Source organism: Haliotis rubra, unplaced genomic scaffold (assembly GCF_003918875.1).
Source record: "Haliotis rubra isolate DU_JTF1 unplaced genomic scaffold, ASM391887v1 Scf5, whole genome shotgun sequence".
Lineage (NCBI taxonomy): Eukaryota > Metazoa > Mollusca > Gastropoda > Lepetellida > Haliotidae > Haliotis > Haliotis rubra.
The window spans coordinates 867,786-1,011,964 of NW_025767190.1; the positions used below are offsets into that span (position 1 = coordinate 867,786).

Sequence of the window (144,179 nt, forward strand, 5' to 3'; positions counted from 1 at the left end):
AAGTGAAAGTCTATTCTTACCTAGTTTCCCTGACATCGTACTTATGTGCCGCCGTTCTGAAAATTATGAGGAATTGTGGCTGAAAATGTTAACAAATGATGCTTCTTTGGCTGTAATATTACACACACATGGACACCACATTTATTGAGTGCAAGTATCCACTTCTGAATACCAGCCTAATCATTGAGTGCTAGTAACCACTTCTAAATCCTAGCCTATTCACAAAGTCAACAATCGGTTCCAAACATCATTTCTATCATGGCAAATGCACAGCTTGATCACTACATAGGTCGAGGAAGTGTGGCTCCAGGCCCTTGCAGACATGCCTCCAGACCACAGATGTCTCGAGTTGACAGACTACATCATAGTCTGTCTCACAGTCCCTGAACCACATTAATTTCCCTACTGCCAAGCCCTCTCTGCAGTGCTAAAGCCCTAAATAAAGCAAGTCTAGATTTCCTCAGGTTCAGGAATCTCTGGTCTCCCTAGGGCTCCTTTTCAATATAAATGGGCTTGTTTGTTACTATCAAAATTATATATATTCAGAGACTAAGCCTTAGTCTAACTACATCACTACGCAGTAGATCGAAGGCGACCTGCCCTCCTGGAACCATCATGTAACCGACGGTCCCCGCACAAATGACCACTTGGAGGGATGTCACGGCAGGATAAAGAATTACAAATGCTAATTTCGCTCAAATTTGTACATGAAGTGAATAGATACTGTTTAAATGTTATAATTCCATTAACAATTTAGTGCTTCACTGTTCATAAGTGACTAAATGCTGAATCCGCTTATTTGTCGTTCCTGTTATCTGTATAACCCATGTGACTGTACCAACATTTTAATCCCACTGTAACAAGTCAGTGGTTCGTGGAGACTGTCACCCTTGCCATTTTGTTTTGACACGCTTTAGAAGGTCGACGATTCGGTAATGAACCCCATTCGTCACTTGAAGACATGCAAAGGGTTATGGTATGGGAAGGCGGTTCATTACCGAAACGTCGAATGTGTGGCCTGGTGGTCAATGCCAGAAAAGGCCCTGGTTGGAATTCCCATAGTGTATTAAGCTCATTTTTGGAGAGACCATGCTGCGAAAGCGGAGAAGAGTCATAGTCGCTCGCTCAAAGTGCTGTGGTCGAGATAACGCCAGTGTTCTCACGTCTAACACCTGGAAGTAGACTATGGGGAAACATGCCCTGCTTTCGGCATGCGTGTCACTGATGTTTCAGTTTGCAACCCACATATTTGGGGTCAATATACAGAACGTACCTAGTTTGGACGACTGGTTTTGTCGATGGTTGTTCAAGTCCTCCCCTATCAAAGTTACTGATTTTAACCCGTTTGTTGACGATTAACGTAACAGCTCCCAATAATTACGTACATATAAGTTTTCTCCTTGGTTGTACAGGTTTTTAAAAGGGAGGATTCGCGTAATTAAAACGAGTATCAGTGCATGCACACAAGCAGCTGTCGTCGGTATTTGAAAACCGCGGTATTTCGTGGATCTGTTTCTAGTGACGCGAGGACCGTTCATGTATTTATATGTGGTATATAGTTAAGGAAACAAATGGTAATTGCAAACTTGGCTTTGAAGTATGATCCAATTTGATTCACGCTTTCGCGGCTGAGCGGTCTAGGCGTCTGACTTTGTGTGCTGGCGATTAGTATAGTAGGGGGTGTTGATACTAAACCGGGGCCTAGTTTATCGATTTTCTGACCCGCAGTGGGGGCCTGTGGAGTATACGGCTCATCTCATGCGTTAGCATTTTGTTTGTTTGTTTGTTTGTTTTGTTTTTAACACCGTACTCAGCAATATTCCAACTACATCATGCATATGTCTGTAAATAATCGAGCCTGGACCAGACAATCCAGTGATCAACAGCATGAGCATCGATCTACGCACTTGGGATGCCATGACATGTGACAACCAAGTCTTGGCTGACTGACCGATCCATTAAGTCGCCTCTGACGACAAGCATGCATATAGGGTACTGAAGTTCAGTTCTAACAGACATCTTCTTACGTTAGGAAGTATATACAACTATTAAAAAAGAAGAAAATGACATTGAACAATTACGTAAAAGAGAAAGTTTGCAATGGTCTGAAACCCCTACAACTGACGTAGAACAGGACCCTCTTCGTATTGGGAATCGTTCACCGAGTGTTTTCGTACAACAACAATAAGTTTTAACAGGTTTGTTTTGGTACCGTTCGCTTTCCGGACAGACGCTTGTTGTGCCCTTAAACGCACAATGGTCTTAAGTGCACAGAAATCATGAATATTCATGAGTGGGCGGAGCTTATGTCACTACGTCACATACACGGCACAGTATCTTCCGCGGAACTAGTAGAGGGAGTTGACCTATGCTGCTTTAAGACCATTGTGCGTTTAAGGGCACAACAGACGCTCTTAAGCCCCTAGACGAGATAGGCGGTCCAAGACTACGACGACGAGATGGCTCGCACAGTTGTTTAAACATTCAGATGGTAATTTTCATCTACACATTGTTGAGAAAATTAGCATACGCTAAAGAAAGATTTCTGCCTTTAAACCATTTCTAACACAGCCTGCCACACAGCGACAGTTGATCTGGCAGTTTAGTCAGTCTATCTACACTGTGGGATAACACCGTTACAGCATCCTGGTCGCTTTGTAGGACGGTCCAAGGTGAGTATGTAACCGTATATACTCACGAAATGCACTCCTTGGAGCGTCCTTTCACTTACGCGACGTACCATAACGGTCCATAGTAACGCTACGAATTTAACCCTCTGGCTTAGAAACTGGGGCTCAATATCTGTAACAGTATATCATGCATATAACAGATATGTAATTTCAATATTATCGTTGAACATATTGGTGGATAATCCAACGGTGTCTTGAAATTTGAGGTAGTAAATAAGTGAATCTAAACCGTTGTATAAAAATCTAGATACGAAATATGCTTTTGTTAGAGGCAGGTTTTAGTTCCAGTTCAGTGCTTTAAAACAGGAAATTTGTTTCCAGTGAATGGTGGGAAATATATTTTTTATTGTAGAGCATAACCTTCTCCCCTCTCTCCATGCTGGTAGAAATGTTCACGCAAACGTTTAACTGTGGGCCGCCCGGGTGTACATGGACTATTGATGAATTCGGCATTCAAATACATTCGTTCACTGCAATAAGTGAATGAGTGAGTAAGTTTAGTTTTACGCCGTACTCAGCAATATTCCAGCTATACGGCGGCGGTGTGTACATAATCGAATCTGGACCAGACAATCCGGTGATCAACGGTATGAGCATCGATCAGTGCAATTGGGAACCGATTACATCACTCCAATAAGAATTAGATACGAGGTTAATGTCAAATGTTAATGTCCTTCGAAAATGAACTGTTTGAATTCACCGTATTATGGCCTATCGTATAACGATAAAACTACTGATAAGAATTGGGTGGGGGCTCGATCTATCTGAGGAGACAGGATCGGGCAGGTGGTCCATCTGACAGAGTAGTCAGGGTCGGGTGGGTGGTCCATCTGACAGAGTAGTCATGGGTCGGGTGGGTGGTACATCTGACAGAGTAGTCATGGGTCGGGTGGGTGGTCCATCTGACAGAGTAGTCATGGGTCGGGTGGGTGGTACATCTGACAGAGTAGTCATGGGTCGGGTGGGTGGTCCATCTGACAGAAGTCAGGTTCGGACTGGTGACAAGGCTGTAAGGATCGGGTTGGTTTGTCTACCCGACAGAGAGGTAGGGTGTGGGTAGATCGTCCAGGTAAGGTATGGGTAGATTGTCCGTCTGACAGAGAGGTAAGGTATGGGTAGATCGTCCGTCTGACAGAGAGGTAAGGTATGGGTAGATCATCTGTCTGACAGAGAGGTAAGGTATGGGTAGATCATCTGTCTGACAGAGAGGTAAGGTATGGGTAGATCGTCCGTCTGACAGAGAGGTAAGGTATGGGTAGATCGTCTGTCTGACAGAGAGGTAAGGTATGGGTAGATCGTCCGTCTGACAGAGAGGTAAGGTATGGGTAGATCGTCCGTCTGACAGAGAGGTAAGGTATCGGTAGATCGTCCGTCTGACAGAGAGGTAAGGTATGGGTAGATCGTCCGTCTGGCAGAGAGGTAACGTATGGGTAGATCGTCTGTCTTACAGAGAGGTAAGGTATGGGTAGATCGTCTGTCTGACAGAGAGGTAAGGTATGGGTAAATCGTCTGTCTGACAGAGAGGTAGGGTATGGGTAGATCGTCCGTGTGACAGAGAGGTAAGGTATGGGTAGATCGTCCGTCTGACAGGGAGGTAAGGTATGGGTAGATCGTCTGTCTGACAGAGAGGTAAGGTATGGGTAGATCGTCTGTCTGACAGAGAGGTAAGGTATGGGTAGATCGTCCGTCTGACAGAGAGGTAAGGTATGGGTAGATCGTCCGTCTGCATGGATGTAAGGTATCGGTAGATCGTCCGTCTGACAGAGAGGTAGGGTATGGGTAGATCGTCCGTCTGACAGGGAGGTAAGGTATGGGTAGATCGTCCGTCTGACAGAGAGGTAAGGTATGGGTAGATCGTCCGTCTGACAGAGAGGTAAGGTATGGGTAGATCGTCCGTCTGACAGGGATGTAAGGTATGGGTAGATCGTCCGACAGAGGAGTAAGAAACAAATGGGAGGAGTCTGACAGATTGTAAAGACCAGATGGTGCCGGTCTCCCTTCAACCACTGTTTCAGCCTAGACTCTTAGCCATGGCTCACAAGAAGCATCGCTCTGTCGATTCCAAACTTTTTTTATATAATTTTTATTTCCTGATTTCCTATTTTTTTCTAACAAAGCACACAAACAACAACACAAGACCCCACAAGAAATTCACTCACCAATCACACTTACAAGTTTCAAACAATTACACTAAGTTCAAGTTCATTCAGCCTATATATTTTCTTCATTAGGGAACAAGAAAAAAGAATTCACAAAGTCATTTAAAATTTGCAAAATCATGATATAACATCCATTTTTATAGGAACTTATCTTGTTCTTCCGGTATGCGCAGAGGACGGTAAACTCGCCTAACGTTTGAACTCCGACAAAATCTCATCTAATCGTCAGCATGAGTGGTCCAAACCGGAAACAAACTAACAAGAAAGGTAAATCAGGATCCCAGGAACCTAAAGACGGCAATTTGGGAACTTATTTTCACTCTGGTGAGCGCGATTCAACCGATTTGGCATCAGACGATACCGGATCTAACCACGCCAACATGGCGGCGGACGCGCCGGTCACCTTCCACGCTCTTCAGGAACTTTTGCACCAAAAAACTACTAGTATCTGTCGATTCCAAACTTGATACAGAACACTGAAACGTTACTCAACTATTTATGATTGAATGTCCAAAGGATGCATTTATAAATGAACGACGGTGTGAGATAACACTTCCGCGTGCAATATGTTCTATATTATAATTGTCACAGTGAGGTTTAGGTGGAATGAGCTAGTTGAGAAAGAAAGTTAGAAGTCTCAGAACATTAAATAATCTATCTTGCATACATCGCGAGCCGAGATTCCGTCCCAAAGTTTTTGTGCAGGCTGTCGAATACCCACACTGACGTATCTATATCTACATAAACAGGCGAACTACAACTACAAAATAATGACACAACACAGATTTCCCTCCTAAGCGTATATATAGTCACAATATGATCTATAACTATATGTGTGTGTGTGTGTGTGTTAGTTGTGTGTGTGTGTGTGTGTGTGTCTCTCTCTCTCTCTCTCTCTCTCTCTCTCTCTCTCTCTCTCTCTCTCTCTCTCTCTCTCTCTCTCTCTCTCTCTCCCTGTATGTGTGTCTGTCTGTCCGTGTCTCTGTGTGTGCGGGCGCGAGTACGTGCATATATAAAGTAGGGGTGTCGCGATACGCGAATGTATCGATGCATCGATACATTTTTACTGACGATACGATACGCGATACATGCTTGTGTGTATCGATTCCTATTTTAAAACTTTATCGATTCAATTTTTTATGCTATATCCATCTCCTTCAAAGTCTTGATAGTAAAATTATACGAGACCGCTCCGATAAATAGATGTAGCTAGCTATACTTAAAAAATAGGTTGGAAACTAACAGCTTTTGTGATTGGCTAGACTATTTTGATGGACCAATAAGCGAGCGCGTACGTTGCCGGTAAGGTAATGCTATGAAAAGGCGAGAAAATTATGTATCGCGATATGTATCGTATCGTGACCTTAAAATCGTGATACGTATCGTATCGTGAGATTGGTGTATCGTGACACCCCTAATATAAAGACACTCGTAAAAAAAATGCGTGCATATATACAGACACTCGTCAAAATGGTTTGCGTGATTAACGTTAATTTTTGAGGTTATATACACCGTATCCTTCACCAGTTTGACGAATATATATATATATATTTGTACGGTGCTCGAACACTTCAAAGTGACTTTATTGTGTGTGTACTTGATAATTTGGAGGTTGTTTTTTTAAAAATCTTGCCACAGAAAACTATTTTGCGTATGTCAGATCAGGTCGTTCTTTATATCAGTCTAACACACACACACACACACACACACACACACACACACACACACACACACACACACACACACACACACACACACACACACACACCAGGCTATATCGGCCAGGTTCTCCGTCCCCGTTGGTCAACCTTTTCAGCAGACAATAACCATTACGATGAACATGTTGCACGCCGACCTGTACGTCTTGCCCAAGTCGAGACCTGCCTACATGTCTCCATCTTCTGTTCAACATCCAGCTGCTGACTGGTCTGTGTGATTTCAGTTCTTCAAAGTGACTTTATTGTGCATGACGCCACGAACTCGAGCACCGAACACTTGCCCCACCTTTATAACTGTGGAGTCCTTGAACGGCATTTACACTTTATAATTTATAACTCTGATTATGATGTCCTTATCTGTAAATATTTTTTTGTTAAACGTCTGCCTTAAAAATGCTAATATCTTTTAATAGCTTTGTTATATTATCAGAAAACGCAATGTGATGTAAGGTAGGATTTATTGCCACGTATAGACATTATTCTGTCGGGGACATACACAGTACTCCTAACCAGCAAATTCAACACAAAAACTGCTATTATAAATCTTGAAAAGGATAAAAGCTTTTTTATCAAAAGGTATTTTTGTTTCCGTAAACGAGTATGAACAAGCGCTGGCTGTAGAGATCTGTACCTACATTATCTTTGTAGAAACTAAACATCTGGACAAAACATAAGCATACCTAAATATTTTGACCGCCTACAGAGCTATGGTCAAGTTCAGCTTGTGTATGGTGATAGGTAGGAAAATAATGTTTATTTAAGCAATTATTGCAAGTGTACTTGCAGTGTATGAAATAAGGCCCGTCCGACCGCCCGAGACGGGTTAGATTTCAGACGGACGGTCTAGATTTACGGCTAGCCAGCCCGATGGTTTGGTAAAATATCTAGATGTTATATACATCTGAGTCATATCTTCTTGTCTAGTCTGGTTAAATCCATTTTGGATTGGTAACATTTTGAAGTTACCAGCCCTGATGTCTGGCTGGGGTTTGGCTTATTTCATACACTGGAGGGGCGGTGGGGTAGCCTAGTGGTTAAAGCGTTGGCTCGTCACGCCATAGACCCGGGTTCGAATCCCACATGGGTACAATGTGTGAAGCCCATTTCTAGTGTCCCACGCCGTGATGTTGCTGGAATATTGCTAAAAGCGGCGTAAAACCAAACTCAGTCAGTCAGTCATACACTGGTACTTGTTGGAGGGTGTCTCCCAAACACTGCCCGTGGAGCATGTCCAGAAGCAAACCAACGAATTATCATACGAAGAATGGTTAGAGATGGCAAATTATCGGTATGCAAATTTCCGGTACGCCCTTTAAAGCAATTGGTCAGGAAATAAATGTCCACTACACAGTTGCCAGTCGTCTGTTCAGAAAATACTTGGAAACCAATGAGGTGAAGGATCGCCCACGGTCTGGACAACCCAGTGTCGTGAGTTTCACTTAACGACAACCATTCGCCACAAGCAGTTCTAGAGCAGTACTGGTCACCATTTCGTCGGGTCTCTACGACACAGGCTCACGACGACTGACGGGGGTATGCGACGAAGGGACAGGCAGTTATCCAGGCACGTGGAGGGCACACTACATATTAATTGTGCAACGTTCCCATGTTCCCATCATCACATACCCGCCATGTTGCCTTCCCATGTTCCTCTCTCTAGCTCCATACAGGTGATTTGTGTATTGTGCCATATCCATTATTACAACGTTGAAGGAAGGAAACTGTCCTTTTTGTGTTTGCTTGTAGTCAAGACATGGTCTCACCAGCTTTACCATCGTAACTGCACACCACTAATGCAACTTTGTAAAGATGCGTGATGGGCATGTTGTAGTTGGAAGGTAACATAACAACGTATGGTATGGATTTATAACGATGGAATGCAAAAATGTAGAATACTCTTTTTCGTTATGAAAAAATGTTCGGTGTGTTTTTCCAAAGTGAACAATTGACTTGCATTTGCATGTGTTTGTGTTAGGTGGTGCAGGTGATGCAGGATACGCTCACATTTCGAGGCAAACACCTGGCGCCATCACCATCGTGGACGCATGTTAATGATATGCTTTTAATTGGACAGACAACTCACATGTTCCTTGCGATCATGGCAAGATTGGTTGGTTGGATGGTTGTTGTTTAACGCCGTACTAACCACAATTCCAGCTATATGGCGGCGGTCTGTAAATAACAGAGTCTGGACTAGACAATCCAGTGATCATCAGTATGAGCATCCATCTACACAATTGGGATACGTGGACATGTGTCAACCAATTCACCCGATCCCATTAGTCGCCTTTTACAAGTATGGGTTGCTGAAGACCAATTCTAACCCGGATCTTCACGGAAAGAGGTGTGCCCCGTTATTTGTTTGAGTAGGGATGCAAAGGCATACAGTGTCAAACCTGGCATAAAAATGCATTTCTTTATTACTAGACCTCGTATCAATCATTCAAGTTCCAGGTTCACCTTGACCAGCTCAGGGCGGTGGGGTAGTCTAGTGGTTAAAGCGTCCGCTCGTCACGCAGAAGACCCGGGTTCGATTCCCCACATGGGTACAGTGTGTGAAGCCCATTTCCCTCGCTGTGATATTGCTGGAAAATTGCTAAAAGCGGCGTAAAACCAAACTCACTCACTCACACACTATGAGTGGGAATATATTGTCTACTTTCTGCATCTCTCTCTCTCTCTCTCACACACACACACACACACACACAAACACACACACACACACGACGTTAGGTTTTAGGTTAGGTTTTACGCCGCTGTTGGCATTATCACAGCAGCAATATATCAGAAGCTGACGTCATTCAAAGCTTCTCCAGAATTAACATCAGAAAAGCAAAAGGACCTGACAACCTTGACGGCATTGTGTGGAAGGAGTGCAGACTTCAACTGTGTACAGTTTTCACTAGATTGTTTCAATTCTCAGTGAATACACGTTATTCCTTCGGTCTGGAAAACATCAGAAATTGTACCAGTTCTTAAAAAGACACAACCTAAAGAACTCAACGACTACAGGCCAGTTGCTCTCACATCTATAGCAATGAAGTCGCTGGAACGCATCTTGTTGAGACATCTCCGTCAGGAAGTTGCCCACATATTGGACCCGCTTCAGTTCGCCTACAGGTCAAGGAGAGGAGTTGTTGATGCCACACTGTCACTCCTTAATACTGTCTATAAACATCTAGAGACACCTAAGTCATACATCAGGATCCTCTTCGTTGACTTTTCATCTGCGTTCAACACTATCCAGCCACATATCATGATACAGAAACTGTTAGACATTGGCGTTAACTCATACCTCATCAAGTGGATCGAAAACGTTCTTGTGGACAGACAGCAGTACGTGAAAGTTAACGGGGCTGTATCGAGTAAACGGACCACCAACACTGGTACACCACAAGGCTGTGTAATATCTCCTGTTCTTTTCACCCTCTACACTAATGATTGTGCAAGCTCGAATTCAACCTGTTCAACTGTAAAGTTCGCAGATGATGCAGCAATTGTCGGCAAACTGAACCACACTGATTCTGAAAAACTGTATAAAGAGGACATTAATCATTTTACGACTTGGTGTGCAGAAAACCACTCAATCTTAAATGTCACAAAAAACAAAGGAACTGATAATTGACTTTCGGAGTAAACCACAGAACTGCTTCCAGTGATACTAGTAATCAACGGTGAATGTGTTGAGACAGTGTCGGAGTATAAGTATCTGGGAACCTTCATTGACTCTAAGCTGAACTGGAACTCTAACACTGAAGCCTTATACAAAAAGTGTCAACAACGTCTTCATCTCATGCGTAAACTGTGATCTTTTAATGTTAACCCATCTGTGATGGCATCTTTTTTATGTAGCATTTATTCAGAGTATTTTAACGTTTTCCTTCCATTGTTGGTACGGGTCTCTCTCAGTTCATCTCAAATCTAAAATACACAAAATTGTTAACACTGCAAGTAAAATCGCTGGGGTCAGATTTGAATGTTTATCATCAATATATGAGCGGCAAATCGTGAATCAAGCTGTCAAAATCATATCTAACCGTACTCACTACTTAAATTCGGAATACACCCTCCTCCCTTCAGGTCGCCGCTACAAAGTTCCAATTGTGAAAACTAAGAGAGCCCGTACATCCTTTATTCCAAGTACCACATCTCTCTTAAACAAATGCGAAGATACCTAAATCAAAGAATTTATGTAAATATGTTTGGTATCTCTCTAATGTGTCAGTAGCTCTTCTGATGTAACACAAATTCCTGAAAAGGCATTAAGGTATTATTCTATTCTATTCTATATCACGGCGGGGGACACCAAAAATGGGCTTTACACATTGTTCGCATGTGGAGATTCGAACCCCTGTCTTCAACGTGAGTTAGTAATGGTTTGCGCCGTCCTTAGCAATATACCAGAAATTGGTTCCACACATTGTACCCATGCGTGAAATCAAACCTGGGCCCTCAGCGTGCGGAACGAACGCCTTAACCTCCACAACGTGTCTGAAATATATTCTTAGGTAAATGCATATTGTATACCTTCTAGCTGTACTCGAGGTTACGAGTCAATTAATTCTCAATCGATTTGTCTGGCTGTCTCTTCAACTTGCACATTATGCCGAATGTTCTTTTGGTGATTTTTTTAAAAAAGATGACAACATATTGTTTTTTCATCCTTGGACACCGCTTATACACATCCGTCTCTGGCAGCGCATTTCGCAGCCTGGTTCCCGGGGTCTGCTGCGCTACGCTTCGACCCTTGGTATAGGCTGCACATTTTGCCGTGAGGAGTTGCTCCCCTTGGACACGAAGAATACCGGTTCGCCTAGATTGTCTCTTGGTTTGCCGGCACAGTATCCATGACCGTGGGTTTCACCGACATGAACGTCTCAAACCTGCATCGGAGTTTCCTCACGCATTTAGCTGCAAGTATGAGGGGCATTGGTTCATTGCTGCTTTTCTTTACCACATCAGTGACACCCTTGGCCCCGTTTCACAAAGCTCTTGTAACTTTTCTCGCATCATTCGTACTCCCTTATTACAGTATAGGAGCAGAGACCATATATATATGGTCTCTGATAGGAGGTACGAATGCTACGAGAAAAGTTACGAGATATTGGGCTTACGAGAGCTTTGTGAAACGGGACCTAGTATGATAACATACCTTGACGTTATCGCGAGTCGAGCATAAGTGCTACATTCATAAGGGATATACGAAACGGTCGTAGCGCTAAGATGATCGTAACTCCCATACTTTAACATAGACTTACGACAGTCGTAGCTCAACGATCGTTTTGTTGAACGGGGTCCAGGACCTGCGTTTTGGGTTGGAACAATACATAACCCAGTTACACTCACTCACTCACGCCGGGATTGTCCTGAAGTAGCTAAGAAACATAGCGTTCACTGACAGTGAACGCTATGTATCTTAGCTAGTCCTGAAGGTATGGTTTTGTTTGTCGTTTTTCGGAATGACAAGGTAGAAGGGTAGCCTGATTGAAGGAAAGTGTTCGACTCCCCCACACTGGTAGGTATTAGCAGGGAGAATAGAAGATGCTGTAGATTATCCCTGGTGTTAGGGTTGGCACGCCCAAGGGATGCAACTCTGACAAATGTTTTACAGCTCGATGTGTTGGTCAAAAGATGGCAACTAAAACTCTACATGAATAAGATGCATGTGTCTTAGTGCTGCTGAAGTCAGTGTGCGAAATAGCCACTAATCCGGTAGCACGTGGCTAGAAAAAATCCAGTCTGGCCAGTAAATCTTCACAGTCATAGTGAATTTTCATAGGATCATTTTGCAAATATATATCACTCTCTCCGACTTGTTAAGTTATGATACACTTTTAGTTCATGCAAGATTGTGGCCTGATCAAAATGTTCATCATATTAGCAGCTTAATGATGAAACCGGTATCTACATTCAACTTTCAGGCATAGCTAGCCCGACCAGGTAGCAAAATTTGAAAACTATTTTGCACACTGTGCTGAAGGACTACAGAATGGATTACGTAATGAAAGCAAAATCTAGATTATATAAAAGCAACTCTGGCCAGCTCTATTGTCACAAAGATGACATGAATTTATTATCACGTTACGAAACATTTCATAGACTATATATTTGTCTAGCCTCTGGGTGCGTGCATGGCTGCTTACATAATCCAGTTTAATAGACACTCTGGCAAAGTTTTTAAAAGGGTGCCTCACACAGAAACACTGTACCTTGAGCCCTACAGTCAGTTTTCTAGCCCTGATGGTAGAATCAGACAGTTAAACACATATAAAACACATCTTTGAAAAATCTTCTTCATGAAGATCTGGTTTAAAACTGATCTTCAGCAAACCATGCTTGTCGTAAGAGGCGACTAAGGGGGTTGGGTGGTCAACCTCGCTGATTTGTTAGACACATCATATCCCAATTGGGTAGATAGATGCTCATGCTGATGATCACTGGATCGTCTGGTCCAGACATGTTTATTTACATACCGTTGCCATATAGCTGGAATATTGCTGATGATCACTGGATCGTCTGGTCCAGACATGTTTATTTACATACCGTTGCCATATAGCTGGAATATTGCTGATGATCACTGGATCGTCTGGTCCAGACATGTTTATTTACATACCGTTGCCATATAGCTGGAATATTGCTGAGTACTGCATTAAACAACAAAGAGTAAGTGAGTGTGTGGTTGGATGGAAGAGGTTTGACAGGGCCATACAGGGTTCCATTAGAGTTATAATTACCAGAGAACTGCATCTCTGTTCAAAGAAGTGTTAAAATATACTCACCTAATCGCAGGTAACAGAAAAGGGTGAATTAGATTAAACAGGCTTTGAACAGTTTCTGATGATATCAAGGTTGGGCAGCCTGAGGAACATCTGTAGTAATGCAGGTGTTTACACCTTCACCACTTTGTTAAAACCCATAGGTATGGTGCTGGCATACCCAGATTTAAACTCATGAGTTAGTGAGTCAGTTTTACGCCACTTTTGCAATATTCCAGCAATATCACAGCAGGCTTCACACCTTGTACCCATGTGGGCGATCAAACCCAAGTCATCAGCGTGACAAACACATTAACCAAACTACCCCACCGCCCCCATGAGTTAGTGAGTTTAGTTTTACACTGCTTTTAGCAATATTCCAGCAATAACACGGTAGAGGACACCAGAAATGAGCTTCACACATTGTACCATGTGGGGAATCAAACCCGAGTCTTCTGCGTGACAAGCGAACACTTTAACCACTAGACTACCCCACCGCCCCCATGAGTTAGTGACTGTGAAGTTTGACAGTGCATTTAGCAATATTCCAGCAATATCACGGTAGAGGACACCAGACATGGGCTTCACACATTGTACCCATGAGGGGAATCAAATACAGGTTTTCAGCTAAGGAGCAAAAGCTTTAACCACTCTGCACATCTAATGTTACTTAACTTATCCAACTGTGCAATGAGAGGCAGAAAACACTGACACGTGACATACATAGTAATGTTTTATTATCATATAGCAGTGTTTGCTCTGTGCCCCAGTGTCTACTACCCCGGGGATGCCCTGCCCCATGCACCAGCCCCCAAGCATGTCAGGCTATGAGTAGGCTCCCTGCAACACATAAACCATCTACACTAGCACAAACCACAACACATTAACTTCAGCAAATACAGATCATCGCTTTCATTGACAGATACTGAATAGCATTTTTATTACAGACACTTCACATGGATTATTTTTTGGCTGGGCAAGGAAACCCTGTGTTCAAATGAAGTAAATTTATGCATGTCTCAGTTTTTACTTCAAAAGACCCTTTTAGGATAAACAACAAGCCTGAAACAAACATTAATTTTCAAAATTATATCCAATATTCTCATTTACTCACATGCAATGAAAACAAATTATTTTGTGAGCACGGTAAAAACAATGAGATTACACCCCTAACAATGCAATGGTTGTGTCTAATTATCTCATGCCTAATATACACATAAATAGATTTTGGTGGCTATTTTCCAAATATTACAAATATTCAAATTTCTGGGTCAGTATATTATCAACTTAACATAAAATACATGTGATATTTAAAAAATTACCTTCAGTTTTAAATTTTATCCTCCAAAATCATCTCATTTGTCCTTGAAATTGTTCAGTAATGATTGTCTGATTGTCCAACATAAATTAAGTACAGAGACGATCAAATTTGGATGTAACAATAGACATGAGGGTAAGGTAGTTAGCACAAAACAAATTTACATTTTGCAACAGTGACATATTTAGTTTTCAGTTTCACAAAACGAAAATGTTCGATATCAACTGTCTTGTGGAATTTGCCACCCCACAAAATACTTGTACTCTTAACAAACTTGGAGTCAACATCAAGTTTTGGGACAGAAGGAGCTCCGTGTGAGGCGAAATATTCTATTTCAAAAGTCAGTCTGCAATCTTTCTTAAATTTGTTGTACATATTTCAGTACAGCTGTTGTATAGTGCTGGAACAAGTTTTCCTGGTTTCAAGGCTGAGTGAGTTTAGTTTTACGCCACTTTTCGCAATACTCCAGTAATATCACGGCACTGTGGGGGACACCAGAAATGGGCTTCACACATTTTACCCATGTGGGGAATTGAACCCGGACCTTCAGTGTGACGAGCGAACACTTTAACCATTAGGTGACCCCACCGCCCATACTGTACAGACGAGTCACACTGACATGTGGACAACATACAAACCAATAACGTCTAATCTGGATACCAACTAACAGGTCGCTCACAACCGAACTATCTCTCACTATTCTGCAGATGTGGGTGGTGCTGACCTATCTTGAAATAGAATATTCCTTTTGGACAAGCTTCAAGACAATTTCACACACAATATATTATTTATACAAATAACCAGCATGTGCAGCAAACAGTATGATTTGGAAAAACAAATTATTTTGTTCCAGCACTGTTCTGTAAACAAAAAGGCTTCTCCTCCCTCCCCCTATGAAACATGTAACCCTACTCAGTTCTTTACCACAATATACATCCAAAATAAGGTTAATATAATGACACTGCACCAAACAGCTTCAACGAGAGAACAAAAAGTCTGCCATTTTTTTAAACAAGACATTCAAACATGCATATCTGTGGCATAAAAATACAAGGCATTTAAAATTGCATAGATTTCAAATAGATTGTATAATGAATGCACAACATGTGCACAGTCTCTGATAACATACATGTATGGTATTGTTAGTGACAGTACAGCGTCTGGAAGGCAATGTTTCACATTTCCCCAACAATAAATAATTATAGGTAAAGTAATAATGTCAATCAATAAAACTCTGAAATCATCGTCTGTCAGCTGCTGCGATATCTTGGGTAATGCTTATAAATAACAAAATTTGTAAATGCAAAACATTGATAACACTGAGATTATACCAACTTGATTTTCAGAGAAGAGATTGTCCCATTGGTTCAAAACAAGCTTACAAGCTTCTTAAATATTTTATATGTACAACAAAACATTTCTTGACATAACAGTAAACAGGATACAGAAAAAACAGACCCGAGATCAAATTCTGTGCGATTCTAATATTACGTCACATCTAATGTGAAACAAAAAATAGCCATTTGTAGCAATTTAAGAAAAGAATATAAGAAAAGAGAAACAAATATTGTCATCCTATTCTGTGTTATCATGAACAACATCTTTACATGAATCAACATAAATGTTTGTCATAAATAAATAGTGACACTTGATAGTGATATACAAGAGTTATTCAATACCATATGCAACCCAATCAGCATCCAGAAAAAGTGAGAGTTTCAATGCAAGCCTGAGCGAAGCAATACACTGACGTCGGGGTTTTTACTGTTTCCTTACATGTCAAGGTGTGCTACCTGTATTTCCAGGTGTTTTACTGTTACCAGGTATTTTCAGGTGTTTTACTGTTACCTGACATGTCAAGTTGTGCTACCTGTATTTCCAGGTGTGTTATTGTTACCAGGTATTTCCAGGTGTGTTATTGTTACCAGGCATCAAGGTGTGGTACCATTACCAGACATGTTCAGGTGTCCAATCTAATAATTCATAAATTTTCATGTGTTGTACTGAACTCCCAGTAGGGACCAGTTTGCAATACATACAAATATACATACTCCTATCATTAAACCCTGCCATTACCCCAAATATATATCTACAAAACATCTATGCACATTTCATTCATTAACATATAAACAACACTGTTCCTGTACATCTGCATTCTATCTGCTAGGGTTGAATATGGTATTGTTACACAACAATAACATGTTATTGGCACTTACAGACTTCGTCGTAACCCAGCAAAAAGTTGTCAACCCACAGGGTGCGTTGCAAGCCGTGAATCGCTTAGAGTAAGCAAAGTAATCGCTTATCCATTGCAACAGCTCATATATATATAGCGCTTGCCCACTATTCCAAAATTGGCGGAGTGATTACCGATTGCTCGCCTTGAATAATTAATGAAGAACGTAATAGAACAGTCTCGATGGCGAGCTGATGAATTTATCACTACTGATGACTACTTCGAAGATGTGGAACAAACTGAGGATGCTGGGATGTCAGCTGCCTTTGTCCATTTCCAGCTGATCCAGTAAGACATTTCTTGTTGAGCTGTCAAATTCCCCTCCGCCACCATTTCGGTTTGAGAATGAAGCAACCTCAGCCAGTGATTGGTGCGACTACCTGCAGCTGTAAGTTAGTGCTCTGCTGTAAGCTGTATATTTGCTGGCAAGCGATTGACTGTTTGCAACGCACCCACAGAACAGGTGGCAGCAGCTTTGTGCACACCAACCTGGTGATATAATGTTATACTTCATATTAACCCAGATGATACGATGTGCTACATTGTAAGCTCAATGATACAGTAATATTCTACACACTGTACATGATTGTTTATAGTGACCTTTACTTTGTATGCAGCCTACTCCACAGCACAGCCTAGCACAGTTCTACAGCCATCCTCAACCAATGTCTATAGATGACACATGAGAATGACACATTTGATAAAATACCCATGCCGTTAAGGATTTCAAATTTTCAACTATCAGACAGCCTAGTAACAAAGAAAACCTAGGAAAGTATCAATGATGTGAAGACCTTTATTTCATCATCATCATCATCATCGTCAATTTGTCTTAACCCAAATCTAAAATCTAAAAAGGAAGCAATAATGATGAGGTCATTTTATAAACTTATTTGCTAGCAAATATCTGCTTCCTCTAAATAATACATTTCTGTTAACAAAGTTAATGAAATGGTTGTCTAATGTCATGTTCAAATGTATACAATGACCTTGTATGCAAGGATAAACCTTGTGGTCCCACAAAATCTTTTCTTATAGACAACTGTCAGTTAAACGTGAGAAATTAAACAGTGCATACAAAAAAAATAAATATGCAATTCTCTGTATGAGAAGCCATTAGTACATGATTTGTCACAGGAATCCTCAAAAGCCCATAAAAAGTATTAAATATAAGTTGAGGGTGACGGTTTTGTAATGCTTTGTTCCAATGGCACTGATGATGTGATGTAGATGAAAAGCCTTCACCTTGACCTGACGTAACCTGACGTAACCTTGACCTTTGGCATCATATCAACAAAGATTTCAAAAGCTGTTGAGACTGATCAATCTGAAATATATAAGATGCATGATGACAAAGAAATCTTAAGATAATTTATTGATAAAAATGTTGTACAAGGCCAGCTATATAACAACTGCATGTAAATAACTGAATGTGGGCCAGACAAACTGGTGATTATATTATGAGTAACACCGCCATGAGGGGTACAATAGGCACCAAGTCTGACCTTTAGAAAAGGTTTAGGTTGCTGGGTTTTGAAGGTTCTAAAATGCCACATTGAGAAATACCCCCAGCATAGCCTGAAATCCTCACATGGGTTAATTATTAAACATTACCGGTAAATTATTTTTATGACCAAAGTGAATACTATATAGAACAAACTTTATGGATAACAACTTCTTTTATTCGTGTGTGTGACGTTTCGATACAGATTCTTGTACCGTTGTCAAAACTTTGCCAATCTTGACAACTGTACAAGAATCCGTATCGATACTTTGCCAATCTTGACAACGGTACAAGAATCCGTATCGAAACTTTGCACTCACGAATAAAAGAAGTTGTTATCCATAAAGTTTGTTCTATATTGTACTTTCCAACATCTAAAATGCCACTCAAAGAAATGTGAATACTGATAAAGTTTTTTGGCAAACTGTGAACTACCAGCGAAATAAATTTGCTCCCTACATAAGAATGTTTGTTAAGAATCACAAAATTAATTATCAGGAAATATAGATACTTAGGAAAGCGTGTTAAGTGTATCTACATACACATTAGAATGAGTATAATGTACATGGTTTAGGCAGCATAAAGAAAGTACTGCCTGGTTACAGATAATATCATGAAACATTTTTTGAATTAGTGACATATTACAATCCACGTCTCCATATTGATAGTATAATACGATTAGTAGAAACAGCAAAACATGGACACTAGACACAAATACAATAAGTTGTTTCCCTGTACAGTGAGAGAAAATAGAGATATATATAACAACAATAAGATTTCAGATATCTATCAGCTGTTTCGACCATAAGAGCTACACAGTTGTCTCCCTTTAGCAATAGCCTGAAATATCTGAACAGTGGCTCTGTCATTATACATATTGATACAAAATGACATATGCAGCATTGTATTCTAAATCCCTTGAATTATATGTCCAGTGCTTGATGTTTAATGTTACTCTCACACTGTGCTAAACTGGAGAGAATGGCAGTTCTTACTGTAATAACAAACGCTATTAAAAGTTGAAATGTTACGATAGTGCATTCATGTATGACATTGATGTTGTTAAAACATTGTATAAAGTTGAAAAATGAAGTTTATTTATGATGATTGAAATTACAAGCAATTTCACTCACTCTTGGACACATTTACATAGAAATTGGCTTCGAAGCGTCTCCATCTTAATTCTAACAGGAAGTGAATACTCACATGGGTTATATAATTTTCTGGGACAAGTTCAAGGTTACTCCGTGGTCACACTCTTGGCAAGGTTCCGGGGGCAGTCCACCTACAATGGAAACAGTACGCTTAAGCGTGGTGAACCCTCACTTTTGTGGGTCTCAGACAAGTAGCATATGTTCAGTTATATGTCATTATAGATGATTAAATAAATAATTCTTTGATGTCAGTGGAATGACCAATCAGTGACATTAATACTTTCTTTCACTGAACATTTAATTTTAATAAATTCGATAATTTTCATAATGAACACATATGTGTGTGTATATAATATAGACATAGATATATATATAGATATATATATATATATCTTAATCAAGATTACACTTTAGTATTTAAAATTATATATATCATTATTTTTTATAATACTGACATAAAAACAAAATCACAAACAATTCTTCAAGCCTCCCCCCCAAAAAACCATATGAACTTTAACGCTTTAACAACATATTTTGATTCAAAAGGTCATCTTTTGATTGAAAAAAAACCCCAAATCCACAACAAACAAACCCAATCTAAACAAAATCATACAAATTAGATTTGTTGAGATATTTTTTAAAACAAATTCTTGTTTCAATCAAATATGTTTACATAATATAGAAAACTTGCCAATGTTGCTTATTTATTTTCTATAATAAGGAAATAATATGGTTGCAAGAAACAAGTATGTAAAAAAATAAGCAAGTATGAAAAGATGTACAGACGGTTACAGATCCCTGGCCATACAACTAACATGAGTCTGTACAGGGTGTCTAGCTCACAGTTCACTAGCATCTTCACTGTGAGACCTATTCTTATACGTATCAGATTGATGAGGTTTTTATGCTTTCAACACTGAGGAAACAAAATTTAAAACATGTATCTTTCATGTTCCTGGCCTCATGACACCTCACCAAAACACAACCCTTGGTACATGCAGCACACTCTCAGTGAGCCCTGTGTCTTCCGCAGTCTGGTCATTCTATTCTTTGTATGAAATCTCCAAGGACTGAAAGTATCAAAGGTTCAAAGGAGATCATGTTTCTGTATGCCTCTTTGGTGACCAAATGCCCCTGTGATCCTTTTTGGGGTTCCCCACCATGGCATCGCTGGTACATTGCTGGAATATTGATACAAGTGGCGGAAAATAATCTCACTTCCACTCTTCTGATACTTTGTAGCCTGGAGGTAGAGCCTCAATGGCAGAGACATATCCTCATGATCCTCCTGACCTAGGATTGTAGACAGAGAAGGGATTGTAGACAGAGAAGGGATTGTAGACAGAGAAGGGATCATAGACAGAGAAGGGATCATAGACAGAGAAGGGATTGTAGACAGAGTAGGGATTATAGACAGAGTAGGGATTGTAGACAGAGTAGGGATTGTAGACAGAGAAGGGATCATAGACAGAGAAGGGATTGTAGACAGAGTAGGGATTGTAGACAGAGAAGGGATTGTAGACAGGTAGGGATTGTAGACAGATAAGGGATTGTAGACAGAGAAGGGATTGTAGACAGAGTATGGATCATAGACAGCGAAAAGATTGTAGACAGAGTAGGGATTGTAGACAGAGAAGGGATCATAGACAGAGAAGGGATCATAGACAGAGAAGGGATTGTAGACAGAGTAGGGATTGTAGACAGAGTAGGGATTGTAGACAGAGTAGGGATTGTAGACAGAGAAGGGATTGTAGACAGAGTAGGGATTGTAGACAGAGAAGGGATCATAGACAGAGTAGGGATTGTAGACAGAGAAGGGATCATAGACAGAGAAGGGATTGTAGACAGAGTAGGGGTTGTAGACAGAGTAGGGATTGTAGACAGAGAAGGGATTGTAGACAGAGTAGGGATCATAGACAGAGAAGGGATTGTAGACAGAGTAGGGATTGTAGACAGAGAAGGGGTTGTAGACAGAGTAGGGATTGTAGACAGAGTAGGGATTGTAAGATTGTAGACAGAGTAGGGATTGTAGACAGAGTAGGGATTGTAGACAGAGAAGGGATCATAGACAGAGTAGGGATCATAGACAGAGAAGGGATTGTAGACAGAGTAGGGATTGTAGACAGAGTAGGGATTGTAGACAGAGTAGGGATTGTAGACAGAGAAGGGATTGTAGACAGTAGGGATTGTAGACAGAGAAGGGATCATAGACAGAGTAGGGATTGTAGACAGAGAAGGGATCATAGACAGAGAAGGGATTGTAGACAGAGTAGGGGTTGTAGACAGAGTAGGGATTGTAGACAGAGAAGGGATTGTAGACAGAGTAGGGATCATAGACAGAGAAGGGATTGTAGACAGAGTAGGGATTGTAGACAGAGAAGGGGTTGTAGACAGAGTAGGGATTGTAGACAGAGTAGGGATTGTAAGATTGTAGACAGAGTAGGGATTGTAGACAGAGTAGGGATTGTAGACAGAGAAGGGATCATAGACAGAGTAGGGATCATAGACAGAGAAGGGATTGTAGACAGAGTAGGGATTGTAGACAAGGTAGGGATTGTAAGATTGTAGACAGAGTAGGGATTGTAGACAGAGTAGGGATTGTAGACAGAGAAGGGATCATAGACAGAGTAGGGATCATAGACAGAGAAGGGATTGTAGACAGAGTAGGGATTGTAGACAGAGTAGGGGTTGTAGACAGAGAAGGGATCATAGACAGAGAAAGGATTGTAGACAGAGAAAGGGTTGTAGACAGAGTAGGGGTTGTAGACAGAGAAGGGATCATAGACAGAGAAAGGATTGTAGACAGAGTAAGGATTGTAGACAGAGAAGGGATTGTAGACAGAGTAGGGATCATAGACAGAGTAGGGATTGTAGACAGAGTAGGGATCGTAGACAGAGTAGGGGTTGTAGACAGAGTATGGGTTGTAGACAGAGTATGGGTTGTAGACAGAGTATGGGTTGTAGACAGAGTAGGGGTTGTAGACAGTGTAGAGATTGTGAACAGCCTATCTGGTATGCCTTGTGGCTGGCTCTTGGCAATGAAATCCCAACTGAGACCTACATGAACTTTGCCGTGTTAAATCTCTCTTTTTTTGAAGTTGGTAAAACTTACTAATCTTTGCTGCTTTCATAAGCTTTTGTAAGTTCTGATCCTCGAGAGATGTGTACTCCTGCAAAGCCAAATGCCATAGTATGATGTTCAGATCCAAGGCTGTTGGCCAGAGATTCTCTGATTAATTGTTTTGAAAGATCGGAGCCCCAAACTTAGCCTCCATAGAAACCTTGAATCCAGCATAGATATATGAAAATATGTGGCAAGGGAGGAACCCTTCAGCTTCCTCATGATCATCAAGTGCTGGAGATATTCATCCTGGGCAAAAAGTAGCTTCCATTTGTTGTACAACACTCTGATAGCCTGCACAATCTTCTTGAGTAGCCCTTGGTAGATCTCTAAGAGTGCATTAAGCACTGCAATGGAACCTCAGAGGGCTTGGATGATGGGAATGAAAATGTGGCTGAACTAGATGACTTCTACTTTCAGGCAGCCCAGAGATTCTGATTGGCTTTGTTCACTAGGGTGCTGAACTAGCTCTTCACCTGCTAAAAGGGCATGACCAAACCAGTCAAAGCTTGTTTGTGGCTCTGATCCTCTAGAGCAACCAAGGAAGAAGGGCTGTTGGAGGGTAGGTACACACCTACATATCCTCCATGACAGGCTAGAATATCCAGGTCTGTGTCCTGGGACTGATGACATAAACCAAGGTTTCTGACTTTAGTGCCTGGCTGTAAAGAGTTCAGCCTGAAAAATCCCAAACTTTATCCAAAGAGAAGACTTACAGATGTAACTTCATCTCAACAGGTGCAGGAAGGTTGGGGCTTTAGACCATGCCAGCCATCACATTCCCCACTCCTTAATGTGACTCTGTCTTATGCAAACCAATGCCCTGCTACTGGAGTGAGTGAGTTTAGTTTTACGCCACACTCAGCAATATTCAAGCTATATTGCGGCGGTCTGCAAATGATCGAGTCTGGACCAGACAATCCAGTGATCAACAGCATGAGCATCGATCTGCGCAATTGGGAACCGATGACATGTGTCAACCAAGTCAGCAAGCCTGACCACCTGATCCCATTAGTCGCCTCTTACGACAAGCATGGGTTACTGAAGATCAATATTCTAACATGGACCTTGACGGGTCCCTCCCTGCTACTTGAGGTTCAACAAATGAGCATCTCAGCTGTTAAAGCAGTGATGTGTGGATGTGTGAGTTTCAAAACTATCCTTGAAGTGAGCTTCCAATAAGATCCCATTCAATATAGAAACTGTGTGATAGTTTTTGCTATTCCGGTAAATAGCCATTGGACTGTGGAAATACCAAATAGCAGGACTAGCCACTGGTAGACTTGACCTTGAAAGTTAATATAGTGTCCTTGCTCTGAATGGATGTGGATGTGGAGATAGGCATCTTGAAGGTCCAAATAAACAAGAAGTCCAATGGCACAACACATGTTCCTAGAATTGTGATGGGGACAATCCTGAAGAGAGATTGTGACTTCTGGAACTGTCCATTGAAGGTCTTTATGCTGAAGATATCCTGGAGTCCTGGAGTATTTAGAAGACTGGGCAGCAGAAAGGGGACCCAATTCCAGATCAGCACCTACTGACTATCCCCCTTTTGTCCAACTACATGCCTATGGCATCTTGGAGAACTGCCAACTCTAAGATGGGCGATGGATGGTTTCCCTCCCAAAGAGGCTGGGCCTAGATTTCGAAGCTCTCTTAGCGCTAAGATAGCTCCGAAAATCTAGGCCCTGTCATGAACTGGCCAACAAACATTGTCTGGTTGCTTACGAGACAAAGACTTCTCTCTACTAGGGATAGGAACAACTGAGGGCAGAAGACCCGGTCCATCCAAAGTGATATCACTGGGTAGAACAGTATGGTCTAGGAACTGACATCCATCAATCATTGACCTCTGGTGGATTAGTTAAAGGTGACGGTTCTTGTGGTCTCTTGCCTCCTTTGCCGATACTTGAATTGTTCCTGGATCATAAAGAACCTAACCTTGAACCTATCATCATAGTTACAGAGGTGGAGGTTCCATCAACATCTCATGGACATGGTGAACCAAGGACATTTGTCCTGGTATCGATCATTGACCAGTATAACTGCTGCTTGAATGTCAGTGAACACGTGCAAGAATGTCAAATCAACCACCTCTGACAGGAAAGTGAATGAAGATGGGAGCATATTTCTAATCCCTGTATTGATGTTTCCTGTCCGTTGAAGGTGTGTCCTGTGCATTTAGGATTAAAGTCGGTATGTCCATTAAGTTCTGGAGTGCTGGAGAGTCTCTAAAACATGCATCCCAGAGTCAGCCAGAGTCAGCCAGGTTGGATCCTTTATCTATTACGGAAAATCTTGTCTAGTATAACATCCCTTGGGTGAAGAGTGACAACAAGTCTCAGTGCCTCATGCAGAACCCTGGCACATATTCCTCTTCTGCTGAGACTACGGGCAGCCTAAACTTGTCAGTGATCCAAGGGTTTTTCCACTACATAATCTGATTCCAGGTTTGACATTGTCGATGTTGAATCAGAGGGTACTGAAGTGTCATGCATAGCTGATGCCGAGATGTGGCAGGCCGAGCGTCTGAATCAGCTGAGGTATGTACCAGAAATCCAGACCATGAGCCTCACTGTTGATCTCAGTTGACTGATGGGAGGTGACAGCCATAACATTCTTCTGCAAATCACTAGAATGAAGTGTGTACCACATGTCTGATCCTCTCTAGAGTCTCGCTCTGTTGGGAGGGACTGTTTTTGCAGAATGTCTGATTGTCTGAGCAGATGCACTGATGATGTTAACATTCCTGCTGTGTATTCCCAAGAAAGTTAGTACGATCCCTAAAGATAAAGTGTAGAGTGTGGAGCTTTTCTGGCAGATGACTGAACATGGATGTCTGACATATTGAAGGAATCAGATTTGCCTTCCATGGTGAGTGAAGGCTGGGACAAGGCTGAATTGACTGGATCAGTACGTTGCACCAGGGTAGATCACACAGAAAACCTTTGTAACAGGCCATGTCCCAGCCATCTTGGGAGAAGGATGATCTCTGACACTTCTTGAGATATGTGTTGACGTCCCCCCTGGTGATATGATCATCACATTGAAGGAATAACAAGCATGTTCCTCCACAGTCACAACTATAACTGTGGCAGTCAGAGACTGAAAAGGTTCACTTGCAATCGCAAAAGTTTTTCTGAATGTCCACTGCAAAACAAGCCCCTGTGTGAACAAAAACACACTTCTCTATCTGACACATATGTCTTCATGGAGTCACGACAGGGTTCATCCAGGGTTCACCTAAAGCCTGCTGCGCTCTGTAGAAGCATCCTTTCTGAATGGGTTGTGTTTGGGTGAGGTGTTGCAAAGTTGGGAATCTGAAAGATACATGTTCTAAATGTTTCCGCATCAATAGCAGATAACAGAAAGAGACAGAAGCTTAAACATATAGATAATTGAGTATTGTTGTGGCCTTAACAAACTAATATCAAGTCATAGAATATAACAAAATAACATGCATGATGTCAAAGATTCCAAACAGTAAATATTTTTATATTATATGATCCAAATTGACCACAATTATTTCCTAATGAAAAGAATAGTCATTTTTTTTACATAGCATGTCAATGCCAAACCCAAATACATGTAATTATATATTAGCAGCACACAGTCACCATTATGTTTAGTAAACACCACCATGAAAAGCTGTATTGTGACTTTACTTCCATGAAGAGCCGTCTTCTCACAACAGTCAGCCAACCAATCACCGTCTAACGTAGTGGGTAACTACGGCAACCTTCTCCAGTTCTACTCTAGGTTGAGTTAAGCATGTGGGGAGAATTTTCTTCTCTGAGGAATTATAGTCCATACGAAGCATGCAGTTTGGGTCAATATAATTGTCTAGTTCCACTGGTGTATGGCTACAGGACACCCATGAATCAGTGTGGGTTTGTTGTTAATGCCATACCCTCAGAAATGTTCCAGCTGGGCAGTACAGCCACATGCATCAACCAAGTCAGCTGAGTTATAACATCATTATCCATCAAGTCCTACAGGGCTCGACTTAGCTGTAGTACACATGCAAAAGTGCTACCAATTACTGAAAAATGCAGCCTAATATCCCCATGCACCAAGTGCATTAAGAATTCAAATTTGTGTCAGGCTAACCTTGATCTTTGAATTAATCTTTGCACAGACTTGCTGCCTCTAAAGTTAGCTTACCATACAACATCAGCAATTCCTGACTAACTTATCGCAGTGCCTCAATCGCGATGTCACTGTCTGTGGGTTCTTCACGATTACGTGTGCATGTTCATATTATGTTTACAAAAATATGTTTTTAATTTATTTAACTCTGGCAGTAGACCATATCAATAAATTTGTGGGACAATGGTGCAACATGGTTCTGTTTCCGTGTGAACATGCTCCCAGTGAAAGTTAAATAAAGTACCCTAAATCGAGCCGTGCCAGGAATCTTGACCGAAACAATGCTTCATTTGTTATAAGGAAGCTGATCATACCCATGGTTTACTAATTAGGTACATACCGGTATTTGTGGACAACAATAAACTTTGCTGGCTGATTATCACATCTACTTTGTAAATGTAAAGTACCGACTAAATTTATGAGCATAAATGTTGTTTCATGTGCTGCTACTTTTTACTATCTTTATATATACTAAACTTCAGTACTGAACTACAAGTGGCCCAGTTCGCCACTGTTCATCTAGGTTCCACCTACACCAGTGTTAAAGAAATAGTAGTGCTTGGAGGGGATACTGTGAGAAGATGCACAATAGCTGAGGTTGGGGACTTGTCTGTGCATAGTCTTCATTTTGGCTTCTGAAGAGAACCTGCCAAACTTCAACCTTGATTTCAGTACTTACATCAAAACACTAGGATTAGCTGTCTTGCTGTACCGCCACGCGTTATGATTCTAGATATGTCTACCTTTGGCGTGGCCTGGCTGTGTACTAAATTTTATCCTAAATAAAATGATGGTTACATTCATAAATATGAGATGATTATATTATATAAAGGATTGTTTATGATATTGGAACAGTAAGTTTATAAAGACAGGGCCACACACAAACCACAGAGTGGGGTTCCTTGAGGAACAGTAACTCGTGGTTGATACAGGAAGCTATGAAAGTAGCACACCACAAATATACCAAAACTACTGTAAATGTTGTTACCGTGTCTACCACAACATAACGTTCTAACAATAACAGTGAAGACCAACACAGAAATGCTTACATCATATCCCCGAAGGACAGCTATATGAAAGGAAAGCAACTGCATAGGGATCACTGTTAGGATCCCTTGAAGACAATCTACATTGTGGGGGACATCCAGAAATTTATACGCATGTTTTTGGGTCTCCATGTCCGTCCTGTTACAAATGAGAATCGGCCGCCCCTATAATTGGAAAGTTCAAAATCAAGTTCCATGATAATAACTTGTGACTTCGACACAGTGTAAGGGGAAGTTGGGGGAACAGGGCTTAAGACGTGCCTGGGAGGCTGCAAGTATTGGTAACTCAACCGTCATATTTGGTAACTTTTTAAAAAATGTTAGATTTTATTTCAAGGGAGTTAATCTGACATGGAAACATGAATGTTTCAACCCACAAGCCTCCCATGCATTTCTTGTGAGGTTATTGCAGCCCAACATGCAGTCATGTTCATGGCATGAGTGAGTGAGAGAGAGTAGAAAAAGCATGCATAGCTCAAGCTGCAGAGTACAAGCGTTCCAGACAGGGAGGCCATGTATTCATGCTTACGTCAAATTTCTTCAATTCGGCAATGTGCAATGAGAGTAATTGCAATGGTATAATGGTCAGAATGCCTTGTAGGCAATCAATGTTGAGAGGTACATCAATATATTTCAAAGCCTGTGACTGCGTCTCAACGTCACCCGTGTTGCAAATCAAGATAGGCTCGCCCTACAACACAAGACGGCATGCGAGTTACACAAAAACAAAATAATGATATTGTTAGTTGTGCACTCAAAGAGGGAGGGAATAACATGCAAACAGAAAGAACTGTACTGATGGCGAGGACCTCTGGTTGACTGTGTCCTCCTACGAACACACTTCGCAGTTCCTACTGGCTTGACAAACCCAGTTACCATGCAACATTTTTATTAACACAAATCTGTTTGCTTCCCAGGTTTAGTGTATGTTTTCCCTGTGATTTTAACGTATATGCACCATCACGGAAGGAGGTTTATCACAAATTTGCAAATTTTATAACAAATTTGGAATTCCCAAGGATTATCTTCAATTAATGGTGACATCTCCAGTATCAAATGACTTCTATCTTGCAACAAAAAATGTCCTTTGCCAAATCCGACTGCTAAATATGAACTGAAATATTATTATAAGTTGTAGCAGTATCAATCAAGGTTGTTTTATGCATCTCACATTAGGCTCTGTACCATGAGCCAGAAGCACAACAATCCGACACAAAAGACATTGAAATACATCTAAAACACTTGTTTCACCAGCAGAACTTATTCTTTCAACAGATTTATATTTATATTAACTTTACCTGATCAAATTAACAAAAGGTGTGGAAACAGAACTGTTTGGCTAAAACGAGTCCGAGGTGATAGTCTAACACAAGGGAGTCATGTAACCTTATTTACCAAGAGTGACACAGCTACAACAAATATATCTTACCCCCATGTTTCAATCTGCCCTTGCAAAAAGATTAAAACATACTGAAAATTGATAGCATGCCACTTTTTGATTGAGCTGATGTTAGCTCGGCTGTGTACTTGACTCCACAAAGTAACATGCAGCTATTTGCTTTACAGGAGTACAAGGGATCTATCCTCCTAGGAAAGAAGTCGTTTCTCCCAGGTGTGATGTATTGTATTTGATCAAGATCACAACAACCAATTAAAACACAATGTTCCAACATGGAGGTAAGATAAATCCTATTAATGTTTATTCATATTTGCAGACGGTTAGGTTATGGTGTGTACACAGTTGTTTATGAAACCTTCTGATTGTCTCTTGAGTGTGCATGGCTAGTGCAGATATATACCTTTTGGAATTAGCCGTTTCCATGGTTATTATGTGAAGGAGCAATGGAGGATGAAGAGATGAAAGGGACCAGGAACAAGTTACTACTGTTAATGTGATGGATACAAAGAAACTGATAGAGGACAGAGATGGTTTCCTACAAATTCCTACTGATAACCTCTGTAGTGACAACAGAAATACACTAGACTTAGAAATACATAAAAAGCACAAGCTTCACCAGCAGATCATTCTTTCAAGATTCACAATAATTTGTATTTTATTTCTCTAAATAAATCAAAAGGTGTGACAACAGACTTGTTTTGCCAAACCACCAACAGCGACAAAACCAAAGTACAGGAGTTCAACATCTACAAGTGTTACTATCAAGAGGTAATGTTCAAGTCTGTGCCCTTGGTATTGCAACTCCTGGACTGTGACCAGGATTCACACTTATTTTTCCATCATTAAAAATTCCTCAGAACAAATTGCCTTGACATGCACATTTCAAAACTGAGAATGTCATCAAGAAATTTATCAAATGTATGAATATTTGGCTTCTCAGCAATGTATTATAAAGAAAATGTCCAGTGAATATCTCTAGACTCCACTATTAAAACTAGACGTCATGCCCAGTGAATGTCTCCAGACTACACTATTAAAACTAGACGTCGTGTCCAGTGAATGTCGCTAGACTACACTATTAAAATTAGACGTCATGTCCAGTGAGTGTCTCCAGACTCCACTATTAAACTAGACGTTGTGTCCAGTGAATGTCTCCAGACTACACTATTAGAACTAGACGTCGTGTCCAGTGAATGTCGCTAGACTACACTATTAAACTAGACGTCATGTCCAGTGAGTGTCTCCAGACTCCACTATTAAAACTAGACGTCATGTCCAGTGAATGTCTCCAGACTACACTATTAAAACTAGACGTCATGTCCAGTGAGTGTCTCCAGACTCCACTATTAAAACTAGACGTCATGTCCAGTGAATGTCTCCAGACTACACTATTAAAACTAGACGTCATGTCCAGTGAGTGTCTCCAGACTACACTATTAAAACTAGACGTCATGTCCAGTGAATGTCTCCAGACTACACTATTAAAACTAGACGTCATGTCCAGTGAGTGTCTCCAGACTACACTATTAAAACTAGACGTCATGTCCAGTGAGTGTCTCCAGACTACACTATTAAAACTAGACGTCATGTCCAGTGAGTGTCTCCAGACTCCACTATTAAAACTAGACGTCATGTCCAGTGAGTGTCTCTAGACTCCACTATTAAAACTAGACGTCATGTCCAGTGAGTGTCTCCAGACTCCACTATTAAAACTAGACGTCATGTCCAGTGAGTGTCTCCAGACTACACTATTAAAACTAGACGTCATGTCCAGTGAGTGTCTCCAGACTCCACTATTAAAACTAGACGTCATGTCCAGTGAGTGTCTCCAGACTACACTATTAAAACTAGACGTCATGTCCAGTGAGTGTCTCCAGACTCCACTATTAAAACTAGACGTCATGTCCAGTGAGTGTCTCTAGACTCCACTATTAAAACTAGACGTCATGTCCAGTGTACAGGCTAAATTATTAAAACTAGATGACTAGATGTCAAGTAATTATCTCAAGGCTACACTACTGGAACTAAAAGTCAAGTCTACAAACTACAAACAATACATGCTGAATCTCTACTGGGAAATGGAAATGACTTAGTAGAAGAGGAGGTAGGGTGGACATATCACTGAGGACAAGTATATCGTTGGTGGGAAGTATCAACGAGGACAAGTATATTGGTGATGGGAAGTATCACTGAGGACAAGAATATCGCTGGTGGGAAGTATCACTTAGGACAAGTATATCGCTGGTGGGAAGTATATCGTGGTGGGAAGTATCACTGAGGACAAGCATATTGGTGATGGGAAGTATCACTGAGGACAAGTATATCGGTGATGAGAAGTATCACTGAGGACAAGTATATCGGTGATGGGAAGTTTCACTCAGGACAAGTCAGGGGTGGAAATAACCCATTGCCCGACGTCCGAGTCCAGTGTTTTTTTCTGTTGGGCAAGCAAATTTGTATATCATACTGTACCGGTGTCCAGTTGACTTTCCAATGTTACTAATGTTATTTATTTAAAAAATCAACAAGAAAACGGCCGGTACAGTGGAAAAATTATTAGGGCAAGTGATTTTACATGTGCCACTGAACCGGAGTACACTAGCAATTTTAATGTTATTTCCACCCCTGCATGTATATAGGTGATGGGAAGTATCACCGAGGACAAGTATATCGGTGATGGGAAGTATCACTGAGGACAAGTATATCGGTGATGGGAAGTATCACTGAGGTCAAGTATATCGGTGATGGGAAGTATCACTGAGGACAAGTATATCGCTGGTGGGAAGTATATCGTGGTGGGAGGTATAACTGAGGACAAGTTTATCGCTGGTGGGAAGTATCACTGAGGACAAGTATATCAGTGATGATAAGGACAAGTACTGAGGACGAGAGAATAACGCTGTTATCCAACAGATGTGGAGAGAGAGGACAGATGGATGATAAGCAAGGAGGTGATGATGAAATGTGCAAATGTTAGCATGGGGGACGTGTAAAACCAAGGGAGGCAACTCAGGTTACCAACACACTTGGAACAAAATACAAAGATGACAAATGAAAATCATGACAAGATATTCAACAACACATGAACTGAAAGGAAAGGGATATGCTAAATATCTTCATATCATAATCAATTACACAAATAAATAATTATTTACTTGAAAAGATGCACACAGATATATTGAATATTAACAAATATATTTCTTTATTCATTTAAAAATCCTCTTGTTAAATATAGGTTTTATTAGCACTAAAACAATGAACAACTGAAGCATTGTACCCTATCAGCAACAAATATACACATGGAAAAATGTTTTGCAACACCTATGATTTCTGAGCCCCATACAGCATTTACATTCTTATCACAATCATGTTTGTATTACTTTGATCCCTCTGACTCGCCTTACATTGACTTTAGATATGCACAAGCTACAATCAACAAAAAGAATGATGTGCATGTGAACATGTCATTAAGCAAATGTCAAGTTTCAGTAAACACCTCCATAACTTGGAAAACCAATATTGATTTCAACGTTGATAAGCAAATATGGGGCTTCCTAAACTGGAAACTGCCCAAAGAGTGAGTGAGTTTGGTTTTACGCCGCTTTTAGCAACATTCCAGCAATATCACCAGAAATGGGCTTTACACATTGTACCCATGTGGGGAATTGAACCCGCATCTTATGCGTGACGAGCAAACGCTTTAACCACTAGGCTACCCCACTGCTTAAGAAGGCAAGATAATGGAATGAAGAATGCAGGCATGTCATTGCAGGCATGACATCTGTTTCTACCCCAATAGTTCAAAACAGCTCAACTAGCTTGGTGTCAAGCTCGACATCACTGGAATATGAGGTCATGGAGAAAGGTCCATGGATCAGATTCAAGTCAATTTCTTTTCCTCATGACTGATGTCCAACCATGTGTTCAGATACACCGTGTATGCGCAGCAGAATATCTTCCAGCAAGTAACGTTTGGCTGGCTGGGGTATATTGATGGTGGAGGGGTGCTTCTCAAATGACTGTAAACGTGACATTGTGAAATCAAGACAAAATCTGAGTTGACAACAGAGCATTACTGACATCCTAAGACAGGGTTGTTGTACCACATTTCGAAGACTATGCTCTGAACACATAGACAGTGTTCATGGACAACAATGCTAGGCCACATTATGCGCGTGCCATTGGTGATTTCTTAGAGGCAGCAATAGCTCTACCTTGGCCTGCCAGAAGTCCAGATCTCAATCCCATTGGAGCATGTTTGGGTCATTATGGGTCATAGAATATGCCAGAGAGATCCTCCAGTAAATAATTTTGATGTATTAGAACATGCCCTCCGACAAGAACGAAACACAATACCTCAACATCAAATGTAACATCTGATAAAGTCAAAGTGACTTGATAAAATTTCCCATGAAAACATTTCACAGGAAACTGTTGAACAGATAACTGAAGTAACCAACAAATCCATGGCGCCGACTGTTTGAAGATATGGTCTAGGTAGATGACGTGTCAACCAAGTCAGTGAGCCTGACCACCCGATCGCTTCTTATTAGCTGCCTCTTACAACAAGTATAGAAGATCAGTTCTATCCCAGATCTTCATGAGTGCATACAACAAGAAGCAGAACTTTCACTTTATGATACAATGACACCGAAAGATGGAAAACCAGTGTGACAGACTTGATACATGGATGAAAGTTATCAGCACGGACACATTGTATGATCTGATAGGGTACAATACAGTTACATTGTTCATACTGCAACACTACAGATATTTACTGATCCAGTTACATGTAATCTCAGGAAACATGATGTACCTGCATCTGAAACACTAGACATGGTTAAGGCAGGGTATGGATGTAGGAGGAATGTGGAACACTCACGTGTCTTGCTTTCACTTGCTGAAGTGCGTTCATACATTTCTGAAGGAAAACATGGGAAATACAAGTCAAAACATGTCTGATAAACATGACTGGGAGGTTACAAAACTGTTGCCATGCCAAAAATGAAAGAAATTCAATCTACAAAATGTTCACTCTTTATAGTTCTTTATAATACATTGCCTGTTTTCAAAGTAAAGAAATCCCTATAAATATCTGGACATAAAAGAAAATGATCATTGGTGTGACAATATATAAGAAGTTTCACATTCTTAAATGAACTCCCAACTGCACAAAGCATTAATAGGCCATCTGGGAGAGAATTAGGACATGAAACTTCTTTCTTGTGGTAGTTGTCCTACGCCACACTCGGCTACGTCAGCTTCCTGACAGTGGCCTGTAAATAATCAAGCATGCAACTTTAACATCCGACATAATTTTGTCACCTAAATGACGAGCATATGTTGCTAATTCTAGCCCAGAATCTCCATGAGGAGAGCATATTTTGCTTGAGGCAAATTCTAACTTCACTACCCCTAACCCGACCTCCATGGGTCTTTATTGTTTGTAGTGATGTTACACATAGTTACTTACTGAGAAGACCTTGTCCCGGGTGACGACCATGATGACTGGCATAGCGCGGTCTACCAGCGCCAAGGGGCCATGCTTTAATTCACCAGCCAGAATACCCTCAGAGTGCATGTATGTCAACTCCTTGATTTTCTGAAAAGATAACACGACCAATCTAGCATACAGCTAAGTTTCCTGTACTGTAGTGACCCCCAATCCTCCAACTGTAATCTCATTCTAGCTAGCTGCTGAATCTTTCCTCTATAGGCTATCCAAAAGGTCAAGCAGACAAAATTTTGGACATAAGGAGTATGGTAGACTAACATCTAATGTATGAACATATGATACAGAAAACAGAAAAAACAGTTAATAATAATAATAATAATTGCATGGGCTTTCTTGGATATATTTGTTTCAGAGTCTGTATGACGGACTAGGAATAAGGATTAAAGGCAGACTTCATGTTATGATGAATGTGTGCTAAATTTCACACCAGAGTTACCTCCCTTGCCTAAAGATTACATTTATAATTCTGAAATAAGAAATTGATACTGAAGCAAGCATATTTATTTTGGTTGTTTATGTCAGCAATATTTCAGTTGTATGACTGGAGTCATATCATGATCTGACAAGACAAACCAGTGACTGATTATGTTATTAGCAGCGAACCAACCAATCACGGTACAATGACTCACAACTAACAGAGTCACTATGCTTGACCACAAAAGCCACTAAGTTGCCTCCAATATCCAGCATTGATTACGGGAAACCCAAGTCTCAGCATGAGTGAGTGAGTGACTGAGTATAGTTTAACTCCACTTGCAATATTCCAGCAATATCACAGAAATGGGCTTCACACATTGTACCCACGTGGGTAACCGAACCCGGGGTCTTCTGCGTGACAAGCGAACACTTTAACCACTAGGCACCCCACCGCCCTTCTCAGCATGAGTTCCTTGGGAGGAAGCAAGTATACAAACAGTTTGCAAAACCTACGTTATTTAGCACAAGTAGTGATACTTAAGTTGAAAACTGTTAATAAAATTTGAAACAAAAATATAAATGCAATACATCCAGCCATAATCTCACGCTACAGATCAACACAAAGTATTGTTATATGAACCTGTATAGCTATAAACCTTATAATGAAATGTATGAACCTCAAGTGACAGAAGTAACAGACAAAGCAGGAGTGATTATTTTTAGTTTCATATTTTTAGTTTCGTATCGTATTTTTAGTTTCGTATCGTATTGTATTTTTAGTTTCGTATCATATTTTTAGTTTCATATCACTTGGCTGTGCTTATAACTACTGTTCATGTGGCGTGACAAGCGGACGCTTTAACCACTAGGCACCCCACTGCCCTTCTCAGCATGAGTTCCTTGGGAGGAAGCAAGTATACAAACATACAACTACTATTACTACACACCAGGGCACCCTCCAGACACGTTGCATAGTTGTAGCCTCGGCCCATGACCAGGAGGGACTTCTGCTGATACAGCTCCTGTGCCAGGTTGTGGATCTGCTCGTCCATCTTCAGAACTTCCTTGATCTGGTCTGATGAACACAACAACAACCATGAAGACAGATCGTAGGGAGAAAGACACACGGATGACAACACCTCACTGACAACACAATCTCTACGTCCTGTTTAAACTAATTGTTGTTTAACATCACACATGGCAACATTCCAGTCTGTAATAACAGTCTGTAAATAATCAAGTCTACTCAAGATGTTCCAGTGATTGAAATCATGAGCATTAATCCGTGCAGTTGAGGTACGATGACATACTTCAACCAAGGGAGCATGTCTGACCTTTAGATCACATTTGTTGCCATAAACGTCAAGCATGGACAGATGAAAACCAATTGTAACCCAGATGTACACAAAGATCATGTTACCGGGAAAAAAACATTATTAGATGACAAATGTAACCTCAAACATGAAGAAAAGAGGAGAGAGTTAGTGATCCCATACAGGGCAAACAACCACAATCGAGTAACTACATCAACACGCACAGCTCTTAAATCAATCATTACTGGGTAATCAATAGTTTCTATTTTAATTCTCATCCTGAAATAATTACTTCCTAAGATACTACTGAAATAACTGAGGTTTAACGCTCCCACAAAAATGACTTTTAGGTTTCTCAGAGCACATGTTGCAGTTGGATAATACAAACGTTCTGCAATAGAGTCTCTTGTTCGAGCATATATCATCCAACACTAAACGCTTTAGTTTTACCTGATGATTGGGCCAGAACAAGCCCTGAAACATTGTACTCAAAAATAAAAATAGATGTAACCCAGAAAAATCTCTATGTTCATCAAATAGCATCTTCTAAAATGCCAATCAAGCATCTAATATCGCACGTCATAGAGTTTCCTAATTCTTTCATTTTTTAAATTTTGAGACCCCTCTCTAATTCTAAGAGGTTCTAACAAAGAGGAATTTAACAGCCAAACAGAAATGGATACATGTTAAATAATTAACAAGGACAAGTTCAGTTTTTAATATGTGATAAGTAGAAGTAGGTTTGGGTTGCTGTATCATGTAATCTTCATACATATAGGTACATTGGTAGAGACAGCTTGTTTAGTTGTTGGACCAGTGAAAGAGAATACCAGTTTCATTAAAAAAATCAATTTCATTAAAAATATATACAGACCTCATTACATATCATTTGATATAGAAGTCTTGACAGCCTTTGTACTTTTCCAGAAAGGAGTTAAGCCCAAAAGCATTCCATGCAACATTTGATAGAGTTAATTAGGGGTAGTCTTCCAAGTTCTCCTTATTGCATGTATAATAGCATACTCCTCTTACCAGGAAGGAATTTGAACAGATTCAATTACTTTACAGTTTTCAAAACCCCAGACTTCACAGTATAAAATGGGACTGGCTTAACAATCACATCAAAGAGGTATAATTACTATGTTAAACATATGTAATTTTATGATGTAGGACATACATTACCTTAGTGGCTGATTCACAAAGAGCTTTTATAGAGTTTTAAAGGAATTATAGTTTGTATAATGAGTTCCAGGAGAAGAAACGCAAGATTTATTGATGTCAACTTCTTTATTGTGAACAACACGACATTTCGGAGTGTATACTTGCTCCTTCGAAACATAATGTTATTCACAATAAAGAAGTTGACATCCATAGATCGTAATTTTCTTATGCATTCAACTTCTAAATGCCCTTCCAAATTTGAGTAGCAGGATATTTAAAATCATTGACATATTCTGTGGGAGTGAGTGAGTGAGTGAGTTTAGTTTTACGCCCGCACTCAGCATTATTCCAGCAATATATGGCGGCGGTCTGTAAATAATCGAATCTGGATCCGACAATCCAGTGATCAACAGCAAGAGCATCGATCTGTGCAATTGGGAACCGATGACATGTGTCAACCAAGTCAGCGAGCCTGACCACCCGATCTCGTTACTCGCCTCTTACGTATTCCTTGGGAAAGATAAACAGTATCTGTTTACTCTTATCTTGCTTTGTACCCCTTACGCTTTGCTGAACAAGGTTCACCGTATCCACCCCATGAGGGCCCCTTACCTGGAAGCTTCTTGAGTCCTTGGATGATCTCCTTCCTTCTCTGCTGCATGGAGATGCGATCCTCACACATCATCAGCCCAAACATCACCAGTGAGATGAACTGACTTGTGTACGCCTGGTCACGAGGAAGAGGTCATCTATATATTTTACATATCATACTAAACACACGTTTTGATAAGTGTATGTGTGTCTTAGTTTACTAACACCAAATGCAGCTATATTCCAGCTGTGTGGAAGTGGCCTGGAAATAAGTTAGTGTGGATTTAGTCACTGATATTATGAGTGAGTTTTAAGCCGCTTTTGGCAATATTCGAGCGATATCACAGTGGGGGGACACCAGAAATGGGCTTCACCAGTTGTACCCATGTGGGGAATCGAACCCGGGTCTTTGGCGTGACTACCCCATCGCCCCAACTGATATTATGAGTGAGTTTTACACCACTTTTAGCAATATTCTAGCAGTATCACAGCGGGGGATACAAGAAATGGGCTTCACCAATTGTACCCATGTGGGGAATCGAACCCGGGTCTTTGGCATGACTACCCCATCGCCCCAACTGATATTACGAGTGAGTTTTACACCACTTTTAGCAATATTCCAGCAATATCACGGTGGGGGGACACCAGAAATGGGCTTTACCAATTGTACCCATGTGGGGAATCGAACCCGGGTCTTCGGTGTGACTGCCCCATCGCCCCAACTGATATTATGAGTGAGTTTTACACCACTTTTACCAATATTCCAGCAATATCACGGTGGGGGGACACCAGAAATGGGCTTTACCAATTGTACCCATGTGGGGAATCAAACCCGGGTCTTCGGTGTGACTGCCCCATCGCCCCAACTGATATTATGAGTGAGTTTTACACCACTTTTAGCAATATTCCAGCAATATCACGGTGGGGGGACACCAGAAATGGGCTTTACCAATTGTACCCATGTGGGGAATCGAAGCTGGGTCTTCGGTGTGACTGCCCCATCGCCCCAACTGATATTATGAGAGAGTTTTACACAACTTTTACCAATATTCCAGCAATATCACGGTGTGGGGACACCAGAAATGGGCTTCACCAATTGTACCCATGTGGGGAATCGAACCCGGGTCTTCGGTGTGACTACCCCATCGCCCCAACTGATATTATGAGCAATCATTCATACCATTAGGGTCAGATCAGCCAAGTCAATTATCCTGACATCCAATCCATTTGGTGGCCACTTACAACCAACTCACATTACAAATGGGCTTTACCAGGTGGGAATCAAACCTGGGTGTTGGGAAACTGAACACTTTCCCCACAGGGAACCTCACCAACCCAGTCTTATCAACACCATAGTCCAATCCCCATCCTTACCTTTGTGCTGGCCACACCAATCTCAGGCCCTGCGTTGATGTGAACTCCGCAGTGTGACTCGCGGCAGATGCTGCTGCCCACAACGTTGGTGATGCCGACAATCAGAGCCCCTCGCTGCTTGCAGTACCGTAAAGCTAGAAGGGTGTCCGCTGTCTCCCCGGACTGGCTGATGAAGAAGCAGACGTCATCCCTGAAGACCGGTGTGCTTCTGTCCAAGAAGTCGCTGGCTAGTTCCACCATCACTGGCAACTCAGTAAGCTCTTCTAGCAGCTGCCGCGTCTGATACCACATAGAAACACATATTACATGCCAGTTGTGTCATTAACACTCGACCCTCGGACCTAAGTGGACCCTCGCTGATATGGATGCCCACTGTCCCAGGGTCCATTTCACAAACCAATCTAAGATCTAACCTGCTATTCATGGCCACAGACAAGAATGGACGGTGATGGTCAGAGCTAGGATCACTATGTGGAATCTGAAGTGATGTCTACAGAATTATCCAGCTCTTCATAACATCACTCTTACATACATGGCTACACAGACAAAGGAAGTTGAAACGGGTGATACATCCAAAGTGTTCATATCTACATTTCACAAGCATTGAAGACCTAATAAAGTCATATTACCTGAGCAGTTCATTTGTGGGCTGTGACCTCTGCTAAATCTTGGGAAGCAAAACACACTAAGCAGAAACCAACAACTTCCACAGCATAAAGTACTGACAGTATAAAGTACTCACAGTATATATCCTCTTTATATTCCTTATGACTGCGATATCACTGTCTTGTTTCCATAGAAACTAAACCAAAAGAAGTTGACTCACCGCAACAGCACTGTGGAAGCTGGTTCCACAGGCAATGAAAAGCAGACGGCGACATCTCCGGATCTCACTCATGTAATCCTTGATGCCACCTAGGACAACGAGTTCTGCATCAAAACTGACTCTGCCTCTCATCGTGTTGACCACAGACTCAGGCTGTTCAAAGATCTCCTTTTGCATGAAGGAGCTGAAACTACCTGCAAGGTGGAAAGGGAGAATCGTGTTCAACAATGATCAAATCTCGGTTGCAATGACTTTCCAGTACCGCCAGACAACCTTACAAGTGGGCTAAGCTGGTGTTTAAGTGTTTGCTCATCAGGCCAAAGGTCTGAGATTGATTCCCAATGGGTCCAATATGTAAAGCCTAAATGATGTCACCTGCCCATACATGGATTTGATATTACCCCTAACAGCAGAAAACAACATTCTCTCACTCCACAAGATGGGGTTTCTCAAAAAGCTTGGATGCATCTGAGACAGTCTATGTCAAAAACATTCACATCATCTGCTTTCAGCACTTCTCATAATACATGAGCATAATGATATAGACAATTATTAGCTGAGGTTACTACACTGACAGGTTGTTCTGGTTGTTCTGGCCAGGGACCAGTGGTCTCTGACCGATAAGGCAGCCTTCTCCTTACCCTTCATGATCTCTTGGATCTCCATCTTGAGGGTGATCACCTCACGGACTGTGGAATCATCGATGCTGCGGGATATGCGATGGATGGAGAGGCTCCCATTCTGGACGGCTGCAACATCGTCATCTTCCATGAAGATCACCTGGTTGGTGTGCTCGATGATGGCACTAAAAGCACAGGAGAACAAATGTCATACTGGAGATTTTGAAGACGTAAACATGCTGTCTGTCTGTAGTCCAGTCAATTGTAGAGTACTACATTATCATGACAATCAGTCTTCACTCATGTTCAATTGAACTTGATGAAGAAAGTGAGGAACATGGTGATATTTGCATTCATAAATCAATGAACAGATCTTGTTCGCATCTTAGTGCCAAGATCTCTTTTTGGAATGAGGACTTACAACACTGTCAAAGTTTACACACAACATACACTTATCAGTCTCAGTGCTCAAGACTAATACCAAACATACATCGCTGAAAGTCAATACGAGAAGGTACTGGTCAGGATTTGTCTCCAGCAACACATGTTTATCCTGAAAATAACTAAAAGGATCAGATGGTCCACTTCACTGACATTTTATCTCATTTAATTGATCTGTATTCAATCACTGTCTGGTCTTGACTTGGTAAAATACAGATCACCATCATATAGCTGGAATAATGCTGGGTCCAGTATGAATCACCAAATCAAAACGCCTGCATCAGTCCCAGGAACTATATCCAAGAACTTCCAGACCCCATTATTACCTGGCATCAGAGGCAAAGAAGTATTCCACCTCTTTGTTTGGTCTACGGGGTGAAACTCGGTTTGATCCTCATTACGATGTGTTGTCCCCACAAACCCTCGATGATCACCTTAAAGAGATAGCCAGAAGATTAGAATCATTTCAAGAAATAAGAACTTTGTTTGATTTTCTATTTCGAGAAATCTTGTCAAAAAAAAAAATCAAAATATTTTTTTTATAAAATAGTCTCTCTTGTGTTACATGTGTTATTGAGGTGTTCTGTCATTTGGACATGAGAATGCCAAGAATTGCTCGTATCCCATGATGCATTGTAAGATTGGGGTGGGGAGGGGCGGTCGGGCAGGTGTTTCCTATCTTCATCATGCAATACCAGCAATCCTTATATCCATGTACAAACTGACAGAATCAACAAAATAACTTTTGATTCCCCTCCAAAGCACAACAACCATCCACGCATCAACCAGATGCAGTACTGCTTGTTACTCCAGACAAACATCGTGGAAAATGAAAGTAATGTTAGTATGATGTGTTAGGAAAGCAGTCATCTTGTCAATGCCTCATGCTATATTCTTGTAGATGGAAGCTAAGCAAATTTCACACACAGTAGACAAGCGAAACCTACAATCATTATTACACATGTGCATAACTCAGATTACATTTACAAAAGATCTATCAATTAAATTTTTCTTTTAAGAAAAAAATCAGTTTAAAACAAATCAATTAAATTAATATTAAGGTTAATTTTGGAGTATATCAGCTTGGAAAAAAACCTTAACAGTTATAGCACTTGGCACCAAACCAATCATACTTTCATTGGGGTGTTCTTCATATCCACAAGCCCTCGCTGACCCACCTGTTCAGATTAAAACAGCGCCATCTGTTAAAACCCTCATTAACATAATCCGCACCTCTTATTATCATCACATTTTGAGCTGATTTTCCATTAAATTAGCTAATCAATTAAAATCCTGAGTTTTGAATTTTATAAGTGAAGTGATAAAGCCATGCTCTGAGCTGTATAAGACAGGTTACAGCAGAAAAGATGCTAGAATTGTGTACCTTCCGTAGACGTCAAATCTTTACAACCTGCATGCGTAAGACGGAGGAAGATATGGTTAGTTAACAAATGAGGTGCAAGCTGTTTGGAGACTACTAATCTAACCTGGAAAAAACATGGATCTTAATGTGCAGCAATCAAACAAAAAGAATAAAACCAAATTAAAATCCTGGAAAACAACATGAAACTACATCATACAGCCACATAGCAGATCTAGTGTTGTGAAGCCGTGAGCAGATAATGCCCTAGGTCAGAGATAATACAATGGCCTACAACAAGAAAAGCAAGATTTATGGATGTCAACTTCTTTATTGAGAATAACACGACATTTCAGAGTGTATGCTTGCTCCTTCATCAGGTCATGTTATTCCCAATAAAGAAGTTGACATCCATATATCTTGCTTTTATTATGCATTCCACTTCTAAATGCCCGTCAAAGATGGTATACACTGGTCATTTTATACAATCAGTATCAAGTTTCCCTTACTTCATTACAAAAATGACGAACAAAATCTTCCTATAATCATAATTTGATGAAGAAGTATATTTGTGGTTCAAATGACCTGGAGTCCATTTCAGAGAGCAATGTTTGCAGGACTCCACACCATAACTGACAAAAGACATGTAGTGCAACGTTATACTCGTGTTGCGTTATATTAGGTTATCAAAATATAATACATCTTGTTATAACTGAATCATTAACATAAAAAACTACACAGAAATTCATATGATGTTTCCCTTTGAAACTGATTTAGAAATCATCCTAAATGCGGAAATCCTATTCTCCTACATTGTTATCTCCCCTGTTTCCATGACTATAAGAATGACTGTAATGCTCTGTGGTGAGATGTAAGCACTACAAAGAGACATGAAAAGATAGCTGCTGTATCAGCTCCTTTCTAGTCCTCACAAAGAGTCCTGAGCTAACCACATACAGGACACCAAAGTTTCTCTCCCAGGCCTTAGAAAATACTAGTATACTGAAAAGCCGAACTGTCATCTTCACTCGTCACACTGAAGGCCCAGATTTGAATACCCACATGGGTACAATGTTTGAAGCTCATTTCAGTGGCCCCCTGTCATGATATTGCTGGAATATTGCTAAAAAACAGTGTAAAACCCAAAACTCACTCACTCACTCTAAAGACAGCAGAGTCCTTCTCTGTTTGTGAACACTACACTACCCTACCCTACTTTTCAAATGAACAAACTATTCTGATGATTATGATGATGATGATGATGATGATGATGATGATGATGATGATAAGGATGCATTTTCCCGCCAATTCTGAGCAAAGTAGGTTTCCAAAAGAGGTCACACCAAATATTTAGGCAACATATATCGGACTGTTTATTCCAGCAGCCTTTGTAGATTACATGCAACCTAAACAACAAAACATTACATGGAATCTAAACAAATATATTAGTGTGAAATGGGTACATACAATTTCATGCAATGATTCAGAAAACACACCATGTCAAGACTTAAAAACAACCATAGATAAATCTACTATAAGATATGACAAATTTAATGCTCTTCTTCAAATTAAGCATTTTACCTTTTACATCAAAGCTGGCTGAGTGATAACAAAATCAAAGAAGATTTGTACATTTTCATTTTATCACCCACATTAAATCTGAAAACACTGAGCTTCAGACGAGGTGGTCTCAACCAAAAGGGGAATTTGGGATAGCTTTGTTATTCTTGATTTCAAACTTATAATTCCATCAGTCTCTTTGATAATCCGTTACCAACAATGAAAACACTGCACCTGCTAAAGTACGCTCAGAAGTAACCTACACTGGACTCCCATTGTGGTTAAAAAATCAAGGAAATATTTATAAGAATTGAATGAATTTCTGATCAGTTATCCCTCCTATGTCCAACTTCTGTACAAAGCAGGTGCTAAGCCCATATATCAGCAACAGACAACTGCAATGCGTCACTGGTACTATGTCTTTGAAAACTACCCTCCTTCATGTTGACCAATGATTTCTTTTAATTAAAAGTCAAGCAAGGTATAGGCATGGTTTGGTGAAATAATTTGTCCATTTTAATCTATGTTGTTTTTTTCGTAATAACAATGCTGAAAAGACCAGGCCCCGATTTCTCGAAACAAACTTAAGTTTTTACTCAAATTTCAAACTGAGTTTGACAATTTGAAACAGCTGAATCTTTAACTCAACTGCATTTTTAAAATTAAAAAAGCCCAAACAACTTAAGTAATCTATCCACCAAACTCAAATTGTCTACTAAGTTTGAGTTTAATATTGATTTCAGTTTATTCTGGGAAATGCATTTTCCTGCGTTTTCTCAAATTTGAGTAAAAACTCAGACTTAAGTTTGTTTCAAGAAATCGGGGCCAGATGTTTGCAGTGAGGTCTAGTGAGTATCATTGCTCAAGCCAGTGGTGGAAGTCCTACACAATGTAACGCAAGTCCAAACTTCATGTTAGACTACCAGTGAAAAAGACATAGATTTACCTCTTGGACAAAACACATCCGTGTGAAGACCTTGCTGTCCCTGGTTGAGTCTAATCAGTGAAGAGAATACATTTATATACCAACACCACCACAACAGATCATGTTGTCATGGTGACAACAGCCTGGACCAGCCAAACCAGTGGTTGATAACATGACCATCAATCCATGCTGTGGATCATCCTGGTTTCACAATGCAGCATCCAAACATATTCAAGTGGCAGGTATATCAGAAGTAAAAACTTAAATTCTCACCTTTGCTGTACAGGATTGGGATGTGATCAGTTGTCAATTTGGCCCGACTCTTTACGCCGATTAAGAGTGGACTTCCTCGTCTAAAATTCAAAATCACTCACTGTGACAACATGATAATGCAATGAACTACACAAAAGATATATAACAGTTGGTCTCCAAGAATGTGTTAAACAATTTTTTACCGACACAGCATGCCAGTCTGGAATAGTCTGGGACAGTCAGGCAGTCTACCGACATCTTCACTTTGAGCATAAATTATGGTAATTTGATTCTCACTAATGTGACCTCCTCACCTCAGTGAATTCATCATGTGACAGAGACTTCAATTACCACATGTTTTATGCCTTTTACGTTTTTTAAGGTGTTATATCATCAGCTGCAAAGGTGTCTTGTTTCTCAAGTTAAAGGGACACTTCCAGGTTTGGTGAGTGTGAGTGAGTGAGTTTAGTTTTATAAAGCCCTCAGCAATATTCCAGCTACATGTCTGTAAATAATTGAGTCTGGACCAGACAATCCATTGACCAACAGCATGAGCATCGATCTACACAACTTGGATATGATAAACCTGAGTCGCCTCTTACAACAAGCATGGGTTACCGAAATCAATTCTAACCCGGATCTTCACGGGTCTTTCTAGGTTTGGTCTCTGCACTGTTTGTTTTTGATGTTTGTAAAATTTCAAATTGAGTAATGGGGGAAATATCATTAACACCAAGACCAACATGTTTTTAAACACAATAATAATGATAGAGATGCCCGGACTGCCTTGAAAGAACCTTGCATATCAATATCAGCACTTCAAGAGACAGCCTGTTGCTCCTACAATGGGCTAGTGTAATCTTGAAATTAGGTATTACCGCTTCTACACAACAGAGCCTGTTGCCCCTTAAATGGTGCATATGCAATGACTGTCAAACATCCAAACGAAGGAAAACATTTTAAGGGTATAATAATGCACAGAAACAAGCAACAACTTTTCCATTTGGTGAATCAGGGCTTCCATCCTGTAAGACTGACTGAGTTTGGTTTTACGCCGCTTTTAGCAATATTCCAGCAATATCACGGCGGGGGACACCAGAAATGGGCTTCACTCATTGTACCCATGTGGGGAGAATCGAACCCGGGTCTTCGGCGTGACGAGACAACGCTTTAACCACTAGACTACCCCACCGCCCCCCATCCTGTAAGAGTTCTTGGAGTATTGGTTTGATAAGTCTAGACTTCCTAAAGTATCACTGTTACAGTTTATCAATGACTGTTATTTACATAGGTTAAAGTTTCCATGAAAGAGGAGTTTACAGTGTTACAAGATTGCTTCTTGGGTGAGTGAGTGAGTGAGTGAGTGGGGTTTTATGCCGTTTCTAGCAATATTCCAGCAATATCACGTGGGGACACCAGAAATGGGCTTCACTCATTGTACCCATGTGGGGAGAATCGAACCCGGTCTTCGGGTGACGAACCAGCGCTTTAACCACTAGACTACCCCATCGCCCCCATCCTGTAAGAGTTCTTGGAGTATTGGTTTGATAAGTCTAGACTTCCTAAAGTATCACTGTTACAGTTTATCAATGACTGTTATTTACATAGGTTAAAGTTTCCATGAAAGAGGAGTTTACAGTGTTACAAGATTGCTTCTTGGAGTGAGTGAGTGAGTGAGTGAGTGGGGTTTTATGCCGTTTTTAGCAATATTCCAGCAATATCACGGCGGGGGACACCAGAAATGGGCTTCACTCATTGTACCCATGTGGGGAGAATCGAACCCGGGTCTTCGGCGTGACGAGCCAACGCTTTAACCACTAGACTACCCCACCGCCCCCCATCCTGTAAGAGTTCTTGGAGTATTGGTTTGATAAGTCTAGACTTCCTAAAGTATCACTGTTACAGTTTATCAATGACTGTTATTTACATAGGTTAAAGTTTCCATGAAAGAGGAGTTTACAGTGTTACAAGATTGCTTCTTGGAGTGAGTGAGTGAGTGAGTGAGTGGGGTTTTATGCCGTTTCTAGCAATATTCCAGCAATATCACGGCGGGGGACACCAGAAATGGGCTTCACTCATTGTACCCATGTGGGGAGAATCGAACCCGGGTCTTCGGCGTGACGAGCCAACGCTTTAACCACTAGACTACCCCACCGGCCCCCATCCTGTAAGAGTTCTTGGAGTATTGGTTTGATAAGTCTAGACTTCCTAAAGTATCACTGTTACAGTTTATCAATGACTGTTATTTACATAGGTTAAAGTTTCCATGAAAGAGGAGTTTACAGTGTTACAAGATTGCTTCTTGGAGTGAGTGAGTGAGTGAGTGGGGTTTTATGCCGTTTTTAGCAATATTCCAGCAATATCACGGCGGGGGACACCAGAAATGGTTGCTTCTTGGAGTGAGTGAGTGAGTGAGTGAGTGAGTGGGGTTTTATGCCGTTTTTAGCAATATTCCAGCAATATCATGGCAGGGGACACCAGAAATGGTTGCTTCTTGGAGTGAGTGAGTGAGTGAGTGAGTGAGTGAGTGGGGTTTTATGCCGTTTTTAGCAATATTCCAGCAATATCATGGCAGGGGACACCAGAAATGGTTGCTTCTTGGAGTGAGTGAGTGAGTGAGTGAGTGGGGTTTTATGCCGTTTTTAGCAATATTCCAGCAATATCATGGCAGGGGACACCAGAAATGGTTGCTTCTTGGAGTGAGTGAGTGAGTGAGTGAGTGGGGTTTTATGCCGTTTTTAGCAATATTCCAGCAATATCATGGCAGGGGACACCAGAAATGGTTGCTTCTTGGAGTGAGTGAGTGAGTGAGTGAGTGAGTGGGGTTTTATGCCGTTTTTAGCAATATTCCAGCAATATCATGGCAGGGGACACCAGAAATGGTTGCTTCTTGGAGTGAGTGAGTGAGTGAGTGGGGTTTTATGCCGTTTTTAGCAATATTCCAGCAATATCATGGCAGGGGACACCAGAAATGGTTGCTTCTTGGAACAGGCCCTTGTTATTGATTTTAGCAAATGTTGTTGTGATTTTAGCAAATGTTGTTGTGATTTTAGCAAATGCCTATCACAGGAGGGTTAGCACTGGCAATTACTTTGTGGAATCAGGGTGAGCACCTAACCTAAAGGATGTCCCATGCACATGCTTGTCAAGTATTTCATAAGCGTGAGTGAGTGTGTGAGTATAGTTTTATGCCGCTTTTACCAAAATTCCAGCAATATCACAGCAGGGTACACCAGAAATGGGCTTCACACATTGTAACCATGTGGGGAATCAAACCCTGGTCTTCGGCGTGACGAACCAATGCTTTAATCACAAGGGTACCCCACTGCCCCGATTTCATAAGCATCTCAAGAGATCATCGAAGGTTTTGTATCGCAAAAAATCAGACTTACTGTGCCAATATTTATAAAAATATTTCTTAGTATGTTTTTGAGCTTCTTTTAATTTTTTTGTCACCAGGTACCCATTCCAGAAAGTGATCATACTTTTGTCTGTCCTCCGTCTGTGTTTAAGTATAGGAGTTAATCCTTCTACTATTATTGCTTTGTGGAGTAGGGTCCGGTCATACTGATACAAGCACACCCAGATGACTCATCCCCAAAGATCCTTACCCAGAACCACCATCTGTACCACAATACTGAGTCCTTCCTTAGCTTTGAACCAACAATACTGTTCCTTGACTACAGATACGTAACATATCAACACCAAAACACATTACATCCATGAATATAAGTTTCACCATTCCCACTTCTTGAAGAACGATAAACCCCAGTATTTACAATACTTGCTCAAACCCATTTACTACGATTGATCATGCCTCAGTTAGTCTGGTGTTAAACTCTGTGATATGGCCTCAATGGTCCCAACTAAGCCTTTCGGGATTTTCTTTGGAAGGCAAGCACTGGCGGTTATTTAGCCTGAGTGTGCATGGGTATGTAATTTATGAATGTGCACGAATGCATAATGAGAAAGGACATAAATTCAATGGTAGCTTCTCCTCAAGAATCCATCCAGATCTGCCCAGAGGCAGCCATTGAGCCCAAACAGTGCATCAACGTCTTCAGTGACAAGAGTCGGTAAGTATACTACTCAAAAGATTTAAGGAACACCTGTTTGTTCACATGACTATTTTTCTTTTTCTGACCCATAGATTGACTCAAGTCCTATGAAAATACAAAGTGTTCCCTAACTACATGCAAGAAGTATATATTATTGTAGACAATGGAGTTTTTATGTTATTTCTCCAGGTAACAAGAACCTACCTTGTTGTAACGATCTCTCCAGGGAAATGTGTACTTGTCATGGCCAGGGCAAATGCTCCCTCCTGAAAAACATGGAAACATTGTTATTAGCAGATTTGATACATTCACTGTTCCTGTATATTTCTATAGAAAAGGAGATGGGGGATTGACATTTCTGATAAATTGCTTTTTTAAAATGAGTCATCCAAGAAGGACATATAACCCCAGTCTGCTGCAGAAGGGAAGAAAAATGACACTTTGGTCATCATAGGGGATACTTTCAGTTCCCTAAAGTTGGTTTGGTTGGTTGATTGGTTGGTTTGTTGGTTGGTTGGTTGAACACAACAGGGATATGACGACATGTGTCAACCAAGTCAGAGAGCCTGACCAATCTATCCTGTTAGTCACCTCTTGTTTTTCATACTAAGAGGAAAACAAGTAGTGCACTCAATAAAACTACTTGTTGTATATGTATGTGATGAATAACAGTGTAATGTCCTCATTTAAAACTGAGTCGTATATTTACTCTGATGCTTGTGACAAATTGAACTTCCTTTTGTTGTCTCCATCTTACGTGCAGGTTTCCAGCTTGATCGGTCTAAGTGTGTGAGTTTAATGAGCAGAAGCTAAAGATACAGCGATGTTTACTGCTGTCTCCAAATCCACAAGACTGGTGCCGCCAAATGCCAGTTTTAGAGGGCCAGCTTTCCACGGATTCCCCACTCATAGAGGCTAAATTGACTGAAAGGAGGCCATTTTTGTTTTAAGATCCCTTAATTCCAGGCACCACCTTTCACCATCTTTAAACATACTTTTGGCTAGGGCACACTCTCCATGAAACCGGTACCATTAAGTTGTTTTATAAATTCAGATAAGTTGCTGGTTTTGTACATTTATTCTTTCACACACAAAAACATTTTCTCTGTTATCATTCACTGAATTCCATTCCTTCCCCTGCTGAGCTGAACAGAAGTATTCTTAAAAATAATTTCTACTCCATTTGACAGATCGGATAAAAATTCCTCTGCTAAGTCACCATTTTTTCAACTTTACCTATGATCTAGTGTTAATGTGATAAAAACAAGTTTCATGATTACTTATGGTGGATCATGGACTCTGACAGGAGAGGTCAACACTGAATGAAACGCGAAAGACTTCCTCATTCCAACCGAAGACTGGGCTGTGCAGATAATCTTGCATCAAAGTGCCACACATGATACATGACACCAGTGGCCAGGAAGTCGGGCAGAACAATCACACAATGAAGGTACCCCTCCCTGCATTTCTAGTCCCCCTCGATCTTTAACCTAAACCCCCTTTGGTTTCATGAGTGAAATATCTGCACTACCGCAAAATGGTGTGGTATAACATGTATGAACAAGAGGAGTATATGATACGCTAGTACACTAAACCTGCTATGATATTACACAGGATGACACCAAAGGTCTAAGTAACGTAACGATTTTCAGGAAAAGGTAGGTTGGTGTTCTAAACAGACAAAGATAGCCTATTACAAAACAAGCTTTGGAGAAATATGTTGTTTGTTTAAGTCCTGCTCTTGAATGTATATTTGGTATATTTGGAGTATATCCTAGGTATATTTAGGAGTATACCCTGCATGTCTATGGGAAATATCCAAGAAATGTTGCCGATATTGTCTATGTATATTTGGGGGAAAATAATTATCATGTTGCAAAAGTAAAAGCAAAAAAATAATGAAATCAATGAAACTTCTTTTTAATTACAATATGTGTTTCATTCTGCTCATGCATACATTATCTTGTAACATCTCAGGTTACTGAGGAAACCAAGCCAATTTGATGGATTGCCAAACAAAATTAATATTTCTAAACTTCAAATTGATCAACAACTTAAAAAGTGAGTATAGCAAGATGTTTGCCAACACATGCTGATCACAAGTTCCCCTTTGAAGTCATGTGAGATATTTGTACAAGTAGCCGTCTGGGGGCTGGTCAAATAACGTCCGAGCGTAGAGGACTTGATGTCTCTTTCTTAACCAATCACATCCCAGTCTATCTCCAGACAAATTTGTTTTACTGATCACGGTGCAATATTGGCCTGCCTGGCTATCCCCACACATCATGTCACTCAAAGAACATACTTCCTCCGTTCGTAAGTTAAATACGCAACAGACGCGGAAGAACTTAGAAAATCTTGTCCCTTCATTTGTAAATATTATCGTCTGTAACTTTTTCTAACTTCTCCAATGAGAACACTTTTTAAGTCTGTATCTGTTCCTCCATATTTCTAAAATCAGTCACAAACATTCGGAAATACGATTTTGTATCAGCAATATATATGTTTAGCAACGTCAGGTTTGCATGTTGACCATGATGCACAAACAGAAGCAGGCATTCTCCACTTCCTGATATATGTACACACGGAGCTCCATGTCCTGTTTCAAGAGCCCAGAACGACCATTACCATACACAGAGCATGGTTTTAACGTAACCTTCAACACTACAGATCTACACGAACCCCAGCATTTCACGGGTCCTGACTGGGAATATGATGGTCTTGTTACGTAATGAAACAGAATACTCTACTATAACATTTTACAAATACTGTAATTACGGAACTTGTATATTTCCTGTCAAGTATTTGGCACGATGAATATTTGTGTGTGCCTTGGGTATGCAATGCAAACATTTGTCAGTGACTATTCTGAACAACTGCACGTTTTGGATGCACATTTCTGTGTTGCGTAAAACCCTGACTGAGACATTCATACAAACTTATTTCACACAAATAACTTTTGAAAGTTGCAACTTGTGGAAATAGATATAAGAATCGTCAGTTACAATGTCGACAATGTTTCATGCTTGTTTAATCAACTGTTGGTAAACTAGAATTTTTCAAGCCGGAAACTAGCTTTACACTACATGTAATATAACTACTATAGACAATGGTTAAGATTGTTTTAATGATTCATTTAGTTACATGACTGGGTTCACGAAACTGATGAAGTATCCATGAGTGGTATCAAAGGTCTTCAGGCTAGGTCAACACATTCACCACTAGTCCACCAACATGATACCAGAACACAAAGGTCTTCAGGCTAGGTCAACACATTCACCACTAGTCCACCAACATGATACCAGAACACAAAGCAAGTCAAAATCTAATCATGGCAGTCCTTTACTACAATTTGAGCGTAACAGAAACAGTTTTCAAAATTTTACCACAAACCGGAACTATACAAAACCGACAGAAAATGAAGACATATTGAACAGATTTTGTCTCATTAAAGTGAGGGAGTGAGAATGGTTTTACGACGCTTTTCGCAATATTCCAGCAATATCATGGCAGGGGACACCAGAAATGTACGCATGTGGGGAATCAAACCCGGGTCTTCAGCGTGACGAGCGAACACTTTAACCATTAGGCTACCCCACTGCCCCTTATCTCATTAAAGCAGGACAAGCTAATATATACATTACAGTGAAATATGATAAGATTTCATACTGGCTTTACAGTCTAAACGCTAATGGGGCGCGGTGGGCGAGCTGGTTAAACCGCCAGGTTAGTGATCCAGCGAGGTTGAGGTGTCGGGATCGAGCCCACCTGTGACCGGGTGTAGAAACCTTGGAGTCAACATTGTGTGCAGACTCTTTCCGTGTTGTCACAACCCCTAGTGTACAGTACACAACACTGTGCACTTAAAAGAACCCACGAATCCGTTGGTATATGACCAGATGGTGGCCACATGAATACGTGCAAACATCTAGTTGCGGGTACAGCAACGTGCAATGAACTTGGACAAAGTACTGTGACTATGTGTCCCAGTCCACCCAGCTGTGAGTGGGTACCTCGTTAGGATGAGCAAGCCGCAATAACTCGGTGTGCCTAGTGGCTGCAAGAGTTGTATACTCCACAAGGAGTTGAGATTGATAATAAGATGTGCCGTTGAGATTGACATCCAATGATCGAGGGAAAAACTACCAGCGCCTTGAGCAAGCACTAGTTGCGTGGATATGTGCGCTACATAAATATCCTATAATAATAATGCACATTGGGTGTTCAAAGGTATACAAGATTTTCTTAGGCTGTATACATTGGTAACATTCTTATTTCACTGGAGCATTAACTGGAAAGAACTTTTTTGTATGATTTGGATGTCCTGAACTTCTAAGATTACTAATTCAACAAATAATACAAAGGTTGGAGTGTTATGGGTTACACTGTGCTTCAAGTAATTACCTTGAGAATAGTTATTTGCATGCAGTTAACTGTCATGTGACATGTTAGCTCAGTACAGACAGGGCTTTGAAAGGCCGATAAAAAATGTCTTCCTGGTTTGAATGGAAGCTTTCAACATATCAGTACGACTCCAGTTGAAGCTAGTTTACAGTGGGTAGACATTGAAACCTTGACTTCCTGACTCCAGGCTTGATGTTACCCCAGCTTGGGAGTCATACCATGCATAAACCTGTTGTCAGACGACAAGCACTTGTGTCAGCCTTAGTTTTCACAACATGACAATGTGGTAGTAACAATTCACTGCGTTTTGGTAGTCGGCATGTTCCATATCAAAAGGCTGCATGTCATAATATAATGTACAATGGATATAATTCAGTTGACTGAAAACCGTACTGAAAAATGCAATTTCTTTGGTTGTGAGCTGTAACCTTCAGTCCAATATGAATGATGTTTTCAGCAATGAAAGGTTATGTAAATCAGCAACATATCTGAGCAAGGGGTCTTTTCACGAAGCAACCTATATTAATGTTAACCTTAACTCCCATTCTTTAACACTGCACTAAATGACTTAGTGCTTAGTGCTTTGTGAAAGGAGGGCCTGTTCAATAACTTTATTAAGAAGATATCAATCAATAGTGTGTATTATTCCCAAAATATCACCTCAACACAATATTGCGATTGTTTCTGTGTAATGGCTGATATCAAACCGTAAAAGATCTGTAGATTTTCAGAAGACGATACTCTTCACTATCAACCGATCCCAGTGGAGATAGTATAGCCCCAACATACACTGCATACTTCCCAGCAATAGAACATTCTAGATGCTTGATATATTGGAGAGGAGGGAGGGACTGATGCTGATGCAGGGATCTGTATCCTTAACAGTTCTATTCCTGATCGTTTTACTCTGCCTACGGTGAAGTTGACACCGAAGGTCCTGATACCACCAAATGATCCAATCCTCCTGCTGTCCACAACTAGAAGTTCCACCATCTAGTGTCATATAGGTGAGGTGAGGTGAAATTGGGTTTAACGTTGTGCTTGAGAATGTTTCGCTCATATGACGACGTGCATGCGTGTGCGTCTGCTTGTACTAGCCCAGACTGAAGCTGGTTTTATAGTGCTAGCTCACTGAGATACCATGCCGCAGTGAAGCATGAATACCCCACTCAGACACTTTATACTGACTCCAAGCCAAGCAGTCCTTGTTGTACCCATTAATGCCGAGCGCCAGGCAGGGACCAACAAGTACCATATTTTAACGTCTTTTGGTATGACGCGGTCGGGGATCAAACCCGCAACCTTCCGCTCTCCGGGCGGACGCTCTAACCACTACACCACGGAGGCAGTCAGTGTCATATAGGGAAGATGATGAAGGTCTCCAGACATTGACATTGCTTCAGAGGTGGGGTTGGAAAAGCTGGAAGCCTGCATCTGTGTTGGACACAGCAGCTTCCAAGTTGAGGAAATGGAGACTGCCCTAGACTATATTTGGGCTCAGGAACCAAGCCCTGTGTGGCTGCAGCTTACAGGACAATAATTCTGATACAGCAGGTTCCATCATGGAGAACAAGAAAATGGATTTGAAAAAAGCGATCGAAAGATTTCTATCAGGTAGGCTTGAAAGGACAGATGGAACAGAATAGGTAAATCCTATAGAAAAAGAGCCTGAAAATGATCTGACAAATATGGTCAATGACACCTGGACATCTCCCCCATGTAATAACTAGTTTTACTCACCAACTGCTGAATAGCAACCTCCACCAGCTCCCTGAAGGTGATCTTTGAGGTCTTGTGTGTTTCCCATAAGTGTTTCACAAGCTTCACAATGACCTCAGTGTCAGTCTCAGACTCAAACTTCATCCCCTTGTTTTCCTGAAAATAACATACAAATTATAGAAAAGAGAAGAGAGCTGGACATTGCAAGATGACAAATACATTCAGTTGTTTCTCACTCATGTGCATCCTCCATATTTCATACCATCATATTCCTGTATAATGACCTCTGCCCATGTGATATGATACAGGGACACGGTATGGACATAGACACACGATGATTCAACATTGTATTTTGACCTACCAGTCAGCACCTTCCATTAGCCAGTGTATGATAGGTCCATTTTATTCTGATAAGTGTCCAGGACAATTTCTAACACACAACTTTGCCTGTTGACCATTTCTCATAACAGTAACTTCCTGCAACATCTCCTTTCCACATGTATTTTACTTGCTGTGGATATCTACTTTCACGCAAATCTAAATGCCAAATGGTAGTGATTCAATGGATTCAGGTATTATAATGAATGAATCAGTTTTGTTTTCCGCTGCACTCAGCAATTTTCCAGCTATATGATGGCGCTCTGTATATAATTTAGTATGTACCCGACAATCCAGTAATCAACAGCATGAGCGTCGATCTACACAGCTGGGATAAGATGACATGTGTCAACTAGGGCTGCGCAATATAACCGGTTTACCGGTATTTACCGGTTCAGACATGAAAACGATACGTATTGCAATACGCTGATCGAAAACCGGTATTTTGACATGCATTCGGAAAACTTCGTAACACTCGGAAATGTTCGGATATGTCCTTGTTTCATTTGTGCCAAATAGTATTCACATTTTTATTTTATCATGATTAAAAGTTGTTATTAAAGCTTAATCAAGCCCAGTGATTTTGTTGTGTTTTTGCTCTATAAATCAAGAAGTAACTCGATTATAAGTAGTTTTTTGTTTAAAAATACTTCATGCAATATATTGCAATATGAAAATTCTCTGCAATACCCACCCCTAGTGTCAACCCAAGTCAGCGACCCTGACCACCCAATCCTGTTAGTCGCCTTTTACGACAAGCATGGGTTACTGAAGATCAATTCTAATTCGGAACTTCGCGAGTTTCATGTATTAACACAGTGAAGTGATCAAGTAGGGTTCAACATCATTACAAACAGTATTCAAGTATCCCGTCATGTTAGCTTCCCCTTGGAGGAAAAACAAAAGTGAAGCATGTTTCTGACATTTATCACTTAGCCAAACAGCTTAGCCTAGTAATGGTGGTGACAGACCTAACCCTGTGATTGGGATGAACTGGAATTCAAAAAACAGACAATAAAATGGAGGTGAGGTGAGGTGAAATTGGATTTAACGTCGTTCTTGAGAATATTTTGCTCATATGACGACATGCATGCGTGTGTATGTGTGTGTGCGGCTGCTTGTACTAGCCCAGACTGAAGCTGCTTTATAGTGCTAGGCCACTGAGATACCATGCCGCAGTGAAGCATGAATACCCCACTCAGACACATTATACTGACTCCAAGCCGACCAGTCCTTGATGTACCCATTAATGCCGAGCGCCAGGCAGGGACCAACAAGTACCATATTTTAATGTCTTTTGGTATGACGCGGTTGGGGATCGAACCCGCGACTTTCCGCTCTCCGGGCGAACGCTCTAGCCACTACACCACGGGACAATAAAGTGGAGATATCATGGATAATCCAAGGTGGTCGCTGACTACAATATGGGAGGTGTTTGCTGCATGGCAGTACACATTCAACAGCCCCACTTCTCAGTTATATACAAGTATTGACATGTAATCAAGTACCAATCAATCTTCAAGACATGGTCAACATTCATCTGACATCAATAAATATATTTTTTGCCACGTCGACTCACAGAATGTTTTATTACAGTGTTAGATATAATGGGCGTTTTGATCTTTGCTATCAGATTCCTTTGTAATTTCTCTGAACTAAATCTTCAAAGTGCGAAGGATTACCTCATATGTGTAAAAGAATTATTGAATGTACCTATCACGTAAAATCTTAATACCAATTTAACTGCTCTTACTTATCAAAAGGCTAAAAATGTTCTTAAAAGCACTGCTTAAACAATTAAACAAACTGAAAAAATATTTATTGAAAGATTTCTGTAGACGTAACATCTAACCAAAGCGAGCCAGCGAACCATTGTTAAAAATGTATGCAGAATGATTGACAGGTCTTCCTTCTGATGTGGCAAAATGACTCTTGACTTTTAAATACGATTGACACGAGATACAGTCATTAAAAGGCCATTTAAAACCTGCAGATTGTGTCCCGAGTCAAGAGAGCCGTGGAAAATTACGGATTGTCTGGATGTGCAATGCGTGCCTGTCCCAGAGTATTTTTAACTCATAAGGTCAACCAAAACACTTGTTTGTGTATAAACAGCACACACAATTGTATTTCTCCTTGTGAAACATGTTAAACTAAAGCATTCCCAGACACTCCTTCCCCATGTTTAGAGACCAGACTTTTGTTAACATGAAAAGTTCAGATGGAGATACAAAAACACAATTTATAAGAAAGGGGACCTGTAAACGGACATGTAAAAATGGTAATACCAGTGCATTTTTATGACGATTCACCCCCTATAATAATTGCAGTGAGTGTTTGCGTGATAGTAAAAACACAACTCATGTGATTGGGGTACTGTTGTAGTCCCTAATGGTATTCCTGGTGTTAAAAATACACACACTCACTCACTCAATCTGCATTTAAATTGAAGTGGTGAGTGTTTGAGTGAGAGTAAAAACAACTCTTATATCATTGGCTTACTGTAAAGGACTACAATGGTTGGGTTTACGAGCATGTCTTTATTTAAATTATAACGTAGATAACAAGAACACAATATATATTACCACTGCAAGTTTACTACCCGTAGAAACCCTCAGGACTGCTTGCTACACATAAATCTTCTGATATACGTCACACCTGTCAGACGCCTCAAATAGAGTATTTATACAACGGAGAACATAAACATTAATTTCGTTTGCCTTTCACAGTCCCCCTTTTGAAAATACTCATAAAGCAAGGTACAACAATTATGACCCCTTTTTCAGGTAACACATATGACCTATCAAATATATTAGCAACACCTTACGTCATTGTTCACAACCACAATGATTCAACTCATATTTTGTAACACCATCATAATAACTGTCAGCATAAGCTGATCGTGAACTTAAACTGAATTTAGACCACAGTATCTTTATCTAAAAACACAGACGAGAAGGGCCCACTCAAAAGGTGGCAGCAAGCTTTCAATACTCTAATGAGCAATATAAAAAAATGTGCACTGTGTCACATCCAGATTTCCATGATATATATTGCGGTAGAAAAAACGTAATGATTGTACTAACACTTGTACACAGAGACAAGTCTGGTCTTGATCAACTACCTTGTCCTCACTGTCACAAATACAACCAAATCCTCCGATCAAATCTCAGCATATCTATCAAGACATGCAACCTGAGCCTTGCAAAGTCAAGTCACAATCTCTTGACCTATTCACTGTAGACTCGGGTGTGAATATGTTTTGAAAACAGCATATAATGTCAGGCTTTTGGCCTGGCCCTGGAAAAGCATTGTTCAATGTGTGTCATTCGGGTAAGATGACCTAGTCAATATATAAGTAAGATGACCTAGTTAATATTTGAGTAAGATGGCCTAGTCAGTATTTGAGTAAGATGGCCTAGTCAATCTTTAAGTAAGATGGCCTAGTCAGTATTTGAGTAAGATGACCTAGTCAGTATTTGAGTAAGATGGCCTAGTCAGCATTTGAGTAAGATGACCTAGTCAGTATTTGAGTAAGATGACCTAGTCAGTATTTGAGTAAGATGACCTAGTCAGTATTTGAGTAAGATGACCTAGTCAGTATTTGAGTAAGATGGCCTAGTCAGTATTTGAGTAAGATGACCTAGTCAGTATTTGAGTAAGATGACCTAGTCAGTATTTGAGTAAGATGACCTAGTCAGTATTTGAGTAAGATGACCTAGTCAGTATTTGAGTAAGATGACCTAGTCAGTATTTGAGTAAGATGACCTAGTCAGTATTTGAGTAAGATGACCTAGTCAGTATTTGAGTAAGATGACCTAGTCAGTATTTGAGTAAGATGGCCTAGTCAGTATTTGAGTATGATGACCTAGTCAGTGTTTCGTCAGATGACCTAGTCAGTATTTGGGTAAGATGACCTAGTCAGTATTTGAGTAAGATGACCTAGTCAGTATTTGAGTAAGATGACCTAGTCAGTATTTGAGTAAGATGACCTAGTCAGTATTTGGGTAAGATGACCTAGTCAGTATTTGAGTAAGATGACCTAGTCAGTATTTGAGTAAGATGACCTAGTCAGTATTTGAGTAAGATGACCTAGTCAGTATTTGGTAAGATACCTAGTCAGTATTTGAGTAAGATGACCTAGTCAGTATTTGGGTAAGATGACCTAGTCAGTATTTGAGTAAGATGACCTAGTCAGTATTTGAGTAAGATGACCTAGTCAGTATTTGGTCAGATACCTAGTCAGTATTTGAGTAAGATGACCTTTGGAACACAATATATCCTGAGGAACAAGTCTAGATACTTCAAAGTGGAGCTTAGTATACAGAAGTGTACCCTAGCCAAAGTAAATGTACAGAAACGTACTCGGTACCCTAAACGGCAGACGCGTCCACTTTTCTCAAGCCGAAACCGAAACCGGTTTGTGGTGTTGTTCCAGATCGCCTGATTTCGAGCGCTTTCACTGCATCGCCGAGTATTCACTTTGTATTCTAACGCAAGAAGATCAAGAAGATGATGACGATTTCCCATGTTCATTTACGACAGCTGTTGGTGGGAACGATTTGGAAACGGCCCTTTCAGGACACCCAAAACTTAAAAAGTTTCGCTCCTGAGAGAACAGCGATGGATATGTACGAAGTATGTCACCCCCATTGTAGACAGCTTTCAATTTTCTGTAAAACGGACTACAGGGGACTTCATGCTCAAGAAAAACTGATTGTCTGATATTTTATAACTGACAGCGGAAGGAAGGTATATAGTTCTTCCTGACGAACACGCACTGCCATGTTGAATATTTCCGCGGTTTGACAGGCAGGAATAATTTTTAGTACGTGTTCGAGAAACCGGTTTAGCGCTCATCGCGATGCAGAATGGGATCGTCCTAGGGTCACAAGGGTACATTTCTGTAGTACCTGTGCCGACAACGACCCCTTCAGCCTTAGTGACAAGTGTAAAAGACAGCTGTATATTGGCAGTTCTGTCCCATAGAAGTGCTTTTGGTCAAATTTGGTAATATAGCAGCAGGCACCCACAAAACTGTCGTCAGTTGTTTGATCAGTTGGTTAGTCAATAATGAAGAATACAGTGAATGAGTCAGTCTAGTTTTACGCTGCTTTTGGAAATATTCCAGCAATATCATGGCAGGGGACACCAGAAACAGGCTTCACACATTGTACCAATGTGGGGAATCAAACCTGGGTTTTTAGCGTGATGAGTGAATGCTTTAACCACTAGGCTAGCCCATCGCCCTATGAAGCATACAACTTTATGGATTTCAACTTCTTGTTTATTGCATTGAGCAATGTTTCAGTATACATTCTTCCACCTTTATCAATTTAAAACTCGGCAGTCATCACCAAGCTAGGGTGTGACTTGGCTCTTGCTATCATGATAACCTACAAATTCAGAATTGTGACCATTTCTTATTATACAAAATATAAACAGTAAATGATAGAAAGTATCAAGCTATGCAACTTACCAAGAAAGACTTGATATCTTTGTAATTTGTGATGATTCCATTATGTACAATCACAAACTCTGCAAAACAAACCACAATATGTGAGATGTACACATATCACCCAGGAGTCACACTATTCAACAAACAACAATACAAACATTGTATATTGAATTCCTGATTCATGCTTTGAATGAAACTCGTCATTCATGCATGACGATCAAACACACTAACCACTGAGCTACCCACCACCCTAAGTCTGCCTGTTAAAAAAACCCAAACCATGTAACATCCATAAAAGATGAAAACATTTTGGGATCTATTTTTTACATTTTCTTTTCACCCAGAATATATAAGAAGTACATTTATCTTATGAGTGAGTGAGTTAAGCTGCTTTTAGGAGAATCAAACATAGGTCTTTGGTGTGACAAGCAAACGTTTTAACCACCAGGCTACCCCACAGCCCCACTGATGCTCAAATATTAACAATGTGAAATTCACTGGTCATAATTAAGCATAAAAGTAGATCTTATAACCTTCATGTACAAAACTGAAGACATGAGATGTCCCTAGAATCAAATACAACAGCATCACACCTAAAACAAATTGGGAATTGCTGGCTTACAAACAGACATGAGAACTATCAAAAAGAATAATGTCACAAATAAAATATGTCTTTCTTCACCATTGTGAAACCAATCATACTCAGTGTACATAGATCTGACTCAAAAGACTGACTGACTGAGTTTGGTTTTACGCCGCTTTTAGCAATATTCCAGCAATATCACGACGGGGGACACCAGAAATGGGCTTCACTCATTGTACCCATGTGGGGATTCGAACCGGGTCTTCGGCGTGACCAGCCAACGCTTTAACCACTAGGCTACCCCACCGCCCCTGACTCAAAAGATGAGGTCCTGTAAAGTCGGAGAAGGTTTCATGTCTCGGTGTAAGTAGGACACTGTGTTGCTCGGTGTAAGTAGGACACTGTGTTGCTCGGTGTAAGTAGGACACTGTGTTGCTCGGTGTAAGTAGGACACTGTGTTGCTCGGTGTAAGTAGGACACTGTATGTTGCTCGGTATAGAAACTGTGTTGCTCATGTCACAGCAGCCAGGAGAAAGATGATACTGTAGCAGGTGGCAGATGAGTTTACTGAATGTATTAGCAACTGTATAGCAACTGTACCCAGGCATGCAGGCCTGTCACTACCACAATAACATAAACAAACAATACTTGCACCTACTTTGTGTCTCAGGTACACACAACTGCCCATGACTGGCTAGGATAAAGAAATATCCTTTTTTTTCTTCTGCTTGTGTACTTCCCAGAAGTGAACATGTCTTCTCAGAAAAGTGAGTGAGTATGGTTTTATGCTGCTTTGAGCAATATTCCAGCAATATCATGGCAGGGGACACCAGAAATGGACTTCACACATTGTGGGGAATCGAACCTGGGCCTTCGGCATGATGAGCAAACACTTTAACCACTAGCCTACCCCACCGCCCCTCACAGGAAAGAGTGAATGACTATGTCAGACGAGGACAGACATGCCTGCTCATCTGGGATTAATTGTGTTCTACCCAAATCTAGCCATGTAGATACAGCAAACTATGAACTGCATACTCTTTAGATTTGACAAACAGTGTGTACCCCCTGTTTGTGTCTACTGTTTCCTTGCAATATACTGCAGGAGAATAGTGGACACATACAGATGGTTTCATACTTCATGGAGTATTGACCTGTGACCATCAGTTGACAAGTGAACCCTTAATGAACTTATGAATAAGATCCAAGGCAATAGTCATCTATCAAGAGCAATGGGGTAGCCTAGTGGCTACAGCGTTTGCAAGTGTTGAAGACCTGGGTTTGTTTCCCCACATGGGTGCAAAGCATGAAGCCCATATCTGTTACATAAAAGTGGCATAAAACCTTACTCATTCACCTACAGGTATCAGCAGAACCAAGTGAAACTGTGTCAACACGTAAGCAATAGGACTGCAAGGATAAGGCCAGCTATCGCTTTCATACTATTCAGTGCTTGAACATCTTATATGATATTTATATAGCGCACATATCCACGCAACTAGTGCTTGCTCAAGGCGCTGGTATTTTTTTTCCCTCGATCATTGGATGTCAGTCTCAACGGCACATCGTGTTATCAATCTCAACTCCCTGGGGATCATACAACCCATTCACAGCTGGGTGGTCTGGGACACATAGTCACAGTACTTTGTCCAAGTTCACTGCACGTTGCTGTACCCGCAACTTGGTGTTTGCACATATTCATGTGTCCACCATCTGGTCATATACCAACGGATTCGTGGGTTCTTTTAAGTGCACAGGGATGTGTACTGTAAACTAGGGGTTGTGACAACACTGAAAGAGTCTGCACAAAGTTGACTCCGAGGTTTTTACACCCGGTCACAGGTGGGCTCGATCCCGACACCTCAAGCTCGCTGGATCACTAGCCTGGCACCTTAGCCAGCTCGCCCACCGCGCCATAACAGGTCCACTGATTCTTGAGGATTTCTGTTCTACCTTTTTAAGTTAGGGACCCAAGAAATGTCTTTAACATGAACATACATGCTAAATTTTGCACACTCACTTCCTTGAAATATTACATTTACATCAGAAAAAAAAAGAAACTCACCATTGTCAGGGTCAGACCTCTGGGGGTGGCTGTTGCGTTGGCTGGGTTCTCCGTGGGTGGCCCAGCGTGTGTGTGCAATGCCAACATGGACATTGTAGGGCTTGTCGAAGTTCACGTCCTGTGCACCTGAAATATAATAGACGTGTATAGCACATCCCATATGTGTTCACAATATACTGCTTGGGCAGCTTGGTTGCACTGACACATAAGTTACTGATCTGCATGGAACTGTCGAAAAATTTGAAGTCATTAAAAATATTCACAAGCATTGTCACTAAGGTGACATAATCCCCCGTCGCAAATTATCAAATCAAACTTATAAAGTAATGAAAGTTTAAGTTAAATGTCAACAAAAACATGACCAGTCAACCTCTCTTGATATCTTGCTCTTTAGTTGTTCAAACACACACATATTTTCAAGACTGACTTTGACCTTGACATGAATGTCATAGTGTATGAAATATGCAAAAATAGTACTAAAGAAATTGGTTATTCAAAACATTCAAGGGAAGTGTTGAAAGTCGATGAAGAAAATCCAGTGAACCGTTCTTGAAATATCTTGCTGACAATTCAGGTTAATATGCTGAAATCTTCAAAGTGTTTCTGTGACCTTGAAAATTAAGTGAAGGTCACCAAAATTGACTGAGCCCTGCACCTTCCCTAGATAAAGCTTGGTGTCAAATATGAAGAAAATCCAATAAACGGTTCTTGAGATAGCTTAACATGCAGGTTTACATGCTGAAATCTTCAAAGTGTCCCCATGACCTTGAAAATTATGTGAAGGTCACCAAAATCGACTGGGCCCTGTGCCTTCCCTAGATAAAGCTTGCTATTGAATATGAAGAAAGTCCAGTCAACGGTTCTTGAGATAGCTTAACATGCAGGTAAAACGTTAAAGTCCCCTTGTGACCTTGAAATGAAGGTCGAGGTCACCAAACCTGAATTGGACCTTTCTTATACTGTGATGAACCTAGGTACCAAATATGAAAAGAATCTAGTGAACAGTTCTTAAGATATTTCAATTCGTGTACGTACGTGGAATCACAACATGCAACACTGGCATATTTTGGATGAAATCCTTGAATCCCAACATGCAACTCTGGCCTATTCCAGATGAAATCCTTCAACATGTTCAATTTCAATATGCAACAATTCCACAATGTATGTCAGGAAATTCTTACATCGTACAGCCTCTTCCAGCATGTTGACCTTGCCAATCTGTCTGATGACTTTGATGAAACATTCTTCGCTGTCAATATTGCTGCCCTCAAATGCAACACCTGAAAACACAAACAGCTAGTATAATGGGGATGTACAGACTAGTTCCTCAGTCTGACAAGTTTAACTTGACATAAATGTCCTACTTGGGCCTTGTATTGTGTATTAGAATGTTTACAAATCATGTGGCCAACATTTCAGTTAAAAATGTTTTCTTTCTAAGCTTTCTACCATCACACAACATTGTTGGCATGACTGTTAGCACTGAAAGATCATTGATTGGGTTTCATATTTCTCAAAGACATACTTCATATGTATTATTCACCATTTCTTACAAACTGTGGTTATAAAATCTATGGGGTTTGCATTTTTCATCTTTAATTTGCCTAATGGTAAAACAGAAATGAGCAAAACTAACTTATCAAATGTTGTTGTTTTTTCTAATTTCATTTTCAAATTTCAGCTGGGTAATTTTCTCAGTCAGGCTCATAAGCAAAAGAAGCATTAGGTCCAGTGAATCCAATCTTGTGAGAAGTACCTTCTATATATCGGATATGCCAGTAATGTTCATTTTAATGACATTTTAATCCCATTTTCACAATGTTTCTGTTGTCTCTTAGCATTTCAGCTAAATGGAATCAGAGACCCCCAAATCACCATCAAAGAAACCAAGCCTGTTTATACTTGCACAACCTAATCTTCAATATATGCGAGTAATGTTTATTTTGATATTTTAATTATTAATTATATTTTGGCGAAACTGCAATATTATGGTTCAAGGGAAGTTACTCTCTCTCACTGCATCGGACAATGTTTCTGATGTCTTGTAGTGCTTCAGCTACATGGAATCAGAGAACTTCAAATCACCATCCAAGATACCAAGCAGGGGCGGATACAGCTTTTTTAGAAAGGGGGGGTGCATACTATTGAGAAAAGGGAGGGTGCACATGTCATTTTCATCCGAGTTTCAATGGTCATTTAATAAACTTTCAGGACAAAAGGTGGGGTGCGCACCCCTGCACCCCCCTTCTGGATCCGCCTATGCCAAGCCAGTTTACACCCTTGCTCTACACAACCTCCAGTCAGGCTATGTGTGTTGGACACAGCAGATATAATGATGTCTGTCACAGGATGCAAAATGGTCATGTAAGAGCTCTGTTACATAACGGTGGCGGATGATACATTCCAATATATATGGTGATAAGACACATAGTGTGATGCAATGTTAAATAAAACATTTGTAAAAACAATGCTGCTGCAGATTGATGCCTGGCATTCAATGAATGAGCAAAAAATGCATTTATACCAGTTAACATTATTACAGTGAACATATTGTCCTTTTCCACAATTAAACTAGAATCAGTAGACTGTGTTGTAAGACAACAAAACCAATGACACATTGAGCTTTCTATCAATTAGAACTCGGCAAGGCAAACCGGGGGTTGATAGCATCAGCAATAGGGGTGGGCGATAATACCGGTTAACAGTATATTGCAATTCGAACTTCACAATACGATATATTGCGGTAACCTTTTCGCGAATCAGTTCACCCGATACGATCGGTAATTTTCATGATGTAGTCAAAACTACTAATAACATTTGTATTTCGCTTTTTCTCGAGTTCCAAACTTTAGAGCGAAGTCTTCAAGTTCGAAACATTTTCAACTGATCTCTTGTACAATCACATCTGAGTCCTGCCAGTGGCATTGTTTCAAAAGAAAGGTAACAGAAATATAACTACCTTAAACCATGTGTTATATACTTTCACAATATATTGCAATACATATTGCAATACGCCAACACATATCACAATATATCGCAAAATACAAAAGTTTTGGCAATACCCAACCCTAATAAGCAACAATCCACAATATCACTAGGTGATTCTTTCAGTGCACTAGTTGTTATAGATAATACTGGTTCACTAGATTCACATTATATCTGTTCATTACTTGTTATATATCATATCTATTCATTACTTGTTACATATATCTGATTACTAGATGTTGTATATATCTGTTCATTAGATGTGACATCAAATCTGTTTACTATATGTTATATATCATATCTTTCACTGTGTTATATAATATATCTGTTCACTAGTTATATATCATATCTGTTCACTAGACGTGACATATTAAATCTGTTTACTATATGTTATATATCATATCTATTTAATATTTGTTATATAATATATCTGTTCACTAGTTGTATATCATATCTGTTTACAAGTTGTTCTATATTTACATGATCACTAGCTGTTATACATTATATCTGTTCACTAGCTGTTCAATATTTGCATGATCACTACAGTGGTTCATCCCCCGAAAGCACCAGTGGAGATGAATTGTAAACAAACAAGTTCACGAATATGAAGAACACATATGGCGTAAAAAGTATCACTTATTGCAGTACTGTCTCGTTACATGAGAGCTCATACATTACTGACACATCACATACTTTTGAAATTTTCATTTTTATACCCTGAACACGGAGCAGCCTTGCAATTATGTTTGAAACTTTCATCACGAAATAAAATCTCAAAAAAATGTTTGCTTTGTAACATGCATGCTTGTGATTATGACAACCATGTGATATCTCTCCAAAATAACTTTCTCATCTCTGATTGATCTACTTGATGCTGAAACCTATGTAAATATTGAAATGTTGGAAGACGACGAAATGCTGTCAACTCTCCAAGGTGCAGATACACAGTTCACACGATCCCTAGTGCGGGACACATATAATGCTGTCATTACCCGGTATAAAGTTTGCAACATATGTCTATCATTTGAAACAATATCTAGAGTTTGTATTTAATGGAGACACTCTGTGTACAAGTGACGCCATCTTTTTTGTGAATGTTTGATTATATTTCTGTACATATCAATTGTCAAATATGAATGACATTGTCCTGTATGTAAATACTAATATAGATATATATTCTTCACAAGTTGTTCTATATTTATATGATCACTAGCGGTTATACATTGTATCTGTTCAGTAGTTGATACATTACATCTGTGCACTGAAATACCTCAAGACAAAATATTAAAAATTGGTAAAAAAAGTGTTTATCAATTGTATTGACCTCAACATCTTGCTAAACATTTTTACAAGGCTTCTATTTCGACACATGTAATAAAGATAACAACTGCTGTCTATCGACACAATAGGACAATCTCTTGCTTCCTTGCTCATCATCTCCACACTTCAGATCCTAAACCCAGACACCATGTCCCACTTAGCTGATAACTCATCAGTTAGTGAGTGCATTATGATGCTTGCAAAAGTGCTACTGCACAAAATTGAACTTATAACTATCACGAAACCGATTATATACTACTCACACTTTGCTAAGGATCACAAAAATTCGCAACTTTACTTAAACGTAGATTTATAATTTGAAATTGTATCCATTTAAAACTGGATAAATAATGATATGGTAACACATCTTTAGGAAAACAGCCGCTTTAAGCTAAACGTATGCACTTGATACATGAGGAACCATAAAAACGGTTTCCATGGCACCAACCAACCATTTTGCAAATCATGGCACGGGTCATTGACAAGTACACAACACCTGTCAATAGCAGGTATGGGATCCACCAGATGAAATAACAAACTAAAAACTTGGATCCATGCTTACAATAGGCTTAAATATTTAAACCAAATTTGACCCCACATCATAGTTTTCTGTTGAATAAATGATTTTATCCTTAGCAAAGTGTGAATAGTATATATAGAAATGAATGGTTTTTGTGTATCCCCATTACATTGTATCCTGCCATATTGCTGTGGGTGATACAGACTATTCAATAAGCTCCTATATCCTCACGATACACATTTGTCATTTTGGATGTCGCGCCAGCTACTTTCAAACAACAACATATCTACAGTCATTGTGATACACTTCAAAGAATAGTCAAGGCTGCCCAATTATTACCCCAGTCTACAATCTCTGTCAGATTACATCCACATAGTTAGCTTCCTTTGGCAATCCTATAAAGTTTACCCAGACTAAAAAATGACCAATCTAAATAGCAAATTCACAGCAAAGGGGTAGTCAAAATGATTACACACACTAAGGATGAAAGGAAACAGCAAGGTCACAATACAATACATATCGCAATAAAGAGGTAACAATATGATATGTATGACAATATGCATATTCATCTCAATTCACATGGATTGATTAAAGATATTAATTAAAGGTTCCGAAACAAAAAATCGGTGTAGACATGTTTTCTTGAAATAAATCTGTAACAATGAATTCATTTTCACAATATTTCTACGGATGAAATATCTGGAATGTCAATAAATGAGTTGTAAGTATTTACCAAGTTTATCATGTAGTATCAAAACAAAAAAACTGTATCGTGTATTGTTGAATGAAAACCCACAATGCACCAGTGCAGCTAATACTATGTCACCCATAACAACACTTTATTCATGCGTTGTTGAGGAGTCATATGTATATCATTCAAAATGTTGGGTTTGAATTAATCATGCCCCTGAGATCTAAACTAGACAAATACATGCGTGACAGATTTTCCGGTACCTCACAGCTGTAGCAGCTGTCGTATATTGACCATCCATCTGTATGCAAACCGTTCCACATTACAAAATACAAGAAGACCCCAAATGTACAGCTAAAACCCTCAGTAATATGTAAGCTACAGTTATTACAAACACCCACTTTTAGTTCCTTATAACCGTAGTTTGTTATACATATTTCAACTAAAACATACAACAAGTTGTCAGGCCGAAAAACAGTTGAAACTTTCATCAGTTCGTTACAAGCATGTTCGTTGTAAGCGTGTTCGATATAACATAATCAACAATGTAAGCTTCAGAGTAATCAGTCTGTAATAAGGAATATAGATGAACAGTATAAATAGTCTGGGAAACCAGTCCAAAACAAGGTACTGATCAGTAACGGTGTGCGAATTGTAGGCGGCACTATTGAGGGGGAGACAACTATTGCGATAATGATAGTCTATTGCAACATACTATTGCGATAACGATAGTCTATTGCGACCAACTATTGCAATACTATTGCAATAGTTTTTTTTCTGATTGAATAGTCTCATTTCAAGTCATTTCCCAAACGAATGTATAGTTTGTAATTTGTGGAAGGATATCATAACAGCGTAAGTTTAGGCTAAAACATCATTACAATAACCCCTAAATCATACTCATCGTTATCTCTGCACAATGAAGTTTGGTACAACACTGGTATACCTGCACTTGTATTTTATGAGATTCCCAAACTACACACTCAGTATTCATAGCACAGTTGAGCATGTTTTCCATGAACCTGTCATCCATATCTAAATTGTACATAATTCCCAGTGAGTTAGACATGTCAGCCTGATGCAGGAGGAAAGGCCAGTGTGAAACAGATTTCATGTTTTGATGAAACCCCTGAACTATCGTAAAATACCTAGAAGGTGAAATTGGGTTTAACGTCGTGCTTGAGAATATTTCGCTCATATGACGACGTGCATGCGTGTGTATGTGTAGGTGTATGTGCGGCTGCTTGTACTAGCCCAGACTGAAGCTGGTTTTATAGTGCTAGGCCACTGAGATACCACGCCGCAGTGAAGCATGAATACCCCACTCAGACACATTATACTGACTCCGAGCCGACCAGTCCTTGTTGTACCAATTAATGCCGAGCGCCAGGCAGGGACCAACAAGTACCATATTTTAATGTCTTTTGGTATGACGCGGTCGGGGATCGAACCCGCGACCTTCCGCTCTCCGGGCAGATGCTCTAACCACGGAGGCGGTCACCTAGAAACATAATCAAGAAGGATTTGACCCAAATTTCTGTCAGGCAGCTCGACAAAGTATCCATCTGTATTTTAATTCTTTCAGGGTTTAACAGTCATGAATAATGTCGTCCATTTTTAATGTGGCAACGGTTTTATGTATCTTTTAGCTCTATTCTAACAATGTCAGGGCATGGAACCCGTCAAATAACATTTTGCCCATATGGCAATAAACCTGGACCTTTGGCATAACATGTGAACACTGTACCACTGAGCTAAGCCACCTCCCCTGGCGTTTCAAGGTTACCAATGTACAAGGCCACATGGCTATGTAGTGATCACTGCATGATTGCATAAACCAGTGTAGAATCAAGTTTTTTTCATTTTTGAAACAAAGATCTAATCTGCACAGACTGTTCAGAAAAGCCCTGCAGTAATGTCAGGGCATGACCATGATAGCTAGGCTTAACTCTGCAGACGTCCTCAGGTAAAACTGGATGAGTACCTTAAATACATCTGAGATGAGTGAAGTTAAACAGGTGAATCATCAAAGTTTTAAATAGGTTGTCAACCACAGTAAGCCAGGGCTTAAAAGCAGGGTTTTTCTAAATATAGTAAATAATAATTCCGAAGGCCATTCTGTTTTTTATAGCCTTTGCATTTTTTTCTGTTCAATATATATCAGACAGAGGTCATGTTGATTAGAATTCAGCAATTATGTTGTACTTTCCGAATGCTGTATATATCTTTACCGACAGGGTATTACCAGAGGCCAAACATTGCATACCATGAGCATTTAGAATGGACTTAAACAACAGTCAATTAAGGAACTAATCCAAGTCAGAGGCTATTCCCTTTCTGATAAGGTACACAAGTTACTGCCCATATTGTTTTCTTTACGATATCATGACACTTATGAAGACCCTGGTTAGAATTACAACAATCCAGACGAGATTTACTGCTTACGAAAATCAAGGGTTGCTGACAATCAACCCACATGACCCCGATTTAATGAAATCTTATCAGGTTGATAAATCTTGGCATCACTGATAACCCCAAATACATAAGAGATATGCAAAACATTTCACAAGGTGTGGAGCACTTAACTCTTAAGATATCTCTGTACAACTGCTCCCTGTTTCCTAGTCTGTGATACAGATACTGAAGCAAATATATCCAAGAAAGCCCACGCAAGTCTAGACAATGTGGCAAGTCTAGACTTCCACAGCTTCAGGAAATGAAAAAGGTCTCAGCGCTCCTTTTTATTATATTTTATATTTTACTATGGACTTTTTTTCTGTAAAATATGTTCATTTCAGAATCTAGTGGTTAGTCTACCTGTTTGCCAGTGAGTGAGTGAGTTTAGTTTTTACGCCGCTTTAAGCAATATACCAGCAATATCACGGCTTGGGACACCAGAAATGGGCTTCACACATTGTGCCCATGAGGGGAATCGAACCCGGGCCTTCGGCGTGACGAGCGAACGCCTTGACCACTAGGCTACCCCACCGCCCTGTTTGCCAATGAGTGAGTGTGGGCAGTATTACTGATAGATGGGTAAATTGAGGTTCGTTCTTGCTCATCATCATATCTTTTATGTGCTCAGTATATTCTGTGATTGATACTTATCTTTTCTTAACATAAGTGATATGGTTCCATGTGCAGTCAACATATATATACAATAAATATATCACATTGCAGCCTTGTGTGTCATAAAATAGTGTGATACACTATAAACCCCCAATGGTAGAAGCCGATTTCTTGTGTCCCCTGCCATGACATTGCTGGAATATTGCTATAAGCAGTGTAAAACTAAACTCGCTCACTCACTCATTCACCCAATAGTAACCCATCTTTAGCTAACAATAAACAGAACCAAGACACATCAATGAAACACTTTGATACAAATATCTGTTGCCTTTCATTGTTTGACCTTGAAAATCATCACATAACCCTCAATTTCAGAATATGTGCTCACCTGACCATTGAAGGCCTATTTCTATGAAGGCTGATCATTCATTTTCATCAGTAATCTCTTGATCCCGGAATAACGAATAAATATACTCCCAAAATATTCCAGCCTAATAAAACCGTAATATAGAATCATGTAAAAATCCATTTTAATGTGTAAGTCAAATCAAATATTCCTCTTCCTCTTCCAGGCAAATCACTATCTGTTTTACTAAGCAGGGGTTTATCAGTAAAGAATATATTGAATATCACTGAAACGCTTGCCTTCCTGTACAATCCTCACCAGCTGTGCCTCGATAATCGATTTATACATTATACGCTGGCCCACAAGAATCGACATTTCATTGTCATATAAGGAAAACTTGCTTTTGTCACCAGGTCTGGTAATTTTACATATTAACCTGATCAGTGGTGATGTGTATTTGAAAAACATCCATTGTAATACATTGCATTACTGTGTTGTGATGTATTGGGAGCGAGGTGGTGGACAGAGTGAGTGAGTGAGTTTAGTTTTATGCCACACTCAGTAATATCCCAGCTATATGGTGGCGGTCTGTAAATAATCGAGTCTGGACCAGACAATCCAGTGATCAACAGCATGAGCATTGATTTGCGTAATTGGGAACCAATGACGTGTCAACCAAGTCAGCGAGCCTGGCCAACCGATCCCGTTAGTCGCCTCTTACGACAAGCATAGTCGCCTTTTGTGGCAAGCATGGGTAGCTGAAGACCTATTCTGGCCCCGGATCTTCACGGGTCGGTGGTGGACAGAGGTTGACAGTGATTGCACATGCAGATCCTATTTTGTACATGCTAATCATGAGTGAGTGAGTTTGGTTTTATGATGCTTTCAGCAATATCACAGCAGGGAAAACCAGAAATGGGCTTCACACATTGTAACCATGTGGGGAATCAAACCTGGGTCTTCGGAATGACGAACGAATGCTTTAACCACTAGGCTACCCCACTGCCCCAACTAATTATGAAATGATTACAATGTCAAAGTCAGTATGATCATTTGCTACCATTTTGTAGTCATGGAGACACAGGAGATAACAATGATAGAAAAATCACTTTTGCATTTCCACAATCAGTTTCAGAAGGACCCATCATTTGTTACTAAATTTCTGTGTACATTTTAGGCTGAATGATGCAAATGGAACTTGTTAAATATTTTGCAACAATACCTCGGACCACACAAAAAATATAATTGCAATAGATACACATGTATTGAAAACAATACTGCAGTATACAGTAACATGGTGACACCCTAAAAATCAAATGATGTGCATTTTTTTCATCAGTGTCAGAAACATTGAAGAACAGTGAGAGACATTCAAGTCACAGATTATTTCATCCACGCTGACACTAACTTCATTAGATAAATTGCATGACGATTATAGAACACTATCTAACAGATACCAATACCATGGCCATATCGCCACTTCAAGGAGTGAGTGTCGCAGGGTTTTACACTGCTTGAAGTACCCCTTCAGATGTATCTTGTCAGTGTAGAAGGACAACATAGCATGACTGATGCATTGTCTCAGACATTTGTTACTTTCTTGAAACGTGTGTACAGATATTTTGGTAGCTAACGACCAATTTGGTAAAACAAGTACATTGTAAACTCGAAATATTTCATACTCCAAATATTGAAAACTTTGTTCACTTCAGTTATAGCAAAAAGAAAAATGGTCCAAGGAATATGGTTGACACGTAACATCAAGCTTTACATGATGCAAAGAAATAAAAGATATCACATCACCTGACCTACATTCCAAATTTAGAATAAAGCATGTTTGCTAATGTGCGGGATCATCCATGAACCTAGAGACTTGTGTTTTCAGAGAGATGACTATTTATAATTTGGTCCTAACAGTCAACAGTATGTCGGAGTCATTTCAGAGAAATCCCCTACATCTTATATATACACACCCAGGGCTCCAGATAAAGGCAGTATCGGCGTATATGTACGGCTAAAATATATGCACGATACGACAGGAAATAATTTAGGAAACGTAGTAGATACGTACCACAGCAATAGTGTAAGGTCTTAGAATCATTTAAAGACGTATTTATCTGATTTTTTATTTTTTTTATTGTATATTGACCTGTTTACACAAGACTAGCCATGTTGTGGTGCATATATAAAACGAAACACACAATTACTGATACTCCATTAAAGTCCATTCAGTACTCTAAATGTACTCTTAAGTTGTTCCAGTACTCCTATATTGAAACATAAAGAGTACGTACTCCTGATGTTGAAAAATTATCTGGAGCCCTGCACACCATTACCATAGCAACACTGGGGTCAAATCATAAAAAATGGTTAAGAATGTATAAAGGATCTTAGTTTCATTTTAAGAGCATAGAAATGTAGACGTTTCAGACTTATTTGGGTCAATGTACCTACGCTTGCAACAATTATGGGACACGAGTCAGAAATATAGAGCTATGGGGCCCAGCTTCCTTTGAAATGTAGGCAAATAATCTCTCAGAAGGTCAATGGCTCTAGACACCTGCGAACCTAAAGCACTACACTATGCATGAGTAACCAGGGTAGGACAAAATTATTATAGATTTGGATTTCTTTATACTAACAATAACAAGTACTGGAAAGTACAGAATTTGAAAAAGTGTTCGAAACAATCAGCTACCCAAAAACCCCTCACAGACACAGATTTCGTGTTGGGTCCATAGTTCCAAACTAACGGCTGCAGTGATGTGTTGATTTTGTATTTTGCTTTTTTCAGATGAGGGCTTGAAGAGTTTAGTCAGAGTCAAAATATTATCCTACAAGTCAAGCTTGACGCAAGTTTAATAGGTGGCCCTCACAATTCAGTTCAATAAAATTGATTTGATAAGCAAAAAATGATATTGTTCGATGATAGTTTGACATTTACAGAGCTGTCAGATTGTTCCAGAGAACTCAGAGGAGACAGTAATCCTGGCTGCTTGAATTGAACAATGCTGTAGTTTCATTTGGTGGTGTGACATAGACAGTTACATACTGAGAAAGACTCCCAAATATTGAAAATGACTCCCAAAAATAAATATTGTGAGTTACCATGACTCCCATATTTAAAATCTGTGTAAAACCCTGAAGATATATACTCATTTTAAAGATTGAAAGTTCACAGCATGGACTGAAGACTGGGATCAAACACAACAAATGTAAGATAGCCTGTTGTTCTATTTGATGTCAAATGCATGCTCTCAACAGTTACAGGTACCAGTGGGAAGACACATGTACTTTTGACCATGTCCTCACAACGACCCACATTACATCCAGGGCCTACTTCAGGTCGTTCCCAACTGTTTAATGTCACTAGGAAACAAACAAACCGTGTGAAACAGGGGCAAGGTAAACAAGGCACTGACCTGCTGAGTCGTAGCCTCTGTATTCCAGACGTTTTAGGCCGTTGATGAGGATGTCCAGAATCTCACGTCTAGTGCTCGGCACTAAATAGTTCAAATATGCAAAGATACCTGGAATAAAACAAACATCAACTTGTTAGAGACAGTTTGGAGTTGCCAAGTTACTTGCCTTGCTTAAAAATAATCATATTTTTTACTTCAAACTAAAACTTTACAACCAGCTGATTTTTATTTAAAAAACATTTTTAACATTTAATTCAAATACTGTAAATCATGAAATTAATGCGAGCATTTTATTAATGCGAAAAATGCGTCTGTACTCTTCTCGCATTTTTATAATGACACATTTCAGTCTGACCATGTCTACTCAATTAAAGACAGAAAACATAAATCTGTTGACACTACACATTACACCATTACAGGTCACTTCCTCATTACAGGTATCTCAAACCACATGTAATTATCACTGGTTACAATCACTGGTCATTGTTTAAAGTCACTCAAGTACATCAGCCAGACCGGACATTCTCCAGCCACTTAATTTGTTGTACCTTGGTAGATGACTTGTGTCTTTCAAGTTGGATTACGTTTATACAGGTTGTCATAAGACAAGTAGTAGCAAGAAATCACGTGGTCAAACATGATTCCATCAACACAGATTCCTGAGCTCTCGGGGGCGGTGGGGTAGCCTAGTGGTTAAAGCGTTCGCTCGTCACGCCGAAAACCCGGGTTCGATTCCCCACGTGGGTACAATGTGTTAAGCCCATTTCTGGTGTCCCCCGCCGTGATATTGCTGGAATATTGCTAAAAGCGGCGTAAAACTAAACTCACTCACTCACGAGCTCTCATTAATTTCGTGACGCATTTTAGACTAGACCCTCGCACTCGCATTAAATTTGTGACGCCATTAATTTCATGATTTACAGTAAAACCCTTACTTCAGGAAGTCTAATGAATAAGACTGTAAATTAACACAGAAACTATTCCCACAACAGATTGTGTATGTCCACCTGGGTAATCAAGTTGATAGTTCATCACCATATTGGACATCTGCACATTTCAATATTTTACAGGATTCCCACACATACAATACAGAAGTCTGAAGTCAAGCCAGTTTTATGATATTATCAAACAATTTGGCAGCTGCCAAGGGTAGATATGTGGTGAGATTTCAAAATCATAAATGAAATTTTTGGGAAGACATGAGAACAGTAGATATGTTAAATTGCCCTGTACACTGTAACTGTACACTAATGTCTAGTTTACTTAATGCATGTCCCACCACATTGGGTGTTCATTACTTTGTATAGTCTGTTTGCAATTAAAATGACCAATGAATTTCACTTTGAACCAAAATAGTAAATTGAATAAAGTGAAATTAAGATTGCGAATCCTCATAATTTTACCTTGCCAATTGAACATTTAAATATCAGAATTGTATTTCTCATGATGATGATGATAATGATGATGATGATGATGATGATCACGCAAGGGTAAATTTTTCTCGAGCAGACTTGATTTATATTTCCACTGAAACATCATCTAACTGCCAATCAACTGTTTATTCTCAGAATAATTAATTCTTATACTAAGGAATGAGAAAGTTGTCTGGAAACTGATTCCCTATAGGTTACCTTGAATACCTAGACTGCATAGCACACAATCTACCAGCTTAAATTTATATCTTTGAACTACCTTAAATACAGTTTTTAATGTATGGCTGAAATGTAAATGAATATTAGCTGATCTCAAAGAGTTCTTAACTGAAAGTGATTATTAACTGCCTTGTGGCAAGGATTCAGTTTTGTTTGTAGTTTCCTATATACTGTATTGGAGTTCACATCAAATCTAAATATCATTAAAATCAGACCTTTTACTCCAGTGTAATACCTGTCTGCCTCAACATCTTGGAGTATCAAACTTTCATTGACTGTTTATACATTTGATATAACAAACACAACAGTAAGATGTGCCACGCCTCAAAGGACAATTTGACTTTAGACGCTCATCTCTGCTGTGACACTACATCTAAAAATAGCTGTAATCTTCTCTTAGTCACAATTGGCTTATTTGTTCTCCATATATCAAATCTTTTTCTGATAAGGCCAGACCAATTTTATTTCTTGTTTTACGGATTTTTGTCCTCAGAAAACCTAAAGGAAGGAAGGGAAAAAAAATAAAATAAAATCACCAGTCAAAGCAAAGACCCACATGAATTTCCATGTTAACTCTTTTGGTTTGTTTATATCAACTAAAAATATGTTGAGTGAGTTTAGGTTTCACACTGATTTCAAGAGTATTTCACTTATATCACATAAACCAAATATTTTATTTTTTTTAAAAGGGAATTTCTCTTTTAATTATTCTTGAAAAAATAAGACCGGCGGATCCATAAAACAAGAAATAAAATTGGTCTGGCCTAAAGACATTCCTTAAACTGAGACAATTCAATCAAGGTGAAACCTGAATTAAACAAACATGGTTGTTAATACACATGAGGCCAGAGCAATTATATTTCATGTTTTACGGATCCGCCTGTTATATTTTTTCAAGAATAAGAAAAAAAAATTAATTAATTTTCCCGCTCAAAAAATAAAACCTAATGTTTTTATTGACCAAAAATGTAAACATACAAGAAAAATTGTTTGTAGATTGTTTTTTGCCCTATATACATTTCATAAATTGCCTAAAGTAACATACTTTGAATATTTAGACTGACTGACTGACTGAGTTTAGTTTAGTTTTACGCCGCTTTTAGCAATATTCCAGCAACATCACGGCGGGGGACACCAGAAATGGGCTTCACACATTGTGCCCATGTGGGGATTCGAACCTGGGTCTTCGGCGTGACGAGCCAACGCTTTAACCATTAGGCTACCCCACCGGCCCTTGAATATTTAGAAGGAATATTAGGTTTACTGGTGATTTTATTTTTATTTTTTTCCCATCCTGCCTTTAGGTTTTCTGAGGACAGAAACCCGTAAAACAATGAAATAAACTTGGTCTGACCTGATCATGTAATCAAAAAGATTATGTAACATATTCCATCCATTGCACTTGATATGTTGTAACTATACATTGATGACTAGGTCTATTTTTTAACCTAGATTATCCTCATTCCGAATCAATGATTGTTAAACGGCACTGACTTGTACTGAATAGTAATGACTTGTAAACTCTCTCGGGAAACTTCATTCTTACACAAGCTGTTTTTCAACTGGTGTAACCTTGCATCCTGGTTCAAGAATATTGAAGAGGAATATATGTTCGTAACTACAGGGTCGTGTTCAGAATATATTACTTCGAACCGTTTGTGAAAGTGTCGTGCTTCAGTGTTCTTCCTGGTGTGTCTTGGGATCAGCTGGTGCTCCCTTGTCCTTGACTGAATACCGTAACTGATACGGGTGTGCAATGGCAAATAAAATGTATTGCGATATACTGGGATACATATATCTGTATTGTGATATATTGCGAAACCCGTGAAGATCCGTGTTAGAATTGATCTTCAGTAACCCATGCTTGTCATAAGAGGCGACCATCAGGATTGGGTGGTCAGGCTTGCTAATTTGGTTGACACAACATCGTATCCCAATTGCATAGATCGATGCTCATGATGTTGATCACTCAATTGTCTGGTCCAGATTCGATTATTTACAGACCACCACTATATAGCTGGAATATTGCTGAGTGCTGTGTTAAACACCAACCAACCAATCAACCGTACTGCCAAATATTGAGAGTTGACAGTGAGTGACACTGCCTGTACATGCAAATCCTATTTTCTACATACTAAGGCCCTGAAACTCAATGCTATGGTTCTGACGATAATAATCCCAAAATTAGATTGGATAGTTGGAGATCCTTTCTTTCTTATACAATTTATGGTATGTGACGTACACAATGTGGTTTTTTCAATTTTTAAGAAGTTAAACCTTGGTTGTGAATGACTTCTTTGATTGGCATTCTAGAAGTTGGGTAGATGAAGACAACTTGACTTTTCTTGCTTGACAACGACATTAGAATCTATGTCGAAACATCGCCCCATCGATATAAAGAAGTTGTATATCCATAAAAATAGTCGTCATTCTTGGTTGTGAATGAATGACTGCATAGATTTTAATAGCGATGACAACAAAAGTTGCTTCATGTTTCGCCTAAGTTGACAGTATACAACAAACTTTATGGATATCAACTTCTTTTATTCATGAGTGCAATGTTTCCATACAGATTCTTGTACCGTTGTCGAAACGTTTGTTCTATATTGTACTTCCCAACTTCTAAAATGCCAAGTAATTTGACAGTAGCAAGAAAACATACTGAAATACCGATCATTCAAAAAGCACATTGAGTTAGGCTGCACCGAATCTACAGTGAAAGTCATCATGAATATTGATTAACATTAATAGAAATACTGAACAACAGACACTGATACAATACAAGTCAGCAGTTTGATGGGTTATTCCATAAATCTGAGTAACAGTAACAAAATAATTATCTGACAAGTTTTGACCATGTTAACAGTGTGAATTTATCGAGACAATGACCAGTGACGTCATGACTGTCAAACAGAATGTGTAACAGGGTTGGATATTATCCTGTCTGGCTAGTAATGGTGAAGGGTCGTCATCGGCACGGGTACTACAGAAATGTATCCTCGCCAAAATCAGAATACAGTGAGTGAATAAGTTTAGTTTTACGCCGTACTCAGCAATATTCCAGCTATATGGCGGCAGTCTGTAAATCAACAACATGTGCATCGATCTGCGCAATTGGGAACCGATGACATGTGTCAACCAAGTCGGCCTGACCACCCGATCTCGTTAGTTGCCTCTTACGACAAGTATGGGTTACTGAAGGCCAATATTCTAACCCAGACCTTCACGGGTTAGAATACAGAAAGGTAGAGAAAATCCAAAAGGGATGAAGCTCTAATCAAAACCTATGGGCATGGGTATGGCACTGTGGGACTTAAATACATAACCTGGCCAAACCTGGATTCAAACCATCACGCAAGGCATGCCCAAGGGACGCAACTCTGCTCACCAATTGCTATGTCTGAGTTTAATACTTGACTGACTGACTGAGTTTATTTTTACGTTCTTTTAGCAATATTCCAGCAATATCACGGCGGGGGACACCAGAAATGGGCTTCACACATTGTGCCCATGTGGGGAGTCGAACCCGGATCTTCGGCGTGACGAGCCAACGCTTTAACCACTAGGCTACCCCACCGCCCCAGTTTAATACTTGAAGTGTAGGATTTAATAATCATAGCTACAGTAACCACAGTATTCAAGTCATGTGACTAATGACTACCTACCCATGCCTGAATGACATGTTCTTTGTTCAGTAATGCAGACAGACAACATCCAAACATAAATAACATGTATCTACTCGTACAATACGTCTGCTTTATGCAAGAGTCGTTATGTGCATCATACATCCAGATACACCTGCTAACCAAACAAAATAGGCTCTAGGACCCAAATACATATATAATATTTTTGTCTTGTCAATTGTCAGCCTGCACCTATGAATGTTTCACACCGAATTAACATAATATATACTTTCTATGCAAATGGACTTAGGGAACATAGTGTTTTGCAATAGTGTGGAGTTTTGATTAACTTGAGTGACGGTGCAATATTTAATGGACAAACAATGTTTATTTGGAACATTCCTTCCTATTATAGACTTGTTAATCTAGAAATTCAACTGTCTGGGCAATCACCATGATGAACATCAACAAACCGATACATTAGAAAAATATTTCTATGGAGCATAGACTCTCAGAAATCAACAGTCCGGACAACTACAACAAATAGGAGCGTCTCTATAGAAGACAGCGGGACCGCCCCATCTTTTCTTGTGAAAAATTACAGCTTGGAGCATCTACATATAGTAAAAAACATACTATGAAGCAAGGAGTCTTTAATCAAGGATTTCCCCTTTACTGGATAATAACAAAGAACATCTATATGCAGTCATTTATATCAAACCTGCTCGTAATGAAACTGGGGTTTCTTGGTTCCACACAGCATACTACAGATACAACAAACTAAAATGAATGGTGAGGTGAGGTGAGGTGAAATTGGGTTTAACGTCGTGCTTGAGAATATTTCGCTCATATGACGACGTGCATGCGTGTGTGTGTGTAGGTGCGGCTGCTTGTACTAGCCCAGACTGAAGCTGGTTTTATAGTGCTAGCCCACTGAGATACCATGCCGCAGTGAAGCATGAATACCCCACTCAGACACATTATACTGACTCCGAGCCGACCAGTCCTTGTTGTACCCATTAATGCCGAGCGCCAGGCAGGGACCAACAAGTACCATATTTTATGGTATGACGCGGTCGGGGATCGAACCCGCAACCTTCCGCTCTCCGGGCGGACGCTCTAACCACTACACCACAGAGGCAGTCTCTAAAATGAATGGTCCCTTTGAGATATTTAAATATTGTGGAGGGTGACATCAACAAACAAACTTGCAGCTAATCCGACATACTTCCACCCCTAGTATAAATCATATATAATTATTATCACAAACTTTAATATCCACTGGCCCAAAGGACACTGTTAACAAAGAGAACGCTCCAGGCAGTGACCAACGTTAGCTCTGTATTATTTATGACATGTGCATCCCCATCTTCACTATTGAAACCTCCCCTGATGCAATCCCTCACACAGGTGCCTCCATTGATTATAACAGCCCTGGTTCCAAACCCCTGGGCAACTGACCTGTCCCCAGGCAAGGCTTGACAGGTGCCTCTGGCTGTGACCTGAGTGAGGACACTGGTCCCAACCAGACAGGTTTAATTCCTAGGATCAACATTGTTGAGATGGATGACATAAGTACCAGCAAGTGGTGATTACCAGGGCAAGGAGGCTGACCCCACATTAGGCCAGCAGTCCTGTGTAAATAACACCTTTAACTGGTCTTAAAAAGGGCCCCTTTGATGGGCACGGGATTCTACAATTCATATAGACCAATATGAACATTACTTATTTTTTGTGAACAAGGCCATGAGACTGCATGTCAAGCCACTATTGTATCAACTATCAAAAACAAGCTAATTATTCAATTATTTTCTACCAAAATTTAGCTATTTTACATAAATCACTAGTCTGTCTCATAGCCCCTGAACCACACTAATTCCCTTCCATCAAGCCCTTTCTGCAATGCTTAAGCCCTTAATGAAGCAAGTCTGGATTTCCTCAGGTTCAGGATCTCGCGGTGTGAAAAACATATTCTGGTGTTCCCCATCGTAATATTGCTACAATATTGCTAAAAAGCGACGTAAAAATACACTCATCCACTCAATGGGTCTCCTTTTCAATTGAAAAGGAATTATTTCTTTCCATCATAATCATATATATTCAGAGACTAAGCGTTCATCTAATTGAGAAAAAACAATTACACAAAACATCTCATGAATCAAAAAAATTCGAATTCAAAAACAGATAATATTTACATGGAATCAAACAATAAGCCACATTCAAGCTCACCTCCCTAAAATCCAACAAGATTCATATTGAGGACACGATTGAAGCAACATGGTCATGTCTGTACAAGAAAGGACCTGACATCACCAGGAGATTCCTGAGGATTCATGATGGGGGATGGCCCCATGTAAAACCTAAGTGATATCACAAGCTTGTAGATCGGCCAAACGCCTCCTCATCTTACGTCTTTTCTGTTTGCACATTAGGTGGACAAGTCTAATCTGTGTGTGTAGCCGAGTAAGTGATATTCATATATGAGAGATGACTGACAGATAAGCATATGGATGTCCTCCAAGTCAGGGACACCTACCTTCCTCAAACTCTCACTAGCTATTTCTCAAAACCAGATCTAGGGAGGATTTACCATTGGAAGAAATGAGTCTGAATCCATATTTTACAGAAACAATTAAATTACTTTGCTTAAATTCAATATGATGAGATGGACCACGCTTCACATTAAAACTTGGTTCAGACTTGTCAAATCTACATTTGTAATTCAAGATTTGTTTTCGCAGCATTTAAACTGAATCACATGGCTTGAATCTGGACCAGACAAACCAATGGTCGATGATAAGAGCAACATTTCATTACGACATGTTACTATGATGACACAGTATGGAGAGCTGTTTTGGAATTTGTGTTCAGTCGAAAATGTTATCCATAAATCATCACTGTTTCACTGAGTGTATTCAACTCAACTGTTAAATCAGTACCCTGAGGCATCACAATGGGTGCAAGGATTGACAGGCTCTGTTCCTGTACAGTAAATTGCCACCATGACATGTGAATCTGGCCTGTGATCATATGAGTGTGTACTGAGTAAGGCCTAAAAAAAATTGTTGTGGTTCAGATTACCTGGCCAACCCTAGAATTCTGGTGCCGACCCTATTTTTTTTAAGCTCTATGAATAAAATAAGCTTTCAGATACCATTGTTTTTTCCTGGCACAGACAGACATCAGTTATTCTAACATAGAGAAAGTTGACATGATGGCCGCCAGCTTGATTAAATAAACAATTACACATTGATAAATGTGTTATTATTTTGTACTTTACCTCTAAATAAAATATGTCAAAAATATAAAATTCCCACCTACCTACCCGAAATTTTAAAGAGGTGTAATTGGAACCACAACATGTTTTTTATTTGGCCTAGTATGCAAGAACTGGACGATAAATGATAATACTTCATGTCATCATCATATAGTAATGCCAATTGCATACACTGTCATCAGCCCTAAATTCATGACACTAACAATATTTAACTAGAGCAAGGTGCACGTTGACATGACAATCTGGTCCCCCCTAGTCCTAGTATGTATCAAAGCTGAAACATAGCCCTGTCTCCTGCCAGTGTCACAGAGATTCATGATGGATTGCTCTAAAATGTCACAGCAACATTTCCACATAATTTTGAAGTACCCAAAGTGTTTTTACATCAACTGCAAGGAAGCATGACACACAACACAGGTATTAGTTACGGGGTATTGTAGATACAGATTAGAAGTAGTGCACATTGTATGCTTAGAAGCATAGAAGTAGTGCACAAAAAATCAATGTTGTGGACAAGGGTTAGTCAGATACAAACATAATGCATGTAGACATAAATATTACTTTGCATTTTCAGCTGGTGTGTGTTTTCCAGGGTTGTGTTTCAATATATTGTGATTCAGGTACAAGGGTTGTAATACGTTTGGTAATATATTTGGAGCTAAAGTGTTTGACAGTGAGTGTGGCACAGATTGTACGTGCAGATCATATTTTGTACATACTTAGGGGGGCGGTGGGGTAGCCTAGTGGTTAAAGCGTTGGCTCGTCACGCCGAAGACCCGGGTTCGATTCCCCACATGGGCACAATGTGTTAAGCCCATTTCTGGTGTCCCCCGCCGTGATATTGCTGGAATATTGCTAAAATCGGCATAAAAATAAACTCAGTCAGTCAGTACATACTTAGGTCCTGGAATTAAATACTATGGTTCTGAAAACAACAATCTCAAAATTAGGTTGGATAGTTAGGGATTCAATTTTCCTTTAAAACAATTTACAGAATGTAAAGTACGCAGTTTTGTCAATGAATTACGATATACGTGATCATATGAGATTGAAAGTCTATGTAGCTTCTAAATCAATTTACCATAGAGGTAATCATATCACATCATATACTTTTACACAACACACAATACTCAGGAAGAGCATTGTAATATGCATCATTTGAAAAGTGTATATCGATAATACTGTGCAGTCCTAGTTTTATACAGGTAAAATCAAATGCAAATATTCCAATAGAAGATAGTATAGGAATTCGGTCTCTTTCTATGACCTCTCTGATTACCTTCCATGCCATAAAATATTACAATACACTTTAACTACAGATAAATCAAAGTTGCTCAAGGATGCTTACCAGTATCTGTCATAATGTTTGAAGACATTTTTAACATGTTTCCTGTTATTGCAAAATATGTGATTGCTGTTAAGAGTTCCAATGGCCACCTCAAGCTAGAGAAACATGAAACGTTCAGTAGGACCGTTTGACAACTGTTGACCACATGACACTGTACAGTGACAGGAAGAGAGGCATGGCGGAACCACATGTTCATCACATGGAGGAACACCACAAAGTCAGCCCAAGATTGTAGGGCATATCATGACTAACAACTAGACTCTGAAATGTACATATTTTACAGAAAAAACTGTTCATAATAAAAAAATATATATATTGAAAAGGAGCCCTGAGACATTCTTCATTTTGACTGAAACTGTGGAAATCAAGATTTGCCACATATTCTAGACTTGCATCATGTGCATTGTCTTTCTTGGATATATTTGGGCGGTGGGGTAGCCTAGTGGTTAAAGCGTTGGCTCATCACGCCGAAGACCCGGGTTCGATTCCCCACATGGGCACAATGTGTTAAGCCCATTTCTGGTGTCCCCCGCCGTGATATTGCTGGAATATTGCTAAAAGCGGTGTAAAAACTAAACTCAGTCAGTCAGTCAGTCTTGGATATATTTGTTTCAGGGTCTGTATGACAGACTAATCATGACATATCATTCGAAGATTCAGAAAGGACATTTACAATGCACACATTTCTGCGAGAATGTTGATGAATGGATGATTTTGTAAGATTGTTAAGGGTATTAAACCCATCCAACAAGGGCCTCCACAATAGACTTACACTTGATGTCGTCCTGTCTACACTGAAAGTTATCAACTTCTAACATTTCGATGACAACGGGATACTGATCATATTAACAAGTGTGGGGTCCTGTGCACTTGTTTGTACCAGATGTTGTATCAAGGTTAAAGATGGAGAAACCCAATAGTGACAACTGGGCAAAGCAGGTTTACAAAATGTTTAAATATTGTAAGTTTAGCATAACAAAGATATTAAATCGAAATTCAACATTTTGCTTAGACAGAAAAACCTTTTGAACTTGTTCATGACTAGCCAGTGTAGTCACATCTTAAAGTTCATCTGATAAGCTTCTGATTCAGACACGGCATCCATCACAGTTATAGTACGAGTATGATGATACACAAGAATTAATGTGTTCATCATGTACATGATTGTGTACTTTGACAACCTTTTCACCACACTTGGACACAGCATAAACAGTTACATAACATAAACAGCCCAAGGCTGAACTTAAAATGACAATCAACTTTGAATTATGATCTCATATCACTTAAAACAGTAACCGGACTTATTTAGGAATATGCATCAGTACAAAAATGGGTACAAATTCATACAAATTCATACTGATTTGTATGGCTGGCTAAAAAGAGTGGTAATTGGACATATCCGTAATGGGAAAAAATGAAACAGTTCTAATTTATGTTGACAATCCTGTTTTCATTTCTAATCCATGAGCTGATGAGATGTAAAATATGTAGATTTCTTTGAGACTTTTTCATTTTTTATCTGATATTCATAGAAAATCAATCAATACTTAGTTAAGGATTATGATCTCTATCAATAACAAGCCATACTATTTTGATTACAAGTGATGGTGCGAGTTTTGCTTAACACCACTTTCAGCACTATCCCAGCAGGGAGCACCAGAAATGGTGTCAACCCTTGACTGACTAGGATATATATATGAATCTATATAGAAATGTCATATCACAATATACAATAGAGAACTTGTCATCCGTAAAATATCTTGCTTTTATTATCAGGTTAGGTTAGGTTTAGGGGCCCTGAACCCATTACCTGAAGAATGATAATAATAATAATAACAATAATGTCCATTTATATAGCGCCAAACTCCACACTAGGTATGCTCATAGCGCTAACAATCAAGGCACAGCATATTATTACCCCGGATAACCCAAGTTGCCTAATGGGCCTATTTCAAAAATTCCTGAGACCAGGACATATTGTTCAAACAAAGGGTTATGTGTTTTTATGTGGGTCAGTGACCAAGTCTTGTAACGAAAGTAACATAAACAGTTAAGTTTGTAAACAATGTAACTTTGAATCTCAACTCTGTAAACAATGCAACATTAATATTCATCTAATTATGCTACATTTTTGAATATATCACCAATCCTATTAGGGAAAGTCAATGCACGTATAACTAGAGCATGTGTTTGGGCATGGTTAGCTTCAGGGCATGGAAAGTCTGCCTACAATGGTTCAATGTCACTGACTTAACACAGGTGGCCATAGATCATTGTCACAACAGGCAAGAAGTATCACTGTTACCTGTCCTGGCCACATACTTGGCCAACTGACAACACTGTCAACATTAGTTGTGTGGTTCGGACCAAAATACTTACTTAATCAAATTTTCAAAAGACTAACACTACAACAGGGATTTACCTGCGGTCCTGTATTTGAGGGTCCTTGGGACTCATACTCTTAATTTTCTGGGGTCCTGGACTACAATATGGGGGTCACTTAACACTTAAATATTATAATTAATACTATTATTGTATTGTGTATCATGATCATCACATTTTTACAGTAATTCAATTGCAAATGATACCATAACCCAGCTAGTAGCAAACTCAGTAATGACTTATTGTTACTTGATTGGAATTTTTACAAAAAGTATTTAGACTTTTTCTGGGTCCCTGTGGATGCGCTAATAAATTTCGTTGCGTCCATTGTCAATTTTTATGAGTATAGGACACAGGAATATGCATCCTGTAAATCCCTGCTACAATATGATAGTTTCAATAACATGTAGCATTTCTGATTGTAGTTTTCCAAAAAATGAAAATGTTCAAAATATTTAACAGAATAAAAATTCATTAAAATTTACCGGTCACACACAAAAATTACCCCATCCCCTAAACATGAAAATAAATCTGCAGAGTATGTCCTGTCACAGGAGACACGATTACGCAGGTAACAGGCTTGACACAAGACAAAATGCCCATGTGGGTCTAAGGATAGACTTATCAGTAAGTTGATGGGGATGTAGTTTTTTTTAACACATTTGCTGCATCTGACGTTAGTTTCTAGGTGTGTCCGTGTGGGCACCTTAGTTGATGGGCAACATCAACACATGGGTTGACATGGCACACCAGTACAAAGCTCTAAGATGGTCGATGCTGCTCAAATAGAGGCCGTTTACTCAAGGATGGTGTTTATTCACCCTCCGAAAATCAGGGAGTAGGTGATTTAAGTCACTTTTATTTCACATGATCTAAACAAATCAACCATCATGTGAAAACTCTGATGCTCAACTGTTTCAGAGCTCAGAAAAACATTCACCAAAAGAAAAGTTCAAAGGAGTAATGTTATTTTGTAAATATATGAAACTAAAGCTAACTGTTTTGTATCTTTGGACTGTACTAATGTATAATTCAGTGGTGTATTATCATGAAGGAAGAAAAATTAATCTATCCACAAAAAGTTTCACGTTTTCAAATTTATCCTAAATCATACACTAAGTGTCCTTGGTAGGCAAGTCAGCAGAAACATTTTTAAAAAGTTCTTAGTTTTGGAAATTCATATTTACTTTAATATTATATTTGTCACTGCATTCATGTTTTTCAATATAAAAATTTTGTTTCTGATATTTGCAGCAGTTCTTGGTCAAACATCTGTCCCTGAGCACACTTACATACCACCTAAAGTACTGACTGATGCAACTTATGAAATGGTATCATCAGACTAAACCGTACCCAGATAGAAATGGTCTCAAAGAAAATATTCTTGCAACAGATGGCATGAGACTACTTTGCACAGATGGTACCGTCTGCTACAGAAACACTATTTCTTGTGTACTGACGTGAAAGCAAGACATATACAAGTCACGTTAGTCTATGCATCAATTGTGAATAAACTGAATCAAAGTGAATATCCATAATTTAAACAATAACTTAAGCTAAACGTGGGATTTCTGACTTGCTCACTAAGTATGCAACATTCCAAAAGATGCATACCAACATAGCACATAATCTTTTTCTGTAAAGGACTTCATATGGTATTTACTGTTTCAATTTATCTTCAAATGAGAAAGGATTTCACAACATAAAGTGTTACAAGTAATTAGGCTACTTACATTTAAGTTCACAGAAATCTACTAATGAATAGTCTCTTATTAACTGAGATGAGAATGGAAATATGCAGTGTAGCTAACAGAAAAAATAATGAGAGGTTGACATGAATCTTTATAACATTACTCAACTCAGACACCAGCACAATCATTATGACAACTTCCAGGTCTATGAAGCTGTCATTGAAAATAGCTCAATTATAGTAATGCTGGTGAAGAGATTGTTATCACATTATTTAGTTTAATGCACATTTGTTAGATATAGATAACTGTGGATATATAAAAATATAACTGAAAACAGAACGAAACAAACAATATCAATATAGGTACATCAGAAAAACGAAAAAAGATCATGATCAGTGAATGCATGTGTTTTTTTCGTGCTGATATTACTCGCTGCCAAAAGATGGGGACAAAACGTGATAGCTGTAGCAAACAAACAAGGTTGCCCGGCCCATTCGGTAATAATTCACCACTAGCTAAGAGAGACCTGAATCTCCTGTCATCGGGAACACGTTTTGAGCACGAAATCAACATAACACCGTCAACATACAATACGTGTTGTCGCTTGCTAACAGTAACTCTGTTCGTGGATATACAATATTTTCTTTGAGTACTTACCACACATATTTAAGAATGTCTCTGAATCTCGACACACACTAAATAAAACGTCGTACGACCCTCACAATCGTCTGTCAATATCTGTGCCACGTTTCGGAGAACGGTATTTATAAGGCACCTGTGACCTTACGTTTACATCCGGGTTAAAATAAATTTTCAGCGGGGGCAAAGTGGGTTGTGGTTTCCTTTGATATTTTAAGAATGACACTCCATATCTGATGTTCCGATCAAGCACCCATTAAAAACAGCTCTTTGCAGTCACTACAAGTTGAATTTGAAACGATGCCAGTTTGAACCTTCGTTGTTGTTATGAAATAACGAATGTTTGTTCTGCCGGTCGAGACAACCGGAAGTTGATAGGGATGATGGGATACGTAAACATATGCTTGCTTGTCGGCGTTTGTGGGGTTTAGGAAGCCACTCTACTAACATCAGCAAATTGCGACTATTTCTGCAAGCAACAATAATGAGTAAACGAAAAGGACCTGAATCGGGAAACCTTAATGCTGAATTTTCGGACTTTTTAATGGGTAATTTAAAATATTTATTGTGGACATGTTCCAGTTTACTTGGCCAAGGAACGATCGACCGGGCTAGATTTTGTAAACAAAGATCATTCCTGTCACCGTAGATTAGGGTAATACCGAACCAGTAGTTTCCATCAAAACCAACGATCTTACTGTTACAGACGAAAACCTTAATAAAATTCGGGTATCATTTCAGTAGTGTAGGTCTTGATTAATGGTTATATATATCCACTTTCTTTTGTACGTAACTTTGCAACTTTCAACTACCCTCATTGTTAAATTGATCAGTAACAGTCATTCACCGCCACATCATCGGACCACATGCTTACTATTCTTGGCTAAGATAGGGTGTCAGATAACCAAGTGATTACTGACAGTCATATATCAATATTTAAAGTATATATGATTTGATTTGTAGTCTAGTGTAGGTAGCAACTTATTCACTGTACGTGTCTGAAAGCTGCCAACACCCCAAAGATTTTATCATGCCCTAAAACATTTAATTTCATAAAGATGAAATTGTGAAAATGCTACTAAAAGGCTTCTTTGAAATCACATTGCCTCAGAAAATGAGGATGCTCAAACTGTGATATGACACACTTCCCCACCCAGATTTATAGGCATTTGTCAAGTACCTGGGTTACCCAGGTTTCATTGCCTGTGGTTGAACAGTATTGTTGACCATAAATGTCCAGGAATGCAACTTAACACAGACTGTCAAGTATCGTCATAAAATAAGGACACATTTTCAAAAACCTGAAATTCTGCTTATATCAGGATAACAGTAATATTAATAATTGATAAGATAATGTGTCTTCTTCTAATGCAACTGACTCCATACAGAAGATGCGAACATTCCAGTCAGTGGATCAGTGTGCATGCTCAACTCCAACATTATCAAGACCCAAACTGGAGCTAGCAGACTAGAAACAAGATTCAATTTACCTATTGTTAAAATCTTGAAGAGTGTTTGAGACAAGTTTGAGATTAATTCCCTGTTTCTTTTATGTAAACTTATTTGGGATATTCTAGAGGTGCTCAGAAGTCGATATTGGATCCAAATTGTCTGTAAATGTTCCCATTAGATATATAGATTTGCCAACTTATGTTAAAAGTAACAACTTATGTTATGGCTTCTATTTCACAGTCCCAACTTATAATATATAACCATTTTTTGTCTGGCAGGGTCACTTATTTTGGAATCTTTGATAAGTCCATGATCAGTTGATTACTGCTATTTAGCCTAAGTCAGTCTTGTAGGAGTTTATTTGGGCTTCTGTACATTGTCAGCAAGAAGTAAGACATGAACATGTGGTATTGAGGAGACGCAGTTTCCTCCTACTCACAGTACATGCTGAGTTATATGTGGCATTCATATCATCATGATTATAAACATTTCATTTTGATATTTACGACAGATGGGATGTTTTTTTGCCAGGTTTAAGTATAAGAGTTAAAGACAATAGATTTATTGGTCAGGTAGGTTTTGCTTTGACTGGCTTGAAGGATTATGGGAGTTCACAGGATAGGTGCAAATAAGAATTGAGGTGAAATTGTGTGTGGATATTTAGGTGAATTACATTTTCACAAGCTGATATAAACTGGATATAAACTAGTATCTTTTAATATGTACAAGCTTGTTGCCATGGAAAATGTTGTTTGTCCTTCATTAAAACACCAGTGTTTTGATTTATTTGATGAATTGTTGTAATTAACAAATATTTCAATATGGTTTTTTAACTTAGCACTGAGATTAGCACTGCAGTGACAAATGACTGTAATTTCTGTACATATGGATATATTTGATTCGGATGAATGCAATGAACATCATGAATATGGTGATCTTCAGCCTGATTGTCTGATTTTCAAATGGTAATATCTAAGTGAAATAAATGTTTTTGGTTCCTGTGTCGTCTATGAAAAACAATAAATGAATATTTAGAGACATCAGTCATTATCAGACATCAGTATAATCATATGTTACACAGACGAACCATTTGTGTGTTGTTGTTGTTTTAGATTTTCCTCAGTTCCAGAATACTTAATTGTAAATGTTTCCATCTCAGCATTTGATTGGAAATTTGACAATGATTCCAGTGAACCTTTTATTGATTTCTTGTGATAAAAATATATTACATTATTTTAAACCTCATATTGATAATTTGTGAAAGGTCTCAGTACACAAGTTCAACAGAAGTATAGTTGTAGAATCCATTGAAATGAAATAACTCATTGATTGTGGTTAAGTATGACCCATATGTACGTACAAATGTACCTTAGTACATGTATAAATAACTTTCAGGTTGACCCACTACTAAACACAAGCACTACGTTGGTAAGCTGTTAATAACACCCTACACAATTTATTGCAACCCTTCCCATTACTTCTACAAGCCAGGTAGCTGCAAAGACATTTCAGGAAGTTGTGGCCCCCACATATGTTATCTTGTGTGACCCTGTACAGGCGGTGTGACGTACATGTGTATGTATAGATTACCCTGGTGGGGTTATACACCTGGTTGAGCACAGTCCCTCCTTGCAAGACACTCAGCCAATGGCAGCGTCTTCAAGACCTACCCTCTTCCGGGAACAGGTCTTCACAGAAATAACATTTGTCATGGTATTTTTACCATCAGTTGTATGAACTTTGTATGAAGGCTTGAATATGTTAAGTGTGTCCTGTTAATGAAAGTATGAATATAGTACAATATTAGGAAAACAGTGAGCTGTAATTCATTTTCTAGTGTTTATAGTTTCTTGTCATTTAACTCCATTTTCAGTTGATCATATATTACCATCAGCATGGCAAGGGCCCTGGTTTGGAATCAAAGATCTGTTATTGTATATACTATTTACCTGTACTTCAAAGGCCTCTGGATGACAACATATATGTTGAAAGGATAAGTAGTTTTTGAATTGTAATACATCATGGTATATATTTGTATTCTATATTACCAACAAAGTCCAGTTTCTTGATCGCATTGATAGTTTTGGTTTTTTTAATATATATTCTTGTGTTAGAAAGTTTCAACATGAAAAGTTTTCCTAAGTATATCCTGTATATGAAAAATATTTATGAGCCATGGTTGCACAAATAGTATATCACTCTTACAATATAACCCAAAAGCAATGATCAAGACTGTACACCAAATTAGGAGTGGTAGTTGTTCCTGGAAAATACCCAATTTATACCCAAGGTATCAGTCTTGTGTGGAATATCCCAGATATTAGGGCTGGGACGGGTAAGCCAGGTATCCGGGAAGGATGGGTAATGAGTTGGACCCAGGTACCCGTTTCAGTACCCGGACCAGGTATGATCATGTGACTAATAGATTAAACAATGTAATGTGTTACTCTTTCATGATTAAAAGGTTGTATTGTCTTTGAAGATTTAGACATAATTATGCAGTCACCTGTTTTGAATATAACACATGGTTAAGATATTGAAAAACTCGAAATTGTAGCCTCCAAGCTGAAAAATATATTGCCATTTCTTGCCAATTTGATGTCAGGAATAAACATAACGGGTATTCAGGTAGGTTAGGGTAATAGAGGGTGGGGTACCCGGGTAGAAAATTTGGACCCACCCCAGCCCTAACAGATATGATGACAACGTGTGAATAATTGTATCAGTGATTAGATAAACCAAGGATTCATATCATGAGCTACAGGTCTGATGCTGACTACCTGAATGTTAGGGTTAAGCTTCTCCTACGACAGGCACACGCGACTGGGGACATATGTATCTTGAAATCCCCACAAACTTTTGTACCCAGCACTTGGCACATGGCCTACACATTCTAGGATGTGCATTCTAAATGCTTTGCAAACAAGTTTTTGCATCCAGCTTAATGTTTGGACCTTTAGGTTCATGTCTCTACGAGCAGCAGCTATCATTAACTTACACCAGTGAACCGAGGCAGCTATGAGCATGATTAGTGCTATTGTTAGGCCAGGTTTTTAAAAACTGATAATATGTTTCTAAAACTGAACACAGACTTGCTGCAGGTGTGGAGTGTTATGATGACAATGATGAATGTTCCTGTTTGTTTGTAATGCTGAATCATATAAAATCATAGAGTCCTTGCTAACTGAGATTTATGCTATTATATCATTGTGTCTTCTGGATAGTTACAAAATGCATGGCATGTAATATTTGTATCACAAATGGAAGCAATGTATTAAGTTTGATGGCATTTCATTTCAATCACATTGATTACCTGTCATGCTCACATCACTTATAATATCCATGTGACCTTGACACCTGAAACTCTTCATATGATATATATTGCATAGTGTAGTACAGAACAACAAACATAGCACTACACTGTTACATTGGTAAGATGGAATTCAAATAATCATGTTCATGTCTTAGTACATTAGTTTCATGGGCGGTGGGATAGCCTAGTGGTCAAAACGTCCGCTCGTCACACCAAAGACCCAGGTTCGATTCCCCACATGGCTACAGTGTGTGAAGCCCATTTGTGGTGTCCCCCCGCCATGATATTGCTAGAATATTGCTCAAAAGCGGCATAAAACTAAACTAACTCACATAAGTTTCATCAATTCAGGCATCAGGCATCTGTGAGTCAACCAAGCAACATCAACAAGAGGGTATAAACTAAGTATACTCTGTTGTGGCAAACTACTTAAGATAGGATATTATTGGTCTGAAATTCCTCTGTTTGACCAAGATTAGTATAAAGAAAATATCTTTGTATATCAATACTACCACACCATAATCTAAATTTACTTTCTTCTGTTCTTGCTTATTGATGTGTAAAATGATGTTTTAAAAACAGGTTTGCCAGTTACATAATATGCAGCCTGCGACTTCAACCAGCTTGAATCTCATTAAATTCTGTTTGGTCTAGTATTTAGCTCGGCTAATAACACCCTACATTGTAACACAAAATAGTTCTGTAAAAGATGCTAACAGCCAAAATTGGACTTAATGACCCCTTAGGTTTGTATAGGTTATAGAAAAAGTGAAATTTCATATGCAATAGTATTTTGTTGTATTCAACGGCCACAATTAATTTGCTTATGAGACTATTATGACACTGCAAAACGGCATGTCAGTTGATCACAAAATCATGACATTGCCTGTGCATTTCCTAGCCACACTAATGAGTCATGGTGAGCTGGATTTAAGCATGTAGTCTTTCCCCATCAGTAGACAATTTTGAGTAATGTGATATGCCTTCAACAAGTTCATGTCTGGCACAATTGACTTCATGAACACAGTTTTTTGTCCTTTGTTATCATGTTAATCACTAACTTGAATGATAAGGCAGATATAACTTGCTATCTTGCTTCCTAGTCATTGTGAGTAAGATCTCCACGAGGGCCCTTAGCCTGTTGATTTGTTTGTTGATAGCATGTACTTAGGCAGTCAAAATTGAAACAAGATAACATTATCAAAATGTGACCTTCAGTTTTAGATAAATAATTATTTGAAACTTTGAATACTGTTGTCTCACATCTAGATCACATGTATTGGTGCTGGCTGCTTGGTGGGGTTAATTAACCTGAACCCTGCCCCAAACCCCCGGTGGTGGGATAATGATATTTATTTGACTAATCATAGTAAGAAAACTAGTTATATGGAGAATACTGAACATTGTCCCGTGTTATACCATATTTATGAAACGAGTGAATAATACCATTCATGAGATTCAGTGATATGGTATTACACAGGATATCATTTAGTATTTTATTTATTACTCACCCAACATTAGAAAAATAATATCTCAGAATTCAACTTACATAATGAGTGCATTATGCCATCATAACGGGCGTCACACGTATGATTACATTTCTTTTATGATTGTCAATATTAGTCTATTTAAGTTGATTTGTTTTTAAATATACAAGGGGGTATGAAAAAGGGACCAAATGATTTCAACCAACATATTATTATATATTATACTTATACAACTGCCAAGTTGGCATCTATACAGTTTGTTAGATCTTAGAGTAAACTTCATTATGTTCAGTCCAACAAGCTTGAAACAATTCTTGGTATATCAGTACAACCTGTACTGATTGTTGTATCATAATCCTTCTGCTAATTTTTTAGTGTAGTAAAAATATGTAAGCCATATAAAGATGTGTGCACAGTTGTGGCCTTGTACCCTCATGTAGGATATCAAATGATTTGGATCAATATTACAGCCTTGTATTGAGAAGACCAGTATCATGTTGCAGTGGGGTGTTTCAGTATCATCATCCCCAGTGTTTAATGCTCCTGACCTTCTCCATTCTTTCAGAACTTGCTAACTATGAGAAGAATGTGAACCGAGCCATGCACAAGTACAATGCATACCGGAAGGCAGCAGGTGCCATTGCAAAACATACTTCAAGGATAACAAGTGGAGCTGAGGCCAAGAAACTGGTAGGTGCTCATGATTGTCTGGTTCAGACTTTATAATTACAGAATGCTATCATATAGCAGGAATATTGCTGAGTGCAGCATTAAATTACAAACATGAATATTGATTTAAAGATCATCTTTCTCATGTATATGTGAAAAAAGTCAATAAATTGATGCTTCTATTCTTTTGCTACAAGTAACCATGATTTAAGCTATGCACTTTAGGGCTCTCACGAGTCCAAAATTTGGGTCTCGAGTACTCGAGGTGTCAGACCCGACTCGGACCCGAGTACCCGACAATTTGGGTGCATATCTGAAACCAACATTCAAGCATACACGTCGCTGTTCCAACTTCCAATCTACGAATAATGCAACATGTATATGTGAATCCAAACGTTCCTGAATAAAGCAATTGATATACAATGTCAATGGAAGTATCTATTACCTTTTTATTTGCAAACAGAATGTGAAGGCAACGTAAGTGTCACTGTGACCCAGTTCTACGCGATCAATTATGTGATTAATATTCATGAGCTGGGCCCGCGATACCTTATTACGCCTGTAAATGCTGTAATATGATTGGATGTGTCCGGGAAAAGAAACCAATCAATCTACTTCTCTTTTCTTTTGGTTTTAAGTTTGACCGCTTTCAAGATTATCTAATATTAATATGTCGTTGCAGTTATGACATATTAGCAACTTTTAAACATTCACCTGGACGATAAGTCACATAATCAATTAACCTTAATCACGGTTAAAAAATGCGGCAAAACAGGTTCCAAAGCTGGAAGATACATAGATAAAGCATTCATTGATTGGTGCTGCATTAGATACTAGTATCTTGTAAAGATGGATCGACTATGGAACTTAAAGAATATGTAAAACAGGATTGATGTTTATTTGAGACTTCTTATAGTGAAAGCGGTTTGGTTTCAAACTAAAGACTAACCATTTATTGAGTAACACTACACGCTGTATTTCTTCTTTCCGAAACTCTGCTGAACGGAGATCACGTCAATGGTATTCATTGTGATTAAAATTTTCACTATTAAGGATATAGGTCTCCAAGTGTGAATGTTATTTTGAATGCGTGTATGTATGTGTTGATTGTTGAATATGTAACACTGAAATACGCTGGATAAGAACGACTGAATATCTATGTAGAAAACAAGTTGTTCAAACATAGGTATAGTTGGCAGGGACAGTGATACAGCCGTGAGTGGCTACACTTGTCCACGCTTCCGTAGTTAGGGCAACGGCAGGTACTGTTTTGGGTACTGATATTTTGTTCTCCTTGCAAACTTCATACGACTTTATGAGGTAGTATTGAATTGTCGCAGTACATGGGACCTGGTAATTTGGGTTCAATGGTTCACAGAAAGCCCTGAAACCCTCCCTTTTAACAAGACTTAATGGTCGCATGTCCTTAACGCGCTTTTTGCGTAATACCTTCATACCATTTCCTGTCAACAGGTTTGCGACTTTTGCTATCAAACTTACCAAACTGCCCCAGCGTTGCTTGTTGAGCTGGTTTTCTGTCTACAGTGCTTATTGTGGGTGCTTACAGGACAAATGCTTGCGTAACTAAGGGAAACGCCACAAAGACGGCATTTCGTATTTTGGCCACTAAATCAAGATAAAAATGCGTCCAGACATTGGATTTTTTCTCACGATCATCCATCTTGATTGCATGAGATGTTTAGAGGTATCTCCCCTGCGAGTCCTCGAGTCCATTCAATTGGACTCGAATCCTGCTTTACCCGACTCGGCCCCGAGTACCCGAGTACTCGTGAGAGCCCTAATGCACTTAGAACAATGCCCTTGATCATGGTGATTGTATTCAACTTGTTGACCAGTGTAAGTTATCCTATCCGTTTCTACCGGTACAACAGCTGGAAGCTTACATGACAGTCTTGCTTTTTAACAGAAAGTAGCATTACAAAAGGGGAATATTTTTTGCCAAATGGCTGTTATTGATAAAGTTACATTGGCATTTTAATTTCTACCACTTGTTCTCTCAAAACAAATATAACTTGTAAATGGCTTTAATATTTGTCCAACTGTCTGCAGCATTGATTATGGCGAATACAGTATACTGTTTATATTATAACACAGATTATTATAGTGAATACAGTTTACTGTTGATAGAGAGTGTATCATGGTGAATACAGTATATTTTATACAGAAGAAAGCATTTGATTTTCCTACTTCAGGCCATATCCACCCAAGAAACATATGCACTTTTAGCTCCAGTTCTGTGGTTCATCTTCCTTCAACAATGTTGGTGATATGTGATGTAATTCCTTTCAGGATGGAGTTGGAATTCAGATTGCCAAGAAGATTGATGAATTTATTGCAACAGGCAAACTCCAAAAGCTTGAAAAGGTATTAGTTGACTTCTATGCAGTACAAAGTTATAAACTCTTCAGTGAAAACCAAGTAAACCAAACCATGAATAATTGGCTGTTGAAAGAGATGACCCAAGAGATTAGAGCTTTAGAAGCTCATAAACCTTTGGACAATCACCTTTGCCGTACTATGTTTGTTATTGACTATCAGTTATATAACAACATTCAGTCCTGTCGTATGACTATAGTTAATATTTCTTGGACTGACTGTTTAAATGTAGTCAATTGAAAGAAATGGATGTTATATATATATTGACTGGAAGCAAAGAAATGGTATCATAATTGCTCTTATTCTGTGTCTGTAGACATGCTTTTTTTCTTTTACTTTTTTGATTTCACCATTTCAGATTCGTGCCAGTGACACAAATACAGCCATTAATGAACTGACAAAGGTCAACGGCATCGGGTAGGTATTTATGCATATCAATGTAAAATGTAACCTTCATCTTGAGAGAATAGGTACAATATATTATGACTCCTAAGAGGCTGCTAAAGTACCAATCAGCATCTGGGGCCATGTGATCGTATCATGTGGTGACCGGTGAGGATTGGTTGGCTACATTCTGAATTCATGGATATTTGCTGATGCTATCACCCACACAGGCTAATACCTGCTAATACAGGCCACCATTATGTAGCCATTGAATTTATGGGTATTCCATTTAACCACCTCAGTGGTCTAGTGGTTAGAGCATCTGTCCAGAGTCAGTGGTTCAACCATCAGGACTGTATCATTCAAGAAAAGGGTTAAAGATGGTACTCCTTATTGTCCTGCCTGGTGGTCAGTAGCCAGGACTGATTGGTTCTGAGTCTGTACTGTATGTGATTTCCATGATAGCATGGTATTTCAGTTAGCTGGCCCTATTAAACTGGTATTAGTCCATACTAATGAAAGCAGACATTTTCATGTGCTCTATAAGTGACCTATTCCATTTACATTCAAGATTGTGTTCTTTGTGAACTCATACTGTAATCATAGTTATTTTGGCGTGGGATTAATTTTCACACTTTTAGCACAAAAAGATCATGCATCAATAATCATACCAAGCGAAATATTCATGGTCAAGTCATGACAAATACTCAAGTAGTAACAACATGCAATTTGTTTAATGCAGCCAATCAACAATTTGACCATGTAAACAACGCGTGTTCATAAACAACAAACACTACTTCATGATTTCTATGTTCAAATATCGTATGTACTAGTATACACTCTTCCTTAATTCGTTGTCAGTTGATCTCGCACATGGGACAGGTGTTGTCATGTTGACACAAGTATAATCCCAGCTCTCTCTGTGATTGTTTTTAGTAAACACAATTCAATTATGGCGACTAGCTTTGATCATTGCATGTCTGTCGGCAGTGAAAACTTTCTGATAGATACCATCACTGAGGTGTTTGAAATGCGCGAAAAAACAACTGCGCTAACAGGTCTTCTGTGAACTCTCCACGAACATTGCACCCTGTGAAAATATATACGATTACAGTAGTCTGCAATGTCAAATACTATTTCAAAATTAGTTTGTTGTCACATACACGGTATTTCTGTAATCAGTAATCCTGAATAGTGGTAGATTATCTTTCCAATTCGCAATGGAATTTGAATATTTTGGGGCATTTATGACAGTGTCAATGAAAAAATTGTGTGTGTCTGTCAGGGTTACTCAGTATGCAATTACTTTTTACAGTTGTACCTTCAAAAATAAAAAAGATATTGGAGCCATTCATTTTTCATTGTTCTGAGCACTATATCCATGCTCATTGGTTTCCGATGTGTGAAGCCCATTTCTGGTGTCCCTCGATGTGATATTGCTGGAATATTGCTAAAAGCGGCGTAAAACTGAACTCACTCACTCACTCACTCACTCACTCACTCACTCATTGGTTTCCGAACCATGAAGATCCGGGATAGAATTGATCTTCAGTAACCTGTTTGCCATAATACAAACAGGATTGGGTGGTCATGCTCACTGACTTGTATCCTAATTGTGTAGATCGATGCTCATGCATCTGGATCTTGGTTGGTCACTGGATTGTCTGGTCCAGATTCGATTATTTACAGACTGCCACCATATAGCTGGAATATTGCTGAGTGTGGCAAAAAGCTGAACTCGCTCACTCACTCATTGTTTCACCAAAGCAGTAAACATCTAAAACCTGGATCACTTCAGGCTTTCCTCCTTCATTAAGCTGACGATATGACTGGAATACTGTTTGCACTCACATGTTTAACATGGTTTATCTCACTGAATGTATGACATCAAAGTACTCACGTCAGTTTTTGTAATTGTTTTTGTTGAACTTTGAAGCTGTTGAAGTAAATATAATTTATATAGCCAGTGTAAATCTCTTTAAAGAGTAGGTACAGCTGTCGATATTGTAAATCGATTTGACATCATTTTTATTCTGCTTTGGCACGATGAATGATATGGTTAACAGAACCCATGTCAGTTATAGTAGGTCAAGTGCCATGGAAAATATAGTATTAGTTTCTGGTCAAACTTCAGCTAGACTTTGTCATTTCCCTATGGCTTTACATGTCTGGATTCTTGACATTGTTACTCTTCCATAACTTAAAAATGAAACGAACAACTTTATGGATGACAACTTCTTATTTATTGCATAAAGCGACTTTTCGATGTAGATTCTTACATCGTTATCAAGCTAAAAGTGAATACAACCAGATGTAGAGTGGTATATATACACAGTATGTTTTGACAACAGTAGATTAACATTAACAACAACATGTACTTGAACATAATTATGAGAGGCCAGTAGGAGACTAAGAACAACAAATGAGACTGGGAACAAAGCCAATAAACAAGGGTGATTAAGTTGTAATAATTAGCTAATTGGATGCTTTATAGAGTCTATAGTTTGATTAGTTCTTCATTGGCCGATGGTATGTAGTATCCTTGGTCTCTGTTGATCAAAGGTTTGTGGCGGCGGATTTCGATGGCTTCCAAGAGTTTTCTGTTTGTGAAGTCCTGATTCTTGGTTGATAGGATTTCAAATTTGTAGAAACTATTGTGCAGTTTGCATGTGACAACATTCTCTCATGTCAGATTGACTGCTGTATCAATCTTGTGTACAAACAACCCTTGTGTTTGACTGTCTGATACATGCTCCTGTTTTACCTTGCAATGGGTCTTTGAATGGCATTTAGAAGTGATACACATAAAGGGTGAACATTTATTGATGCCAACCTCTGTAATATACTAGCCACATAAAGAAACTGTGCATTGTCAAAATATTATCCCAGTTGATAAGGACGATAACAATGTCAAAGGTACATATAAACTTTAATGGAGGGATCATGAGACCATAATAAGTCGGGAGAATTTCAATTGAAAAGTCAATCACAATGACGTCACGAGTCCACAAGTGGAACAGGGGTCAAACGACCATGTCACAAGCTCAATAACGGGTATGTCCACCATCGGCATTGAGAACAGCAGTGCATCGACGACGCACAGAGCCTATCAAACGTGCAAGGAAGGCTTGTGGGATGTCACGCCAGATTCTCTTAAGTTCTGTTGCAAGGTCAAGGACGTTATCTGGCGGTTGAGGAAGACGGCGTAGACGTCGATCCATCTCGTCCGAAACATGCTCTATCGGGAGAGGTCCGGTGAATTTGCAGGCCAAGGCAGTAAGTCAACGTTGTGGTGTTGCAAGAAATCCATAGCAACCCTTGCATTATGAGGCGGGCATTATCCTGTTGGAATGTTAACCCCGGGCCATGACGTTGCAGAAAAGGAATTGCCACAGGTCGAAGAATCTGATCCCTGTAGCCCACACCAGTTAAGTTGCCCTGAACAATCACCAAAGGAGTTCTTTAGCGTCCTGTTATTCCACACCAAATCATCACGGAACCACCAAAGCGATTCCATTCCAAGACACAGGCCTGTGCATAACGTTCTCCCACGCGTCTATAGGCACGTTGACGTCCATCACCATGGGAAATGTTAAACCTGGACTCATCTGTCAAAACAACATTTCTCCACCCAAACAAGGGTCAGCAGACATGATTTCGGCACCACATTCGGCGAGCTTGTCGATGACGTTGTGTCAGGATAGGCCGTATGGCGGGACGTCATGGTCTGATCCCGTGATGACGTAAACGTTGTCGAACTGTGTTGGGGTATATACGGCGAAGTCCTGGGATGGTTCGGGCAGTCATCACTGCAGTCTGAAACCTGTGGCGAAGATGGGTCACCCTTATCCATCTGTCCTGTCTTGGCGTTGTTACACGTGGATGTCCAGAACGTGACCGATCGATGACGTCATTTGTGTTCTGGTAGCGTCTCACCAGTGCAGAAATGGTGTTCCCGGTGGCAGTGGAAATGTGCAGCCACTTGTCGTTGAGACATTCCCCCATGGACTATCCCAATGGCACCGTTTAATTTTTTGAACGATCACAAGGGCAGGGGTTGAGCTTTCCAAAGTGACAGTATTGTGTGGCATTCATTTGCTCTGTTTCTCTTTCCCGGAATGCACGTGCAACGACGTATTGCACGTCTCAAGGACGAACCCATTGACATCACGGAACGTGGGCACGTGCATGCATGTTGGATACATGTCACTAATCTCTGAGTAGATATCCTTATGTGTCTACACAGGTTTAATAAATTTAGATTTTAAGTTTTTGTATGCACAGTTTCTTTATGTGCCTAGTATATGAGGGACCTGCAATTTCAGAGTACATGTATATTCTTACTTCACCTGATGAAGGATTAAGAATAAGCTTTGAAATGTTGTGTCCTTCATATTACAAAAGTTGACATCCATAAATTTTCACCCCTTAGGTATAAATACTGCTTTGTTCAATAAACCATGTCAGATGGTGTACATGTATTTAACCTGCTTATGTTTTGTATAGTGTGTTTCGGCTTTGAACCGAAAGGCCGAAGGTTTGTATGCTTAAAACAGTTTATGGGTTTTAAGATTAGCTTGATATTCAATTTGTATTCTTTGGTTGTTTATTTAGTGATATGTTATGAATGATTTATTTGTTTCTTGAAATTTATATTATTAACTTGATATACCTTATATTAAAGGAGAATCGATATGTAACTTTCAGTGGCAGGAGAACACACCTTGCAAAAACATGAAAACAGGTGACTTTCTTGTATCAAATGTTGACAGAAATGGATCTGTGGACGTATTCAGTATTGATTGTTAATTTATTGCATAATAGACAACAATCAACATTATTGAAAAAATGTGAGTGCATATTGTTTTTGAAATGTGCATATAATATATTAATGAAATGGAGTGGATTGGAAAACAAGCCTGTGGCTTATATCAAGTCTTACATAGTTGTGTTTAACAACCTGCTGTTATGCATCCTGTAAATGAAGCATGATGTATCACTAAACACTCAGTCATGGATACAACCCACCTATTGTGGCATCATTGCGTTGTATGAATGCTTAGTCTGTCATGCTTCCAACAAATGTATATCCAGTGCGTCATCTAGCTACCGGGTCGGTGGGGTAGCCTAATGGTTAAAGCGTTGGCTCGTCACGCCAAAGACCCGGGTTCGAATCCCCACATGGGTACAATGTGTGAAGCCCATTTCTGGTGTCCCCCGCCGTGATGTTGCTGGAATATTGCTAAAAGCGGCGTAAAACCAAACTCAGTCAGTCAGTCAGTCATCTAGCTACCTGTATGGATTGGTCTTCAGTACCCTTGCTTGCCATTACAGACAAGTAATGAGATCAGGTGGTCTGTTAACTGATATGGTTTAAGCATGTCATCTTTTCCCAATTACTAGGTAAATGCTCGTGATTTGAACCACTGGATTGTCTGAATAAGATGTAGTTATTTCTAAACCACCATCACATAGTTGGAAAATTCAATTCCATGAGTTTTTCCCTTCTTCACTCTCTACAACTTCAAGACCAGCATGTCCTGCTGTGTGTGGGCAAGCTGCTGAGTTGTGGGGGTGTTGTAGTCATGATGTCCGTGTCACTGTCACCTATACGTAGTTCCTGACCGAGTGTGGTTTTGCATTTTGATGTGTCCAGTCCTAAGCTATGTCATCAGCTGATATTTACTTGGGGATTATGAGCTACCGTGACTGTCACATCTGTGACTCTGTTGAAACGTTTTCCGAATTTTGTCAGTTACACAGCAAGAGTCACCTTTCATTGCATTTCAGCTAAATGAATAAACTGTTTAAGTTGAATTAAACACTCACCAAATATGATAATCAGTTACTTTTATTGACACAACCCAGGTAAACATGTTCATAACGCAATGACAGCATTGCCATAGACTAAGAACTGTTGTACAGTTATGAACACAGTCGATTGGGAGGGCTCAGTTTATGCAAGTACAGAAAAAGTCATTCCCGTTACAATTACCTGGTCTATACTATACTTAGTCAAAACCAATAACATGTATAATATGCTCAGGTTGATTATCATTAGTAATATGAAACGTGGATATATTTTCCCTCAGCTATGTGTTCTTGTCTGATTATGTTTTCTCTTACAATAAACCTTTTGGCATTTTGACAGTTAAAAGACGATATCTTTCAAGTCTTTCCCAGCTGTGGGAGAGTGACATATTCTCAGCAAATATGTTAGTTTTTGCACATAACTCAGTAATTAGTTTCTACTGAAATGATCCAATCCAATCTTGTCACCCTTTGTGTTTTCCTTGACGATTGTTTGATCTAAAACATATGAACGCATATATACAACGTAGCAGAATGTAAAGCTGTTAATACATATACACTACACAAAAGAATTTCAGTAACTTGTTTTTGCTAGTGTAAATGTCCTAACATCTTCAACTGTCAACACCATTCTGTTGTTCTATAGCTTCTTTGACCAGTATATATGGACTGAAGGCTTCAAACCTCAACCACCTAAAATCTAGTTTGATAATTATCATTAATATCAATTTAGAGTTAATTGATACATCGGATTCTGACCATGGTCCCTAGTATGGTGATCTACCTTCAGTTGTTGGCGATCTATAGCCCGTTTTTATACTGTGTTGTCCTAATTTGAAATCCAATTTTAGACAGAGATGCTAGTTTTATTTCTTGATACTGTGATATTCTAGTTGATTTTACTGTCTTTCGTCGACAGGTTTTTATAATTTACATGTATTTATGGTGAATTCAAAACTTGTTATAGTCACAATATGGCTGAAATATTGCCGATGTGACTTAAAATCTTAACTCACTCACTCACTCGGATTCTGAAGTTAGTCTGCTGGAAATGTTATATACCTGGACATTGTTTCCAGTTTAAGATACATATAGTCCCACTGCCTCTTTTTTCTTAAATCTTAGTCATGTGTTGTGATAGTTATACTGTCAATGTACTTACTTGCATTAAAGATTTAAGATGACAACTATTTGAATAAACATGGTCATACTTTCTGTGTAATACCATCAATACCAACGTAGAAAACCTATATTGGTCATTCAAGCACAGATGTTATTTGTTATATGGTTGTGTTTAATGATCAATTTCATGGCGTGTCTTGAACATGGCCACTGAGTGATCAGCAACATGTGGCTCTCAAACTGTCATTGATTCTTCCTTGAAGTTTGGAGCAACATGTTTCTGACAGAAACTGAACATATGGGATGAATGAAACCTTTTGTTATTACATGGTATAGATTTTGATTTGCCATTCTTTCCTATGATCTGCATACTAATGTTGTCTTTCTCTGATGTGTACATCTGTATCAACACAGAATGTACACACCTGTTCACAACCTCAAAAAATCAATCTGTTCTTGTAGTTGTGATTAGATTTTAGATATGGCCACCTTGCCAGCCATTTTAGTATATGCTGAAGAAGGTCTATTCATGCCGTGGTCAGAACAAAAATGTTGTGATTTTGACCTAAAATGATAACAACTCTAAATGTTATTATGTCTCAGTTATCCATCTTTTAACAGCTTGATGGCATAGTTTAAAGGTTTATATAGATCTAATGATGAGTTGTACTGTGAACACCTCTAGTGTTCCCTCAAGGATTCAGAAAGGGCAGGGTAACTTTGAAGGAAAGGTCACTTCATAATCTAAAGACCCGTGAAGATTCGTGGTAAAATAGGTCTTCAGCAACCCATGCTTGCCACAAAGGCGACTATGCTTGTCGTAAGAGGCGACTAACGGGATCGGGTGGTCAGGCTCGCTGACTTGGTTGACACATGTCATCGGTTCCCAATTGCGCAGATCGATACTCATGCTGTTGATCTCTAGATTGTCTGGTCCAAACTCGATTATTTACAGACCACTGCCATATAGCTGGAATATTGCTGAAGCGTGGCGTAAAACTAAACTCACTCACTCACTCATTCATAATCTAAAGGGTCATGTTGGTGAGGATTATTAAAACAATAACAAAATACATATTAAGACAAACACAATGTTATAATTTTCATTCTCAAGCTCATTTATTACTCTTCTCTCATTTTAATTTAAGACTATAATTTGAAAAAAGTATGTTAAGACATTGATATGTTAACACAACACAAGCACAAGTTAACTTCCTGCCCACTTCATTTCCAAATACCTCTGCTATAAGCATTAATGCTTGAAGTAACTGATAACTGATGGTTTGGATATGGTGGCAGCTAGGGCTCAGACGGGTCCAAAGTTTCTACCCGGGTACCCCATCCCCTTATCCCTACCTGGATACCCGTTATGTTAATTCCTGACATCAAAATTGTAAAAAATGGCAATATATTCTTCAGCTCACTGGTTAAAATTTCGAGTTTTTCAATATCTTAACCATGTATTATATTCAAAAGGTGTCAAATCTTTAAAGACAGCACAACTTTTTATTCATGAAAGAATAACATATAACATTGTTTAATCTATTGGTTACATGATCATAACAGGTCCGGGTATCGACACGGGTGCCCAGGTCCAACTCATTACCCACCCATTCCGGGTATCCGGTTTACCCATCCCAGCCCTAGTGGTAAGCCCTATGACAGTGTATGTGAGTGTTCAGATATGGGTCTTAGGTCGCAGCATTGAGATCACTTTGTTGAATAGGACCTTTAGACTGGGCATATAGTAAGAGGTGACAAAGTGAATCTTGTCGTCAGATTCTGTGACTTGCTGGTTGTGCACATTGTGTTCTGATGACATAGACAATTGCTCATGCTTTAAGTCTCTGATTTGCCTAGTTCGGCCTTTGTGAAGCATTACTATATATTATATTTTTTAGGGCATTCAGATTTTCATTGAAACCACTTTGACTCTACAGCTTAATATGGCTGAATTCACTGACATAATGAATTGGTTGCCACATCCATTTTTCCTACTATTTTATGTACATGGTATATAGCTAACAGTTGTGATGGCAGATGTATGAGAATTGCATTTCTATATCAACTGCAGTGACAGAGAAGGTATACATCAAAATGTTCCAAATACACAGACAAGTGTTATATTACAGAGATTTAAACATGTCTGTTTGTGTAGACACCTTCAGGTCTGTTGTCAATTGTTTAATGGAATCCTTTCAGTAGTATTGTATTGATTGATGTTCATGACACAGGCAGTTTCAGTCAGGTCTATGCTAATAGTTTTGCCTTACAGACAACACACCATTCTATTTGTTTACCAAAATACAGCCTCTGAATTTCAGGCTTATCTGCCAGCCTGTGACACCCAAATTGTGCAGTGGTCAAGTGAAATTCTAATGACTAGTAGCATTTGAGGGCTATAATTTTGAAGCAGTTCTCATTACTTCCACTGAGCATGCTGAGGCTGCAAATTGGAGCTGAATAAAACTGAAAGAAACTGTAAACATTGTTTATCTCGTTCAATATGTTTAAACAGGGCTAGTTTCTAGCCATAACAACATAATAACAACATACTACTGTGCTGGTTAACTTTTCCAAATATACTGGTATACTAAACAAACTAATATTTCATGTTAAAAATATACTACCAACACAAAGCAAGGTAGCATGTAGCATCACTAAGGGTTACACTTACAACACTGTGGTGTGGCATCTGGACACAACGGCTGGTGTAATATTGGGTAAATCAAAAAGTGTAATCTCTCATCTGCCAGACAAGTACTTTCAAACAGGTGGTTTTGCAATGACACTTGGGTGTGCTAAGCCTACAAAACTCTCACTACATAGATCACACTTTTGGCAATACATCAAATCTGTTCCTGTTATCAATAGAGAATTCCATACAACATGAAGGTGAATTTCAACATCTTCCATTTAAAACCGACTTAAGCAGCCAGCCTAAAAGTTAGGCATCATTTGAAGCATATGACCCCAACAGCCTACCATGGGCAGCTAAGATTGGGTAGGGGTGCAACAATAGGGACAAGTTGTATACCAGTAACTTTACATTGTGTTTGCAGACGAATCAAGATTTTGCCTTGAATTCAAGAATGTGACAAAATGTTGTTTGCGACACAGAAAAGGCAATAATTCTTGACCATATTGGTATGTGGGTGGTAGCATCATGGAATGAGGCAGTATTACTCGTGACAAGCAAACTGTTGCATTTGTACCCCATTATTGAAACTTGTAATATTTGAGGGCCTGGGTAAATTTGATGTTTCTGTGACAGATGGTGGTGTAACGATTAAGCAATCCAGTTCACAACTCCATGTGCTAATGTGCTACATGAATTACAACTTATTTTGATGTAAAACATGTAAATATGTAAGGTTTTAAATGCTAAAAACTGTTGAAAAGCCAGCTTACACAGATTGTCTAGAATGTCCCTCTTAGATATAAACAACATGGTGCACTCTATCCTATAGGTTTCTGCCCTACATTAGTCCCATCTTCCATCTCTGAAATTTGAAAGCAATCGACTGTTTTCAAATAATATATAAAATATTAAATGTTTGAAAGTGTTTGTGATGTAATAAAGTCTTTGTGCTGATTTTTTATTCATGTGCAAGAAGAAAGAATACGAAGATGCAATTAAGGACTGTCATGATACAAATCCTGATGTATGATAGTATCTGATGGATCAGACTGACAAATGTGGGGCAGTGGGGTAGCCTATAGTAGTGTCGGAAATAGAAAAAAACTGTATTTTCTCAGTTATCTCTACAATTTATGTAGTTGATATGTGCAAGTGTGAAATATCTCTTAAACGAAGTTCGGCCTAACTACAGTCTCAATGGTAGGGATACAAGAAACGTAGACAAAACGTTTTTCTAAGTCCAAAACAAATTATTTGGAACAGACCATGGCTGTATGCAAATTAGTGTGCGACGATATTGTATTATAAAGGACACTTTTTAAGTGACCAATTTGAAATTAGACGTAGCTTCATTATAAACGATAGCTGGCATAAAAAATAATAACTTTTATGCTGAAACTATTAAGGATGTAGCTACCATGGAGTCTCACTGTCACTATAAAAAGAAACAGATAGGAGGGTTCGTCTCAAAAGCAAAACCTGGACGGGTGTCGCAGACAATCGTTGGGGTCGGGCTTGGGGATAGGGATATCAGCTAAGATACGATAATCCTTTAGGGCAATTATACTGGGGAAGTACACGGCATGTCATAACAATTTACAAATAATATCCAGTCCTGTCGATCTTCGCGATCGGGTGGTCATGCCACCTATATATTTTGAGACATTTAATACGATGCGTTTCTATGGTTATTATCAAGGTATCAAACTCTTTTGAAAGAAAGACACAATGGTATCTATATATTTTGAACATTTAAAACTTTATCAGGTATCAAAGACATATCTCAACATAAACTTTATAAGCTGTGTTAGTTAATCAATAGATGAGGCATAGTCAACACACATGAAAAATCACAAAATATCGTTGAGATTATCCCTTGGGCGCCTGTAGGCAGCACATGCATTTCATGCCAGGTGTGTCGACGGTCCGTCGTCATACCTGGCTGAGTGACCTAATTGCCATCAATAGTCTGATATATTGTTTTCAGCAGCTATTCGTATTTTTTGTAAGTTTTGCCCGATTTTACGAGTAAACATGCTTTTCTGGACATCCTATTACGCATCCTACTGAATGCCAAGTTAGGCCGATGTGGGTTATTTTGACATATGCTATTTGCAGTTGTGTAAATTTTAGGGATACAGAGTAAGAGCCTAAAAACAGTTTTTTTCTATTTCCAGCAATACTTTAGTGGTTAAAGTGGTGGCTCATCACACCGAAGATCCAGGTTTGATTCCCCACATGGGTACAATGTGTGAAGCCTATTTTTTCTGGTGTCCCAGGCCGTGATATTGCAGGAATATTGCTAAAAGCAGCGTAAAATTAAATTCACTCACTCACTGTGACAAGATTATTTATCTACTGTTATGTTTTTCCTAATGCAGTGCACATGTGTTTTTTCAGACCTGCTGCAGCACAGAAGTTTGTACAGGAAGGAATCATGTCAGTTGAAGGTAAGGTAGTGTTGAGGTATTCTCTCAGCTTCAGTGCAGCTCCAGTGCAGTGCCAGTGAAGTATTTACACTGTTTGTATCACTGTAAGCCACTTAATGTGATAATAGAGTCCATACATGTGATTCCATAGTTTATTGAACGCATATAGCATCTGGTCTGATTACTCTCTGCATTTGATTATCAGCATAAACTATGTTCTGATAAAATGTATTACTATCAGTTCCTTTATGCAAGGAAAGCAAATACTGTATATATTGTATTACATTATATATTCTTTGCCAGCTGTAGCTCATTTCATCGCTGCCTACTAATTGTTTAAACCTGTTTTTCTGTTATTTTGTAGATCTGAGAAAAAATTTGGACAAACTGAATAATTCACAGAAAATAGGAGTGAAGTAAGTACAAATATTCTGTCCACCTCATTGTTGAAGTACTCAGCTTGGCCGTATTCATCATCATCATCATCATCTGATCCATGATTATTTAACTAGAGTTGTTTCAGTAGCAAACTGGGTAACTACTTGAAGTTCTGTATCGTCTATATCACAGTGTGATTATTTAACTAGATAGGTTATTGTATTATTGCCAAGCAGGTGGCATATCACCAGTGACACGCTGTATTTGACCAACCCATCACAGTTTGTTGCTGTCTCTAATGGTTACTTGGTGTGTGCAGCTGCAACCAGCAAACCGCTGATTATGCTCATCAACATGTACAGTACTTAAGAACTAACTGAAACCTTCTTTTTTTTCTATTCATATCTTAGTGATGAAATTTGACATGCCACTTTTGATGAAAACATTTGAACTGCCTGTGTTGGGTAAGTAGAACTCCAGATAGGCAGATACATTGAGCTTGGTTACTTGAATCACGTTACCTCGTCAACTGGTTCTATCATCCCTTTCCCAACAGACAGCATTGAAATTGCCTTGATAATATTTGACTTTACAAATATTGTTGTTGTATTTTTATTCAGGCATTTTGAAGATTTTGAAAAGAGAATTCCCCGAGAAGAGATGGTGATACTACAGGTAGATCATGTATTGAAGTTCAGTGGTTAAAGCGCTTCTGAGGTCACAAGCACCTGTTCATAGTGACCTACACACTGATACAATATCACAAGAACTTGTGTAGTTGTTACAACATGCATCACTGCAGGGCACTATCAGCAAGGTTGGGATACGTTTGATACCACTGTAGCCTTGTGGTTAAAGTGTTTGCCGAGGACCCAGTTACACTTCACCACATGGGTACTAGGGCTGCAACGAATACACTATGTGGTGAATATGATGCGTATCATGAATATTGGTTAACGAATACTAATAATTATTCATGAATACAATATTGTAGTTAAGTGATTGATGTACAATATGGAATGCCCATGTTGACAGTGTTGATTTGTCACAGCAATAACCAGTGATCTCATGATACTCATATTTGGTATGTAATAGTTATAATTGACAGTACCATGTGCAGTCTTGGCAAACTAACATGACTTGCACTACTGTAATGCTAGTACATGTTCCATTCTTGCATATCTCACTTTGGAAAGGACATAAGTAAAACATGCTCCCTTAAAAAAATCGTAAATATTCGGTTCTGGTGACCACGAATAACAAATTGAATTCATGAAGGGCTACGGTTCGATTCACCGAATATGCAAGTGAATTGTTACAGCCTTAATGGGTACTATGCAAATTTGTTGTAAAGGCTTTATAAAACAATACTCACCCACTCATATTTGATAGTCAAATGCAATATGATGATCAACAGTATCGGTTCACAAAATGATGCCTGACACGATTCATGAAACGTTACATGTTTCATTTTTCATCGTGAAAGTTGACATGTTTAGAATGTTTTGTACTCGTTTGAATTTAATTGCTTTGTGCAATTATATTTCAAATCATTTTACATGTTTACCTTATGAAAACATGCACCAGTAATAAACATAACTTCAATACACTGAAGTCTGTATGTCAGCCATTGTAAATTAATGTTTCTCTTCAGGAGGTGTTTACTCTGGGAAGAAAGACTACAAGCCCCTCATAATACCATAGAAACTATTTATTGCTGTATGATATGCGATGATATGTCACTGCCCATGCAATCTCACAACCCAGGACACCATTATGTTGCTAGTATATTGCTAAATGCAAAGAATATGAGTTTCACTCACTCACTCACTCACTCACTCACTCACTCACTCACTCACTCACTCACTCACTAGTGTTGGGAATTGTTTCAAATCTCATAATTGATGATTGATTCATTACCACTGATCAATCATCAAAAATAATTGGTTAGCATAATTTATTGTGAAAAATATTGTTGATGAAAACAAGTGTTCCAGAATTGTTTGTGTTCGATTATGAGAAAACGTGATCGATTGCTTGGTCATTAAGTCACTGCGACCACCACTATCACTCATCCCCATCACTCACTCACTCACTCACTCACTCACTCACTCACTCACTCACTCACTCACTCTCACTCACTCACTCACTCACTCACTCACTCACTCACTCACTCACTCACTCACTCACTCACTCACTCACTCACTCACTCACTCACTCACTCACTCACTTACTCACTCTGAAGCCCAACCTCACTTTGTGTAGGAGGTTACAACATACTGCACATCTATAGTGTCAGTTAAGTGTGTCACATCCGGTAGCGTGTAAGAATAGATTTCTCTTACACTAAAAGTTGTTTCAGCATATAAATAGTGAAAAATGGAAAATTGATAGCCATCACTTAGTCACTCCCAACGTCCTGGTCTTCAGTGGAGAAACGTGACGTCAGTAGGCTGCTTCAACGGGGACAGTAAATCACTCACCCAAGACCTATTTGTTACTGTCGTCTCCTGTCCAAAGTCCATACAGGAGTTAGTTGTCTGCAGAAGTCATTGCATTCCAACTGCTTTATAGAAGTTGGCACCAGTTATATTTTTTAGTTACTAAACAGCAATACAATTAAAGTTATTGTGGGTAGAATTTGATGTTATTGAAAGAAGAATTTAACATAAAAATGTTTTTTGTAAGAAATATGTGCTGGTGTTAAATTGTGGACGAGAATTTCAGTTTTTTAGTCTTCAGGGGCGCTCATCATAAAGTGTTTCTAGGAACATGATACTTTTGTTGTTGCTGTATACAGTTTCTTGCAAAGAATAGGACCATTATCATGAAGAAACTTTCAACAATCTTCGAAGCTAGCCAACTGTGACAACGTCATCCATTGTGTGTTAGGTTTTGTGTATGGGGACTTTCCTATCCTACTACTTGACATGTGTATAGAGACTGTGAGGCTGTAACATTCCAATATGTGTACTATCACGAAAAAATGAATCCTTTCCTAGAAAAGAGGATCTGATACTTTCTGGACCAAACTTACCAGAAGTGTGAGTCACACCAAAGATTGTAAACCAATAACATGAGGTGTTATTTTTTTAATGTGTGTTATATTGCCCTGTTGTGTTACGAAGTATCATGATTGCAATGTTCAGTAGTGTCTAGATTACAAGTGCCATGTGTCATGATTACAATGCCGTGTCTTGTCATGATTAAAGGGCTCTGCAGCGATACGATTGCAGTGCTGTCATGGTTGCAATGCACTGTAGTGTTATGATTTCAGTGTCATGTAGTGTCATGATTTCAGAGCACTGTAGTGTTATGATTGCAGTGTCATGTATTTTCATTATTTCTTTGCACTGTATTGTTTTGATTGCCGGGTCATGTATTTTCATGATTTCTGAGCACTGTAGTGTTATGATTTCGGAGCACTGTAGTGTTATGATTTCGGAGCACTGTAGTGTCATGATTTCAGTGCACTGTAGTGTTATGATTTCAGTGCACTGTAGTGTTATGATTTCAGTGCACTGTAGTGTGATGATTTCAGTGCACTGTAGTGTCATGATTTCAGTGAACTGTAGTGTCATGATTTCAGTGCACTGTAGTGTCATGATTTCAGTGCACTGTAGTGTCATGATTTCGGAGCACTGTAGTGTCATGATTTCGGATCACTGTAGTGTTATGATTTCGGAGCACTGTAGTGTCATGATTTCAGTACACTGTTGTGTCAGGATTTCAGTGCACTGTTGTGTTATGATTTCAGTCCACTGTAGTGTCATGATTTCAGTGCACTGTAGTGTCATGATTTCAGAGCACTGTAGTGTCATGATTTCAGTGCACTGTAGTGTCATGATTTCAGTGCACTGTAGTGTCATGATTTCAGTGCACTGTAGTGTCATGATTTCAGTGCACTGTAGTGTCATGATTTCAGTGCACTGTAGTGTCATGATTTCAGTGCACTGTAGTGTCATTATTTCAGTCCACATGATTTCAGCGTAGTGTTATGATTTCAGTGCACTATAGTGTCATGATTTCAGTGTCATGTAGTGTCATGATTTCAGAGCACTGTAGTGTTATGATTGCAGTGTCATGTATTTTCATGATTTCGGAGCACTGTAGTGTTATGATTTCGGAGCACTGTAGTGTTATGATTTCAGTGCACTGTAGTGTTATGATTTCAGTGATGATTTCAGTGCACTGTAGTGTTATGATTTCAGTGCACTGTAGTGTGATGATTTCAGTGCACTGTAGTGTCATGATTTCAGTGCACTGTAGTGTCATGATTTCGGAGCACTGTAGTGTCATGATTTCTGAGCACTGTAGTGTCATGATTTCAGTGCACTGTTGTGTTATGATTTCAGTCCACAGTAGTGTCATGATTTCAGTGCACTGTAGTGTTATGATTTTAGTGAACTGTAGTGTTATGATTTCAGTGCACTGTAGTGTCATGATTTCAGTGCACTGTAGTGTCATGATTTCAGTGCACTGTAGTGTCATGATTGCAGTGCACTGTTGTGTCATGATTGCAGTGCACTGTAGTGTCATGATTTCAGTCCACCGTAGTGTCATGATTTCAGTGCACTGTAGTGTCATGATTTCAGTGTCATGTAGTGTCATGATTTCAGAGCACTGTAGTGTTATGATTTCGGAGCACTGTAGTGTCATGATTTCTGAGCACTGTAGTGTCATGATTTCAGTGCACTGTTGTGTTATGATTTCAGTCCACTGTAGTGTCATGATTTCAGTGCACTGTAGTGTTATGATTTTAGTGAACTGTAGTGTTATGATTTCAGTGCACTGTAGTGTCATGATTTCAGTGCACTGTAGTGTCATGATTTCAGTGCACTGTAGTGTCATGATTGCAGTGCACTGTTGTGTCATGATTGCAGTGCACTGTAGTGTCATGATTTCAGTCCACCGTAGTGTCATGATTTCAGTGCACTGTAGTGTCATGATTTCAGTGTCATGTAGTGTCATGATTTCAGAGCACTGTAGTGTTATGATTTCAGTGAACTGTAGTGTTATGATTTCAGTGCACTGTAGTGTCATGATTTGAGTGCACTGTAGTGTTATGATTTCAGTGCACTGTTGTGTTATGATTTCAGTGCACTGTAGTGTCGTGATTTCAGTGCACTGTAGTGTTATGATTTCAGTGCACTGTAGTGTGATGATTTCAGTGCACTGTAGTGTCATGATTTCAGTGCACTGTAGTGTCATGATTTCAGTGCACTGTAGTGTCATGATTTCAGTGCACTGTAGTGTCATGATTTCAGTGCACTGTAGTGTCATGATTTCAGTACACTGTAGTGTCATGATTTCAGTCCACTATAGTGTTATGATTTCAGTGTCATGTAGTGTCATGATTTCAGTGCACTGTAGTGTTATGATTTCAGTCCACTATAGTGTTATGATTTCAGTGCACTGTAGTGTTATGATTTCAGAGCACTGTAGTGTTATGATTGCAGTGTGATGTATTTTCATGATGTCAGAGCACTGTAGTGTTATAATTGCAGTGCCATTTAGTGTCATGCGTGTGTGAGTGCACACAGGTAAATTGTCACACACCGCCAAGAGTAATTGTATGACAGATTTATGAATGCCTGTACATTATACTGAATGCTTTGTGTGCAGAATACTTCTGTTGGGGAGATCAAGAAACTTGACAGCGAATACACAGCTAAAGTGTGTGGCAGCTTCAGAAGAGGTAACAAAGAACCAGCTTTGCATTCAGTCTAATGATCATGTCATCAGTTGTCACCTCGGCATTTGTTAAGATGATTCACTGGTTTAATGTTATTGTATTGTAGTGTTAAATATTGTACAGGTGCTTCATTCACTTTTCTACGTTTGATTGTAATTGTCACCACCATGCTTAGGACAGTTGAGCCAGTTTAAATGAACATTGTAGTCTGTAGTTGTGTAGGTAGATATCAAGTCTTGGTTTTCTACATATGAGGAAAGTGGGCACCCTTTTTATTTTTTCCTTGTGTACAACATTTTATGAACAGATTTAATATGCTCTTAAATCTCAGGGTACAATGTTATCCTATTCTGGGCATCAGCTGTCACCTGATTTTGTTGCGTGAAACATTTGCAATAGTACAAACATAATAACTGGAATCATATGTGAATTGATTTCCAATAATATGGATGTAACTTGTGTTACAATGACCTACTTTGATACATAAATTCTAACTGAAAACTGAAGTTTGTTTCATAATAGAATAATATGTCAGTCAAGGGAAAAGGGACAGATATTGTTCTGTTTTTGAATGGATATTAACTCTCTGTATATTTGTAGTATGATATTATTCATGTTAACACCTGTTTATATCAGTGGCCATCTCTACTTGTAGGTGCTGCCTCTAGTGGGGATATAGATATTCTCCTCACTCACCCCAGCTATATCAGTGGCAGTAAAAAAATGGTAAAGTATAGGAGATATGGTATAACAGCTTTGATATATTAATAATTGCTACATTCAGCCTTAAATCTTTGTCATATTTGCTTCCTTGTCAATATGTAGTTTGATTTTCTTCTCTAAATGTGTGGCTTTGCTCCTGTTCTGTTAATATGGGCCTTACTTGCTAAACATCATGTCTAATTTCTTTTCTGAATAATCTTACGAAATGATGCAATTTTCCAGTATCAGGTTTAAATAGATTATTCATTTCTGTTGGTAATATTGCCATTGTAATACAGCTGTATTTATAATGAATAACATGCAAGTTTCAATGTGTCTTTGCTACCCAGCCTGACCTGCTGCATAAAGTTGTGAAATGTTTGGAGGCCATCAACTTTGTAACTGATACCATCTCCCTGGGGGATTCAAAGTTCATGGTAAGTTCTACATTTTATTCAGTCTTTCATGTTAAGCAGATTTAGTCAGTGAAAATATAAACAACAAACAGAAGTAAGAAATGAAAAAAATGTGAAGCCAAGGGTTTATTGGCCTTTCCTTATTTGTCTGCTTCAGTATTTTTTTTATGATAAACATTTGCATCACCTCATGTTTTTAATAACACAATCAGCCCTACTAGAGGACCAAAGAGTGTTTTAGTTCCTTCTGAATTTTTTCACTGCCCCATTAGGAAGGAACATTTTATATGATGAGTGTAAGTGGCACTATTTATTAAACATAATAATTTCTAGTTGCATCACATGAGCCAATTTAAGTTCCAAGAAATATTTAACTAACTTCTACTTTGATTTAAATTGTGCTAAATAATTGCTAGTTTAGTCGATAATCTCTGTACTTACACTGTATGACTCCATGTTATGTGTGGCAACTGTTGCAGGGTGTCTGTATCAAACCCAAGGAAAAAGATGATACAGAGGAGAGGAGCTTCAGAAGAATAGATATCAGGTTAGTTACTTCACACAGATGATAACTTGGTAGTCACCAGGGTTTTGGTGAGACCAGTATAAAGAGTGGCTGTTTGTGGTGACCTGCTTGTGCAAAAAATGCTTACAAGTTATTGTGCTATGAATTGTTTATAAGCTACCCTGAAGGTCTGTTTGTTTGAAGGGAAAGGCATTCTTTGATCCTGAATAGTTGCCAAGGTGATAATCAGTATTCTGCAGTTAGCCTGAAGTTAAATGAACATAGCTAACACATCTGATAGCAGTCTCTGAATAATAAGTATGTTAGATGACTAAATAAAATAATAATGTACCCCTCATTTACATGAATATTTCAACCTCAGACATTTCTACTGGTGTCCATTTTTCCTGGAACGACAGTGAACAAAGAAACAAAGATGTCTGATATTTTATCTATAACATATTAATCTTGCAATTTGTGCTTATTGCTATTTGCATTTGAAAGTCTTTGTTCCTGTGTGTAGGTTGATACCCCATGACCAGTACTTCTGTGCCTTGCTGTACTTCACCGGCTCTGATGTCTTCAACAAGAACATAAGACAACATGCGCTGGACGATGGCTTCACGCTCAATGAGTACTGTATACGCCCTGTAGGCAGCACGGGCACGCCTGGTGAACCACTTCCTGTAACATGTGAAGAAGACGTCTTTGACTATGTGGGCATGAAATACAAGGTTCCCAAGGACAGGAACATGTAGATGACAACCCATTGGAGCTCCCTTTTTTGTGGAATTTGTTGATATCAGGGACATCTGTGTACTTCTTCCAGCCATCGAACATGGTACCATGAAAATGGATTTTTAAAATGGATTTTCGATTTTTCATATCGTAAACACCAAATTATTACAGTCTGGCATAGTATCTTGTTGAAAAATATTTAGTATATTTTAGGACACCTTGGAATATCACAGAAATATGTGCATTATAAGGAAATGTTTGCATTAAAACATATTTATGATTCACGTATTTGACCTCCCATACAAACATGTCAACAGCTCGGATTTTTACTTGAGACAGAAGAGGGAATCCTGTATCAACAAACAAATATTCCATCCACTTTTCCAGTAAACTGCAATATTGGGAAGTTTCAGTGAACATGGTGTTCACACTGAGCTGTTGTGAAGCCCGTTTCTGGTGTCCCCTGCAGTGATATTGCTGGAATATTGCTAAAAGCGGCGTGAAACCATACTCACTCACTCACTGAGCTGTTTATGTACTATCTGTTCCTTGCTTTGTGCCTTCTATGTGGCACACAAAAAATAGACAAGTTTATGGACAATCCAGAAACATGATTGTGGGTTTGATTCCTTGATTTTCCCGAATATATGTCTTGGTCTAACTGCACCATGCCCTTGCTCTTTGGTTTCACCTAAATGGCTGACAGTGTATGACTCTCACATTAAGTTGACATACCATGATTTAATTAGAATACGGTTCAAAGTCACATTAAGCCAAACTCAAAACATCAAAAGTGTTGCAAGTAATCTTTTTTATTGATTCTTTGAAATTATGTATAACTCCTTGGAAATGTTAGACATGTATGATAGTGTATGTATGATAGTGGCCCCTTGCCAAAGGAAGGAGAAGTATCTTATGAATTTATGACAGCTCTAACCTTTCCATATAGTGTTGAGGAGGGGTCTTATCTACAGGGTGTATCCTGCATAGCCAGCATTCTTTCTGCTACCTATATCACTGTAATGAATATATGCTGAAAAACATGCTGCCTCAATGCAAACAATTCATGTTTCAATACAAGCAACTATGATTCTTATAGTAAGTCACTACAGTGATTTCCCATCCAGACATGACATGTTCTTTTGATAAAAGTTATAGATATGAAAGAGAAGTATTAATTTTAGTTCTGAAGATACTGGCCATATTTATTCTTCTTTCCAAATATGTTCTTCTTACCAGAATTAAAGGCCACGAAACCCGTGAAGGTCCGGGTTAGAATATTGATCTTCAGTAACCCATGCTAGTCGTAAGAGGCATCTTACGGGATCAGGTGGTCAGACTCGTTGACACATGTCATCTGTTCCCAATTGCGCAGATTGATGCTCATGCTGTTGATGACTGGTTTGTCTGGTCCAGACTTGATTATTTACAGACCGCCGCCATATAGATGGAATATTGCTGAGTGCGGCGTAAACTAAACTCACTCACTCAAGGCAACGACTATTTTACTGTTGTAACTGAAAAACATGAACTGAGACGACAAATGTGGTACTCTAATGACATTTTTCCAAATCCTGATCTTGAAGCTCTCAAACAGGTTTCAACCTCTCAAAGAGCTTTATGGGATTTGCCAGAATGTGTCTGTTTTTAGCAATTTGTTAATATACATAACTTGTTCAACATTTTGTTAAACATGCATAATTTAGATTGTTGATATATTAGTTTTTAAAACAGGTGTTGTGATGTCTTTTATACAACTGAATGAATATGAGGGTAGAAATTAAGTACATGTGTATGTGTGACGTAAATGACAGGGGTTGACCTGTTTAACTTAATCAAATTGGGTACCTTTGTAATTGCTGAGTTATTAGCCTGAGTTATCTCCCCTGTCATAGGAACTCATCTTGGTAGCAGTTTTGATTGTACAGTTTCATATTTTGTGGATCTCTTTACATTACTATAAATAGGATATTAGCATGACTGTTTTATGTGATGATAACTTTGGTAGTTCGTGTTAATGCAGGATCTGTGTGTTTGGTTCTATCTCATTCTGCAGCTGATTAGAAAGTAACTGAAGAAACATAGTGGAAAAAAAAATTTAAAACCAATTCATAATGCAAACACTGGCAATCATTTAATACGATGCTGGTTTGTATGTGAGTAGTAAACTTGGTGTTTCATTCATGCATGTACAGTTGTCTGTATAGGGTGAGATGTACAATGTCGGGCTGAGTGTCATTTAATCATTACTTCACAGGACATGGCCCTCACTATACAGGTTTGTCTGAAGGAGATGTGTGTGTCAGTGCATTCATTAGATCATTATGTATCGTGTTTTCAATCTTTACAATGTCATAATGATGTCTGATTGATGGTGTGATTGTTGGTAACATGTTTTTCTACAATTGAAATGAAATATTATTGTATGATTACCAGTAAAGAAAATTACACTTGAACCTCTGTTTTATGTGATTTGTATGTGACCTGATCAAATTCCATGATGTGAAGACAAATATTGACAGATCTGCAACTCTCTGCTAGACTGACAATATGATCACATGACATACTGACATTCATCAGTGCATCGAAAAATGCAGATTGCAGCTTTAAACAACATTCAATCAGTTTCTAAATCTCTTGAATGTTACATTGATGTCGTAAAGTATACCTACAACTTGAAATAGACCATTGTGCACAATAAATTAAATGCCGCTGGAATATTGCTTAGTGTGTCATTAAACAAACAAACACAATAAATTTGAGAGTGTTAAGGGCCATGTATGTCGCAGTCGTCCAAGGTTCTTCATGCAACTTGCTTTCGTCTGGCATGCCAGAAACCAAAGATGTTGGGTTGAGTTTGTCTGCGCCATACATATAGATGTGGGTTTCACTTAAGGGGTTAATATCTTTACTGTTAACTTCTCAGCTGAGAAGACAAGCTGTGATGAAAGTGGAATACTGTTCAAAGTGGTGTTAAACCCAACTCACTAACTCGCTCAAAAGTATTAAACATCTTTTACCTGCAACCCTTTCACATTATCTCATCCTATAAACTGACACATCCATATATACACAAAGAACTTCGTTCAGCACCCCCTGACAGTTCTCACAATTGAATGAGCCCCGATCTTAAAGGTCACATGCAACGTAAAACACAACTTTGCAGATTCTGATACCTATGGACTTACCGAAACAAATCATCAAAAATGCAAATTCAAGTTATAAAGTTGAAAAATAACGCGATGAAAAAAAACGCGCGAAATCGGAGTTCAAACGTTTCACTAAATTTCCCCCGACTTTTCTGGGGAAAACGGGTTTCAACAGCTCGGCTGCGCTCATAGCATGTGCGCAGTGAAATAGGTTCGCGCAACTTGGAAGGGGGCTGTCTGGTGAATACTCGGTGAAGGTTTTGGTGTGAGCTATTTTCATAATGTTTTGTTGATATCTCACAGGCGCGAGCTTTTTATATGTTATGACAGTAAATAAACTGTTTATATAATTTCATTTATCTATTTCACCACACGTTCTTCTTACCGAGTCACTTTCTCAGTTCGATACTTAAAAGCAATGTCATTATTTAGCGTCGACAGAATTTCTAACTGTGATATAGATATGTCGTTGTCACAGACAAAACTCAATGTATTGTTTTATTGACACCTGTGTGTCTGCCTGCCTGTCTACTAATGACAATATTCAATACACAACTGCGATCACTGACCACATGCAATTTGAACTTAACACCAATCAGGCTATACACCATAAACAAAACGCATTGATTTATGGCCCGAGTTCGGTCTCTGTCACATTATGTAATTACACAGACAGGCAGGTGTGATACTTGAACACATGACATGTTATGATGTCTGTTGATTGCAAAATGTTATACGCAAAAACTGATCATGTATTTGCAAAACCCAACATCTCTATATATATACACACACAATCAGCCGTGAAGGCGGCATCTGCAAATGAACCAGCCGTTACACTTGAGTGCACACCCACCCGCTCTGACTGGGTTCGGTATCCCGGCTGCTTCGTTTCGAGGGAGGTAAACCCGAGTACAAAATATTGCACTTTTGATTTGCGATTATACGCATATAATTTTGTTTATTTGTTTTTTCATAATCAGCAATGCATATTATATGTCATGAAGAAGTGATAATTGTGTTTTAATTATGTTTGATTTTTTGGTTGCATGTGACTTTTAAGCATTTGGTGCATATCTGGGACATGACTGGTCGTCCTGTGCAACAAATGGATCCCCTGTACAGAACCTGGAAGCTGCTTTACACAAGGAATGGCGTAGACGGACACTTAAGAGGATAGGAGGCTGACGAGGTATGAGAAGGAGGGTGCAGGCTGTCATAGTCACATGGAGGTTACACTCGGTATTGACCTTAAATCATGTAAGACACGCAAAATGACATTTTGAATGTTCACATTCACCAATAGATTCAACCATACTTGTACAGACATGGTTTTGTATGAAAATATGAGTTTTTCTGACCTGTATGATCCTTTGACTCATACAAAATGACAAAATGATTGGAATCAATGTTGATTTTATAATGATAATTGCTCATTTAAAAAACAATAGTTTTTCCATCGTGATCACCACGAGAAGTTTTATGTACGTGTTGAAAACCTATCATTGCAAAAAAAAAGGGGGTGCTTAATTAAGTTCTTTGTGTATAAGTGAAAACTGCGCTACATCAAGTTGAAAAGATAAAATTGTAGACGCTTTGCATACCCATGAATATTTTATTCCATTACTGATGTTTTACATAATTCCCTCCATTACCAAGTTCATATAATATGACATAGACGGAACAAAAAAGGCCCAGACCATACGAAACCGCTTGCCCATCTTCGTGTACGGTGTCCTTACACTGTATGATGAACGTCTTTGCTTAGCACAGTTGCACCTGCAGATGTAGTCTGTCTCACAGTCCCTGAACCACATTATTTTCCCTTATGCCTCGCCCTCCCTGCAATGCTAAAGCTCTAAATGAAGCAAGTTTAGATTTCATCAGGTTCAGCCTGAATCTCCCTACTCACTGGGGCGCCTTTTCAATTTAAATGGGTTTATTTGTTACTATCAAAATTATATATATTCAGGGTCGAAACGTTTGTCTACTGCAGATGGCAATATGCGGGTATTGACGTCATGTTGTCAAGATCACCTGACCTCAGACCAATCCTCAGGCGGATCCTCAGGCGGATCCCCCACCCTTTATCCTGAAAGTTTATTAAACGACCATTGGAACTCTCGTGAAAACGGGAGAAACTGAACTGTGCAACACCCCCACCCTGCCGTCAAACACGTATGGGGTGCTCTTGGAAGAAATGCTCGTGTCTTGAGACGTCAACCCCAGAATGTTCATGAGTTGGGCAATATGTTGGTACAGCAATGGCGCAGACTGCCTAAAGCTACGTTCAAGGGTGTCAACATTGCCTTGCTGTTGTGAATTCGAAAGGGAGCCTACATTACTACTGAACAAACTAGTCCCAAACCCCACCATGCTACTGTTGTCTGTGGAGTGTGCACCAAACGCATGTAATGCCTAATACTTGTTCCGTGTACACTCATTACGTCCATGTACCAGTTTTATCCACCAGCAATACACTTTGTACTATGTGGGCGTGTTTGGGACACATGCGAAGTTTCTTTTTAGTATATAATGTTATCATCATACCACAGACATCCATAGAGGTGAAACCGCCCATGTGGTGAAGTGGTTAGAGCGTCCGCCCGGAGAGCGGAAGGTGGCGGGTTCGATCCCCGACCGCGTCATACCAAAAGACGTTAAAATATGGTACTTGTTGGTCCCTGCCTGGCGCTCGGCATTATTGGGTACAACAAGGACTGGTCGGCTCGGAGTCAGTATACTGTGTCTGAGTGGGGTATTCATGCTTCACTGCGGCATGGTATCTCAGTGGGCTATCACTATAAAACCAGCTTAATCTGGGCTAGTACAAGCAGCCGCACATACACATACACACGCATGCACGTCGTCATATGAGCGAAATATTCTCAAGCACGACGTTAAACCCAATTTCACCTCACCTCACCATATAGGTGACCTGAAAGTGTGATGCCAGACAACGCGACATGAAAACTTTACAACTGCTTCACTTAGAAGTTCGGCCCATCGTGACCAACTCGGGGCTTTCCAGGGAGTAGCTAAGGTGACGGAAAGAGACGAACTGATGAATGAATTTAATTTAACTGATTGCTTGATGTAATATGAGATAGGCCTACTGATTACTGGATGTAATATGAGATAGGCCTACTGATTGATGGGTGAAATATGAGATATCCCTACTGATTGCTGGATGTAGTATGAGATAGGCCTACAGATTGCTGGATGTAATATGAGATAGGCCTACTGATTGTTGGATGTAATATGAGATAGGCCTACTGATTACTGGATGTAATATGAGAAAGGCCTACTGATCGCTGGATGTAATATGAGATAGGCCTACTGATTGCTGGATGTAATATGAGATAGGCCTACTGATCGCTGGGTGAAATATGAGATAGGCCTACTGATTGATGGGTGTAATATGAGATAGGCCTACTGATTGCTGGATGTAATATGAGATAGGCCTACTGATTACTGGATGTAATTCGAGATAGGCCTACTGATCGCTGGATGTAATATGATATAGGCCTACTGATCGCTGGATGTAATATGAGATAGGCCTACTGATTGCTGGATGTAATATGAGATAGGCCTACTGATTGCAACTCGCCTTGCCTATTTTAAAGTTGATACATGGTGATAATGATGACCACTCCATGGGCGTGTTAATGTTTGATACAAATATCGAGTTTTTGAAGGGGAAATAAGCTCGTGTAAACTTCAGACACAGTAAAATGAAGTCTCGTCACTTTATTTCCCGTGGCCCCAGTATATATGTGATGTCTATCAGACCCACGGTGAATGAATCCACCCATCTTCCCGCGACCTAGCCATGCAAGGCAATGCTTAAATGACAGATGGAAACGTGAATACAACTTAGGACAAATTATAGTCACACCTATATTTAATTTCATGCTCTGTGTCTCCACTCCCAGTGTCCCATTGTAGCTCGGCCATACACCATTTGCCGGAAAACTATTTCACCGACCCAGGTCTCGGCGCCTTCGACGATAACTACCAGTCGAGCGTTCGAACCCCCCTTTTGAAAATGACTTAAGATCACATTGAAGATTTTTTGGGGGGCGTTGGCGGAGCCAATGTCGAACCCCCTGAACCCCCTCCTTTCCAGATTCCTGGATCCGCCCATGATTTCCCTTTACGCCCAACCCTTACTGCAATGGTGAAGCCCGAAATAAACAAGTCTATATTTTCCGCAGATTCTGAACTTTCCATCACACCGGATCGCCTTACAATTGAAACAGTAAGTATCAGTGTAGCTCAATAGGTTGGTTGTCTCATGATACGAAGGTCGCGGGTTCGCGTCCGACGCATTCTCCGAACACCGGTTTCTTGTCTTAGTGACATGTGACCTACAGCAGAGACCGTCCGCACGAGAAGTTGTGGTTCTGAATTCAAAAGGTGCTCCTTTAAATGTAGTTGCTTGTTTCAATCAAAATTATACTTTCAGAAACTCTGCGTTAATCTGGTGAACCCCGTGAGTGTCTCACGGGGTTCCAGGTGAACCCCGTGAGTCTATCTCACGGGTTATTTCCAGTGACTGTGTAATCCAGCATCTTCTGTGTGACCGCAGGTGCCTCCAGCTGTCCGCCAGCAATAAGACGGTGATTATGGAGCACAACTTCATGTTATCAGTTATGTCAGTAATATTCTGTTCCTTTAATTGTTTTGAGTAGTATATTCAGTAATATAAGTACTGTCGTTACCACACAGGAGCGATAAGCCTGAGTGTTTAGGAATACAACTGAGCACCGCTCATCCTTTCGTTAACTCTGCACTAAACCAACTGGGTCACTTCCAAAAGAAATGCTCTCTTTGCACTCCAACAAACACGCAACACTGCTTAATGCTCGGCGTCCGTGACGGGATTGACAATTTATTTTCAAACCATTGTATGAGGTTTTCTGGGACTAGCTAGGCCCAAATAGCACATCAAAATTCTTCAAAATAGTCTACGTTTGTCTGTGAGCTCTTTCACCCATGCGAACCTTGCAGTAGATACAATGGTTCAGTGTCTGTACTAATTACAGCCTCGTGACAGACTGGAAATAGGTATCAGAGAACCCATATCTCGCATTCACTTCGCTCTCGGAATGTATATTTAATGTGTTCAGAAGACCACGAGGCGAATGTGAAACAAGTCTGTGTTTCATAACTTGCATCCCGCATGAACTCTCAAAAAGTGCATCCAATCAGTATACCTAGAGCGCTCTGGTTGTCGTGTTTGATGAGCAGCATCAGCAAGATAATATGCCAGCTGCACGGCTGTGGCCCACTAGAGTCAGAATCCGTGAATATCCGGGTTAGAATTGATCTTCAAGAACCCATGCTTGTTGTAAGAGGCGACTAACGGGATCGGGTGGTCAGACACGCTGACTTTGTTGACACATGTTATGGTATCCCAGTTGACACATGTTATGGTATCCCAGTTACTCAGATCGATGCTCATGGTGTCAATTACTGTACTGTCACCTCATGTTTTGAATTCTTGGCATTGATAGATGATTATATGATTGCTTGGTTTTGATAGGTATTATATTTCCACTACATATACACCCCATTAAGAAACGGTGACTATATTCCATATCTATTTCATTCCTAACATTGTAACATATTATATTCCAAGATCATGGTGGTCATTTTCTGAAACATTGTCTCGGTATTAACAGTTTTACAATTGTTTAATTTCACAGTGCACGAAACACTGTTGCTGTTTATATGGTGGGTATTATATACAAGCTTGTTACTATGTCAGTGCATTTGAGAAATATCATATATCATACAAGGACTACCCTGCTGTAGTAAACTGTAGCGAGAACCAGAGACGGTATTTGGTCACTGCCGGAATGAGTGAGTTTAGTTTTACGCTGCACTCAGCAATATTCCAGCTATTTTGCGGCGGTCTGTAAATAATCAGGTCTGGACCAGACAATCCAGTGATCAACAGTATGAGCATCAATCTGCGCAACTGTGAACCGATGACGCGTGTCAACCGAGCCAGCAAGCCTGATCACCCGACCCCGTTAGTCGCCTCTTACGGTAAACATGGGTTACTGAAGATCAGTTCTAACCCGGACCTTTACGGGTGGTCACTGCGGGAACTAAGACATTATACGATACCTGGAGTGTACCATAATGTAGTTCAGTACCATAGGCGGATCCAGAGCGCACCCCTGCCCCTCCTCCCCTTTTGTGCTGAAAGTTTGTTAAATGACCATTGAAACTCGGGTGAAAATGAAGTGTGCACCCTCCTTTTCTCAATAGTGTGCACCACCCCCACCCTTTCTCAAAAGCTGTATCCGCCCCTGAGTACTGAGTAGTCGTGGTTGGTGAGCAAATAGATAAACTACGAACATGCCTAACTACACAAATGGTTATATAATAACAGTTAATAACACTGTTTTAAAACAGGTTGAATATATGTCGGTTTTGTTTTTATTGGTAAAGAAACAACAGGTAAATAGTTTTCATGTTTACAAGTGAGGCAAATATTTTACATTATGTTTGCACAAATGAGTCCTACATACACAGTGTATGGCTGGCGAACATTCGCTTGCAATGCACAACTTTTGCTGTTCCATGGTCCGGAAAATAGATCACGGTGTACTCTAGAACTGGAGCATGAAGTGAGCACGTGGCCTTGAGAAGGCACGAATGTAGGTCATCTCTCGGTCAGTGTGACGGGTTACACTCTCACCTGCCCTTTAAGCACCGCCCCCCATCGCGTACCGTGGAAGGGAGATAACTCCTGTAGCACAAAGAGCATTCGTGGCCAATTCGTGACCAACTCGTGTTCTGCCGGGGCAAGCCAAATAGCGACTTGGTGGGAGGATTTTACATCAGAACGACTTCAAACAAGAACGATAACTCTATTTCTGTGTAATTCTAACAGTATGAACATAACAGAAGAGGTCGAAGTAGCTGTTTTTAAAAGTATTTAAGCTTTGTCACGTACTGCCATAACAGATTTACTCGCTCGACATTATTTTCATCAAAGTACCAAAATCCTTAGGTCCATTCTGATTGGCTTGTCGTATTTTCGCACATAACATTCATCTTGGAGGTTACGGAGGAGGGCGAGTGGTACAATTAAAGAGATCAGAGTACATTAACCGATGAGGACCTATAGTTTGGCATGAAATGCAAGTGGCCCGGTTTTTTGTAAATATCTCTTCATCCAATTATCCAATCGAACTCAAACTATGCAAGTGGATGTTTTGTCAGACAACCTAATCACATTGTAAATCACCGATTTTATGCATTTGTATTCAAGAATCTGTCTATGTAACTGTCAACAAAATAAACAGCAAAACGCAGACTGCGTGCAGAGGGAGGGAGCCAATGACCTGTAACAGCGGCAGTGTTGGGTCATAAAGGTCAATACATGTGCAGTTCATGATAGTTACCTGTGCACTGCACAGTGATAGACCGTTTGGATCATTCACATTGACTACTTCAAGCTGTCATCATGAAAGCTTATTCAGATGATGCTAAACGTTTAATTAGAAATGTGTTGAATTTTTTTTTTAAAAGTGAGCAAACGTAGCAAACCGATTTATAAGGTGTCGGATTACATGAAACGTACAACTTTTGCTCTTGGCATGAAAAAGAACATCGTGCTACAAATAAAAAAAATTAACCAACAACCAAGAAACAAAACCTTGTACAAAAAGGTAGGCATCCAAAGTTAGATTCTTTTGACATCAGGGTCATCAGAGATGTCATTCGCCGGCTATTTGCTAGAAATGAACACCTGTCCACAAGACAGTTAAAACACATCCTTGCAGAGGATCACGACATTAATGTTTCTAGGTTTATGCTAAGCAAACTACTGCTCAAATTTGGATATAAGTACAAGAAGGTAGCAAACCAGAAACTTGTAATGTGTGAGAGATCTGATATTGTGAAAATACGGTGTTACTATCTGAGAGAAATAAAGCAGGCAAGAGAGAATGGGTTCGAACCTATATATCTGGATGAGACCTGGGTCAATGCAAACCATACTGCTGCCAGACAGTGGCTACCCACTGATCCCAGTGATGGTAGGAAAATACCAACAGGCAAAGGTGAACGTTTAATCGTTCTTCATGCTGGTTCCCACCGTGGATTCCTACCTGGGTGTGATCTGGTATTTCGGTCAAAGAGCACAGGTGGTAGGGACTATCATACAGAAATGAACTCAACGGTTTTCACACAGTATGTTGAGGAACGATTGTTGCCAGCTCTGCCTTAAAAAAGTCTTGTTGTCATGGACAATGCTCCTATCACAGTGTTCGAGATCCAAACAATAGGTGCCCAACTTCCAATACAAAGAAGTCAGATATGCAGCAATGGCTAACAAATAACAATATACAATTTTCAATTAAGGCGACTAAACCACAGTTGTACTCTTTGATTAAACCTAACAAACCTCCACCCACATATAACATTGACAACATGCTACGCCAACTTGCCATAAGGTCTTGAGATTACCACCGTACCACTGTGATCTCAACCCAATCGAACTTTTCTGGGGAGACCTTAAAAGTACAGTGATCCGGAAAAATCAATCATTCAAGTTGAATGATGTCAAGCACATTGTCAACACTGCTATATGTGACATTGACATTGCACGCTGGCATGCATGTGTTGAACATGTCAAGAAGGCGGAGAAAGAGTACTGGCTCAAAGATGGCTTGAAGGAGCAAACAGTTAATCCAGTTGTCATTCGTCTGGACACTGATGACTCCTCAGTGGCAGAATGGAGTGAACTTGATGAAGTTTAATTCTGTTATTATATTTACAGATAATAATAGTATCCAGCCAGATATGCTCAAAGAAATATAACTTCTTTTAACAATGACAGCACTGACTAATTCCAACGACTTATAGTGTCACATGGAACACTCATTTCACATAAAATTATCATCAAAATTACTATCTATATGCTTAAAGCTATTAGAAATGCATTGCTTAATTTGGAATGTGAACGACATCAAAACATAACACTTTTGTCTTCATTCTGTCTTTTCTTCAATGAGTGTGCATGATTGTGTGTGCTTGTGTCCGAGGGAACGGGGCTTTAACAGTTGTTGAGTTCTAACCATAGGTGGTCCGATTAATGATTTAGTGTAAATATACTTTCTGTGTTCTTTAAATGCATTTCCACTTAGGTACTGCATAAACAAAATATGACATTAACATTACAAATTTAGAGATTTTAACCTACAGAATAATTCTCACTAATGGGTTTTGTGGTTAATGTTGAACAACTCAGAGAAACAAACTCCGTATGATGGTTAACAGTTGGCACCCACCTTACCCTATTCACGACCTGTGACACCTCTTCATACCTGTTACGTGCATAGCTGACCTACATTGACGAATGTTGACCTTTATGACCCAACACTGCCGCTGTTACAGGTCATAGGCTCCCTCCCTCTGCAAGCAGTCTGCGTTCTGCTGTTTATTTTGTTGACAGTTACATAGACAGATTCTTGAATACAAATGCATAAAATCGGTGATTTACAATGTGATTAGGTTGTCTGACAAAACATCCACTTGCACAGTTTGAGATCGACTGGATCATTGGATAAAGGGATATTTACAAAAAACCGGGTCCTCTTGTATTTCATGCCAAACTATAACTGGTCTGACTTTATGAATGAGCTTTTGTCCTAACTGCTTGGTCTACCATGTCACTGAGTATATATGATTAATTATGACATGTACGTAGCTGTGACTATACTGCACTTGTCCTAATAATATACAGTCCGTAGCGTTCGCTCATTAAATGCTGGTTTATGGGGAATCTCAGGAGTTGTATCACACATTGCTGTTGTGTAACACATCTTCAAGGTCACGCGATGAGGTCGCCCAGATGAATCAGGCATTGTCGATTAGTGGCCCTAGCAAGAATGTAGATATTTAACAGCTCGATGAAAGTGTGCATACAAGTATATTATCAACTGGCGAATGAATGGCTGCCATAATTGGGGAATGAGCACCAAAACGGCACGCAGAAGCGTACAAGTTTTGATGTATGTCTGACGTGTACAAACACAGTAACAACCCAAGCAGCAGTTCATTGCCAGGCAATTAGTGATAGAGAGCTATGTAGATGGTATCATGTAGATGTACAAGGACGATAGAGAATACAAGCCCAGCCATAAAGCAAACAAGACACTCATACCACATCATTACACAAACAATAACAGACAGACAGACAGATAATTTATTAACGTCTCACTGCATGTACATCATTAAAAAAAATTAGACAGAATAACAAATGACCAGTAAAAGCACATGCACCATTCCTTATGGAATTATGAGAGACTAAATCTAAAATATATACAAGCTACTAAAAGTCAGAGAAAAACGTTTGCGCTAAAAAATAAAATTAAAAAATAAATGTCTATACACAATTAAACTGCTATACAGCAACCATCGCTCTTTACAGAGAGCATTCCCTGGGTCAGCATGTTCTGTCTGACGAGGTGAGGTGAGGTGAAATTGGGTTTAACGTCGTGCTTGAGAATATTTCGCTCATATGACGACGTGCATGCGTGTGTATGTGTATGTGCGGCTGCTTGTACTAGCCCAGACTTAAGCTGGTTTTATAGTGCTAGTGAGATACCACGCCGCAGTGAAGCATGAATACCCCACTCAGGCACATTATACTGAGCCGACCAGTCCTTGTTGTACCCATTAATGCCGAACGCCAGGCAGGGACCAACAAGTACCATATTTTAACGTCTTTTGGTATGACGCGGTCGGGGATAGAACCCGCGACCATCCGCTCTCCGGGCGGACGCTCTAACAACTATACCACGGAGGCGGTCTTTGTCTGACGAACTGGTGGCATGCCCCTTGAAACTCAGTCAAAGATAGTGTGCGTTTTCAGTTGGTTATATGAATCCCCTAAGCCACTGAGCCGTTGCACAAAACGCCTTAGCACTTGGACCATTGTAGGCCTAGGTTACAGTACTGCAAGTATACAATCACCTTATGTGTAAGATATCTGATTTGAACTCCAATGTGCACAATACGTGCAACCATGCCATATAATGTATAAAGGCAATATTATCTGAAGAAAAAAAGTCTGGACGGAAAATAGAAATTACAGACAACAGGTACTAAGAAATTGTTATACATTCGACAGTTCAGGAACCGGGCATGAAACGTTATAATATTCATGACATTGTGCACAAAGCACTCCCACGTCTCGTCATGCTCCAAGAAACAATCCTACGCACTTTTAACATCAGTCATATTCTATTATGTACCCAGCTGGACAATACGCGCTTGTTCAGTGTACACAATGCCTCTTTCATGAACACTATATATGATGATTTCAATGTATACAGTATACTACAAGTGCAGCGGTATCAGTGAGTGAGCAACATTAGCAATATTACAGTAATATCACAGCAGTGGGGAATCGAACCCGGATCTTCGGTGTGACGGGCGAACCACTAGGCTACTCCCACCACCCCAGCTGTATCAGAACTTGTCAGCGTGGACCAGGTTGTGGAGAAACCTTCATACCTAAAGCTGATGTGTGCAGGGTATCTGTTACTGGTTCATTACAAAACAATAACATAACTGGAGTAAATCTACAAACAGGTAGTAATACAGCATATGTGATACGAACTAGTCCTACAACCTAGACACGGTAAATTCTGAACAGCTGAATTAATATTCACAGCATGACCTTACTATTCTTACTGGAGATTTTAATACTTGTCCAGAGTCCGAAATCTATAGTTGTCTTCAAAGATACCAAAGGTGAGGTGAGGTGAAATTGGGTTTAACGTCGTACTTGAGAATATTTCGCTGATATGACGACGTGCATGCGTGTGTATGTGTATGAAAGGAACGAACCCTATATTCTGTTACATGTATACACACTTTCATATCTATTCATATACTCCTTTTATGTTTTAATCTTATATTTTAGACATCTTATGCACATATTGTCTAGTGTGTCTCATTGGCCATCTGGCCTGGTGTTTGTATATTCTATGATCTTTTACCATTGTCATTTTTATCGATATGTACATGCACGTGACATAAAAATAAACTATTTTGTCTGTGTGTTAATCACCAGTTTTGTGCACAAACACAACCGTTTTTACATACTGCAGCATTTTTTATAAGGCTGCACGAAAATGTCAGAGAAAGGAAATTAAAAGAATACACGTTCAAGTTGTGGCAAACAGGTGTTATGGCAATGGCTATACAAAAGGGCAGTCGTCAGTCGACATATTGTCATACGTGTGTCGACTTATTAAGCGGGGGTGGCGGTACTGAATCAACATAGGATGTCTTGTTGATGGAGAATTCTAGTCTGCAGTTGCACTTCATTTCAATGTACAGAGCTCCATCTCGTTCATGGGATAGGCATAGTGGCCTCATCAAAAACGGAGAAGATGAAGGTCACTCCTGCAACTTAAATGGGTTGTCAATAAGTTGTCGGTTGTCAAATTGACAACTTATATATTCATCTCAGGCACCGTCCTACTACAACGTTTTAGTTGTCAAATTGACAACATGTTTTTTTTACAGTAAAAGGTCACTTCATCCGGGTCTTTCATCTACGCAATCGACAAGCTACCGCGACCGAGACGTTTGGTTGGAGGAGGGTGCTGAACAATCAGGAACCGTCTACGATAGATGGGGGTTAAATCCCGGTATTTGTCCCTGCATTGAGACATCTGCATCGACAATTCAAGCGGTTGACCAACACCGAACATACATGGACTCGCAGCAAAGCTAACAGCAGTGGTGAATTACGATTTCTTTTCCAACGCCCAGATGGAAAGCGTGTCTACCGACGTCGAAATTAAAGTTTGGTACCGAAATGTGATGGGTCGACAGATTGGGTGGCGAAAGCGTGATGGTGTGGGAAGACATATCCTTCACACGGTATAATCAGACTTGGTGCCGTTCAGAGGTACCTGACTCAGGAACCGTAACTTGTCATAAGAGCCGACTCTGAGTTTTCAGGCTCGCTGACTTGGTTCATGCATGTTTTTGTATCCCTGAAAGCGTAGATGCATGTTCATGATATCAATCACTGGGTTGTCTGGTCCAGACTCGATCATTTACTCATATGGCTCAAAGTTGCTGGGTACTGTATGCAGCAAACAAAACATCCATATAAACACTTTCAGTCCGCCATTAAAACCGAATAGATAATAGATATTTATATAACAACCCATTGACCGTATTCCGGATAGAGATAACGCGCTCGGGGTTATATATATTTAACTATGGGTTGTTGACTCCCAACTGGAAGTTGTAATTAGGCACCTTAAAACAATAATAGGTACATCTAATCACATTAAACCAAACTAATCATTTTGATAAAAACGATAACAGCAAATTAGGTTATAAGATTCGCCCTGCATTTTACCTAGATTGACATTTAGTCCCAGAAATATTCTTATCTTGTTTAAATGCATATATTTAAGTCGCCATAAAATGCAATAAAAGAGGAGCCCAGAACAAATCTAAATTTTAGGATATGATGAATCATTTTGTCTCGGGTATATGTACCCCTTTTAACACATACTGTGGGAGGCAAATTTTTATCGTCCTCTTGCACTCATGATAGATTATTCTCAGCTATCTATTTATGGTCTTATTGTACAGTGCACCCACACCATTGCAGATGTTAAAAGTCGGTCAATAGAACCTGCCCAGTTGTGACATCTGGATATAAGCTCCAGCTGGATGCATGGTGGCTGCTCGGGTACTGATTATAGCCCTAAGCCTCTGTCTGTAGAAATAAGCTTTCCTCTGGATAAAGAACGGTGGTCGCTGATATGGCCACCTGAGGTATATCTGGTATTCCTTCTTGATTTTTACGTGTTGGCCTCCACGTGGACACGTGATGAGATAGTGCCGTCAACAGATGTGGCTGTAAACGCTTTATTGCCAACTTGGACATATGTTCGTCAATGTTGCTCTTCACTTGACACGTGTTCATGTTTAATCGTGTTGTTAGCTGAAATACAGATTAATTCACTGATGGGAACTAGAACATACGTTGATGTAATACTTGGTTTTAATTCCAATATGGGCTGATATATTGCTGTTAAGTATAACATATGATGACTTAGTATGTTTTGATTGGTCTGATGCAATGGTGTCAAGTAGGACGTATTTTTAATGATGATTATAAACCCAGATATCAGCACGTTATCTTTATCTAGAATGGGGTTACTGGGTTGCTATTGTTTATATCTAACCAGTTTATACAAGCAGAGTTGACGATGACTGTGTTTGATGGATGTATTTTTTGTTTTATGTTTTTGTTGCTGTTTAACACCTCACTCAGCATTTATGCAGTTAAACAACGGCGATATATGAGTGAGTGAGTTTAGTTTTAGGCCACACTCAGCAATATTCCAGCTGTATGGCGGCGGTCTGTAAATAATCGAGTCTGGACCAGGCAATCCAGTGATCAACAGCATGAGCATCGATCTGCGCAATTGGGAACCGATGACATGTGTCAACCACGTCAGCAAGCCTGACCACCCGATCCCTTCAGTCCCCACTTACGACAACCCTCCGTTACTGAACATTAATTCTACCCCTGACCTTCACGGGTCGGCGATATGTAAACAATCGAGTCTAGACCGCACAATCTGGTGATTGACATCTTTATCATCCATCTGAGCAATTGGGGTGCGACAATAATCAACCAAGTGTGCTGGCACCCGATTCCGCCAGTAGAGTCTGACAACAAGCACTGACTGTTGCTTACTGAAATACAGGTCGAATATTTGATGCCACAGTGGACATAAATTATATTAATACATAAGAACAATTAATGTTACTTACTGTCAGGTGTATTTATGTTAACAGTAACATTTTATTCACACAAGTACAACATAGACTATATACAGTATGACCTGTTGGTATCCCAACACGAGCTGAATTCGACGTTCTGGTGATTTCGACGATTGCATTGCACGCGCTATATCGGGGGAGTACGTGTGCGATCGGAGTGCACAAACAGTTTCACTGGTAGGGCGGGTGCCAAGTCGCTGTCGTGAGAAGTTTTATTGACAATGGAAATCGGGAAGTAAAGTTATATAAAACGCAAACAAACATCAATAATATTTACTCGAGATCGTTTATACCACTTACGATGCAAAATCAGTTCCCTTTATAAAAAAAAATAGCAAGCGAAAATTCAGTTAGATCAGTCGTCTGCTGGTGACAGGCAATATATAAATAGGAAGCCACGTGATCACAACACTCCATCGCAGTGCGGAGCAAAAAGTATTGCTCATCGTCGAAAACCCATACAAAATACCCGGATGTTACGAGCTGCAACAGTTTCGCCAATACGATTTCATCAACGCTATTTTTGTAGGGAACACTTGATATTTTTGTGTGAAATAGATGAATATATCCTTTATCACTCAAGGTTAGTAAAATACAAACTTTAAATGATATTACAGATAAAAAATACGTTTTTGTCTTACATCGTCGAAAACCCCTGACACCGGGATATTCATTACTACAATGTTGACATGTACATGTTTTGAATCAGGTTTATATAATGATACAAAGTAGGATGTATACACACCCCACCCACCCTTTCCACAATACATTCACTCAAATCGAGTCTGGACCATCCACTGACTGAAATCATGAGCACGAATCTACTATAAGCTAAACAGAGATACGGTGACTAGCATTAACCAAGTCAGCGAGCATGTTGCTAGGGGGGTTACGTTAACCTGACGATGTGTGCGTGCTCCTATGTACGTTAATACAACCACGTCGTGTCAGAGCCTATGATCTGTAAAAGATTGTGGAGTAGGTTCTGGCGTTGATAGGGGGCCATGGGGCCGTCCCAAAACATCCGTCTAGGTTCGTTTCAACGGGTCCCAGAATCTACAGAAAGTATTTGTGTTGTTGTTGTTCAGACGACAGACATATTGATGTGATAAAAGTTCACTGGTATATTGTTGAGCAAGTTCATAGGCCACCTGTCTGCTTCTCACGGCCATGCCAGCCTGAATCCGATTTGTTGTCGAAATACAAACCGGAGATAACTTATGATACACCCTGCCGTAAACACGGCTAAGGACATGGACTGTTCGAGATATGATGTTATATAAGAGTATTATCATTATATTTTTCTCATGTCGTGGGCGAGTGCCAATGATATTAATAATACTACAATACACAACGCCTGTGTTTATTATTTAGGTTTATCGTAATATATAACACACTATATAAACACTACACGTTAGTGTAGAGTACATGCGGTCTAAACTTGACAATGTGGTGTGACGTCTCTCGCCGTAACACGATGTAACGATAATGAACAACCCCTGTGCAGATAGATACACGCTGTGTTTTTTATAAATGTCGGTAGTAATGATCAGTAGTGAGAGTGACTATGATTTTACGCCGCTTTTAGCAATTTTTCAGCAACATCACGTCGGGGGACACCAAAAATGGGCTTTACACATTGAACCTGTATGTAGGGAACCGAACCCGGGTCTTCAGCGTGACGAGCGAACACTTTAACCACTAGGCTACCCCGCCTCCCCTACTGTTCAGTATGGTGTCGGGAAGTAATATCTGAAACCACGGCAACACCCTCTTCGTGCACTGTATGTACAAAACGTTGCTATTGGTAATTTTCCGTTTAAAACATTATAAGATTCGATAAAACGGATAACAACAAATTGGGTTATACGATTCGCGCCCTGCCTTTTTACATAGGCTGACTTCAGTCCTAGAAATCAAACTATTTTATTAACATACTTATAATTACTTATATTATAACAATAAAAAGGGCGGAATTATCCGTTAACTCTATTTCCACGAGTAAACTAAATCCGATGTGAGACATTCTTGTCGTTCAAGACATTTGATGTATACTGATTACAAATAATCTAGGATCCTGAAATAGTTTTACATACCGTGAACTTTGAAAAGAAATCACCCCATCTACAAAACAAATATCCTAAACAATCATTAACCCAAAGTGTTTTGTGTTCAGTATAGTGAGGAAAGAACCAACACACATCTTGTTCTAGTCGTGTTGACGTCACACAGCGCACTCGTGCCAACGTGGACAGTTTAGACAGGAGTGTAAACAAGCCACTAAAAGCCAGCTGATGCTTGGGTCCGGCTTGTTTGCTTCAGTCAAGAGGAGATACCTGTCAAGTCAGTCTCATCGCTCTGTCGACTGAAGGATAATTCACAACTTTCATCAGGTCACTTACAACCGTTTTGTTTATCAAAGACTTTACTTATTAAATTTAGCTTTGCCTTTTAGATTTTTAATCGTCTACTCTGGAGGTGGAAAATGTTGATCTCAACTTGACAAATATTTGCACACAGTTGAACATAAGCATTAAGTAAATGTCTGTAGTCCTCGTCGCTTGACGTTATGTTCAGCAGAATACGTGGACAAGTTTTTAAAATATTTTTTCTCACATCAGTTACGCCCACTAATGAATTTTAAAACACTTAAGTTTAATGGGTGTACACATATACCCTGCACGCACTGCATGCTATATGAAGTGGCTTTAAGACCTGTCTGCAGACCCTCAGTCAGATTGTAACCACGTGATCAAAACTAAAAGACCTTTCTTAGATAAGACACTTTGGTGTTTTTATCATATCTAAAACAAATATTCTTCAGCTTTGCTTTATCTTGGTGTAAGGACAAACGTCTCCAATACAACAAAACGTCATCTTGACCACGCCTGGGTATATCAACTACATATGTACTTAGCATACTACTTATACCTGTAAGCATATTACATGATTGACAGATTAACTAAGGTTTGGTTAATATGTTACACGTATATGTGACTAATGCGTGCGTGTAACTGTGCTGTCGCAGTAGTATAGACATGTTTATTATACATTACAGTACTGATCCGAAAATACACACCCTGCCACGTCCGACATTTGGGGCTCAATGTAAATATACTGCAAGGGGAGTTGAGGAGGATAGAAGGTAACAATGTGTTCAAGATTATTGTACTTACATTGCAATTCACTTGTACACGTCCCCATACACGACACAGTATGCTGATCGTCGACCAGCGATTGTTGCAACTCATAATGCCCCCCACCAGGCAGGGTAACAACAAATACCGTTTTCAACCTTTTTTGGAATGACGCGACCTGGGATCGAATCCCCGTCCATTCGCTCTCCAGGCAGACACTCTATCCGCTTGACCATTGGGGTGGTAGTACTGCAAATGTTCTTGTTAGTAGGGGAAGAAATAAAGATGCAATTGCGGGTGAAGATGTGTAAGTTATCTAAATGGATAAGGGGCGGTGGGGTAGCCTAGTGGTTAAAGCGTTCGCTCGTCACGCCGAAGACCCGAGTTCGAATCCCCACATGGGTACAATGTGTGAAGTCCATTTTCTGGTGTCCCCCGCCGTTATATTGCTGGAATGTTGCTAAAAGCGGCGTAAAACTAAACTCACTCTAGATGGATAAACACATACCTCTGCATACAAGATGTTATAGGCGTGTTTTAACTGCAGGGCAAAAACAAGTATACACTCCAAACACTGGATTGACCAAATTCCAATAAACGTTATCAAAACATTACCTAGATGAGAACAATCGCTGAAACAAACTTTAGGTCTAAAATGCAACTATGATAGTTGTCTCAAATACATCACCATCGAATTAGCATGTTTTGATTGTTTCATCTTTAGTCCAAATCATACATGGGTGTATGTTTTCATTTGTCCACAGTTTATTTAACGAATTTAAAACCTTTTCGGGTATTGATTATCAGGATTTTATCATTTATTGCCATTCTATTACATTTTTCATAACTACTGATAACTAAGCTCAGTGTCGATGTCAATTATTGATATCAACTATTGATGTCAACTATTGATATCAATATTATGAGGAAATATGCATCATTTGCAATGGGATCAAGTGTTATTCCCCAAAAGACAACATTTAGAAATACCTATAAAAAAATAACCGTTATTTCACATAGACTCCAGACATGGGCACCACGGTAAGTCAATGTGTATATACCCAGAGTCGTCAAGGTGACCCTTTTCTATGATTTTATGCAAAACTATGTTTGGTGTTAATTCATATTAAAAATAGTTCAAACGACCAGATGTTTATTTATTTTACAACGACAGGACGCGCCATACAAAAATGCAAAATTAATCGCAATTGACGTCAAATACAGATTTGCATTACCTGAGGTTATAGAGATCACATGAACGATATATACTCATCACATTATTAACTCATTAAGATATCATTATCTTGCATTTAAAGGACAGGACACAATAACGTTTACGACAGATAAATAAGCACTCACATGCCCTAAACATCAGACCATGACTCACACAGGATACACAGGTTGTCCGCCTGAGGCAGGGGTTGATGTACTGTATCGGGATAAGCAGAGACTAACGCCTTATCTCTGAATATATATGATTTTGATAAAAACAAATAGTTCCATTTAGCTTGAAAAGGAGCCCAGGGTGACGGGAGATTCAGAACCTGAAACTGTGGGAAATCTAGACTTGCTTAATGTAGGGCTTTCGCTGTGCACCATGGGTTGGGTGAAAGAAAAAACACGTCGATCAGGGACTGTGAGACAGACTAGAGGCAGTATGACAC

General features: G+C 39.4%; 2 protein-coding genes and 2 long non-coding RNA genes across 6 annotated transcripts; 3 read left to right on the forward strand and 1 right to left on the reverse strand.

Moving 5' to 3' along the window:
* Nucleotides 1–14,042: 14,042 nt before the first annotated feature.
* On the reverse strand, nt 14,043–91,394 carry LOC124291666 (glutamine--fructose-6-phosphate aminotransferase [isomerizing] 2-like). Its single transcript, XM_046728715.1, is given in 22 exon segments — nt 14,043–18,203; nt 19,587–19,665; nt 28,383–28,544; nt 34,135–34,173; nt 34,726–34,854; nt 36,132–36,259; nt 38,271–38,385; nt 39,624–39,902; nt 40,450–40,643; nt 41,091–41,254; nt 41,837–41,874; nt 41,877–41,944; nt 42,644–42,688; nt 42,895–42,921; nt 45,629–45,708; nt 49,870–49,931; nt 55,810–55,944; nt 61,646–61,704; nt 64,273–64,398; nt 65,454–65,552; nt 76,626–76,733; nt 91,256–91,394. Coding segments are annotated over 21 exon segments (2,109 nt in total). The 5' UTR covers nt 91,263–91,394; the 3' UTR covers nt 14,043–18,203; nt 19,587–19,620.
* On the forward strand, nt 20,995–21,294 carry LOC124291669. Its single transcript, XR_006902260.1, has 2 exons — nt 20,995–21,059; nt 21,149–21,294. It is a non-coding gene; the product is annotated as an uncharacterized LOC124291669 (long non-coding RNA).
* Nucleotides 21,423–22,198, forward strand: LOC124291668. 2 transcript variants are annotated; one of them, XR_006902259.1, is made up of 3 exons: nt 21,423–21,497; nt 21,542–21,809; nt 22,096–22,198. It is a non-coding gene; the product is annotated as an uncharacterized LOC124291668 (long non-coding RNA). The 2 variants fall into 2 exon arrangements; XR_006902258.1 differs by lacking the exon at nt 22,096–22,198 and adding an exon at nt 21,962–22,064.
* Nucleotides 91,395–91,608: 214 nt separating the features above from the next.
* LOC124291667 (DNA polymerase beta-like) lies at nt 91,609–121,491 on the forward strand. Of its 2 annotated transcripts, none has more exons than XM_046728716.1 (12): nt 91,609–91,785; nt 98,055–98,179; nt 100,469–100,543; nt 100,914–100,972; nt 112,914–112,963; nt 113,307–113,358; nt 113,941–113,995; nt 118,946–119,018; nt 119,671–119,741; nt 120,068–120,154; nt 120,613–120,680; nt 121,162–121,491. In XM_046728716.1, the coding sequence occupies exons 1-12, from the start codon at nt 91,638–91,640 to the stop codon at nt 121,394–121,396; spliced, it is 1,098 nt and encodes a 365-aa protein (XP_046584672.1). In that variant the 5' UTR covers nt 91,609–91,637; the 3' UTR covers nt 121,397–121,491. The 2 variants fall into 2 exon arrangements, with proteins under 2 accessions (XP_046584672.1, XP_046584673.1); XM_046728717.1 differs by lacking the exon at nt 91,609–91,785 and adding an exon at nt 95,039–95,093.
* The last annotated feature ends 22,688 nt before the right edge of the window (nt 121,492–144,179 follow it).

Coding starts and splice junctions, on each gene's coding strand:
- LOC124291667 (XM_046728716.1), top strand. CDS start 91,638: ATGCTTGCTTGTCGGCGTTTGTGGGGTTTAGGAAGCCACTCTACTAAC. Junction 91,786..98,054: donor ATTTTCGGACTTTTTAATGG/GTAATTTAAAAT, acceptor CCATTCTTTCAG/AACTTGCTAACTATGAGAAG. Junction 119,742..120,067: donor TCAGTGGCAGTAAAAAAATG/GTAAAGTATAGG, acceptor TTTGCTACCCAG/CCTGACCTGCTGCATAAAGT.